This window comes from Megalops cyprinoides, chromosome 21 (genome assembly GCF_013368585.1).
Source record: "Megalops cyprinoides isolate fMegCyp1 chromosome 21, fMegCyp1.pri, whole genome shotgun sequence".
NCBI lineage: Eukaryota > Metazoa > Chordata > Actinopteri > Elopiformes > Megalopidae > Megalops > Megalops cyprinoides.
Window position 1 is genome coordinate 24,467,898 of NC_050603.1, and position 144,179 is coordinate 24,612,076.

The 144,179-nt window shown below is 42.6% G+C and overlaps 5 protein-coding genes across 7 annotated transcripts; 4 read left to right on the forward strand and 1 right to left on the reverse strand.

The window, feature by feature from the left end:
* Nucleotides 1-10,367: 10,367 nt before the first annotated feature.
* clptm1l (CLPTM1 like) lies at nt 10,368-18,413 on the reverse strand. Its single transcript, XM_036555475.1, is given in 17 exon segments — nt 10,368-11,213; nt 11,692-11,807; nt 12,050-12,094; nt 12,220-12,275; nt 12,440-12,474; nt 12,573-12,655; nt 12,888-12,938; nt 13,118-13,183; nt 13,345-13,448; nt 14,594-14,678; nt 14,817-14,911; nt 15,320-15,437; nt 15,957-16,035; nt 16,212-16,357; nt 16,821-17,010; nt 17,347-17,441; nt 17,869-18,413. Coding segments are annotated over 17 exon segments (1,662 nt in total). The 5' UTR covers nt 18,082-18,413; the 3' UTR covers nt 10,368-11,128.
* A 124-nt stretch (nt 18,414-18,537) lies between these two features.
* Nucleotides 18,538-29,198, forward strand: mrs2 (magnesium transporter MRS2). The gene is made up of 11 exons (XM_036555474.1): nt 18,538-19,107; nt 19,449-19,522; nt 19,695-19,731; nt 19,960-20,072; nt 20,417-20,590; nt 20,856-20,986; nt 26,665-26,781; nt 27,609-27,761; nt 28,206-28,323; nt 28,778-28,891; nt 29,012-29,198. Exons 1-11 carry the CDS (start codon nt 18,900-18,902, stop codon nt 29,081-29,083), a joined length of 1,311 nt encoding a protein of 436 aa, XP_036411367.1. The 5' UTR covers nt 18,538-18,899; the 3' UTR covers nt 29,084-29,198.
* Nucleotides 29,199-33,260: 4,062 nt separating this feature from the next.
* On the forward strand, nt 33,261-38,284 carry LOC118796550 (probable thiopurine S-methyltransferase). Of its 3 annotated transcripts, none has more exons than XM_036555494.1 (9): nt 33,378-34,174; nt 34,824-34,945; nt 35,357-35,449; nt 36,195-36,327; nt 36,562-36,614; nt 37,191-37,265; nt 37,358-37,443; nt 37,616-37,660; nt 37,936-38,284. In XM_036555494.1, the coding sequence occupies exons 2-9, from the start codon at nt 34,851-34,853 to the stop codon at nt 38,052-38,054; spliced, it is 699 nt and encodes a 232-aa protein (XP_036411387.1). In that variant the 5' UTR covers nt 33,378-34,174; nt 34,824-34,850; the 3' UTR covers nt 38,055-38,284. The 3 variants fall into 3 exon arrangements, with proteins under 3 accessions (XP_036411388.1, XP_036411387.1, XP_036411386.1); XM_036555493.1 differs by having other exon boundaries at nt 33,414-33,433; nt 34,108-34,945; XM_036555495.1 differs by having other exon boundaries at nt 33,261-34,945; nt 37,972-38,284.
* A 1,341-nt stretch (nt 38,285-39,625) lies between these two features.
* LOC118796411 (protein phosphatase 1 regulatory subunit 36) lies at nt 39,626-48,023 on the forward strand. The gene is made up of 9 exons (XM_036555274.1): nt 39,626-39,689; nt 42,759-42,910; nt 43,430-43,496; nt 43,574-43,672; nt 44,155-44,286; nt 45,373-45,415; nt 46,532-46,740; nt 47,270-47,464; nt 47,801-48,023. Exons 2-9 carry the CDS (start codon nt 42,856-42,858, stop codon nt 48,021-48,023), a joined length of 1,023 nt encoding a protein of 340 aa, XP_036411167.1. The 5' UTR covers nt 39,626-39,689; nt 42,759-42,855.
* Nucleotides 48,024-56,196: 8,173 nt separating this feature from the next.
* On the forward strand, nt 56,197-103,303 carry sdc2 (syndecan 2). Its single transcript, XM_036515764.1, has 5 exons — nt 56,197-56,683; nt 96,659-96,770; nt 98,940-99,091; nt 99,536-99,668; nt 101,076-103,303. The coding sequence occupies exons 1-5, from the start codon at nt 56,624-56,626 to the stop codon at nt 101,237-101,239; spliced, it is 621 nt and encodes a 206-aa protein (XP_036371657.1). The 5' UTR covers nt 56,197-56,623; the 3' UTR covers nt 101,240-103,303.
* The last annotated feature ends 40,876 nt before the right edge of the window (nt 103,304-144,179 follow it).

Consider the following 144,179-nt stretch of genomic DNA (forward strand, 5'->3'; position numbering starts at 1 on the left):
CTGACTGTGTTCCCTCCGACCACCAGGTTGATGTTGCTAGCAGATGCAGTGGCGCAGGCGGTGCTCAGGGTGCAAGTCTTGGAGATGGACTGGATCCCCACTGGAAGGAATGTGGGTGAAAACACCCCTCACTGAGACAAGGCAAGCGCATCCAAGGATTTGCACACAGAGCGACCTACATGTCCTCTTTTGCAGTACAGCAGAACAGAATTACTCACCTGAAATATCATGGCTTGGTCATGGACAATGTGGGTACAATACCATAACATACTGACAGATTCACATCTTTATTTTAGAAAAAGGTGTGTGGTATGGTAGTATCCCTGCTGTAGGTGTGTGGTATCCCTATATCTCATTCACTCAATTATCCTCTCATAGGCACTCCAGTCTCAGCAAACAGCACAGTTACATGAATAATTATACAGTTATGAACTATTATATTATTTTTAGTATATTTATTATAACAATCACATGGTCATTAGTGCAAAATAAAAAAATTGACACAGTCATGGATAAAAGAGAAGGAAATGAAACCTGGATGTACAAACAACATTAAGAAGCTTTTGAGTGAGTGAGTGCAACACTATTAACCTAATGTGATTGATTTAGTGCAACTTGCACTATGTCATTAAACCACACACACATCATAACAAGACTCTGCCATTGTAAATAACAAAAACAGTCTGAAGTTAAAGCGGGTGAGGGAGAATCCTCTGTCAAAACTGGAGGCGAAAAGAGGGATGTCATTCATGATTTGGCAGATGTGTTAGTCTGGACACATTTTCCCATTCAATAAATGAATGAGCCCTTATCTGCATTTCAAAACAAGCCTATAATAACCTGCAGGGCAATTCCATCATTCCAACTTTGCGAGGGGTATCTGCTGCAAACTGCTGCCTTGAATAACACCAAAACATAAGGATTGATCAAAACATCTGACAGTGTGTCTGTGGTCATTGAAAGTGAACACATGCATGTTTTCGTTTGCAAGGACAATCACAGCTAATTTGAGGGCGACTGATGCAGTGTATGTAAACTAAGCGCAGTACTCCTTAGTGACAGACGGCATTGTGGAATGTTTAAATGCACACGGGGACTATTTTAAAAATGTGACTGTGTTTGTATCGGTCAATGTGAACTAAACTTCAAGGTTTACAGTGACATCATCCAAGGCTTGAACAATTTGAACAATGTAAATGTAACCACAAAACCAGGAACACTGGACTTTCTTTCAGTAAATTGTATATGTGACATGTAACATGCTATTTTTATTTATTTATTACATGTGCCTCTGCTGCGAACAACTTGTCAGTCATTTTCATATGCTAGTGCAGGCTAACATGCTACTGGGCTCGTTTTCACATTGTCTGCAGTGCTAAAGAACAACACTGAATCCAACACGTACTAGTGTCCAGAAATATAAATACTGCTGGACTATTTGAAATAAATACTCTCCATGCTTATTTGTGGTAATTAATTAAGATGATTGAGGCACCACAATGGTGGGCTGAAAATGGGGCTATATTGACCTCTCAGTGCTGGAGGATCGAAATATTGTAGGGCTACCCCCTAACAGTCGACTAAACGTTAGTCGATGAGAAGAGTCTTAGTCGAACAAGTTTTCATTAGTCGGTTAGTCGCAGAAAAATACCTCAAACTCCATTCGGGAGCTGCGCCTTGTCTTTAAAATTTATCAGACTATGTCTGGCAGGAAATCATCCAAAGTGTGGGATCATTTCCAGCGTGTAAAAGACGACCCCAAGAAGATGACATGCAAACTCTGCATGCAAAGATTCGCCTATCATTCGTCTACCTCAAACAAGACTTAACATCTGAAACATGTAGGGGAGAGCCGGTACGAAAGTAACACGTGGCGAAAGTAACACGGCGATTTTCTCCGAGCCCATAAAAATCTAATAGGCCTGACTGTATCAGCATGTACAGCATGCAACACTTACCAGAACCCCGAAAATCGCGTGTATACATCATAGTTTCGAGGAGTTATACCCGAGAAGCTGTTTTCGATCACGGAAAGTAAATTCACTCAAGCAGTAATTTTTTTAACGGCAAGTTGTGTCTGTTGTTTCATGGGTCATAGTCATGATCATTTGACAGATTAATTAGTAGGCTACTTTAACACATCCTGACCTTTGCCATGTCAGAGTTTTTCAGTTTAGAAGCAAGTCAGGTTTAACTGTCAGGAGTGATTGTCGAGACGATTATAACAGTTGTTTCTTTCGTCCCTCTACACAGCAACAACGATACTTATTAGGCTATATTATTATAGCGAAGTCGTTCCACATTTGTACAAAATAGCACCTGGTATTGATAGAACACACGTTGAGTTGTTGATCACAACGAAAACTAGTTTCTGTTTGTAACGTTACCTTTTTTTAATTAGGGTTATTAAGCTTCTCATAGTTTTCAGTTAGCATTTGCTATATTTTTATAAAATAAAATTAGCTAGATTTTTTCCAATCTAGTGTTCTAATCGCACCGGTTTTGGCATACACGCTAAACGGCTAATTACACCGGTGTGACCGTACACGCTAAAGGGTTACTCCATTATGCTAATAATTAATGGGCTAACTAACATTAACGAATTGGAAAGTTAAGGCTATATGCAGATAAGTAAATATATTGACATATGCGCTTGGGCTTGTCCAAGTTTTCGTGGGAGCTAGGGAAGCTAAATTACCTCGCTTACTGCGTGTTTAACTTCATGTTCTGTTTTTTAATTTATCATTTGTTATTGTGTTTGTGTTACAAGTTCATAAGCTGTGTTATGTTATAGGCTACTGTGTTGAAATAAAGGAACAAAATGTTCAATGTCCTTGCTGGTTGTTCCGACACATTCAGAATTATTACCGATTTTCCCGTTTTTCCCGCATTGTCGTTAAGAGGCGGCTTCGTGCATGCGCTTGTAAAATTTATATTTTAAAGGCTCATTATTACGGTTTTGTATTTCTCTGTAACGACGCACACTGTTAACAATGTTACTTATAACATTCTTTCTCAGCCCTGGAACTCAAACGATTTTCTGATGCAATACATAGGCTATTTAAATAGTTAAATTAATATCATAAACGTGCGACGACTAGTCGACTAATAGCGTGAGCTAACAACTACTAGTCGACTAGGAAAATCTTTAGTTGGGGGCAGCCCTAAAATATTGTACATGCAAAAAGTGAGTGGCCCAAACTCCAGGCCCCAGTGGTGAGTTATTCTTTTTGACTCCATTGCAAGATGTCCTCACATTTTCAGGCTACTTCTGTAGTGTGGTTATGACATATCATTATAATGACATCTTATTACAATAGTGAACACTGTGTGTACTTTCTGCCTCAGACAACAGACATCAGTTTGCCCACCCCTAATCCTAACCCCAACCATTTAGTGTAATATTATGATTCTGATCTAGTATCAGTTTCTAAGGGCAGAAAGTATCTACCCCACAGTGGAATAAAATGGGTACTTAACTTACAAACAGTGGTGACAGTGGTCATGCAGGTGTCCTCCAAGCTGGAGCAGTTCTGTGTATTCTGGTTACACTGGGTATTGCTGTTAGTGCCTGTACACGAATAGCACTGGAGAGCTTCCACTGAAACACAAGTCATGAAATGGAGGCATTAGAAATGGTGCAGGCAAATCCTGGAAACCCTTCTGCCTTTTCAAAAGTCCAACCTATAATGGCTACCCCATCTCCTTGTTATGTTCACCAATATATTCACAAGCAAACGGTATCAAAGTGTGATGAATGTTTGTCACACTTATATGTCTGTCTAATGTTAAGTACCTGAAAGTCCTCCAAAGGCAATGACAAGGAGAAGGATGTGTGTGGTCTCCATATCTGGCACCTTCCCGAATCTGGCTGGATGAAATTTACCTCCCTGTGAGCTTCCCTCCACTGAAGGAAAAGGGTACTCGGCAAGGCTTAAATAGTCATTGGTGTTTCAGGTTGCTCAGATATTGTCCCTAGGTGAGGTTCAACAAACCTTTTAAGAACTCGTGACTAAGCTGCCCTAAAAATGCTAATCACAGCATAGGTTGTGTCCATTGTATTGTTCAATGCATTTCCTTTAAGCTTCTCCCTAGGAACGACACATTTCCTATATTCAACAGCAGAGCACGATAGTTTAGAGCCACCCCCTTCGAAATATCCTTGTCCTTTTTTCACCCCATCCACTATGACATCATACAGCTTCAGACCACACAAATCTGCTGATTGGCGCAACATTTTCGCATTTCCTGGTCATGTGACAACAATCTGTCAGGAAAAATGACAGGAGCCAATTAACCTCAATTGAGGTGAATGTGATACTATTTACTAGTTCCAACCACAAAAATTATGTATCCACCACACTGAAAGTGAACCAACACTTTTCCCAGGGATTCTGGTCACTGTTTCACTGTTTTCCCCTCAGGCAAATGCAAACTCTTATCGCAAGTGGCCTTGATGACTGGATGGTCATAAGTGAAGACTGATCAATGCAGCAGTAGGTCCTATTCGCTTCTCCTGCCCCAGGTCTTGCTCACACCTCTAACGTGTAGACTTCCAGGAATATCATGTCTACTCATATTTCTGCTGTTGTTAGCTGCGGTGCCATGGTGAGGAAATTTCATAGGTGTTAAAGGGATTTAATTGCAGGGGAAGCAGGTGAAAATTACTGCATTGCTTTCAATAGGATCTGACAGACCTGAACTTTCTTTTGTGCAATCATCTTTTGGCTGCCACACGCACTCACAGGGAGAGAAACATTTGTTTAGTGTTATTTCTTCTGAATGTAATCGTGCATAGTGACATCCACTGTGAATTGAACTCCTTGTTATGTCCAGAAATCACTCATTACAAAGTTATTGCAGCATGTTTTTATAGAGCAGTGGCGGCTGGTGAGCTGGAAACAAGGGAGGCTGAAACATTACCTTTAAATCTATCATTACTTTCAACCTGTTCCCCTTTATCTTCCTTGATTAAGGAAGGAAGGAAGATTACCTCCTTTGTAATGTCTCTGACACACCTCTCTCTCTCTCATTTTTCAATTTAAATTTTCAGTTCCAAAGAGCTTTATTGGCATGACAAATATACACATACACACATGTGAACACCTATGTTTGGGTCGCTTTGGGCTGTGTCTCTGTGGCTTGTGAAACAGATTTCAATTCCCCATTGTAATCAGAAAGCTTTCATCTCGTTTTGCATCTTTAGTTGGGGGCAGCCCTAAAATATTGTACATGCAAAAAGTGAGTGGCCCAAACTCCAGGCCCCAATGGTGAGTTATTCTTTTTGACTCCATTGCAAGATGTCCTCACATTTTCAGGCTACTTCTGTAGTGTGGTTATGACATATCATTATAATGACATCTTATTACAATAGTGAACACTGTGTGTACTTTCTGCCTCAGACAACAGACATCAGTTTGCCCACCCCTAATCCTAACCCCAACCATTTAGTGTAATATTATGATTCTGATCTAGTATCAGTTTCTAAGGGCAGTAACTTTTGCTGCAATAACTTTTCACTAAAGTGAAAAGAAGCACCACTTCTTTTCACACCGCAGTTCCCAAGTTAAGCTTACACTGACGTGAGCTGGAACAAGACATTATTCAGCTTTATTCAGGCAGACTGTGGGTGCCCAATTGACCAACAAGTGTCAGTGGTGTAAGATAAGATGTTCAGACCCTACCCAATTTACCCAACAGAAAGCAGAATATCCTATAATTCATCTTAGTAAAACTAACATGTATTTTGTGCAGTCAGAGAGGAGCAGTGAGGATTGTGTAAACACCATCACTGTAAATCTAAATGGCCAACCACACTTTCACAGCACTTTCGGGGAGTGGAGAGACTTTCATCTGGCAGGAATGTCTTCCAGATATTGTGAGGCATACATTGCAGTGTGAGTACAGCACACCCATGGGGATGAGACAGTGTACTGTACCAAAGACTTACCTGTACAGACTTAAGGTCAAAGTTACCTCATATCCATGGAGGTCCTGCAGCAATGTTGTGGTGTGATGTCATAAACCTCCTACACGGTGACACTGTTATGTTGACACCCAAGCAAATTACGGTGGTTACTCAGTGCCAGACAAAGAAGGCAGGCCAGAGGTGGGATGAGTTTTCATATGCTAGGAAAGGGAATGACAATCCTCCCATAAACAAGAGGCTACCTGAGCCTAATCTTAGAGAGTCTGAGACTTCACCAGAGAATATCATGGAATTAACAAGGAAGGGTAAGGCTCTGAAGCCTTTGTTTGTCCAGGTAGAGGATGAAAATGTCAAAGTCTCAGAGCTGCATCTGTGTGACTCATGCAACATGCAAGTTCTCTACTGTAATCAAAACCTTTGTTTGATTTTATCCTTGGCTGCAAGCTTCCGTGTATGTGAATGGAAAAGTGCTGGAATATTTGCATTGTGGCTGTGCCTGCAATAATTTATTATTCATCTCTGAAAATGATAAGAATTTATATCTCTGGTTGGCATCTGTACATTCTGTCTGACATTACCTGTTTATGAGGATAATAAACTGCATGAGATGGCTTTTATAAAGAGTGTTGCATTAGCAGGAAAACTGTAAACAAGACTCCAGTCAGCGTGCATTTGACCTGTCTGTGTACACCAGCTCTATTTTCAGGTGTGTGCAGTGGGGTTCTAACATGAAATCTTTCTTGACATTCATTATTGCCTGACACATTTGGGCATTTGGCTTGCATGTGAATGTCAAAAAGATAATGTGGTGCAGTGGTCATAGGGAGGAACAGGTATTTGGAGGAATATTACAAATAGTTAAGTGAAGTGATTTATTAATTAGAAGTGAGTAAGTAATGTACATACATACATGCCCCAAAACAAAGACTGAGATGCACAAAAGAACAAAAATGGCAAAGTACACAAACTCAGCTCAGCGCTATATGCTAGCTCTACTGGCTGACACCAATGCTATGACAAGGTGTACAGTGTGGACTGAACTAACAAGTTGGCTTACACAGAATTCCCATGATAGAAATTTAAATTAAACTTTAAAACTCCACTTTAAATTACCTGCGTGAAGTTGGCACCCCAAGTATTTAAAAAGTTCGAAATGGTATTACTGTTCGTTTGTGCTACGTTTGTGCCGTAAAAACTTTCGTTTTTGCTGCTATGGTTTTTTAGATACAACAAATTATATTGTATGTGCTGTGACGTCACCCAGCACCCCAACCTCCTCCGAATTGCTCCAAAATTGTCTCGTTCGTTTGTGCTACGTTTGTGCCGTAAAATTTTTCGCTTGTGCTGATATGGATTTGTAGATATAAACATTATGTTTTTAGGCGATGACGTCACCCAGCACCCCAACCTTCTCCGAATTTCTCTAAAATGGTCCCATTCGTCTGTGCTACGTTTGTACCGTAAAGAATTTCGTTTGTGCTTCTATGGGTTTCTAGCAGTAGCGGTTCCTGGGTTGAAAAATAGGTAGGGCAGATTGTCTGATGTTCGCATTTAACCGGATTAAAATTTTTATATTTTGCACCGTCCCAGTTAGCTAGAGCCCAGGTAGTCCACTATGAGCGGACCGTCGAGGTTTTGTTCAAGTTACGGGCGGAATCTAGCGAATTAGCCCCATCGTATGTTTGTGCAATCAGTCGGCCTTTATCTGTTTCGCTCTCGGGTGAACAAACTATAACGAGCTGCTCCAAAGGCACTTTAGAGGTCGACTGTGATTTTTTCTGTCCATCAATTGATTTTAAACAGAAAAACCTCTCCTGCACAGTGTTGGCGGTGTCAATGTAGCGAAACACTACAACTAACAGTTGGCAGTGCGTGGACACATCGGTAGTTTCATCTGCTTGCACAGAGAGGAACTCGGAATTTTTAGATCATTTATGATGTGGTCCTGCATAACCTCAAACATACAGTCCAGCAGTTCTTTTTGAATGGTTTTGGAGGTACCTCTGAACACGGTGGCATTTTCGAGGTGTTCCTGCGTAACACTAAGGATGCAACCAGATCCACAAGACTTCTGAAAACACCCGGATTGCTTGATGATTCAGTCTCATCGTGCCCCCCAAGTGCTAGCTCAAAAGCCCCACAAAATCGTATGCAGTCTATCAACTTGGACAGAATGTGCCTATTCCTGTCCACTTTTTTGTTGGGATTTCTTAAACTCACACTGTAGCCCTCATCGAGTTGTGCTGCAATATTAGCATTCCACAGCATGGCTAACTTCACAGCACAATTCAAATGAGACTTGCTAGGTTTTTTAGCCTACTTTGAAAAATGTTTCATGTCACACACACCTACACTGCTCCAAACATCTCCTTGTCCCCCCGTAACAGAGGAACGGAAAGCAGGCATGGAAAACAGAACATTTTTATTATTATTATTTTATCCGTTTAGGACAACGAGAGCCATGGTTTCTTGTCATACCACGAACTTGTCCTTTGTTTGTTGGACGATGTTAATGTCAGGTCAGGTTTATCAGGTCCCAGTTCATTTATAGCCAATTTAACTCCAATATCAAGTTTTTCGAACGAGTTCTTTAAAAGAAACTCAACGTTGTTGCACGCATGTTACTCACTCGCCATCTTTCAAACTGACCACGCGAAGTTCGTGCGGAGTAATACAGGTAATGTGTTACACTGAGCCCTGATGTTAACAGTAGGCCGGGCAGTGTCACGATCGGCTCCGACCCTTTACGAGCTACGCTCTTGCTGCAGTTCCACAATTTCGCCACAGATTTACATAGAACAGCGGGGCGCTTGGCAATTTCGGCAGGGCAGTGAGGTCAGCCGCCCTACCTGAAATATTTAACGTTTCTGTACAGCAGCTACGGTGGAGGTGATCAGCGAGATCTCTGCGAGAGAGAAAAAGAAACTGTTTTTCAAAACGTTATGACATATTGAGGTACTTTTCTCACTGATTACATCCATTTTTTTAATGGATAAATCTTTGGCAGGGCTCTGCCCCACCTGCACAAGTGAACCAGCCGCGCCTGGTTTCTAGATGTAAACATTGTATTTTTGGGTGATGACGTCACACAGCACCCCAACCTTCTCCGAATTGCTCCAAAATGGTCTCATTCGTTTGTGCTGGAGTGAGACCATTTTAGAGCAATTCTGAAAAGGTTGGGGTGCTGGGTGACGTCATCGCCTAAAATATAATATTTATATCTACAAATCCATATCAGCACAAACGAAAAATTTTACGGCACAAACGTAGCACAAACGAACGAGACAATTTTGGAGCAATTCGGAGGAGGCTGGGGTGCTGGGTGACGTCACAGCACATACAATATAATTTGTTGTATCTAAAAAACCATAGCAGCACAAACGAAAGTTTTTACGGCACAAACGAACAGTAATACCATTTCGAACTTTTTAAATACTTGGGATGCCAACTTCACGCAGGTCTTTAAATTAAACTACATAAGTTTACATAAATATTCCACAAATACTCTTCCATAGTAGTATTTATATCCAGATTTACATCATTAAATGTGATTTACAGTGGAATTCCATACCTAACCCTGCATCAGGACAACAGTAAATTCATTAAACTGAAACACAGACAAGCCACTCTCAATGTGAGAATGAGGGGCTGCTCCTTGGATAAACCCCACACAGCTGAGCAAGTTTAAATATTTCCCTATTTAACATTTACATACAGACAGAAGACACAGAGGCCCTAACATTATCCACCCCCCAAACACATACATACACACATACACACGCGCAGTAATGTAGCTTGCAAGAATAATGATACATACACAAGCACTGTGACAATGTATACAAAAAAAAAACACTATGCACACAGGCAGAGATGATTCAAACCGTGTGCTGCAATTTGATACCGTTTTCCTAAGCAGGTCAGTTCTAAATTTAAATGTTTACTGTTGCTTAGGTTTTGGTGCATTGTATAATCACAATCAAATGATTCAGGTTTGGCTGCATTTAAGAGCACTGTTGGTGAATACTGTGGGTTAATTCACATTACTTGTTTCAGGACATGTCAACAATGACTGCATGTTGACATCTCCTGAAACATGACATGTCATGTTTTCACAAAGCCTGAATGCACACAATAAAGTACACTTAATACTATAGTTGCATGACTTTTAAACTGTCCTACATATACTCAGGGGGTCATTTTAACAAAAGCAAACTTTAAAAAAGTTGAGGAAAATCTGGCATCTGACATATCTGCCGATGAATACAACATGATGAATACCTTTGTGTCAATGTTAACTGTTAATAAATCCCGATATGAATGTCAATTTATCTCCTGCTGGAAAAACAGTCCTTGTTTCACACAGAGATTATATTCAAGAAAGTATTTTATTTTCAAGGGAAAGCAATAACGTAAAAAGCTAAATAATGCACATGATTTACAGACACACATACTGGAATTATCAGTAGACAGGTCCTCTATATTCCCCCTGAAGGTCACAATATAATGTTCAAGCCATTCCAAAAACATCACAACATCTGCACAGATTACTGGCAGCTTGCAGTACACATGATCAGTGGTGGTGAGTGCTATAGAAATAAGCATAATCATCATTCATTCAAAAACTGAAATATTAAAGTTCCCTTTAACAAAGGAAAAAAAATAAAAGTTTCATTTTTCCTTGCATTTGGCACTGTAGTAATTTTAATTTTCAAACACTGTGCTGTGTAAAGAAACACAATAGGTCTCTGCATGATTAGGCGACAGTATGTGGTTTTTTTGTTTGTGTTTTTATCAATGAAACTAAACATTGACGCACATCCTTGTATGAACTGAGCAGCTGGTGAGGGCAGTTAGTGCCTTCTGCTGGAGGAGATGAGCAAATGCAGGCGGCATGCTTCTACAGGTCAGCTCTGAACGAAGCCATACGGAGCAAAGGCCGGGGTGGGCGGGGCAGATCTGCTTCAGAATTAGATGGGCAGCGAGGGGAGGGGCGGGGCTGTGGCGCAGAAGCGCTAGATTTGGACTCATCGTTAACCTTGCAAACATCATCAATACCTGGCCAAAGTGTCCCCACAATGTGTGTTCAGAAACAAATACTTTCACTGACAATGACATCCGACAACAGGTATTTTCAGCTTCCTGAAGGAAAAAGGACTGAGTTTCCTTGTGTCCTTTTGCTTGTCTTTCTGGCCATTGGGTTTAGTCCTTGTGAGATTTGTCTTTGGGCTTCTCGTCGTATGACACTCCATACTCATTCACTCTGCTCTTGTCTACAGGGTAAAGCCTTCAAAGACAAAGATGCAGTTCATTAATGGTGCTGTTAATGGACCAAACACAGCATGAATCAGACACCACAAATCAATTACAGACATCACTGGCTATCCTACAATAATGTTTCATTTGCTAATTTACAAAAACAGTAACAGTACAGAACATTACTGACTCATGCATTCCTGTACAGTGCACGTGTTGCTGAAAGATCATGACAAGAACTGCTGGTGTATTTGTGAAAAACTTTTTGATATCTTGTGAGGGGCGTAAAATGTGTTTTTATCACAGACCACTACCATGGGACACTGTTCACTGCTTTCCCTGGAAGGAGTGCTGTTTGAGGAAAACTACATTTCCACCACAATTCAGTTTACACGGTTAAGTTCTAACAATGGCACCAGACAGCTGAAAACAAATTAACTGGGATAAAACATTTATCCACAGAGTCATAAGCTTTCTGGGACAGCAGGTGAGAGCCCTGTGTGACTGACCATCTCTGGTATAGGTAGATGAGGAACACCACGTCATCACGGAAACAGGCTAGCCTATGGGAGGTGGGCATGGTGATAATGAAGGCAAAGACATCATCGATGAAGGTGTTGAAGGCCTGGAGGACATAAAGAACACTTAGCCCCTACTATTACTATCATCATCATCATCATCATCACCAGCTCAGATACATTATTAGTCTTAATGCATGAGAGTCCTTGATTTTACGTTATATGAATATCAAATTTATGTTAAATAAATACTACAACCATATGTATCAAGAAATGTGAGTATAAAACAAACAAAACACAAATAAAAAACACAGATGACCCCCAATTGTATGTAATGTCACAGACTTACTTTGTACATGAATGCCTTCCATGGTAAATGCGCCACTGATTTTAACTGTGAAAATGAGAGAATAGTTAATATTAAACACCATCGCTTTATTCTACATTCAAGTCCAGATATTTCAACACTTCAGATTTGCATAGATTTGTGATCTGTTCTGGTATTTTGGTAACATTCACCTTGTAATTTACAAAAAGTTGAGGTAGCATGAAGAGGAACCCAAATGCGTACACTCCTGTAAACATAAAAAAGAACACAATAATGACTTATTTTTGTTTTTGAAATGAGCTGTCACAGTTATTACTCTAAAATTAATTAAGCCTGGACTTATTTGATTTCCAAGAAAATATGGAGTGAAAAAATTGGCATTTGGCATAACATTTACAATTTGAAGCTCACCATTCACCAAACTGTTAATCAGCCAGGAGTACCAACTGTTAACAAAACAAAGGAGGAAATCTTGAAATAAATTCATAAGCAAAACATTATAAAGTGAATCGTAGTAAAACAATAAAATAGCATACTAGCTTACCTTTTGTATTTTACATAAATCAAAGAGTATACGGCTCCACCGAAACACATAGGGTAGAGCAAATATGACAGGTATTTCATTGCCTGTAAAAAATAGAAATAAAGTTATAATATTAAAAATCACAATTAGCAAATTTACACGGTAAAGCTGATTTTAGGAAGTTGGAGCAATGAAAGGAGGCCTTTACAGCAATAAAAAACTATTCAATAAAAAAGGAACAGAAAAAAAGGCTTGTGAAACTGAATTGGGTGGACTTTATTTAAAACTAGAATTGCACGACAAGTTAAACCAGGGACAGTTTGGACTGTTTCTTACCAGAGTGTCATACTCTTCTGTCCTCTTCTCAGACTCATCTGATTTTCCGAACTGTGGAGAGAACACTTCCTTAATTATAAATTACCGTTACATTACCAGGGAAGTCAATTGTAAACTCGGTTCTCATAAAGAAAACAGATCTTCACCTTATTTGAAAATTAAAAAACGGCTTAAAAAAAACCACAATAAGATACACCTGTCTGATCCCTCAGGGCTGAATGACCACTCACCAGGAATGTTGGTTTCATGCTTTTCCACAGCACCTGTATTTTGAAGGCCTTCTTAACCTTCCACACCTGCAGAGAGAGGCAGAGGATCGGCAGATCAAGAGCGGAATATACTCCAAATATAGTAGAACTATGCAGTGATATGGCTTTGGCATCTGTGATTCTGGGATGAGACACCTGGCTGTGTCCAGGGTTAAATGTGCTGTCATCATGTTCTCAGAGTGCTGTACCTCGATAACAGAGCCTATTCCAGCAGGAATGAGCACCAGCAGGCTTGTTTGCTCGTCTAGCAAGTACAGGAAAATCACAATGGTGCTGAAACATCTCCAGAGCACTGTGAAATGACAGAAACGGATCAGCGCTGAAAATAGCACCACCCCTGTGGGTCTAAGCAAACACAACACCTGATGCATCACTGACCCCTGCTCTCATCATCAAATCAGACCATTTATTTGAATAAAAACAGCACTTTAAGGGCGCTTTCACACTAGAGCTTTTGGATCGGACCCGAGTCCGCTTGAGCCGTTAGTTCCGTTCATATTGTTGATGCGAGAGCTGTTTTCAGACTCGGGTGCACACCAAGGGACTGCCCCCAAGTCCTCCAGAAAACGGGGGCCTGGGGTACGGTTCACCTGAACTCCAGTGTGGTTCGCATTTGGTGTGAAAGCTATCCGATCCAAAACCAGGAAGTAAATGCTACGTGGCAGCTGACGCTTGTCGCATCTAAAAACTGTTCAGGAAATAATTGCAGGTAGCCACACTGTTCGCTCATCTTGAGGGTATGCGTGTATGCTCTGCAAGCAAAGCTGCAAATTCATTTCGCATTGCCGCCCGTCTCTGCAAAAACCTCCTTATCCGAGCAGCTCGCATCACTCTCAGACAGAGGGACGCATTTACAGCATAGTGAAAATGCTGAACATGGGTATTTTGGAGCTGACACCATATTAACAAAAAGATGAATAAGAAAACAAATATAGTGTGGCTTTCCATTTTGCCTTCCATTTGTGTCATTGCCTAGCGACATTGGTAAATAAAAGGTACATGTTCCTTAATTGTTGATGATGTAAACGGACCAGGGTTTGCAACCAAAAAATGTAATGTGAAAGGAGACCAGCGGGGGCAGGGGGAGGGAATAACTGCACTCGAGTTCAGACCAGTGTGAAAACAGCCTAAGCCTTAATGCTGTACATTGTTATTGTTGCTAAGCTAGCTGTTACTGCAATAGCATTGACAGCTTGTTAGCAAGCAACTAGATTAATCAGATTTACCAGAATTATCTAAACAATAAGAGTGATCAAAAACATAGTGGTTGATTTCTTTGACTGTATCGTTGTAAAAACCGAACCCCTTGAAACCAACCAATTGAAAAAATGTATAAAAGTCAAAACTCAAACCAACAACACAGAGCTTTAGGAGCATTCCAGACGTTCTGCGCTGAAGGACAAACTTGATTTAATGCAGTCCTGGATTCTGTCTTACCTGCCTTGCTGGACATCCCGACCATACTTTTTTTCTTCTTCCAGAAGCTTATATCATTTTTAAAAGCAAGAAAATCAAACAGGAGCTGTAACAAAACACAAATATATGAAACATTTACATTTAGTCATATACATTTATCCGGACCAACTTACAAATGTCATTTTAACCAGAAGTGAATGATCAAAGTCCAAAGCAAAACAGGAAGCACACCAGTGACACTTACATGGAATGCAGCCACAAAGAATGTCAGTGCTAAGAAGTACAGATTGGTGTCCACAAAAATGCCCTTGATTTCATCTGCATCTTTTTCTGTGAAGCCTGAAAGGAAAAAAACAAAACAAAACAAAAGAACTGTCAATATGACAAACACTCACATTTTTCTCACACTTGTTCACTTCTTCTGTAGCACTCACAAGCTTATGAATTACAACACATTCTTCCTGCTACCCAGCAGGTATGCAGGAATATTTTTATATTTAGTTGACACCACACTGATACAACTATCACATTTGTATTATAGTCACAACTGGAGAGTGTGACTCTTCGATGAATTCCAACTGGAAACCCAAAACATAAAATCTGAGCTATTATAAGTGATAATGAAACAAAAGCAGTGATGGTTACTTACTACAGGTTTTCTAATAATTAAGGTTAATAACACATCAAAACTTCATACAAGTATATGTCTCTAACTGGTTTTTGTTTAAGCCTGTGTGTTGAACTTACCAAACTGCTGTAGCGAATAGACAGCATCTTGCATGTGGATCCAGAAGCGCAGTTTTCCCAGGGAAATGGTGTCGTAAGATACAGTGAGGGGAAGTTCAGTTGTACTGCTGTTAATCTCCTGCAAACAGATCCATTTTACACCCAGAACACGTGTCACATATTGTAATGCCTTGCACTACATTCAACAATCTAAGACACGTGTAAAGGTTGATTTATGCTTCAAATTTGTACGAGAATGCAAATGCGAATGGCGCTACCCTCTGCCAGGTGAAGACCCTTCATGCTTTTTCACAGGGCAGTGTGTGGTTGTGTATAACCACCAAATCGGCTAGTTCTGACCCACAGTACCCATTGGTCAATTTGCTTTCCAGATGTGACAATATTGATCATCAATCAATCATTGAATGCGGTGATCTTGTGGTCTGCTGTGTAGTCCTTCACATTGTTACAAAATCTAGGAGGTCCTTGACTGCAAGTGAGCCCCCCTATGTTACGGTCGTATTGGTCATTGGTCATTCAAGCAACAGTTATGGACTGCAAAAAGCATAAATCAGCCCAAAATGCATCGTTCTGTAACTTTCCAGGCATGCACAGAATTATGACACCATAGGCAAAACTACTCAAAAATGCAATGTACCATCAAGTCCTTCACTCTGTTGCTCAGTTCATCCACAAATAGCAGCGGGAGATACACCATCTTCTTTCCAATCTGAAATCTGGGACAGACAGCACACAGTGAAATAGCTGCACTACCATTTTGTCTGGGAGTCAGTCCCTCTAATGTTGTGCCTTGTGTTGTCGTGTCTTATGTCCTTGATCTGTGGCAAGCCCCTCCCCTTTTCTAATGACATCACACTCATTCCTCCACCCTCCCTGTCTGTGCGGGACCTACACTCTCAGGTAGCGGTGCACGTCGCTGGGCAAGGCCTCACGGTCGAAGGTGAAGTCCTCCGCCACAATGTTCAGGGTGAGGCGGGACCTCCAGTGTGAAACAGGTTTGTCTATCGTGGTGTCGCTCGTGCCCTTCTGTTCCACTGGCTGCTGTGGAAATGGGACACCACACAAGAAGGGGGGCAATGCCAGGAGGGACATATGTACACACAGAAAATCATGAGAGTGCACAAAGACAGGATCCAACAGTAACCTGCACACTCCATGCACTCAACATAAGATGCAGAGTAACAGAGTCCTGAAGACTGCGTCTGCATCCTTATCAACCAAACAAAGACCTGTGCTTGATAAAATAGTAATGTGCAAGCTTTTCTTTGCTATTCTAATACAGACAGACTGGTATGAGGATGCAGAGGAGCAGAGACACACAAGCCAGCAATAAGATAATGACCACAGCACTTTCAAGAAACCCTTGCCTCTCACAAAAGCACTTCCTGTTTCCAGTTTCACATGCCAACCATTGCTCTCTCTCTGTCTCTCTCCATGCAGTGTGATGCTGCGCGTTTCTGAATAAATGTGTGTTTTACATATTCCTTATGACAGCTCTCACCTGTGGGGCATCCTGGCCAGAGATGAGGCTGACCTCCGGAGGTTTGGGCAGCATGTATGTAGTAAGCTGAGCCACCTGGTGCACCTGCCGGCTGTCCTGCCATGGCGAAATACCCGATTGGTGCACAAACACCAGGGTGTACAGAGTCCCGTTGTTCCGTGTTTTCTTCGGCAGGGACACATTCACTGTCCTTTAATGGGGAACACGACAATCATACACCACAGGGAAAAAACAGTGTCAGAAAGCACACAATTCAGTGTGCATGAATGCATGTGAACCTATGAGGATCTAGAACACACAAAAGTAAACAGTTTCACTCCTTTAATGCCTAGACATCATTATTGGTGCATGGTTTTTTGTTTCACAACTTAGATGCGCTAGCTATTTTAGAATTACTTTCAGTTGTGTCATCCTATATTTGCTGGCACCAGCTTTATGTGCACTTTGAGTTAGTGTAGCGTCTTGCTGCCTAATACAGAGCCTTACCTTTGTAAGGGAACGGTCAAAAGGGAAACGTAAGGCTTACCTCTCAAACTTGGAATGTATATCGAAGTCCTCCACTTTGAGGACCAGGTTCTGGCCACCTTCACCGTTCGGTTTCAAAGACGTGTAAATGCTGAGCTGTTCAAACATATCGCAAAACATCAGCATCGAAAAAGTCACTTGATTCATTTGATGCATCCTCGCGTGCAGTGTTATTTGCGGCAAGTATCAATACGACCAATGCGTAACTTCATAAACGGAGTTTACGATACTTGTGGTCTGCCGTACGTGACCCCTGATTCAAGTGGTTCACGATTGCCCAGGTGTTGAATGCAATTACCTGACGGGCTAGCTAACACATGAAGTCCCAGTCAAGCAACGTTAAACATGCATATCAAACAACACTATCATCTCAAGACATGCATAATTACGCCAATTGTTATGACAGCATTTATTAACCAATCAATAAGCATAACGCCTTGGTATACTGTCTAATCTTTGGCAGACTGACAAAATAAACACTGACAATTCAATGTAACATTACAGCTACAAGCAATCTACTAACCTGCAATCGAGGTTTTTCTGCCAGGTAGGGAATGATGCAATTTTCTCTTTTGGGGTTATCACAAGGTTTAGTATAAACGATGCCATACATTACCCAGCAGGTGTGTAACACGTACACGACGAACACCCCGACTATAAGAGTCGTGAAAGACGTTTTCTGAAACATGCCGTCCAGTGAGTTTGTGAGCTACTTTGCGTAGCAAGGGCAGTACATAAAACAAAAATAACAGTTACTTGTCAAAACGTCAAAACTGAAACGTGGTGCCAAATTATTTACAACAGATCAGCGTTACAGGGGTCGAGGCAGGTTGCGGGTAAAATCTACGGGGATTTTTCACGGCTAACGCAGTGTCCATGGTTGTCTCGCTAGCTGGTCTGACTCGACTCTACAACTCAGAAAAGAGGTCTAATTTCATTGCACGAGAGGTACTCTGAACTGCGTTCTGTGTAGCGACGCTAACTCCATACATCCAGCCCAGTCAGCTTCTTTCTGTCCTCGTACAAGATAGCTAAAGCATGGGGCTGGCCTAAAGCGGTCTACACTTCCGGGATATTTAGGCGGATGTAGTTGACTTCCGCGTTGTACCCAGCATACATTGTGGTCCACTGAACTGTCCAATCATAAGCTGAGCTGTACCGTCGCAATTGCTAATTAGCTAGCTGGCATGTTTTGAAGCAGAAGGGACTTCTTGCATGTAAAATCTTCAGTTAGTTGCATGCAGTTATTTTGTGGTGGAATAGTCATGTGAACATTTATCGTTTCCATTATTTATTGAAGTCAAACTGAGTTATATGTAACGTTGCCAATCTGCAAAGATAAACGTGGTGTTGCCGATCATCGCTTTTATCTCACTCGTGCTACCTAGGCAGATGGCTGGCTAGTTAGGTCAAGCAATGCTGTGATTATATCAAACTGTAGCTAACTAACTAGCTAGAAAGACACCGTTGTGCTCTTGCATTGAGCGCATACTGTATAGTTTTATGAGTGTTTTTGCATCTAAACAAAGTTTTGAGACTGTTTAATCTAAAGACATGGAGGTATGCTTCCGACTGCTTTCTCAAGGTGGTCTGTGGAGAACACTAGAACGAAGAGTCGGCTTTTTTCCTGTCCTCTTTTCCCACTGTTTGACATGCAGAAATGTGCATGGATCAAGTCGTTTTACCCACCGACCTCCTTCGCACCATTTGTCGCGGAGAACAGACACGAATCACCGGCTGTTGCAAAGGTCAAGTAGGAACTGTACGTGAAACGTCTTTGTTATCCGGTGGCTTTCTTTTATTAGCATGTGAACGAAGTAGACTTATCACGGGGTGGAGAATGTGGGTGACAAAAAACTTGTAGTGTTCACTTTTTCCATATTTTCAAGACGGTGATTTCTGTTCATTTAGTATGAGCAAGCTGTCCGTAACGTACATCTTGGCTAAATACGGAATTCATTGCGTTTAACTGATTTTACGGTTTTGTTTATTCATATTTTGCACGTCTTGTTAAAGAGGAGTATGGCGAGCTGTTGGAAATGGGGCTTAATAGTGTACGTTAGGTAACCACGTATTCTCTGATTTTTTTTTTTTTTCTGCCAGCATTTTTCTGTCGCCACAGAGTGACGGATACCTCACAAGCAACCCTTTCTAGTGTAGTGCCAGTGTTTGTAGTGGTAAGGTCATTTTCCCTCCTGAATCGCAAAGGTGTTTATTTCATCACTTATGTATAATTATATGTATTAATTAGCTCAACACTCATTGTTCAGTTATTAGGCATTACACATGCACGATTGGGTTTCCTTGAATGTCAGAAGGATGTAGCAATGATTTTGATTTATTTCACAGATGAAATTTGACAAAGAAGGGAATGTAACCTCTTTTGGTAAGTTTGTGTGTTGGGGTGGGGTGGGTATATACTTACTTTCAGTAAGACTTACTGTGACAGTTGTACACATTTATCTACATATATACGTTTATGTATGTATACATTTATTTGCCTTCAAAATAATTGTGTTCCAGTATCATTCTGATCCTGTATGGTGAATATGTTTATGCCTGGTCTTGTGCATTTTGGGTCAGGTAGGCAGCTAACCACCTGCTCCTCCCCCAGAGAGAAAGAAGACCGAGCTGTACCAGGAGCTGAGCCTGCAGGCCCGGGACCTGAGGTTCCAGCACGTCACCAGCATCACAGCACGCAACAACTGCATCATCATCCGCATGGAGGCATGTTGGGGCTCCCTCTCCTCGCATTCGCATCGCAGGGCTGGGGGATGGGTGGGAGGCTGCTGATGGCCACACAGCTGCTGTAGTATCTCCCAGCATTGCTGCAGGGATCCCAGACTGTTTACAAAACCCCACACTGCCAGCTATTGCCTCTGACAATTAATAAGTTCCAAAGAACCGTTTATGTTTAGGAAGGAGTCCATCTTAGTACTGTTACTCAACACGCAGGTTTTGTTAAGATGATGATTTTTGAAGCGAAAAAGGGAAAATACTAGCCAAACTTGGCAGCCCTGAGCCTCAATGGCAAACCCTGTCATGTTGAGGTTTGTCTCTTTACTCCACAGTCCCTGAAGGCTGTGGTGACGCCCCAGTGCCTGCTGGTCTTAGATTTCCGCGGCATGGGTCTGGAGCGCTGGCTGGTCAGGGAGCTGGGGCCTCAGCTAGCCGGGGACGGAACCCTGGCCACCTCCTCTCTCCCTTTCGAGTTCAGAGCCATTGAAGCCATTCTGCAGCACAGGGTGAGTGCGCCTCTGTGTCACTCTGTCCCTCATCCAATGACACAAAAAGCCCAGCAGGTTTAATGCAACACAAAGTGTGACTGGATTTTAGTTCACAGTGCTTCGTCCAATGGAAAGTTGCAAATTACAAAGTACAGCAAGAATCAGGTGACCAACTTCAGGGGCCAGCAAAAGTCATGACAAGGTCACTCTTAAGAGTGCCAAGGAGGTGGTGATGATGGCAGGGGTGGCCCAGGTGACGCCCTGCATGCATTCATCTCTGCAGGTGAACACGCTGCAAGCCAGGCTAAGCGAAGTGCAACCCCTGATCCTTGATACACTGGAGTCCCTGGTGGACCCAAAACTGCTCTCTGCAGACCGCAGCAAGCTGCATGTGCTCCTGCAGAACAGCAAGAGGTAGGTGGTTCCCTGGCACATGTTCATTGCATTTTGACAAAGGAGTCCAATTCCACATGGGAGAAATTTAACAGTCATCATCTTTGACTCTGTAATGTGTAATGTGGCATGTTATACACATGGATTAATTGTTAAAAATATTCAAAAACCATCATGGTTCTGTCTCAGCCTTCTCTGGCCACAGTTGTTTCATTTTCTCATCTTGTGACTTGTGGCCAACTCTAAGATCTTTAAAGTGGTAGTCAGTAGAGGTGTCAAAGTAAAATGGTGAGCTTTAATATGTTTGCACCTTATAGCACAGGATAAAGGGGTAGTACTATGGAAAAACTGTAGTAATATTTAATGTTAAGTAGGGGTGCAACGAATAATCAACGTCGACTAAAATCCATGACCAAATTAGTTTCCAACCAAATTTAATTGTCGATTAGTTGGTGACGTCATTGCGTGTGTTTTTCATGCTGACTCGGAATGCTCAGACGTGTAGCCTAAGCTACGTTGCTTTACTGGAGTGAACAATAGAGATGGCAACACCTTCACGACAAAAGACCTCAAAAGTGTGGCAGATTTTCACTCTTAACCCTTTCGCATGTGACTTATTTTTTATGCTGTGTAGCATGCGTGTTACATTACATGGTTCGTCATGTTTTCATTAGCGTTATTAAGCTTCTCATAGTTTTAAGTTAGCATTTGCTATATTTTAATGTTAAATCATCGTTTCCTCAAAACTGAGATTAGCTAGAATTTTTCCAATCTAGTTCTCTAATCGCACCGGTTTTAGCATACGCGTAAACGGCTAATCACAACAGTGTGACCGTACGCGCGAAAGGGTTAACTCTGCCAAAAAAGTTGTAAACTGCAACATTTGCAAACCTGACCTTGCCTGGCATGGGAGCACATCAGTTATGTTCGGGCATCTGAAAAGGTGGCACTTTGGCTCTCTGGATGATGATGACTCGTCTAGCCATGTTACTTCATGTTATGGGCTGCAACGTTTTCTATTTTGAAATACATTTTCTCTTGATCAATAAATTATAGACTCATAGAGTACCGAGGTGGGTACGTCATCACTAGTACAATGGGCTTTGCACACTATCCATCTTTACTCAAGTCAGGATTCATTTCAGGAGCTGGGAATTTCCAGAATTAACCTGTTCGGTGTGAGGATATATTTGGACCCGTCAAATGTTTAGATATTTTCCGAAAATGTTAAGATTTAAGACTTGTAGTTCGTTTTGTAGTCCACTTTTCGAACGACATATCCGATTGAGCAATGCGGGGGGAACGGTCTGACAAATCAGATGCCACCATCTCATCCGGGCATTCTGGAATCTTCGGTTTAGTAAACCGTTGGCTCTGAACCTGGCTAGGATTGCTAGTGGAAGGCACAGCAGCAAAGACGACTACAGTTGGTAGTGTTACGTACTCGCTACCTCCCCTGGCTCGTTTTGTCGATATGGCGTTGTGAGAAGTACAAATGTAACCTGGCGTGTGCAAATATAGAGGAAAAGGAAACAAACAAAATAAAATTGCACTAGACGGACCTCGAAAAGGACGGGTCCTATCTGCTGCCTGGGTCTCCTTGGTGCTTGTTGGGCCAGCCCATCCTCGCCTGCCTCGGCGGCCAGCTCTGCGGTCTCGGGGAGCGTCCCGTATTTTGTCCGTTCAGGTTTTTTTTTTCTTTTTGTATTTTTCTTAAAATATCCCGTGCGTGACACCCGTGTGAGTCCCTCTTCCCGTGGACTTGTGGATGGCATCGGCGACCAACCCTTCTTTTTCTGGTTAGCGTTAGATAAATGGTTCTGCTGCATTTATTCTAAACCTATATGCGCATACATTTACATTTATTCATTTGGCAGACGCTTTTATCCAAAGCGACTTACATAGGTTACAGTTCTTTACAACAGCTATACAGCTGGATATTTACTGAGGCAATTGTGGGTTAAGTACCTTGCCCAAGGGTACAGCATCAGTGTCCCAGCGGGGATTGAACCGGCAACCTTTCGGTTACGAGTCCTGCTCCTTAACCACTATGCTACACTGCTACATTTTAGCAGACGTTCTTATCCAGAGCAACTTCCAGCACAACAGAACATAAGTGTATCCATTCAATTTAAATGAGCAACAATGTCAGACCAGGCTAACAACACTCCCAGACCAGTGAGTGTGAGCATAACACTATTCAAGCCCTAACACAAATTAACTTGTGCATTCTGACAAAAGCCAAGCATACTACGTTACAGCAGTACCGAGAACACAGAATCAAAAATACATCACAACACTACACATAAAACAAATATCAAATACTAGAGGTATCAGGTGTTAGAGAGGTGTAAGGAGTCCTGCTCCTTAACCACCATGCTACACTGCCACATACTTTTCACCATTAGCTTTTCCCTTCGCTTGCTGCAGCCAGAACCAATGAGGTGATCAGTCTCGCATCATCCTTTCTCTGTGGAGGCAACCCAAACGCTCAACTCCTGGTGGCTGTTGCTGTTGCCATTACCCACCAGTTTTCCACCACCTCCATTTGATCACCTGGAGCTCCATATAGCAATCAAATGACAGGCAGCCCCACCTTCCGAGGAACCGTCAGCTGCGTGATGATGTCAGCTGCAGGTGCCAAAAGAAAATAAATAAACCCAAAACACTGTGTGTTTGTGTGTCAATGGCGGTCTACCCACTCGTAACAGTAGTTAGCTAGCTAACAAACAACCGTAATCATTATAAAATGGTTCAGTGCTTTGTCCCAGACTGCAGTCACCGTACATATGTGAACGACTGCAGATATTTCAGATTTCCAAAATGCCCCACAGCATTGTTTTACATCATGGAAACCGTGAAGGTTATCTCTGATGTCTAGGGTTGCCACCTTTGATTTGTGAAAAACCAGGGCACTTGGACCATTTTTTAGGACTCCCTATTGCCTCTCTTACTTATGTTTGTCCTGACGCAGCTGCACTCACTCTGTACTCCTTTGTCTGCTGCTGTCCCTTTCTACATTAAATAGATTTTTTACTCATATACTGTATAATTATAATCTACTATAAAATCTAATCATATGTCCAAAGGTACATTCCTTTTAGAAATGAAAACACGATTCGGTGTATTATAACAGATTATAAACAACTATTTAATTTAATGAATTTGGGCAACCTAACACTGACATTTCTCACCTCTTTTTCGCACTTTATTGCCACAATCCGTAAATAAGTATCTGTGGCCGTGAAGCACTCCGTGGTATACACTGCTAAGCTCCGCTATTGCTATCTTGTCTTCCTCTGGTGAACCTTTTTTGTCATGAATGTTAAAATGACTAGATTTTTTGCGTGCAAAACTCTGGTGCTTCTTTGTTATTGCATGATTTCCAGCGCTGTTTTTCCTTCATGTTTAACTGAAATTTTGGCTGGACAAAAAACACAGGTGGCGGAGAACGGGTCTCCTTGGGTGGGCCTTACCCATTCAGAAAAGTTTTCTCTTTTCGACCAGTCTGAGTTTTAGCCTACGTTGTAAATTGTTTTTTCTTCGACGTTGGTGGCTCGTCTGATTTTGTTTTGTCGTCCTCCTCGTCCGTCTCTCCCCCATTTCACAAAACCGACAAAATAAACAAAGTTAAATAAATAAATAAATAAATAACGTTATCTCTAGTAAGCAACTGAACTCACGGTGGGGTCGTGGATGTAGATGCGCGCGGCAGACCGACAGCCTAGGCAGTTGCTAGGCAATAAGGTAAGCGTTCGTATTTACGTTACCAATCAAATAAAAGTATAGACATGGCCAATCGTCGCTGTGTTTTATCCGTTTTACCCGTTTACAGGCACAAGATTAGATGTATAAACATAACCAGGAAGAAAACAGAATAGCAGTAGAAGGAAACCAAATGAGGTTTTATTTGAAACGATGAAATTCAAAATTAGAAGTACATTTTCAAAAAAAAAAAAAAAAAAACGGGACAAGTCGTGTCCCGGGAAAGATTATTAATTTTCCCGGGACAGTCGCTCAAAAAAAGGACAATCCCGGCAAAACCGGGACAGGTGGTAACCCTACTGACGTCTATCAAATGTAGCTAACAGGTGTGATGTTCACTTGTTGAGTGCCTTATTCTACATGTGTAATCAGAATTACCTTTTTGCTTAAGCATCAAGGTGTTTCTGACTCTGTAGATATGTCTCGAAGGCTTCGGGCATTTTTCATCATTCAAAATCGTGGGCTAACCATCAGTCCACTAGCTAGCTGGTTAGCTACAGTGGCCTACACTCACTGACACCCTGTAGGTCTTATCCCTCATGCTCGCCCTGACCAAACCGGTAATATGGCCCTCAAAAGAACTGAATTCCTTCACATGCCCTGATTTATAATGGTTTTTGCCCCGCTGAAAACTTCTGGTTTCATCCTTAAAGAAGAAGAGAATACAGCTAAGCGACACCATTGCTGCTAACGATGACCTTGCTATTGTCGATAGCGATGAGTGCTAAAGACGAGCTTGCAAGTTAGCTGCTATAGCGATAGCTGATAGCGATGATTAGCCACACTCGAGCTAGCGAGGCCAGAGAGCGAGAATGAGAACGCTCCGCGGTTTCATGGGACGTGTAGTTTTTAGCCCGTGGTTAGTACAACCAAGATAAAAAATAAATTACGTAAAATGTAGCTCAAAACAATTAAAATAAACAATATAAGTCGCAAGTTGAGATAACAATATATAATCCGGAAATCGATGGTAAGCCATAAATCACTAGAAGTACTTTAAAAGTGCGTTTTAAAAATGTCTATGACTAAAATGAACGGGGAATTTCACTTCCGACACCAGTGACGTAGCCACCTCGGTACTCTATGTTCAACGTCATTAATACAATTTAGCAAATAATAACCTATTAACAACGATCCTGTTCACATTCCACATGTGCCCTAACTTTACAGTGTTAAACCAGAGCCCGTCTGCTATTTAGAAATTCTCTGCTTAAACGTTGCATCATTGTCGTGGCGACATTTATGGCTGGATATAGGGTTGCTGCCGAGTGCACAAGTTTAGAGAACACCGGAGAATTTGATACTTTCTAAATTGCGAAAGATTTCTACAACTCGTGTCTATGCATGCGTGCCCAATGTGGCTTGCATTCGAATTCATTCAAACAGGTTTGTTGGATCTCGTTATGCCACCATGGATGGCTTTCTTCAAAGGAAGCAGACTTGTACTCCCCAGCAAGCAACTGCCCTCACTGAATTAGTCCCAGTGACCATTCATTAAGACGTATTTTTGAATGAAAGTTCTCATCTTTATTGTTAGTTAGCATTTGCCTAAAACAACCTCAAGGTAAATTTAAAAGCCGATAGATAAATAGCAGCCATTGAGTAATTGTGCGATTCATAATCAGAATATTCGATAGATTATTCGACTATCAAAATAGTCGTTAGTTGCAGCCCTATTGTTAAGTTAGATTTAGATGAACCTTTCCATAAGTGTGTGGATGAATACCCAGAAACAGAAAGTTACCCTGAAATGAAGTGGTATCAGAGTGGTAAAATAAAAACACCCCCACCATTTCTGTATGAAGGTAATTATTGCAGTGCATTCTTTTTATAAGAATACCCTATGCACAATATGATTTGTTAGTAGTGATTATTTCAGTGGCGATTCGGTGCTTCAGTTGTGCAGTATTCTAACTCTTGTGCATTTGGTCCAGCCTGTCAGAGCTCGAGACTGACATTAAAGTCTTCAGAGAGTCTCTGCTAAAGATCCTAGATGAGGAGGAGCTGGTTGATGAGCTGTGCCTCACCAAGTGGACGGACCCGCAGGTGTTGTAGGTGAAATTTTTATTTTTGGCTTTTGATAAATGTGTCGGTCTGGATATACGTATAACCTTTTAATGCATATTTATATATGTATATAATAATGTATTTTCCTGAGGAGTTGCATAACAGGGTAGCTAGAAATGCAGTCGTGTTTTTTTCACTCTGTTGCTGTTTATGGCAGGTACCTAAACATAACCAAATGAGCAGCAGTGTGGTGCAGTAGTAAGGAACAGGGCTTGTAGTCCAAAGGTTTCTGGTTCTGTTCCCATGTGGGGCACTGCTGTTGTACCCTTTGGCAGCTTAGCCTTAATTGCCTCCAAATTTATAAATGGATAACTAGGAAAAATAGTCAGAGTGGCTCACAAAGACAATCAGCTTTTGTATCTTCCTGCCTGTCAAACTCTTTAGAAAAGGAAGTGACATACTTTTAGAATGTGATGTCATTCTTTTCATTCTGACATCATTGGTGTCATCAACAGTTTGCGCAAAACCACACCCACCTGTACCAGAAGGTGAATTGCTGTGTTGGACATGCCCACATGCCAAACACTAGAATGATATGACCCTGCCAACATTTTTAGAGTTGCGGAACACCAGAGTATATCCTAAATGCAATTATTATGCCTGTCCTAAGCTTAGGATGATAGAACGCAGTTAGTTAGCGATTCACAAGAAAACTATTACATTTGTGAAGAAAAGATATCACTGAGCAGGAGCTTTTCATCAGCTGTCTGTCTGACTGTGGCTTCCTGTGTGAACACATGTGCATGTGCATATGTGTGTGCATGTGTGTATACTTGTGTGTCTGTGCGTGCGCGTGTGTGTATGGAGGCAGTGAGGAGAGCAGCCTGGGAATTGATCATGCAGAGGAGATGGAGCTGCTCCTAGAAAACTACTACAGGCAGGCGGAGGACCTGGGCAACAAGACGCGGGAACTCAAAGGACTCATCGACGACTCGGAGAGCGTCATCTTCATCAACCTGGACAGGTAGCCTCCTCCCCAGTCTGTACCTGGACAGGTACTTTCTTCACCATTCATTACCTGGACAGGTAGCCTTATTTACCTGGACAGGTAGTCTTCTCACCTATCAACTTAGATAGGTAATCTCCTTTCAGTGGGCAAAAATGAACTGTATTCTCTGTTAGCTTGTCTTGCAGCAGTTGCTACAGCATTCATTGGTAGAAGAAATACCATTTTAAACAGCTGTTACCCAATCACTGGTCACCAGTAGTCTGTGAGGGTAGCTATGTAAAATTGCATATTGAAAGCTCACAAACTGCTTGATGCCCCCAGTGAAACATTTAAGAACACTGTTTTTCACTGTAAATTGGCTGTGTGGTGAGGGTTTGAGTCCTCTCTCTTTGTGCAAGAGCATTCTCCATCACTCTAGTTTTACTCTCTTAACTCTTTCCTGCTCCCCGCCACATTAAGCCACCGGAATGTGATGATGCGGCTGAACCTGCAGCTCACCATGGGAACCTTTTCCCTGTCACTGTTTGGCCTGATGGGTGTGGCTTTCGGGATGAACCTGGAATCCTCTTTTGAAGAGGTAAGGGTTAGGGCATAGTGGGGCCTCGTGCAGGGGGTAGGGATGCAGGAGAGCAAATGTTGGATGGTATCTGAGTACAGAAGAAGGCCATGGTGATAACACTGATAGAAGGAACCTGTACGACTGGCTCTGAGAGGTTTAATCAGACCAGACATGTCCACCATCTATCAGTATATCTTTTCAAGTCTATTCCTGCATTCAGAAACCCAGAGTGCACCGGGTCTTTTGTCCCACAAAGATACCATGAAAGCTGATGTACATCAGGCAAATTATGAATTGATTAAACAATATTCTGTTTCAGGTTAAAGGGAGTCTGTATCTCTGTGTTAAGACACGTCCACACAATAACCAATGACAATATCAGTAGTTTACTGTATGTTGAGGTATTTTCTTTTTGGTGGATTCATTTGCTAAATTGTTGCTCTGCCTGTGTCCACGGACCGTATGCCTACAGGACCCACGTGTGTTCTGGCTGGTGACAGGGTTCATGTTCCTGGGAAGTGGGCTGATTTGGAGACGTCTGCTCTCCTTCCTGGGTCGGCACCTGGAGCCCTCCACACCGCCTCCGGTAACAAATTCTACCTCCTGTTAGCTCTGGCACTCCATTTCCTGTTCTCTGTTTGCCCTGGCCCTGCCTGCATCGGCCCATGCTTCTAATTGGCTGTTTGACTCTTTGGCTTCGCCCCAGATCCCACCCGTCTGGAAGAGGAACCCAGGGAGCACCTTGAAAGGACCAGAGATGAAGGGAGGCTTGAGATGAGGGTGTAAGAGATGGACTGAATTTCACTTCATAAGTAACATCAATGTCCAGTAACATTCATCACACCTACCTGTGTTTGCACAAACCACTAGGCGGGAAATACTGCAGAGTTTGTGTTTGAGTGAAACAAACAAATTATTTTTACACCATGGATTAATAAACATTGTTCGTCCCCAATTACTGGTACATGTTACAACTTCTGGCAAATGTAGCACAACAATATTTGTTACCATTAATGTAATAATTATAATATTACATAAGGTAAAAATATACCAAAATATACCAAAACCTATTAAATAATTTGATCTTGGAATATTGTATTTGGCCATTACTACATGTAGGCTAACTCTGTATTACTGTGAATTGACTGGGGATCAACTGATGCCTTCCCCATTGTATCCTAAGTTTCAATGTGTGGTATCTCTCCTCACTAATTGAGTTAACTTTCTATTGATCCACCAGGCACGAACAAACTGCCATGCCTCCTCTTTGCTAGGAAAGCTAAATTTTCCATAATTCCAGGGAGTGTCTATGCTATATTGTCATGTAAAGTTCCTCTCATTTGTGGAAAGAAACCCTTTATGTGTCTGATAATCCTGAATTTAAGTGTGTGGACTGTAACTATTGTGAAGACATTTATAATAAAAAAAAATCTTTCCAGGGCTTCATGAAGCCTACTTGTGCTAGCATGCCTGTACAGTGTTTCCTCTCAGAGAGAAGTGAATGACTACAAAAGAGTTATGTTCGAAGGGATTATGGCTAAATAAACTAATGAAATGCACAAACATACAGATAAAACATTTTTCTGGAAACCTTCGTTCAAGACCATGCAAACATTGCTAGCTGCCTGTTCTATAATAGACTCCTAGTGTCTGTAGCACAAAACAAAGTTGGTGTTCCCAAATTTGACAGTAAGCAAAAATGGCTCTGTCAAAATTATATTACATGCATTTAGCAGACAGTCTTATTCAGAGTGATTTCCATCTGAATAACAATAGAACATAAATGGCCCAACAGCTGTGTGATCTTGACCTCTCTATCACTCACAGAAGTGGTAAGCGTAATAGAGGGAACACTCTCCCTCAAGATTACCACACGAGGCACTAGTGCAGGTGAACAAGGATGTGTCAGTATTGCGCTGGTTACATTTGGCAGGAAAATGTATGGATTATCTACCTCTATGGACTACATCTGTGAAGGAGAGCCTTCACCACCTCCCCCTAAAGACTACATTATAATTGTCAAGTGCTAATCGTGTTCACCTGTCTTAATTTGTATGCGGCCCAGCCTATTGGCTAACAATCCACACTTTACTAATTGAAGGCAGATTAAATACAGGTGTGGCTGAAGAGTAGGAGAAAGGCTCATTTTGTCCCTGTTGGTGGTTGGTGTAGGCTGGTTTCTTTGGTTTTGTTTGAGCTTTAAAATAAATTTTTGGTTCTCTCAACGTTTGCTCTTTTTGGTTCATTTATGGGAGAAGTGTTGGCCAGCTTCTCTACAACACCACACAACCCAGATGTTTGCTCCTGAAGTGTCCAGTTAGTTGCCTACCTTTGCCAATGGATTAAAAAAATGCTCTTGTTTTTATTGAATTTCTTAATATTGAGTTGTGTAGCATTCCAGATGGTTTTGCAGTGCTGTCAGTTTTACATCTTTAGCTAAAACCAGCTGGGCTGGCGCTGGGTCTGGTTAGGCTCTATGGGGAGAGGAGTTACCTGGGAGGAAACTTTTTTTTTTTTTTTTTTCTCTCAGGACCAAGCATATCCATCTCCTCACAGTTGTCCAGACTCCACTCTTTATGTTTAGATAAGAAAATGGATGCCTCAAAAATTAGAAGGAATGCATGACATTTATACCTTTAAGGATTCCTTGTTCATTCCTTTGTCTTTCTTGGAGGACATTAACAGTACACAGTGCCTAATATGGCCATGTCACAGAGGAAGTCTGTCACAAAGGTCCTAACTAGCTGTGGTCAGAAAATATGCTGTGGCACTTTAATTAAATTGCCAGTCCCAATCCAAACAGTTTTCGCTTCTTAAACTATCCACCCTTGGTTCCCAAAATTGTGGAAGAGTGAGGAAATGTTACCGTTCTGCGCATTAACTCACTTCATAACAAGCGTTGCTAAAAGAGAATGTAAAAAGTCAGAGCTCTGAAGTATACATTTCTCTGAGGTGACAAGAAGGCAGGGAAATGTTTTGAGGAGATGCTTTCATCACCCCAGTGTAGCATTTGCAAAAATGAGATTTAATTGGTAGAGCATCATACTTTACAAGTCATTAATCCCAGGCACTTGTATAGCCTGTAGTATCTCAGGTAATCACCTCAAATGTGCAACACTCAATTAGAAGACAAATTTTGTCTTTGGCTACTAATTTCATAGTTGCATAAATTCAGTAAAGATAGACGATGAAAGTAAATGTTGGAAAAGTGAAAGCAAATTCTAAAATGTATATAATGTAATTTTTGTAATTGTAAAAAGCAAAATGCACAGCAATGGAAACAATGAAGAACAAAAGTACTAAAAACATTGTCAAATATTAGAGATTAGATCCCTTCCCACTTGGAATTATGATAAAGATGCAGATGTCAAATACAGTAGGATTAGCCCCCCACAATATACAAAATAACAAAGTAGTACATTTAAGTGATTGTAATTATTTCATCCCATGAGATGCCTCAAAATGGAGCAATATTCTAATTGTAGTCTGCTTAAACTCAATTTTCAAAGAGTTTTGTGTTAGTGGCTGGAAAATAACATTAGTCCTCGAAAACATTACGTGGAATTTGATGTAAAAGGCTTAAAGCTTGCATTTATTGAATAAAGAAGTCGGATTTCATTGTCTCCTGCAAAAAATGGCTACCCTGACAGAGGAATCGACCATCTGTTGGAGGTAAAGTTCTTTAAGGTGGTTTTGTAGTGATCTGCAAATTTAATTGAAGTACTTTGCTCAGGAGCAGTGTTCCCATCTGGAAAGTCACCCCTCTCTCTCATTATGCAACAGCTATTGACTGAGTTCTGTTGGAGACACCAATTAAATGCAGAGAGAGTTTACTGATTTATAAGTTAACAGATCTATAGTGAATGCTATTCTTCAGCTTTGTGTGATGTCTTCTTTTGATATATATATATATATATATATATATATATATATATATATATATATATATATATATATAATATATATCTTTAAAATAGGTGACTGCTTGAATTGATTCACTTTTGATGGTTTTATCCAATGTGTTTCCTGTCATAACACAATGCATCTCTGCTTTACAGTAGGAATCTTATGTAGTAATACTGGTTGCTAGTCTGCATATTGTACTAATGCTGTTTAGATTCAGACACATTCCCACTCTACCTTCCAACATTGCTGGTGTGGCTCTGCTCTCTTGCCTGCACTCAGTGCTTGCTACTATCTTTGTCATTATGATGTTGTTGATGATGATGATTATCATATATTAAATGAGTAGTCATCTGATAACATTCATATGTGAGTGTGTGTAATTCAATTCAGTTGACTGTTCTTGTCCATAGCGGAATTCTACAAAATATATTGTGACAAAAAATATATGACTAATTTCTGTGACAATACAGATTTCCTGTAATGGTGGGGGAAGTTAGAAGCTAATATCTAATGTAAGATTTGTCAACAAAGTGTTCAAAATGTAGACGTTAACGTCGCAGTGCGAACTACTTAAACACGACATTAATCATCTGGAAAACACGCCCTGCTCTCTTTGGGGTAAAGTTGGGTCACATGGTAAGAGGTGACATTCATCTTATACTGTTATTGGGTGTAGCCTACTGTATTCCAAACCTTGGCCTTTGGACGGGGTTTTGATATGAAACCACAACCATCGTAACAAATACTGTATGACGAAGTTCTTGTTCAAATTTTTAAATTACGTTCACGTTCAGGTGTAAACCTATTTTGTGATCATAAATCATTCATCGAAGTGTATACTATGTTTTGTGTATAATACGTTTTGAATTTGAAAGCAAAATAATGTTTCCAATTGTTAGAAATCGATTTTTGCTGCTACCGACACCGTGCCTCCACGGCCAATCAAATAGTTACTCAAGACGATCAGGTGGGGTTTGTCTGGAGTTTGGAGTTTAACTGTAAAAACTGAAAACGGAGAAATACGGATGACGAGTTGCTCGTATGTACTAACCTAGTATCGGACTTTCTGACCACAACAGTAACCTTAACAAGCTAACCATTAAGCCACAAGATAAACTGAAAACTCATCCTAGATCAGCATGGGTAACCGATTGAACATTAGGCTATAGGCTCCTCCTCCTCCTGCTCACATGGTTGAATAACCGGAATACATCAACAGAGTGTAAGTGAAATTCATTCTACTGTTTACACCAGCAGCTTCTGCAGGTAGGCTGTGCTACAATTTATGTAATTTGTATATTTGTCTCATAATGTAGATGTACCTACGCACTTAATTAAAACGAGTTTTGACTTTAATACGTAGTCAGAAAGATTCTTTCATGGGCGTTGCACCCAGCCAGCGAGCTAAAACGAGAGTTGTGTTTTGTCCAAGGTCCTATTTCACAAAATCAAATGTTACATAATTTCGAGAAAACCCTTAAGTGTAGATAACCAGTTGGCTGCAGTAGCAATGGTAAATATTATCACCCGCAACGTTCACTGTACACACTTCCCTTTTTCCTCGATAAATTTATCAACATTTTGCCAAATCGCAGTTTAACTAGATCAGGTCTCATCGCGGTAGGGTGGTATAAAGCTATTATTTATGTCGTATAATTATTCCGTAAACAAACGCCTACAAGTTACAACAATATGATTGATGTAAGATTTGGTTCCCATGAGCTCACCAGCATGTGAGTTGTGTCGTTGTTTACTGTTTACTCTTTCCTACGCGACCTTACAATGTGGTAGCAAATCCTTTCCAGCTATCTGACCAATGCATTCTACTACGGATTATCCCATCAGCAAGATCATGCAAGACGAAGTGAATAATAGAACAAATGTATCTTCTCAAAGATCTGTCTTCCAGTTAATTTCCTCCCAGAGCAGTCTAGACCCTTGCCTTGGATAACAGCTTCAACCGGTAAGTGTAGCGTTGGGCGGAGCTAAAGCGTATGGTTGGAGCTTCCACGGTAGCGCAGGCCTCGGGCGGTGCGTGTGTCGTAGGTAGCTACTGTCATCATTGTGTAATCAAGATTCCTAACAAGCTAAACTGTTCAGTCCCCCCGCAAAGCCTGCCACTTGCGTAGCCTTGCCACAAAACGCCAGCTTCCACATCCGAACACACTAATTCCATACTGAAATGCACATTTCACGGTGATGTGTGATTGGCTGGCTATCAGCCAATAGTGGTTTTCCTAGGGACCTGAAAGGCTAGACGATCATGTTTACAGAACAAGTTAACAAACATGCCACTAATGTCTTACAGTGGTTTGTGTAACACCAGACATGCATGACTTTGCATATATGACTTTGTATGACTATATATATGTATTTTTTTTTATTCTGCCAGTAACTGGTAGGATAGCAAATGAATAAGAGTGATGGGGAGTATGGGGAAACCCAATGGTAATATCAGGTATGGTCATTTTAAAAAGTCTAATATGTAATAATTGCCCCAGAATTTTTCTTAATAGATGAACATTTTTTACCGTGGTGAAATATTCCTTATCCATTAGGATATGTTCAGATGCATGTTCCAGTTGAGCTCACCTGCTGTATTCTTCATCTAGAGTCCCGTGGCTACCTCCCGCCTCAACATGAGTGCCCAGGCAGACAGAGTGATGGCCCTCAGCGAATGGGAGGAGAGGTGGCAGGAGGGGAGAATTGGCTTCCATCAGCCGTGTGTACACAAGTAAGATCTTCATGGGCTCCAGTCCAACTGAACTTTGACCTCATACCTTTTTCCTCAGATCAAGTTATAAGGATAACATGGGTAATAGAGGTGAAACACACAAAAAGCAGGTGCACCTGTCCTAGTTAATCAGACGTAGGCCTACTGATTGATCAGACTTAAGTATACAGTTTTGGTGTTTGATAATGCGTTATGTATATGTCGGCACAGAAATCACAAGGTCCATTTTGTCAAATAAATTGCTTGAAATTCAACACCACAGGAAAAAAAGCTTAACAGGTTACACCTGTTTCCAGCTTCTGTATTTAAATGTGGAATTTACAGCTCAATGACAGCCATGTCCCTGTAATTAATTCACTGCTTTCCTTCATTTTCTCATGCTGTGTCATGTTGGTTCTCCCTGTCTGACAGGATGCTGGAAAGGAACATTGACAAAGTCCTGTGTGGACGAGAGAGAGTTCGATTTTTCTTCCCTCTCTGTGGGAAAGCTGTGGACATGAAATGGTAATAAACTGTTCATATTATACTATTTTGTCTTGTATATCAGCTCCTCCTTTGTGACCATACCAGAGCAGAATCACAATCTGTTTTTTATTTGCTGTTTTGATGGAGTGATTTGTGTCAAAATGATGTATTGTCTCTGAAATGCACATCTCCCCATGCGTTTCGGCCAATAGTCAGTAATAGCAGATTGCATGACATTTGACGATTACCAGTATGATTTTCATAATCGTGATATCAAAAAAAATAGGGGGAAGGGGGTGAAAAATGTTACTTGGGGTGTTGCGTGCAGAATGGGTTGAGAACAATCTTGTACCAAAAAAGTACACCACTGAGGCCATTTTAAATCAGCGCTGTTACCTGTTAACTCTGTAGAAAGTTTCATCATAAGATGGATGTACAAGACATCCTCATTTTTACTCATTTTACTTGTCAATTTACCATACTTCTCAGTCCACATGAATAGGGTCAGGTTTGGCAGTGACAGCAGCCTCCTCAGTGTCGTAAATGAGGGGTCTGAATTGATGCGTTACAGCTATTTGTGTTATTTAAAAATACAACTCTAAATTTTTTTGAGTCACTGTTTGGTCTATATTGTCAGGATAGTCTAGCCTCGGTGTAAGCAATGTAGCAAATCAATGATAATTCAAAATAAGCGTTGTCACCCGAACTGGAAAGTTTGCAATTACCGATACAGTGATAGGAATATTTGGGTATCACCCAAGCCTATGCCCCTTGTTGCCTCCAGGTTGGCAGACATGGGCCACTCTGTGGTTGGAGTGGAGATATCCGAGAAGGGGATCAAAGAGTTCTTTGAGGAGCAGAACCTGAGTTATACTGAGGAAGCCGTGCCAGACATACCTGAAGCCCGGCTATTCAAGGTACCGGCAGAGCAGTGTCTTTCCTGAGTGCTGGGATCGGGAGGTGATGATCAGTGAGCTTGCCATCCTCCCCTTTACATGATCAAGCAATTTACATGTAGTGTCCCTCAGGGTATCATGCTGTCTGCATCCACAAGCCTTGTTGTATTATTATCCATCCTGCTGCAATATAAGATGCTGTTTTGTGTTATACCCCTGTATTTATCTTACTTGAGTGTGTATTTTGTTCAACAGAGCTCTGATGGAAAGATATCATTGTATCAGTGTGACCTATTTAAATTCTCCAGGTGTGTATAAGTTTTTCAGACTAGAAGACTTTGTGTTTTTACGTGTAAATTTTTCTTTGTGGTAGCAATGTGGTCAGTAGATGCCTTCAAGAGTAGGTGTCTTTCTTCAGTATGCAGTGTCATTATCAAAATAACTGCTGGACATTATCATAAATTCTTTCACACTGTATGCTAAAGCACTTTTTGGATATTTAAGTAGGGATGTCAGTCAGTGATTGGAAATGTATTTTGCAAACCTATTCAAGTTTTGAGGACTGTGGTTAACCTTTAGCAGTGAACTGACTGCTTCAGACATAATTCACTTTACATGATTCATGCCATCTTGTTGTTTTAAACAAAGAAAAAGCTGTAGTGTGCACTCACCAGAGGAAGACAAAAAAGGGAGGAAAGATGACCAGCTTTATCGTTCCAAAAGGTGTTTATTAAAAAAACATATTTAATGAAGTCATTTGAAAGAGTAGTATTTGTTCTATGTTACTCTTTCCCTAACGCAGGACTCTGTCAGATAGAGACCAAAAAGAGGACAGATGTGTTTAGGTGTACTAACTCAATAACTCATTCACTGTTACCCCTCAGCACGGTTGCTGGCCAGTTTGGGGGGATCTGGGACCGGGGATCCTTGGTGGCTATCAACCCCTGTGACAGACAGAGGTAAGGTCACACAAGCCCACCCAACAACATAGGCTATGGAAAGTAGTACAAACATGTTGGGAATGAAACTTTTTCCTTTCTTTCTGCAAAAGGTATGCCAGCCTAATCATTTCTTTAATGGACAAGGATTGTCGATATCTCTTGGACACTTTTCTGTACAATCCAGAGTTGTATAAAGGTAAGGTCTTGGGGAAGTATGATTGACTGAAAAATGGCTTTGCTAACAGAACAGATGTTTAATTAGCTTTAGTTGAAGCAGAATTCAGTAGCTGAGTTGAATTTAATTTGACCTTTTTCTTAGCAGGATAATTGCAATATGGCCCTTTAGCTGACAGCAGTCTCTTTAACAGGTCCACCATTTTTTGTGCCTGACGAGGATGTAAAAAACCTTTTTGGTAGGTTTGCAAGAAATTATGAATATGATTAAAATGCCAATATTTCTTTTTAAGTGGATTAAATATTTTTAATTGGACTGCGTACAATTTTCATTACATACAAGGAGGAAATGAAAGGATGGATGTTTAGGAGAGGAGTGGTTTGTATAGAGTTATTCCTCTGAAAAAACTTTACTGTAGATGAAGTAGATCACCCAGGTGATGCTGGTGTTAGTTTTGAGTAAATACTCATATTTTGTTTTGAGTAATTTCAATTTGAGTAATTGTAATTTCAGGGATGACCTGTGACATCCAATTACTGACTTCTGCAGATGCTTTTGAGGAAAGACACAAACAGTGGGGCGTGGATTATCTGACAGAGAAAGTTCACCTTCTTACTCCCAAGGCCAATTGAGTGACACCACTTTGCAAATTGCACTGGAGAAACACAAAGACCCAGATTAATTCAGTCCTTGTACCCATTGAAGAGATGTCAATTTATAAGACATTTGTTGGATACCATTAGGGGAACCAAAAGCACTTTGGGTAAAAGGGGGTTGCTTTTTATACATGCTTGATCACATTCATGGATTTGTGTGAACTTGAAACCACTGAAAAGTAGAATAAAACATTTTTGTATAAATATTTTTGTGTTTGTTTGCTTTCTGTCCTTAGTGTGCAGATGTGCTGTCCAAAATTAGCTAAACAATATCATGCATGCTCACAGAGGATGGAAGCTGAGTATCTGACTCTGCGAGAAGGACTCGCCTAGGGATGGACCCAGAATTTACTAATGTCAGAGTCATATGGTCACAATGAAAACGTATATCCGATGTATGTATGCCCAAAATGGAGGACTGTTTTATCAACTAGCACTATATTCTGGTCTTTACAGTGGGAGGTTTTTCCACCTAGAATTGTACATTTGGAAATACTCCAGTTTTCAAGTCATGACCGGAACTCCTTCGGCAAACGAGGAAGTAAAGTATCATGCATTGTCTCTATAGTGGATAACTGTCTATGCTGGTAATGGCTTCATCGTTGCTAAGAAACATGCTTGACAAAGTGCCGTTCGTAATCAACTGTAAACAAATTTAACTAATAAATTCTGACTACATAAATGGAACGGTAAACAAATAAAAGTCTATGGCCGACAGTAGACACCACTCACTGCCGCGGAAATGTCGAAAACGCAAATGGAGATGGTAACTGCATAGTGTAATACATAGTTCAATGGTTAACGTGTGATTGAATTATGAATTGGCTAACATTACTAGCTGTGTACGTTAACTAGTCAACGTCAATTCATGGATCGCGTCATCAACTCAAGGATTAATTAACGTTGACGATTTGATTTGTGAATGACAGAGCTTTTTATCCATATAAACGCGCTTAATTCTACTTCTAGCAAAAGGACTAGAGGTCTAGAGTCCGCTGTTCAGTTGAGCAGCTAATTCATCAAATATTTGTAACGTTAACGTTAACCCATTTAGCAGCTAATTTAGCTATTTTATTACTTATGGATTTTACAGAGCAATAAACCTGCGCCTTCGTCGGGCCGGTGGGTCTGGAATGATGAACTTCAGAATCTTGAATTCATTAGGTAAATATTGCTGGCAAGTTTCTAAACTGATGCGTTAATCAGACAAATGTCAAAGTCATAGTTTAGGCACTCTAGCTAAATCAAGCCATTCCAAATAGGTAACGTTAACATAGACCAATTGCAGTAAACTTTATGCTATGTTCTTTTAGATGACGTGCCTTCACGATATTTGTCTCCACATAGGCTATAGGGAATTTCACTCTGGAAACGATTGCCTGAAGTAGTTTGGAAATTGTTGTAAATGCTGTGTGAATGTCGTTCTTCTACATCAAAAGCATAAAATTAAAGAGCGAACAGCAGCTATTGGCAACGTAGGTGGCACAGTGTGGTTTCCTTTGTATTTTTGTATTTGTTTTGAAGCCACGATGCAACCGCAGAAACTAAGGAAAAGAAAAAGAAGACCAAAGCGGCCAGTTCCCAAGAACATTCAAGTAAGCGGCCGGAAAGGTAAGTTACGTTTTGACAACTTTTGCGGTGTTGAAAATGCGTATGTGGCTGCCAGAAGGCACCCGTTGTGGAAGGCCTGTATGATGTAAAGCTAAATTCGAAAAGCCGCAGTGAGAAAGTTGACAGTTTACGTGTTATGTTTTCTTTTTGCCGCCTCGACATTTTCTTGACCCACTCAACAGGTCACAGTTAGATGGATAGTTTAGTAGTAACCTTTGGTTTTGAAATGAACATGCAGTGACGAAGTTTCCGTTTGAATAACTCAATGACGTATCACCATTTCTGCAATCCAGTCAATAAGTATTCAATTATTATTACGCTAATTAAACACACGCATTAGTTATGCTATAACAACTGATCTTAAACACAAATCTAGCTCACTGCCACAACACTTAATTGAATTATTTACTCATTTACTACCACAACAGGACAGGAATTCCAAATATGTCGCATTTAAATACGGACAATTACTAGAATAATGGCATATAAATCAATTAGTGCAACACTCAAGCAATCGCAAAAAGGCATATGAGTGAACTAGGGCTGCCCCCGACTAAAGATTTTCCTAGTCGACCAGTAGTCGTTAGTTCAAGCCATTAGTCGACTAGTCGTCGCACGTTTATTATATTAATTTAATTATTTAAATATACATTGATTATGTTTTAGGTCATCAGAAAATGGTTTGAGTTCCAGGGCTGGGGAAGAATGTTATAAGTAGCATTGTTAACGCTACATTACAGAGAAATACAAAACCGTTATAATGAGCCTTTAAAATATAAATTTTACAAGCACAGACACGAAGCCGCCTGTTACCGCTTTTGCCGTTAGCATTGTCGTTAATGATTCTGAATGTGTCGGAACAACCGGCAAGGAGACTGAACATTTTGTTAACGTATGAACTTGTAACACCAACACAAAAATTATAAAGCAAATGATAAATAAAAAACAGAACATGAAGTTAAACATGCAGTAGGCGAGGTAATTTATAGCTTCCCCAGTCCCCACGAACGCTTGGATAAGCCTAATAGCGCATATGACAATAAATTTATTTAGCTGCATATAGCCTTAACTTTGCAATTCGTTGATGTTAATTAGGCCATTGATTATTTAGCATAGTGGAATAACCCTTTCCCGCGTAGGCCTACGGTCACGCCGGTGTGATTAGTTTCTAGCGCGTATGCTAAAACCGGTGTGATTAGAACACTAGATTGGAAAAAAGCTAGCTAATTTTAGCTTTGAGGAAACAGCGATTTAACATTAAAAAAAATATCGCAAATGCTAAATGAAAACTATGATCAGCTTAATAACGCTAACGAAAAATAGACAAACTAATTTTCGTTGTGATCAACAACTCACATGTGTGTTCTATCAATACCAGGTGCTATTTTGTCCAAATGTGGAACGACTTCGGTATAGTAACGTTGAACTGTAGAGGGACGAAAGAAACAACTGTTATAATGACTCCTGACAGTTAAACCGGAGTTGCTTCTAAACTGAAAAACTTTGACATGGCAAACGTCAGGATGTGTTAAAGTATTAATTAATCTGTCAGATGATCATGACTATGACCCATGAAACAATAGACAGAACTTGTCCTTCAAAAACTTACCGCTTGAGTGAATGTACTTTCCGTGATCGAAAACAGCTTCTCGGGTATAACTCCGCGAAAGTATGATGAAGTATCCACGCGATTTTTCGGGGTTCTGGTAAATGTTGCATGCTGTACATGCTGACGCAGTCAGGCATATTAGTCTTGTATGGGCTCGGAGAAAATCGCCGTGTTACTTTTGTCACGTGTTACTTTCGTACCGGCTCTCCCCTACGTTTCAGATGATAAGTCATGTTTGAGGTAGACCAGTGTTTCTCAACCCTCTCCTGGAGGGCCCCCTGCCCTGCATGTTTTAGATCTCTCCCTGCTCCAACACAGCTGATTCAAATGATCAGTTTGTTATTAAGCAGTTGTTCATTGAATCAGCTGTGTTGGAGCAGGGAGAGATCTAAAACATGCAGGGCAGGGGGCCCTCCAGGAGAGGGTTGAGAAACGCTGAGGTAGACGAATGATAGGCGAATCTTTGAGAGTTTGTATGTCACCTTCTTGGGTCGTCCTTTACACACTGGAAATGATCCGACACTGGATGATTTCCTGCCTGACATTGATAACTTTTTAATGACAAGGCGCAGCTCCCGAATGGAGTTTGAGGGGTTTTTTTTCTGCGACTAACCGACTAATGAAAACTTGGTCGACTAAGACTCTTCCCATCAACTAACGTTTATTCAACTATTAGGGGGCAGCCCTAGAGTGAACTAAAGCAATATATATCTCAGGCGACAACATTTACGGCATAAATGTCAGCACACAACACTTGGCTCTACCACTCAAATGACTGTTGTTAATATGATGCTAAATTACAGTTCAGACCAGATTACCTCACACATGCTTACAATTCCACAGCAGCGCTCCTTTGTTGTTTCCAGTGATTTGGTACCCAAGTGTTCTCCAGCTGAGGGAGTGACTGGCAATAGCCATATTTCTAAAATAACAATAAAAGTGGTTCTCTGCTATGAGGTGGTTAATTCAGCCATCACGCCACCTCTCATGGTGATGTCACCACACCTGTCTAAAACTTCTGAAAACTTAAGGAACATAAAGTAACTGTGTGGTGGTTCTTTGCGACAGGTGCATTAATTGAATGTGTGACTCAGCCTTGCTGCAAAACCAATTATTGTAGATGCATGAATGACTAAAGCCAAGTGGTGGCAAGCTGTTTCAGCTGACTGATTCCTAAAAGGGTTACGGACATGAATCTGTCAACGTCCTTGGGTCTCCACAGCAAAACCCTTTGATTGCCTTGTATTAGTCATTAATGAGGCAGCTAACCTTGGATAAAAGTTCTAGTCTATGCTGTTGGCCCCCAGCCCCCCCCCGTTCTAGTGCCAGTTAGGGTCAGGTGTGATTAGACCCATTTCTCCACCTCTTGTATTAATTATTTTTTTTCCCACATTGGATTTCTTTTTTATATTTTACTGCAAAATAAATTCTTGTATTTCTTTGCCAATTATTTTCCTTAGGTTTGCACAGTCCTCGTCAGCCTCCAGCAAAGGACAGACTAATGCACGAGCCCCAGCAGAGAAGAACACTGTTGGAGAAGCCCAGCTGAATGCCTACATGATGTGTCCCAAGAAGGGCAACAAGAACTGTGTCACCATAGAGGATATTAAGCGTAGGTTTCAGTGCAATCAAGTCACCGGCTACATGGTTTCATCTGGTTTCATCTATTTTTTGATCTGAGTTTATGCTGTTGTAGTCCAGCACTCTTTCAGAAACCTTTTTATGAGGTGTGTTAGTCATTGCTACCTGCATGTACTCAAAACATGTTGGTTTTTAGGAATTATGGTGTACTTAGTCACTGCCTTTTCACTCATGGCCATAAACCACTATGGACTGATAAAAATCAAAACAAGAAGGATATATTTAATTCATTCCATAGTGTTTCTTTTTTGTGTTACAGGGTGATTTTTTTATCATGCCCTGGCGTCGTAATTCTTCAGACAAGTTGATTTTGGCACGTACATATGGCAGCTTGTTTTCACAGAATGTGCAATACGCACAGTATGTCATGTGAAACCACACAGGGTCTCCATACAGCTCCTCCTCGCTGCTGGGCGTTTAATGGTCCTCGTTGTTTATTTGACTTTTACTGCCTTCTGATTACTGACTGTTGCCTGGTCTTGTGTTGCAGAGGCCACGGTCCTGCTGCTACAGGAGGAGTCTGTCCCCATCCCTCTGTCCTTCCTGCACGTAATGAAGTATGCATGCTTCTGCGTGGGCATGGCCCCTTACTTCTCGCCATGTGGTGTTGATTGCAGGCCTTTTGTTCCTGCAGGCGCCCTGAGCTGGACACGTTTCTAGCCTCCCTCCTGCTATACATGTCCTGCTATTTTGAGAGAGAGACTCTGGAGAAGAAGACCACGCCCCATATGATGTAAGGCCAACATGACTGCTGAAGGAAGCGCCCTGGCTTTGAGATAAACAGGGTCTAGTGGCAAAATCATCACACAGAGTCATATTATATATGTCTTTTAAGTATTATTTTTACTTTATTATTATTATATTGTCACCATAACATTTAGTAAGAGTTATATTTTTTCTGAACATCCTGTAATTTCCATTCTTGTGCCACTGGGTCCCAGTGAAAAAGGATAAAATTTCTTCAGGAAGGTGAAGTACATGACCTCTATCTGTGCTCTAAATGCAGGATGTCAAAAATTTCCCATTAGGTGGCAGTGCTGATCAATTTTTCCCAGAAAATAGAAGGTTGCCCACTGTCCAATGTAAAATGCTGGGGCGATCATTTCAGCAACAATTGCCAACGATATTTCCTTAAAAGAATTGCCAGTGTGTCATGGCCTTAAGGAGTGAAAGGGCATGCATTTGGCTTCTGACCTGAGTCTCTGGCTGCCCCAGGGAACAGAGTCTGACGGAGCTGAAAATGCTGGCGGAAGCGCGTGCCAAAGTGGACCTGTCCCTGAAGCAGCTGGCCATCCACTACTCCACGCTGCTCCTAGAGGTGTCCCTGCCCTTGCTGTCTTCCCGCAGGTCAGTGCAGCTTCTGGTGGACAGGAGGACATGTGTTTGGAGCTGGGGAGGGACTGGTCTTGCTCTCATCATGGGTAAATAAATATGTGCTAGTTTTCACCATTAGGTCTGTGGCAGCTCTCTGTTTGTAACAGTTTTAGTCTTATGTTGTACTTATTTTGTGAAGCACTTATACACTGAAACAAACACAAACTTCTCATCTCAGCACTGTGTTTGGCACTGATAAATATTTGAATATGATGTCCTGTTTGCAGAAGTTTTCATGCCATATTATAGGATACACTTTTGTACTCACTCTTTGTAACTTGCTCTTAATAAGATCCTCTGCGAAATGAGGAAAATGTAATGTATGTAATACAGTGTGGAGCTGAATGGTAATTGTGGCCAGTGGATCAGCAGGGGGAAGTGGGGGCAAAGGGGAAAATATTAGAGGCAGTAGACCACTGAGGGTGTTGAAGGGGCACATGTGAGGGGCAGAAAGCGTGGAGAGGGGAGTGGTTGCTGGGGCTGAGACGGGGTCTAAAAAGTATGGGACAGAGAGGAGTCAAGTCACAGAAATGATTTTGAGTGATTATGATTGCATGAGGATGATATAATGAGCCAAAGTTGATATACTATTGTATCTGACCAGAAGTAATTTCTCTTAATTTACCACTGCATACCATTCTCATCCTACATTATCTCACCATTAGTGATGGATCCAAAGCACTTGGGCCAGCTCATGGCATTGCCCTGTTGTTAAAGCCAAATTGTAGCTACTGAGCCTGTCAGTGCCACATCTGAAATGCAGCTCCCCCATGCACTGGGAGCGTTCTCTCTGGGTGGAGATAGACAGTAGATGGATTTCAGAGGAGCAGAGATGTCACAGAGTGTGAAACCTCGTCTGCTCCCCGTGTCTCTTTCAGCTAGGTCCTCGGTGTTGTCATGTCCTTTGGGAGTGATATTGTCGCATATTTTCACCGCTCCCATCAGCTCTGATAATGAGCAAATGTGATCTCAAGGTGCCACAGAAGATATGTTAATTTCCAGATCTGCTCTCAGAAACTGCACATTTCCATGTACACACCTGTTGTTTTGTACTGACAGGGGAAAAGCGTCATCCACTAACAAGGACAGAGAGTTATTTGAGGTAAGTGAAGTTAAATTGAATTCAAAATTAATTTGAACTACTTTCCTCTTTGTTTAAGACACATCGCCCTTGAACTCCACTCATGGGGGTTGAAAGTTCTGTTTTTTTTCTAAAATAATATTTCTGTGTTTCTGTAAATCTGTAAATCTGTAAAAGTGTTTGGATCTATGAGTGGTAGGTAGGGGTTAACAAAGTGAGGCCACAGCATGACATACTGGTATAAACATAATGTAAGCCATACACTGTAAACCAATGTAAAACCAGTTTCCTGTTGGTTTCTTAAATGAATCAAAGACAGAGGTTAATGGATTAACCATAGTGAACGCTAATTTATAAACAACATAAAACCCTGCTACCCTTTAACTCCCTAAATCACAAAGTCAATATACATAAAAATATATCATAACAAAGGCACAAAACATAAACAACAAACAAAACTGAATGCAGTACAAGAAGGACATTCCACACAGTAATACAATACTTGAGGTAAATGACCAAAGCCCAGTTCCAGTTTCTGATCTATATTCATTTGCATAACCAAAACCAGGGCTGGTACTCAACAGAGTGTCAGATCCACATTCATGGTCAGGTTCACTGGCACATCTGACGAGCAACTCTGGTGCTTCTGCCCCATGGGAACTGTGGTCGTTTTACTTCTGAATGAGTAGTTCCTATGGCAAAATGGGTGCCATCTCTTGAAGAGAAACTTTGCAGACCCTCATAATGGCACTGTGTATATGCTAATATGAACCTGGGGTTCATTTTCTGACTTTTCCCAGCACACTTAAATTGTCACTTAAAGATCCAATCAGATAACCATAAGATAAATTATGGCTTATGTTCTCAGAGAACAAGGCAGGATATTATTACATAATTTCATCATTACATTGAAATTTCAGACAGGATTTATGGTGGAAATAGAGGTCCTTAGTGCTCAAGAGCAGGCTTGACACAATGATGGATTCACTCTGGACTGTAGGCGAAGTGAGAAGCCTATAGGGTCTGGTCTCATCATTAAACATCTTATATTGTCATGTTCAATAGTGTTAGGTGCTACTGTTGAGTTATTGACACTCTGAGGTGTTTCTTTTTATAGCAAGGGTGTTTCTGTCCCAGTGCCTCTATAGCTTCTTGTGCTACGCTGCATGGGTGACATTCAGCCGGAAGGATCTTCGGGGCATCCAGGAGGAGGTGGGCAGGCTTCTGTACTCGGACATCTTCAACCCTGCACGGAAGATCCGGGACAAGGAGAGGAAGGCCGTCCAGGCCCAGAAAGAGGGGGAGAAGGAGGGCAAAGAACCTCCCCCCACCGCCCCTGACGAAAGGTTCGGTCTGGAGCCAGCATGCTGACACCTTCAGCTTTTGATGAGGGCTCCTTTTAAGGAGCCTTTGCTCTGTTTCCGTCCACCTTGATCCTCCTTGGTCAGCTTCTCCCCACGTCCTCTTTCATCACTTCTGCTTTGCCTCCTGTGGGTTTGGGCTCTGAATGAAGGACACAATGTATTTAATGAGATCACACGGCATTGTGATGTTAAGGAGTCTGGTGTATGTTGAAAACTTTGTGCCTTGACAATGAGATCGACGTAGGTGTTGCTAATTATCTTTACACATTAGTGAGCTAGCTACCTAGTTTTTGTTTTCTTGTTTCCATGTTATCAAGCTAGCTAGTTAGCTAAGCAGACTTTGCTTTTACATATTAGCAAGCTAGCTACCTAGGTAATGTTTTCACAAGCTTAGGCTTTGTTTTTGCATGTTAGCTATAGCGAGCTATTTGAAACAGAGTCTCTCGCATGATTTTTGTCCAGTAACCGCAGAGGACCGATAAACCCTCTGCTCTCTTTGCCCCTGCCCCAGCGAGCCAGCACGGAGGCTGGACCTGAGCAAGGTGCTGACACAGCGCACCCCGCTGATGGAGGCCCTGCTACCACCTGTGGGGCAAGCTGCCTCGCAGCTGTCCAGCACTGCCCGGTCGCAGAATGACCCCATGATGCAGATCAGCCCCAAGGAGATCCTGCTGGACGAGCTCAATGCTCAGCTCGCCTCTCTCAGGTGACACCCCCGCACCTTCTCTGTCTGAGTAACAGAGCCACACACACCACATATACAATGTATCCACACCTTCCATTTTTAAAAATTTAGGCTGGCACCCGGTTTTATTGGGGGGGGGGGGGGTTAATAAACGAGTTTGTACCCCACATGTTTAAAGGTTTAATTTATTCCAGGTTTAGAGAGATGGATTGGAGAAATAAGCTGACTAAATGTAGCTGAGTGATAAACCATTTGACTACCCTCCAAAGCACTAGAACTCTGGTGAGATAGGTGAAGATCCGTTCTCCCCTCATGACTACCTCTCGGCCTCTCCTGCTCCCTTTCCATACCCTTCAGTTTTGGGATCTTGGGGAAGCCCCTGAGCCAGTTCAGCGGGCCCACCCTCCTGCCACAGGGGGTGGAGAGCAAGGACGAGGAAAAGGAGGATGAGGAGGAGAAAGACTCCGGTAACCGAACACAAAGCAGGAAGACCTCCGACGTGGACAAGCTCGGCGGGCCCAGCCGGGAGAACGCTGTCTCCAGAGCCACCACCGAGGGAGTGAGCTCGGACCCAGAGTGACCCAGGCCCCCTGACCCCCTGTATCCACGGGGGTTAGCCCACCATATGGGCCTAGCATGTCTAAGGGAGGATTATGAGGGGACTACGAGAGGACTGTCCCTATAATCGCTTCTTTAACTGGACATAGTTGTCATTTTCATTCTGGTCAGCCTTTTATGATTTACTTTATTTTTTTACTGTATACTTCTTATTCTTAGAATTTCAGCTTGATAAAACCTGTGAAGTTGTAAAAATGATTTACCACTTGGAGGTGCTGTTGTTCTAGGCAAAACATATCACAGTGAAGTTGTATGATGTGTCTATCATTCTGCCCTCAGCAAACTGGGTGGACTTAAACACCAAACAAAATAGAAAAGGCCAGTTTAGTGAACACTACTGCTGTGCCCAGAACTGTTATTGAAATGTTAATTATTTCTGGATGCAATATGTTTTCCTCAACAATGGTTGAACTTAAGATTGGAATGAAACTTTAATGTGTTTGTGGACTTTTCCACAAGCCTTTCCTGCAAATTTAATGTTCTGAAACTCGTATCACATACAAAAAACAGCAGGCCATTTTACATGATGATGTTCTGAGGCAGTGTGTGCTGGCTGGCAGTGCTGGAAAGTAAGGCTGAAGTCCTCCGCTGCTTGCTTGGCCTTCTGAGGTGCCGGCTGTAATTCTGTGCCTTTCCGATAAAGAGACCTGCAGTTGCATTTTTAAGCAATCTAGAAGAAGCAGCAGCATATCATCCAAAATAATCCAAGGTAACTGGATTAAATGTTTAGGGTTCCCACTCAAATCTGATTAATATGGTCCATAACTTTTCAATGACCTTGTAATGACAAATGCAAGATTTGCTATGATATTTTTTTCTATTTATTCACAAATACGGCCACTTTGAAGATGGAATTGCTGAGGGAAAAAACTTTATTTTTATAAATATTTTGTGTCCATGCAGACAACTCACTCATGCATGTTCTGAGCAGTGAATACCAGTCAGCAATGACTGTAAGTAGTAGGCACATTTCACTAGCGATAAAAGAAACAAAGATTTAAGTTTATTTTCTAACATTTGGGCAATTTTCCAGGACTCATCTAAATGAAAATATTTTCATGGGTCGGTGATCCGCTCATGATTTAGTCAATGCTGTTTTCACAGATAGCCATCTTGAGATGGTTTATATTTTCACCAGCCTATATAAGATTGGCCACTCTATGTTGTGTGGCCACAGTTCAGCTCCAGACTGATCCTTAAACATATCTCTTAACCCTTTTCTCAACAATTACATTCACGCTACACACCAAAATACTCAGGGACTATTGAGTAAGTCCAGTCTGCAAAATGTAATGCATGTTGTACCAATTCCACAAATGTGCTCTTACAGCTGCACGCTATGGTTTACGGACATAGGGTTGTTGGGTAGGTTTTAATGGGATCTGGGCAGGAATTAATGAGTGTTTCGATTTTAATCAAGTGGTTAATTGAGCAGTATGAGTCCATTCTCCCCAATGATGTTAGATCTTTAATCATTCCTTGCCATCTGGAAAATGGCAAAAATGGAAGATAATATGTTTTTAAGAGAAATGCAATGAAATTACACAGACTGAAGGGAGTGGCCCCTAAATATAACCATTTAAATACACCTAATAAAAAAGAAAGGGATTTTCACCTTTATATATCATAATTATTCACAATATCATATTCCAAATATATTCATACCTTTAATAAACTGTAACAAAAAGTCACATGAAAAAAATGCACCAAATTGAATCATTATGGTCAAATTTATTCATACCCCTCCTATCAGTATGCAGTCAGTGCATCCTCCTGTGATTTTGATGGCGCTGGGTAGATGCTTCCTTTATGAGAACTTTTATGAGTTAGGTACTCACTTCACTCTCATTGGTTCTTTCTAATGGACTGCTTTCCTGAGTTCAAACTACAGGGGTGTGACTGGATTGAGATCTGTCTGCATTTACATCTGCAGATTACATACAAGCGTGCTGGGATTAGAAGATTTAATTCAGCCCCACAGGAAAATAGAGCTGTTTTGCTTTGGGACTGAATTACATCTTCAGTTTATTTCACTGAGGGGATGAGTTTCTTCTCAACATTATCTTCACCTTTTTAGAATCAAACAGACTACTCATGCACATGTCAGTAAAGCTCAAGGAGGAAACCGGAAGGTTCGGCTTCTTACTATTTTAAGTTACCTATTTATAACCAACTTAATAGCCCTGACACCATGCATCTTGTAGCCCAATATGATGCACTACACTAATGTTGCTTTTTACTGCACTCAACAGAGGAGAGAAATGGAGAAAAGCAGAACCAGCATAATTCTTTTAGCTCGTACAACATCAACAAACACAAAGCTCATATTATCTTTCGATTCATCACAAAAAAGTGAGCCCACAATCCTTTGTACTTATCTTAACATGGCTGTAAACAAACTGTAAACAACCTTTTGGTAGTTGTGGCTAACATATGCCACAATTTAAATACGGTGGGAGTCCAGTTGAAGCTCCCTTCTAAGCAGACAGAGCATTTTAAAGAAGCCTTAACAGAATTTTTTTTTATACAGTCTTATTTGGACTTACTTACTTACTTACTTATTTGGATGGTGCGAATAAATTTATTCTGGACGTTATTTGTAAAATGTTCCTTTGCTCTGTTTATTTTCAGAAGCATGCAGATTTTTACATGCTTTCATTTACTTCAACAAACAAAAAGCAAAAAGATTGTCCTTTTCCGGTGTGTTTGCTGTTAACACAAATTTCTGTCTCCATTTGTCAAAGGTATGAATTAATGATGGAGGCCACTGTGAGAGTGAGAGGCTGCGAGACACACAAAAACGCACAGGCACACACACACATTTACACATTTCTGAGTTATCCAGTGGAGAAACGGGAATAGTGGACTGTGGCTCCTATTGATTGAGAAGGTGTGCAGTGCACTGGGGACAGATGTCACTCCTGGGAGCCCACCCCGCAGGCGCGGTTTCAGCACTGCTGTCCGTCTCACAGGGGATTTATTGACTGCAGTTTCTGGCTGCGGCATAAGCTTGTAATAAACTGAAGATCTGCCTCCCCCACCCCTAACCCCCCCCCCCCCCCCATTAAAGCTTAATGTGAAGAAAACACCTGCAATAAACAACACCAGCAGCTGCCAGCGAATCTCCCTTAATGATGGAACACAGCACTAAAGCTCCAAGCATGTAAACTATCGCTATGAAGACCAGATCATTCTTTAGCTGTGATCTGCTTTGGAGGGCTCTGTTAGCTTTGAAATGGCAGCCCTGTGCATCAGGTTGAAATTTTTTTCTTCAGCCACAGCTGAAAGTGGGTACCAACTGACTGTGGAGTATGTGACATAGTGAGAGCAGCCTGCCCTTTGTGGGCCTTGTGTGTAAGCAGATGGGATTGAAATGAGGGAATTTTGGGATTTGGGAATGAAATGAGGACCCTAGGCTTGTATGTAAGCCATGGGGTCTGGATCTTCCTGGTAACACCCTTCAAATACACATCTTTGCACCTATACAGTTCTCAATGCCCCATGACACACCTCATCATAATAATCACAGGGGATCACTCAGAAACAGCACTGCTGGTGGGTAATCGAATGAAAGACAGAGGCAGTTTAACTGCTGGCCTACTCTAGGGTTATGTAAATCCATGTCTGGCCTCTGTTAACATGAGAAACCTCAAGATACTGGATTTTAAAACTTAAAGAACACTTGGGTCTGAGTTGCATTAGATAAGAGGATTGGTCCTTTAGTACACTGGGATTCTGCAACATTTTTTGCCCTCTTTGTGATTCTGTTGCAAGTATGAAGAAGAGGTTGTGAAGTTGAGCAAGCTATGTTTTTAAGCATCGATTCACTACAGTGTTGCCCAATTGTTTTTGTCTTTTAAACAACAAACTCAGAACAAGATAATACAACTTTTAGAGCAGCTATTAGGTGTTTAAATGGTTTTGTGATGTCAAGTCAGCAACAGGTATCCCAATTCAAATCCTGGAAGTTCAAATCTTCATTTTCTTCAACTGGGAAATGGCATATGTATGTGTTTCTCCCTAAAATCCTCTGATCTCGTCTTGCCATCATTCATTCAGTATTGCCAGGGGCATCTGAATCTCTGGCGCCGCTGTTATTTAGTTACTTGAGCCTGTCACCAGAAACAAGACACTTCCTTGGAAAGATAAGGACCCAATGATGAAGCATGCAATGATGACGTGACGTGACACTAGCGGCGCTTGGGTGGCAGCCACCTCCAACTGGTCTGCAGAGGTGCCTTTCCCACCACTGCACATCGCGCTGCCACCTGCATCTGCTTTAACACCGCATGGTGTTCTGGGTCAAAGGTATACTATATGACTAAAAGTATGTGGACACCTGACCATCACACCTATATGAGCTTATTGGACATCCCGCTCCAAAACCATGGGCATTAATATGGAGTTGGCCCCCCCGCAGCTATAGCAGCCTCCACTCTTCTGGGAAGGCTTTCCACAAGATTTTACAGTGTGTCTGTGGGAATTTGTGCCCATTCAGCCAAAAGAGCATTTGTGAGGTCAGGCACTGATGTTGGATGAGAAGGCCTGGCTTGCAATCGGTGTCCTAATTCATCCCAAAGGTGTTCAATGGGGTTGAGGTCAGGGCTCTGTGCAGGCCACTGGAGTTCTTCCACACCAAACTCGTCAAACCATGTCTTTAAGGACGTTGCTTTGTGCACAGGGGCACAGTCATGCTGGAACAGGAAAGGGCCTTCCCCAAACTGTTGCCACAAAGTTGGAAGCATACAATTGTCTATAATGTCTTTGTATGCTGTAACATTAATGTTACCCTTCACTGGAACTAAGGGGCCTAGCCCAAACCCTGAAAAACAGCCCCAGACCATTATCCCTCCTCCACCAAACCTTACAGTACGCACTGTGCATTCCAGTAGGTAGCGCTCTCCTGGCATCCGCCAAACCCAGGTTTGTCTATCAGACTGCCAGATAGTGAACTGTGATTCATCACTCCAGAGAATGCGTTTCCACTGCTCCAGAGTCCAGTGGTGGCGTGCTTTGCACCGCTCCAGCCATTGCTTGGCATTATGCATAGTGATGTTGGGTTGTGTGCAGCTGCTTGGCCATGGAAACCCATTTCATGAAGCTCCCGATCCACAGTTCTTATGCTGATGTTGCAGCCAGAGACAGTTTGGAACTCTGTAGTGAGTGATTCAACAGAGGATAGGCTTTTTTTTACGTGCTACGCACTTCTGTTTGCGTGGTCTACCGCTTTGTGGCTGAGCTGTTGTTGCTCCGAGATGCTTCCACTTGACAATAATAGCACTTACAGTTGACCGGGGCAGATGTAGCAGGGCATAAATTTCGCGAACTGACTTGTGTCAAAGATGACATCCTATGACAGTGTCACGTTTAAAGTCACTGAGCTCTCCAATATGACCCATTCTACTTCCAAGGTTTGTCAAGGTTTGTCTATTGCATGGCTATGTGCTTGATTTTATGCACTTGTTAGCAATTGGTGTGGCTGAAGCACCTGAACTCAATAATTAGGAGGGGTGTGCACATACTTTTGGCCATATAGTGTACTCCGTCTAACCGCGCATTGGGCTTTAGGTGTGAAGTCTAGAAATAATACAGACAGGGGCCACCTGAGCTGGAGGCCAAACTGTCACAAGGGTCAGGGGCACGACTCGGTCACTGCAATGCCCCTGCACACCGAGCTGATCTCAAGTGGGGAATGGTCATGCAATGGCTTGCAGGGAAAGAGAGGGAATGAGGGTGTTATCAAGGAGGAGGAGTGGCAGAAGCAGCTTATCCCTCATCCTAATTGGCTGGGTAATCTGGCCGGCTGAGCATAGAGCTAAACCCACTCAACTGTTCGGGGAGGGGGGGGGGGGGGGGGGCAGCAGGAGGCGGGGTCAGGAGGGTCAGATTCTTTGCAGGACAACCCAGCATGGGATCAGTCCGGGGAGCCAGGAATCAAGGCCCAGCAGAGATTTAAGCAGCTGTCGTGAGCTCTAGAGGAAAAGATGCCCCTTCTCTGGAACAAGAGCAAGAAGGTAGTGAGGTTACCAGGTGAAAGGGGGTGCACTGGAAAATTAGGGCAAAGAGTGGATGTGTAAGAATGTGTTGACCATGAACTTCCAAAATGTGATAGGGGATACTAACAGTGAAAAGTGCAAACTTTTTTTTTTGTCAAAGTCACGTGCCCTTAAAATACTGAGGGTGATTATACAATCGGGTATCTACATGAGCACTCAAGGTAACTCAAACACTCATTAAGTTGCTTAATCAACCCAAGATGAAACGTTTAGTCCTCCAGAGAGCCCTATTACCCCCCTTTATGCTCTCTTTGTCCCTATCTGCAATATAGCCATAATATAATACCCATTAAGCAAGGCATGATTTACTGCCAATTACTATACACCCACACAACAAACTAACTCTGTGTTGCTGGTGACACCACCCCCCCGGCCACTAACCACCATTGTAGTTTGGCATATGTTCACAACTGCAGACTCCATTGTCCCCAGTTGGAATTTGTTGAAGTAGTTCTTGCAACATGTGCTGTCTTGATAATTGCACACACTGTAAGTACCGAGGCCTGTAATTACAATACGTATTTAGCATCAACGGGAGATGCTTGTGCCAGAACATTGACAAATACGCGTGTCTCAACAATGTTTAAAGACCATGATCTCTCAGTTTCACAAAACTGGGTGCAGTATTTCAAAGTGATCAATGCACATGATCATCAAACATCAACAGTACTACTGTTTGTACTACTCTAAGGCCCTACCTAGATGCTAGCCCCCCTGAGAACAACTCCTCAAAACAGTCAAAAACTCTAACTCCTGTTTTATTTAAGTCTCAGATATAGAACATCACAGAAGTCTTCAGATTCTGAGGCTAATGCTGAGGTTTGGTTTTTGTGCTGTGCTTAATGTGACATGAAACTAATACATTTCAACATACATATTTCCCAACATTTAAGACAGACATGACTTCTTACAATGCGTTTTTTAAATATCATGGACTTAAAATATTTTAAGTAAATATTAAACATACTGTCTCAGCATTTTACGTTTCAGACAAATAATAAATATTTAAATAATAAATATTTAAGAATGTTTTATTATTTAGCTATTATGTATTATTTAGCCCCTTTAGTTCATGGCCATTAACAGATCCTGAACGGTTTTCAGTTTTTGTATAACTATGCTTTCATCTTGCACAAAGCTCGCCAGTGTGCGATCTTGATTACGCACCTTGAACATTTGATGTTTCACTGTTGTGATGGGCTAAACCCAGAATAAGAGTAGCAAGACAGAAAAACAGTGGAACACAGCCACAGACCGGAAGGACCACTGTGGGGGCACTCTCAGTAGTAACAGATTAGACAGCAGCTGCAGATACTCTAATTTGCTTTCCTTTGTGGTGAAATTCGGCATATCATATTTGTAACTCTATAATTTCCACATTTAAAATAAAATGTGTCACCGCCTTCATTGAGTACAGGATTCGAGAGGACTTTTAAATCTCCATGTATATACCATTTCATGCATGACACAGTAAGTTAACAGATTTATGACGAGTAGTCATCGGTTGGGGGAGACACAATCCGCCGGTGGGAAGACGAGATAACCAGAAACTCAGTGTTGCTGCACACAGGATGCGTCCTACATGGTGACGCACAACTGTTGAAAAAAGTACATTGATCTTATGGATTTAGAGTCGCGAAAAGATCAAACAAATCAGAGGTAACCAGAATGATGCAGAGTACCTGGAAAATGAGGAAACTACAAAGGAAAGTGAAATGTTATCAAGAAAATAAAATCTTTACATGACAGCTTTCAAGACCACTATATTGTGGCTGACAAATGAGTCACTACCGCATATCAACATAAACAAAAATTAAAATGAGTGAGTTTAACAAAAACGTAAAAACATTAATGAGTTCATATATAACATTCAACGTATGGCCAAAACAGATCGAGAATACAATTAGGCCTAATGTACAATTCCAATAATATCGACCTTCGCTTTAATGACTAAAACGTATAGCATTCCCACGTAACTGTGCAACAAACTACCCCCACCCTGGGTTGGACGATGCTCCCATATGGCCAGACTATCTGTCAATCATTGTACAAGCTCCGACTCGTTTGTCCTGTTATTTCTCCACTCCTGTGCTTCACGTTGCACTCGAAGCTCTGCGCTGGGCGATGCGTGATATGGCTTCAAATTTCTAGTCTGTTATAACGGACCTGGTCCTCAGCAACAATAATACAGCACACAAGTGCAAGACGAAGCACGAAACAACAGAGCGGGACTGTCCGGCTCGATTGCTTATAGAAAGAGTCGAGGCCAGTGGGAAAACGGACACAAAAGTGTGCCCCTTTCTGCAAAAAAGTGCGCGGAGGAATAGTAAAAAGAGCAACACGTATCCGGTGGGATTCCGGAGAGAGAGATCGGAGTGGGAGCGCAGGGGGCGAGAGTAACCAACACAGACAAGTGGGAAACGAGACACGGAGAAAGGCTTTAGTGTGCGTTGAGGGAGTCGGTTTGGCATTTTGTTCGTACGATCACGCATTTGTCAAAGGAATAATGAGGAACATTTGGATAATCTTGACTCTCGGGATGGCGGCCTTTCTTTCAGGGGAAAGGGTAAGTTTCTGGAGAACGAATAATGCCGTTTTTACACGGAGTTAAGTCAGGCAAGCGAACTTCCTCGACAGATTAGTTGGCTACCGTAGCCGGTTTGATGTCAGCTAGCTACTATATCAGTTGTGCAGCACCGCTGTTGTAATAGTCGCAACTGAATGATATAAATTCAGTAATAGAAGCCTAATTTGGTTTCGGAATGTATGTAATGTTGAAGGGTAGCAGCCTTTATCTTGCAGTTGTTTAAACTAAAGAGTACCATTTTTCTGGAAATGCAGGCTACATCACGAATAGCCTATATTTTGATAGCTCCAGATTACAGTCTGCTTGCGAACAATAGGCTTGCAGTTTTAAGTTTAAATAGCACTACGTTGTAATTCCGATCTTGTGAATGCTGGGGTTTCATTACGTTGTAGTTTTGTAGTTTGAGGTTTGTGACAAAGTTTTAAACCTGTTTATGACTGATTTGTTTATCTTTGTCCCTTGTTCTGAAGGGTTTGTTTTGCTTCGATATTTGCGAACATTGCTATTGTATTACCGTTTGCTCAAGTTTTATGCATAAGAACACAATCATTTTCATGACTCATTTCATTTTCACATAGTGAAATGAAGAAAATCAAAATAATTGAAGAGAATCTGTTCAGATTGACCAGATATTCCGTTCTTATGAATAGGCTATTCTGTGCTCAGTGTCGACAGATCGAATGAAATCTGTCAAAGCTCGAGAGAAGTGGGTAAATAGTTGTTGAAGATCAAAACACTTAAGCAATTGTGGACGTTGAAGTTCTGATTTTCAATCCGAGACTGAAGTTGAAATGGAGCAAGTCTGCTGCACCAGACGCGGGTATGAAGGCACAGAGACCTATTGTTAACTAACAGGTCTTTGCAAAATAAAAGAGGACTCCCGATGCTGGCAAATCTTTCCTTTATTGTTGGCTACGGATCTACCATTAAGACTGCTTCAGTTTTTTTGCCCTAGCCTAACCTGTTTTCTCACTTTGATAGACTATTGATTCTAGCACCAGCAGCCAGCTTTCCGCTAGGTAACAATGGACACGTTTTAAATCATTTAAAACGACAAACAAACTCTAAAGTTTAACCACTTCAGCTGTTTTGAGAGTGTAAGCCGTCGTCTAATTATAACTGTGATGACTTTGAAGGCTTATTTTGTATGCCCACCCACAGACGAAACATACAAAAATAAAACAATAAATTATACTTTTGACCGATCATTTAACTGGAATACCATTAAAAGTATTAGTCTTTCAATGAGTCTTTATGTTTCTGTCGACATATTACAGTAATGTAGCTAAATAACATTAGATTAATTCAAATAAAAAATGTATGTCAGTTATTTATGTTTACGATTTTATATCGATTTTGTGTATTTGGGAATAATTCTTTTCGTGGTTAAGGCTTCATTTGTGGAGTCATGTTTACTGTAGGCAAACTTGCTTCACTTTACCGTAAGCAACAATGTGGAGAGTGGTTTTGTACTCGGTTCCATCCATCTGGGCAGCCGGGCGAACGTTTTTGATGCAGTATCAAAGCGAAGTTCATTTGTTTGTCTTAAATATTTACCGCGGGCCTAACATTAAAGTAAGTTGCAAGATGAAACGGCAACGTCCTCTACAGATGAAAATAGGATTTTACCTGAGGCACAGAAGGTCCGACTCTTTTAAAGACCATGCTAACAAGCTACAGTATGGCTGATGCGGTATGGCTGCCTTTAATGTTATCTACTCATTGTCACTTTTAAGATTGACTCACCTCTTAGGTCATGTTCTCATGCACGTTTACTTGGGACTAAGCACTGGCCTTCTTTGAATTCTGTGGAAGAAACGGGAAAAAGAGGATGGTTTAAAAGTTGGGATTGATCTTATCTTTTGCAGTATTTTTCTTACTTTTCCCATTAAATTTTATTAGTTTAAGATCTAAATATCTAAATATAATTTTGTGTTTCTCAGATCCACACAGCCCAGTAATTAAAGTAGCTAGATGGTAAAACATACATTAAGATGGGTGATATTGCAACACACAACAGTTATTCTGTATAGCTACCCAGATGGGAAAATAGTGACTGTCTTGACCGTCCATCCTCACATAGCTAGTTAGCTAATAACATTAAATGTGTTTTTTAGAGGAGGAGTAGACTAATTATTATGCCTTTGGGATGGGATTATAAAAATTGTGGGATTATAAACGTTTTTATGGAAATGTCAAATTGACATCTGATCCAGATATGAATGTATTCTGATTGGTTGAGTGACTTTCACTATGGGTATTTGTGGAAGAGGTTGCATTATGCTGTAGTGTATAGTAGTGTTTAGAGCTACATTAATGTGACATTTAAAAAAAAGGATTTTATTTATACTCAAAATTTGACGATTAGTTTCAGATGGCCATTGCAGGAATAAGTCACTATATCCTGCCTGTAGAAATCATGAGTAAACATGTTTTTCAAAAGTAAGGACAGATATTTGGCTGAAGGATCATTTGAAGTCCTGGAGCTGGACAGTTAAAGTAATACTCTTAAAGACAGTAAGCATCATAAAGAATTTCCTCAGAATTCAGGGAGCCCTAATATGACATAAAGGGTATGTAAAGATGGCAAATGTGGAACACCGGCCAGGATTCAATTCAAAGACACTGTCAGATTCAGCTTGGAATCAAGCATGTGAAAAGCAGTGTGCTCTCTGACAGAGAGTCATCCCTTGGCTTTCCCCACCACTGAAACACCATCCAATTAGCTGAGTCAAACAGCAGCCTTCTAATGAGTCATTGTTTTTGCATGAGGTCACCCTCGGAGTTGATCTTTTTATAGAACTGGGTTTGATGCCTTGACATTCCGTTGAATCCATCTGCTCAGCTCTCTTACAAGATGAAACCGTTATTCAAGTGCAGCAGAGCTCAGCATTTGGATGGAGATTTTAGCAATATTCCCCAGCTATGAGAGGGTACACAATAAATGTAAAGTGTGATTTTTTGAAAGTTGTTAAACAGGGTTTCCTAACAAGCTGTAGTTTCCGTTTGAGTGATTCCCCCTCCAATCTGCTTTGGTTATGTCTCAGTCTTCAGGAGCCCCGCCTCTTCATGTTTTAAGTGGGCTTTTACCCCTTGGCAAGAGCACTGGCTTTGACAGTTTTCAAACAGCCTAATAAATGCTGTCGTCTGCTGTGCTCACAATGGCAAAAAGACAAAAGAAACAGTGCTTTCATCTGTACAGTTTTAAGTAACCAGCTGGATGAAGAGGCCTCTGGTGTCTTTGCCTGGGAAGTGACTTTGCCCTTCTTCCCAGCCGCACCACAGCCCCCCCATAGTAGCACTGCGTCTCTGTCACACCTAAAGCCAATATGTGACATTGATTCTCAATACTGCCACCACTTTCAGCAGTATTGAAGCTCTTTTGCGGATCACCGCTGGGCAAATCTGCAGGTTAGTTATGCAGGGCGTCAAGTCAACATGGCCCATGTCTGTGCCCTGTGTTCCGGGGTAAAACAAAAGTGAGTGGCAAAAATGAGTCTTCCCTGACTGGTTTTTCAAGCAGTCTTATACCAGCTGCCACTTGTGAACGTTGCGGGCCGGCTGTTCGGGCTCTGGGTTGTTCTGCCGCGTTTCTCTGGCCTGTTTCTGATGGGAAGGGTGGATCTGCTCTGCTTTGTGTCTGACGTACTCAGCCTGTAATTTGCGTTGCGTTTTCATGTTAGGCGTGGGTGGTGAAACGAAGGCCATCTCTCCGAACAGGAGACACATTTAAGGTCTGAGCAGTCTCACTCTGAAGCCTCAAAGGAGCAGTGCTAAGCCACGTGTGGGAAGCCCACAGAGTGGGTTGAGGGTTTGAGCAGACAAAGTGGAGACGTTCCGCAAACACACCTTATCACACTGGATCAAAATACTGTTTGCTCTGCACTGAAGTCAGCCATTCTGAAGCGTGGTGCAGTTTCTGCTTGGACAGGAATGTGAAATGGCAGTTGATATAAAGATTTCTTTTCAATCTGTCCTTCTGATCTGAGTTTTCAGTAGTGAATACACACACACACACACACATTTTGTTAATGTCTGGTGTCTGCCGCCTTTCCTTCAAAAGGATTGCGCTGTTTTTCTTGAGTTTGTCCTGCAGTCTTTTAAGAGAAGGATCCTCCAGGAATGAAGGATCATGGGATAGGGACACACTGATCTCAGGTCTCTCGTACTTCCCTTTTCTCAAGTTCTTTATGTGAAAAAGCAACACTGCAGTGCAATGTGAACTGCAGTAGTAAACGTAGTCCTGGTCCCAGGACAGCTAAGGTTTGTCTGTGGTCTTTGTTTCACTCAAGCTGCATAGCCACATGCCTCAACTGATGTCCGTCCTTTATATAGGAATGAGTATTTAATAGACCTTGGACTGATCCCTTGACATGAATGGGCTATGGATAGAAAAATATGTTAATGTTAATGTAGATCTCATTTAGCAACTTGCTGAGAGTTGGCTTTTGGACCCACTGATAGATCTGTGACTTTTCAGTTGTGGTAATTGAGGACCTGTCTGAGCGTTCAAAGCTTTGTTTCTTTGGCAATCTTGCAGATACGGTTTGTTACATTAATATATTATGTTTCTTTTTAAAAATGTCCCTCTTACCTCAGTGTAACGTGGCTATTAAGCCTCCTCACGAGGTTGTGTGGTCCCAACCTGTTTGTGTTGCTGTCCCCTGTTTCTGTGAGGAAGCGAGCACACAACACAGGCTGGAGTGGGAGTCCATTTCTATGTACATCGGCCATAGATTATCCATTTAATGACAGGGGCAAACACAGGCCTACTGCACCAGAGGAGAGAAATTAGTTCAGAAACCTGCATTTTACAGTGCAACTTCATTATGTAAACTACTTCATTTAGTTTCTATAAGCTAATCAGTGTTGCTAATTATACTTTCTTACCACATGCTGTGTGCGTTACTTTTGTGAAAAAGATCCTGTGGCCAGGCGTAGAGTAGCAGGGAGGGCAGCAGCATGGTTGCAAAAGAGAACGTTTTACAAGCCGCGTATTGCTGATCTCATGTACGCAGTGTTCTTCAGAGTGGTGCCTGATTTGAATCACCGTTTCTCTTACTGTTTCTTTTGCCACGTACAATAATATAATTATTTAAAATTAATAATGTTATTGTAATGTAATCTAATATATTTGTTTTAGGCTTCTCTTGACTCTGTGGGTCAGCCTGTTGCAGTTTCTGCTAATGTGAGACACACATGCATGCTTGTGCACATTAGATACCACTGCATAATAATGCCTTGATAAAGGTTCATACCTGGCACTAAGCATCTCAGGTGTATAAGATTTTGCACCAGCTTGCACAGCACCTTTGCAACATTTTCCAGTATCGCTAATGCTATCATAACATTTTTGGTTAAATTTTATTTTGGATTTTTGTGCATCTCATAGACATATCTGGTGTGAAAATGATGTTGAGGCATTTAAATGCCATCCTCTAAGCCTTCTTTGGCCTGTGAATTAGCCTGTACAGCCAGCGTTCCCACTCTCTCTGGGTTTTTTCCGATGGTTACAGCCTTTGGGTTGTCTGGCACAGAGACGCTTTTGTTGCTGTTTGCTGTTATCAAAGGGCAGTAGGACCTGTGGCTGAATTGGCCTCTGAGAGAGGATAATGAGCCGAAGCTGTGTGATTGGGATTTGCTGCATTATTATCTGTTTTACAATGCATTGTGAGTGCTATTAAACAACATCCTCTTCAGAGCACAGTTCTTTTGCGTTTATTCCCTTTTCTCAGTTTTGTGTTCTAACAGCAGAAGAAATCAGTGCTTGTTTTCCCAGGCATCACTTTTTAGTCTTTGTGTCTTAATTTTAGGCTGCACACACAGCCAACACCTTTGGGCTTTGGTTCATGACTAGCTATGGGAAATCTGACTGCTATTGTCACCCAGTGCCTACCTGAATAAACTGTCGTCATTTTGATTGTGTGAATTCCCTGTGGAATATTTGTTTCAGATGTACCCTGAGGTGCTATAGTTATGCAGATGCAGCCTATTGTGCTTTTTCTGCATTCTCTCTGACGATCTTAGCCAATTCCAGTTCATGAGATTCTGATACAGCACAAATGTCCTGATTCCAGTTAGGCTGTCTAACAGCCTTCCGTAATTGTGTGCAGTGGATGGAGGCCAGTTTGAGAAGCATCATTTAATTTAATGTACCCCTGAATGCATAGAATGTGTTGGGTACTCTGAGAAACTGGATTGTCTGCGAGGGATAGTGCCGTGAATGGAATGTGTCCTGGCTGCTGGTAACCTGAGCAGTTTCTCTGCAATGAGTGTAAACCCCTCACACATGGGAGTAATTCGCTCCGAAGCACAGAATTCCCCAGCCCACCTTAGACTCTACTATTACTATTAATTTGCTCCAGCTCTGCCAAGCATTATGTAATCCTTAAAAGCCGGCACAGACATAGGCTCTGAGGACCCGCACTGAAGTAATGGCTTTCAGCTCTTGTTTTGTCATCAGCCGTGGAGTAGATTTGCCTGGGGTTTTTACCCTCAGTGGAGCGGCGGTTCGGAGTTACTGTCCGGTTTTTGGTTATGGAGCTGTTGCTCCCTCTGGACAGATAGAGGGAGTGAAAGAAAACTGGAAGGAGAAGACGAAACGTGAACACGCTGCACGCAGTCACTGCGTATGGAGGACTTTTATGTCTGCTGGACGCGTGTATGCAGATGCTTTTTGTGGGTCACTCTGGAGGAGCGTCTACTAAGTGATGATGATGACGACAATGAGTGTGTACATGAGGCAGGGGACCCTGCTGGATGAGTCCCTGAAGTGACATCACAGAACCATGGCTGGGACAGAGAGCCACGGCAACTGTCACATTGAGAAAAAAAAAATGTGTTCAATACCAGCCCTACACACATGTAGGTTGAACAAAATCCCCCCACTCAAAGAGGACTGAGTGGGAACCCCACGGCTCACAAATGGGCATCCTCTGGAAAAACTGGTCAGCACACAGCAGCACACAAGCCCATTCGTGATGTTTCAGTTTTTCCTTCTTTTAATTAGCTTAGCAAATGTAGAGTGTGCTGGGAGTGGCCACAGACCTGAGAGGACAGCACTGTGTTACAGTCTGCTTTCCACATTTACCCGTGCTGTAACCAGGCCTCACTTCCACTGCCGGGGGGGTGGAGAGCAGACGTTTGGCCCTGTCCACCGTTTTCATCTGTTGTTTATTGCGGGGAAAAAGTCCACGTGGGCCAGCCTGGCGAGAGGCATGATGGGAAATCCGTGTGCTGGTACGCATCTGCTGTGAGGGAGAGCCGGGAGCCAGAGATCGGAGCAGAGTCTTTGAAATGTGCTGCTTTTCTATTGCGTCTGTGTGTTTGTATCTTTGTGGCAGTGTTTGTATGTGTGTGTGCATGTGTGTGTGTTTCCCCTGCGACATATAAGTGAAACTCCAGAGCACTGATTGGCCAGCCCTTTGCTCTCTGTGTGAAAGCACACAGGGTGTACTTGGAGAAATCAGAGCCCCCAGTGATCCAGGCTGCTCGTGCTGTGCCTGGCGTTCTTATTGAGGATTGAGGCTGGAATGAGAAATAAACAGTGGAGGCAGTCATATACTGTATGTGAGTCTGTCAGGGACCAAGCCTATTTCCTCTGCACAGTAGCATTAGTCTTGATATCAACATGAATTTTTTGCATGATACGAAAATTTTGACATCCACTCTGGCAGAACATCTGGACGTGAAGAGCTACAGCACTCACCGTAAGGGATCCTCTCATAGGCAGAGCTCCCACCATTGCTGTTTTTCTGTTTTATCTCTCGTCTGGCCCCATAAAAGCAGCCCTTGTATTGTTACTACAGAACCTGGCTGTTTTTACTCAGTTATTTGTTTGGCAGATGCTTTCATTCAGAGTGAGGTACAAGGCTGTTGAGACACTTGGGATGCGTCTGAAGTCAGAAGGACTGGAAGAACAACAGAATAGGCAGAGGATGATAAACACTCTGAAAGGAAGGTATCTCATAGAATCTCAAGGTTTGGTCCCTACCTGGCAAGTTCAAGAAAGTCAAAACAGAATTCAGAGTGTTTGCTTATCAAGGACTTTGCATTTTATTTTGCTGCATCTTTAGAAATGTCACCCATAGACCCCGACCACCTGGTGATGGTGGTGATGAGTGAAAGGGATGTTATCACAGTGGATAGGTTGCCCTTCTTCTTTAATGACTAATCACTAAAGTGTGCTAATTTATTTAAGGCACCAAATATTTTGGTAGTAACTTGTTTCAGTTGTTTAATGGTAGAATGTCCTGGTTGAATTTAGGAGCAGGGAAATTATAGTCTCCAACCTGAGTAATGATGCATTCACTCTTTATTAGAGATCCAATAATCAGAAAGGACATTTATCAAAACATTTACGCATCAGTAACATCTGCCTAGCCTCTGTGGTCAGCTGTAACAAACAGGAATTACAGTCAGAACTTTGGAACAAATTCGTTTCTCTCCACTGCTGTTTTTCCAGATTTTTTAATGGATTTTGATGATAGAAATCAAAACTGCACATTCAGAATTGATTTAATCATTGGCACACAGTAGGCACAGCATATCGTTTCACTCTTCTATGCTGTATATTCTACTCTGAAACTCAATGTAGCTCAGATGCGCTTGAGGAATGCTGTATTTTTTCATACTGAACATGCTGAAAAAATGAAGATTGATAATAAAAATGCCCTGGAACTGAACGACTTTAATTTTGCAGCGGAAAAATAAAAATTGATATCATTTGGAAGCGTAACTGTTTTGAACAGCATTATGTTGATTTGATTTCTTTTATCCAAGTGAGTGCCTGTCAGTTGTAGGACTGACTTTAGCATGTAGATATGACTGAGCCAAAGTCTTTTAACCCTTTAGCAGGCCGGTTAACTGGCAGTGCCCTGGGCATCACTGAAACCACAGCCGATTCTGACTGTCCCAAAAAAGAAAAAAAGGGAAAAAAATTCTGTCTTAATTCTTACAGCCTTAATGCTGTAGCTGCTCTGTGGTACATGACTTAAGGATATATTCACACATACAATATGAAGTTGCATTCGGCGTTGGCTTCCAATCTGGAGGTGGCTCTGAGGAGTCTGACAAATGTTCTTGAATGTTATCTCCAAAATGTGCACAGCCTCTGTGAAGCCCACCCAAAATCCGGGTGTGAAAAAGGGAAGATGGTCGCTCAGTAAGTGATAGAGGATAAAATGTATGGTTGAAAGACAACCTAACAATCTACTTATCATTCATTCATATCATTCACTTATTGTTCAAATCACACCACTTCCTCTTTGAAGAGGCCACCCATTGTTATTCACATATGGAGTCCCAATGGGAGAGGTCAAAGGTCAAAACAAATGTGCGCAGGTGAACCAAGTCTCTCCCTGTCTGGATCTCCTCTGCGAAGCTCCTGGTCTAGAAGCAGGGCGGACACTTGGTGCTGCGCTGTCCTGGGCCTCTCCTGATGTGTCGTGTCGCAGAAGAGCCAAAAGCAATGAAAAACAGGCCCGACCCGCTCCTTACAAAGGGCCAGCCCTCGTTTTAGAGTCAGTTGAGGAAAGGGCCATCACTGAGCAGCTCATATCTACTGTTGTCTGCTAGGAGTCTATGCATTTCGGCCACCCCACCTTACAGTCTCACAGAGAGACAGAAGCCGTTTTCACATATGAACGCTGGAAATGTCTGGAGAATCAGGTCCGGAGTTGCCCTTTCACACATGTAGCACACAACAGGAGATTGTCCGTGTTTCCCCCTACTGGAAATACTCTGGTTTGGTTTAGGCAAGGAGTGTCGCCTGGGTAGAGCGTGCAGGAGGCAGGACATTACACAAAAAGTACGCTGTAGAAATAGCAGTGTCTCTATTTGCAACCGCCTACTACATACTGTGTAGTGCGTACTACACAAGTACAGTCATCCGCCGCTTAACATCCATTTGGACAACGTCTGTTCGCATATATGTCCGGAGTCCCATAAGGTTATTATCTGCGAGTTAATAAAGATCGCAGAATGGGACGTAGCGGATGTAAACGGACGTAGTGAAAGCAACGCTTCCCGAACATAACACGTGTATCTCATGTCTCAAGGAAATAAAGCGATTGTGCTGCCAGGTGTATAATGGTACAGTACATAGTATACCATATACTGTATATAGTATGGTGTTCACCTGTAGCGGAGTGAGCGGGGGGACAGAGGGTGCGGCTGCCCTGGGCCCACGGTTCTTCTAGATACAAAGGGGCCCACCTTGGGCCCAATCTGCCAGACTGAACATGCATTTTTGTTGTTTAGTTGAACATTTTCAATAAAGTTTGTTTGTGTGTCTTGATTGCGGCAAAAAAATAAAAAGTCAGACTGAGGGGGGGTTTCGACCAACCTCTAGCTAAGTTTCTTGCCATGATATTGAATGAGCAGAGACACAATAGAGTTACAGAAAACTTTATTCGCTGTCCAGTATCCTTGTGCAAGTGTGCAAACAGAAAAATTACGCCCTCTGTTCGAGTCCCAAAGTAGGAACTAGGCGATCGCCGCCTGTCTTGTTTTATTTCCCATCGCTGTCTCTGCTGACGGAGCTGTGGTATTTAAAAATGGTGTCACACAATGAGGTGTGCTGAAATGGCACACCTCATTGTAACCCGCATTTCTCTCCGTTCTGCCCTTCGTCTCCGTAAGTTTCCCCTTGGATCTGTCTTGCATCTCCATACAGCCTATAATAGGCTGTATAAGGGCCCACTACAGGTCCTCGCCCTCTCTGCAATGAGCCATTGGCTCCGTCCCTGGTGTTCGCACAACGTTCAAATCACATAACTTCCTATTTCACAGACCGTATCGTGGACGTTAATTGACGCATGGCTGTATATACTGTATACTGCATGCTATTTTTCAATGTAGTACCCAATATGCGACCATTTGTAGTATGTTACATTGTCGTGTGAAATCATTGCGAGTTTAGAAACGTCCAGATTTCCTCGTGGTATTTTCCAATTAGACGCCACTTGCATTCTCACGATTGAAAAGTATTGATGAGTTCAAGAAAAGTATTCACGAGTTGAAGTATTTTCAGGCTTTTTCTTTTCAATGTCTTACCTTTCGGTGGTACGTGCACATAATGTGGCACGGAGGAGGAGAAGGCGAACATAGCTATTTTACTTTTGGGTAGACTATAAAAAAATATCACACATAGCTATCCAAATGGTGCTACCAATACACATAATTTATTATTAATTATACATTTATTATAACAATAAGGTAAGTTTTTGTTGTTCGCTATGTAATGTTAGGTGACCAGTTCACCTCACTACACCTATCACTATTACTTAGCTACAGCTTAGCTAGCTACTAACCAGATAATAAGCTACTAACCAACGTTATTAATCATCGTAAGAGACAAGTTTTGGCAGTATAGCTATAGCTAACTATCTCTTTAATGATCAAAATAACATGTATTTGGACGTATCCGCAATATCAATGAAAGAGTGGAAAGCAATCTACTGGCAAGCAGAAAAGAGTACGAAGCAGATGTTTGTATTCTTCCGGTTTTGCACCAGTCGCATGATAGAAACGTCATCAACACGCCCACTTGCTAGCTGTGAATTCTCTGGTCAATGACCTGCTCTATTCACACATGGACTCAGTCCGACATTAGGCGGAGTTTGCACTGGGGAGCTGGCAGAATGAAGTGCGTCTCATGTCCAGTCCAACTGATTCGGACATTTGCGTTCTCACATACAGCTCCTCCAGGTAATGGCTAGATAAGTTCTGGCTTTCAGTGCATGTCTGAAAGGGGCGAGAGAGATCAAAAGGACTGCAGAGTTGTCCCTTTGCCTCTGTCCCCCTGTTCTCCAAGGCGTTCGATGATCGGAGAGCATGCTACCCAGAACGAATGCATGCAAGAACTGCAGCCTCCCCGTGTGAAACATCAGCCAAGACAATGACTGCATTAGCGAGCCCTTGCATTCATGAGTGGGTCAGCAGAAGCATCCAACTGAACAGCGCAGCACATAATCTTGACAGATCTTAAGTACTTGAAGGGTCCCCTGCCAATTAAGGGTTACAAGTACAGTCAACACACTTTTCTCTGAGTGTCTTCTGAGCTTTGTCTCTTGGGGAGTTTTTCCATTCTAGTGAGTGATATTGTTCTGAATTATTGATCTATGTTTGGACTTGTCTGAGTTGAACAAGCCACCAATCTCACTTGCTGTGGAATGACCAATTTAGATGTTGTCCATAATGCCACAGTCCCAGCCTAGACTATGCTGGGATGTGGTTTCAGAAGATTTTTCTATGCTGGTTAATTAGTGGATATTTAAGCAAGTGATATGATAATGATTCACTTATGTGCCATGGTGTAACACATAGGCAGAGAAAAGCAAATAGAATTATTTTGCACCTTCCCTGTCACCTTTATTCAGGGTAGCTTCCATAGATTTGATCTGCGAATGGTGAGGTAAACAGTTGGGTATGTGCTGAAGGAATTCACTTCAAGTAAATTGCTAAAGGTTAGGATGGCTGAATCCCAATATGCAATTGATCCTGTAACCTTTGGTGAACAAACCCAGCTCCTCAACCTCCACACCACACTATGAGGATGATTCAAAGATTCAAAGATAAGATAAGTAGCCAACCTTCTTTTTAGCATGTCAGCTGAATAATTATAGTCTGAAATGGGGGTTAACTGACTATGTCTCTAACCGTCGTTTGCACCCCCTCCTCTACTCAGAGGACAGTGACCAGGGGCACTTGTTGATGGTTTACCTTTTGCCATTGCATGTGGGTGAAGAAAACAGACAGCCAAAAGGTCGCCACGCCACTCATATCTTCCTCCCTCAGCAATCAGTCGAAGTTTAGGCCCAGCCTCACCAAAATCGGTCAAATGTAATTTAACAAAATAGCCAGGCCGGCTCATCTCCATCCAGATACTCGCCATGTGTAGAGGTCACGGCGGCAGAGCCTTCGCAGGAGCCAAAAAAAAAGGATGGCGAGAGAAAGCTTTTAACGACAGGGTTGGGGTGTGATCTGGAGGTGCTACCAATGTGATAAGAGTGTGAGAAGAGCGAAGGGAGGGGGTTATGGATTTCGCTTGTTAAATAGCTCGTGTTAAGCACCACGGAGGCCCTCCCGCCCGTGTGCGCTCGGCCATGCTAATGCTAATCTTTCTTAATGGAGTCTTTGTTAACACCCGTCAGCTTGCAGGTTCTACTAATGCCTAAATGGGACTGAAAGCTGCGCCTGTGTCTTTACAGCGCCCCATTTTGCGGAAACCCTGTTTATTCTGCGTTGGGGTGGGGAGGGGAGGCGAAGACATGGTTTAAAACCAAGTGTCAGAAGAAATTAGATTTTATTTTCAAAGTAACACTCGATGAATCAAACCAACTGACAGCTAATTTCCGTAGTCCCTTTGAGGACACTGCACAGTAGTAATTGGTGGAAAATTACCAAGGAAGCCTCTCCACACAAACATGATGACAGCACTGGCTGTACCCATGCGCTGATAGCTGGTATCAGGTCCCACCCCCCCACCCCCCCCAGGATTAACTCTTCAGAGTTCATGCTGTAGCCTGCATGGTATGCTTGTTTCCCTGTCTCTGGCTCAGAGTGTGAGACCAGATGTGATACTGGATACGCTGGCCTGCTCCCCTTCTGCTGGCTGGGTTTCGCTGTTCCTGGCTGTCTTGCACAGCTGTTGTTTGGATTGTGTCAGAAGGTACAGTAGGTCCTTTTTTGCGTAGGGCCGCCCTTGAGACATCACGTGCCCCTCGTTGCGGGACCCTGTTGTTGGTAATGGGCTTCCATCAGCGTTTTAATCTGATGCATTTCCCATAGACCAGGGCAGCTGCCTGGAGGCGGGGATAGGCCCTCTTCCATGACACCGCAGAGGCTCTGGCAGAATAGACAGGAATCTCCGTTAATCTCTGTTAACCTGTTTGGGATCAGATTTCCGCAGATCCTCAGAAGATCGGGGCCACATTCCCTCCATCTCCTACATGGATCTGTAAGGAGGGGAGCGTTCGGACAGCCAGGAAAGAGGCTGTGTCGTTTCCAGGAAACGGGGGGAAAAATGGCTGCAGCCTCAAACCGCACATTTTTGAAGAATTACAGCAGGAAGGCGTCGAGCGGTATAGAAAGTGAGGTTTGGCTGAGGTGCAGTGGCCGGGTTTAGTGTAGTTAGTTTGTCGCGATCTCTCTTTGGTTTCTGCTGGCACTCCCTCCCTGCAGAGGCTGCGCTCACTGTGCTGATAAACCCCAGGACTGCTCCCACTCGGGCCCTCCACAGAATTATTAAAGATTTAAAACCAGGCCGAAAAGACGAGCTATTTCTGTTGCTGGGGTTTAATTATTCAGAAAGAATGGAATATGAATTAGGGTTTTTGTTCTGCATTTTTTTTAACCAACTTTTTTTCACCCCATCCTCATTCCTCCCTTTGAGATAAAATGGCTGTCCCTCAATTTGGTAATATACATTTATTTAAAAAAAGGCCCTTTTCCTTTTAAATTTTCCCAGGGTTCTCCACTCGGAGGTCTCTCGATTTCAGAGGATTCTGACATTAATGGGACGTGCATGGAGGGGCTGAGGGACATCCTCTCGCAGCCGGTCCCACACTGTGATGTGCGTGCACACAGAGGGGACGACGTTGCGTAACGCTCAGTAACCCGGCCCCGCTGTGGGTGCCTGGTGTCGGCTGGATCAGAGCTGAGACGCATTCCAACAGATGGAGAGCATGTGTAGAACTCTGGCGTGCCTTTTCCTTTTCTTTCCCCTCTTCTCCTTTCTTCTACCCTTCCAGCTCCCCTTTTTTCCTCCTTTGGGTAAGAGCAGCGGCTGTTTTTTTGAATAATGCAAGCTCAAAGCAGACGTATTAAGTAGTGGTGAATTTATGCCGTCTGCCTTCCTCCAGGCTGGTTGAATGTCAGAGAGTCTTGGGCCGGCTACCAGAGCGAACGCTACCGTTGAACTGGCACTTGACTGTGTCCAGACTGAAATGGGACTCCATGCGGAGTTATGCAAACTGCCATGAGACAGACTCAACCCACACGTCACAATCACACCACAGATGTGCATACAGCAACATTTGAAGTTTTTTTTTTTTCTGAATTTTGCGTTCTTCGCAAAATGGGCAAAGCATTCCCTTTTATTTTTACAGGTCTGGCATTCTCACTGATACAAACTGCAGTGCATTGCCCGTGTTTGCTGTATGTCAGCTCTGCTCAGACACATGCCAGTCCATACACAGGGTGTGATATTAATGCTTTGCCTTTGGCTAAATGTATAGTACAGAGCATGTCAAACCTTCCTGTATGTGTTTCACACTTTCCTTTTTCATGTGGGTGACTTTATCACAGCTGAGTTGTGCTTTGGCAGTAGGATTAGAAGATGGGAGGGGATAGAAGTATTAGAGCTCTCTTTATGTGTGACTGTGGTATTTTGGACATTGGTTCTTTTTTTAAATCTGCGGCTTTTGCTTTTTGGGTCATGACCTGTGTGTTTTCGGAGATGTCTTGGCGTGTGGAGGCTTGCTGTCAGGCGTCGTCCTGGTGGGTGGCGACTGGAACTTGGACGGGCTCCGCGTTCTGCTTCCCTGCTCCGGTTGACCCGCTCCCTTCTCCTGCCACGCAATTCGCTGTCCAGACAGGAACAGATCTCCAGATAGAGTGCAGCCAAAGAACGCTTTCAAATAATTTGGAGTGTGTTTTGACTTTGGTGTGCAGATCTTATCAGCTCAGGTGGTGTCTCTTTGGGGCCAAAGTCATGTCTCTGTCAGTAATTTTCAGTCTCACTCATTCTTACCTTCTTTTCACAAAATCAGAGCTCAGCTACATTTTGAGAGGAGGAGCTTGCATCTGGTGTTTGTTGATATGGCCATTTTAAAGTGATACATGTGAATCTTAGTGAATGAACACTGGGCATTTGTGCCCTGTACTGGTGATTGAATGTGAAAATGACTCCTCAGGGCCAGCTCTGTGCCTGTCACTGTTGGGCGCTCCAGTGGAGACTGGCCAGAATTTGGCCTGAACCCTGCGAATCCTCCTTAATCATTAGCATGTGCTGCTGTACCCTGGGTGACTGCATAAACTGTAATCTGCAGGGAAGTAAGTCTGTGTGTAGATGAGTGTGAGTGTTTAAGCTCTTATGGCTACGTGTGTGCGTGCATGCGAGTGTGTGTGTGTGTGTGTGTGTGTGTGTGTGTATGTATTTGCGTGTATGTGTGTGCATGTTTTTGCACAGCTCCACTGCCCACGCACCGCCCTCAGACAAGCTATCATCACCAAAGGAGAATCAGCCCATTTCAGACAGAAAGCTTCTGTTATTACTAAGTCTGCCTGCAGGCAATAATTACTTAGAAACTTACATTTTAAAATGATATAGCAGACCACAGAGATTGAGTTTCTCCTCTGGAAATGGCTACAGGTTCAGTGGGAGCAGTGATTGGGTGGAGCGTGCCTGGATGAGGTACCATTTAGCACTCAGTAATGGACCCTATTCATAGTGGTATTACCTAACCAGCTTCCCAGCACAAATGGGCCATGCTTTGTAATGTGAGGACCAGGGAGAAAGAATATTACAGTCTACTGGAAGTGGATAGCAGTGGGCTGGCGTGTTATACTCATTTACATTGTTATTGAAACATCCACAGCCTAACTCAGTCTTAGCCATATCAGAGCTGGTAATATGAATGCTCACAGTACACAATCTGCTGGTTGACAGGACTGAGCATTGACTCTCCAGCCCCCAGCTCTGGCCATGCATGTGTGAGATCATTAATCCGCTGTGAGATTAATCTCTGGGTGAGGTCCGCTGCTCTTAGTCAAGTTTGCCGCCCCCTTTGCTAATCACGTTTGTCAGTCTCCTCACTCAACCCCCGCTGGTGCCCCATTTGGGGCAGTTCTGGGAGTTCAGGGATGATTTGTCCTCCTCTTTGATAGCCCCTCAGAGTGAAGTCTGGGAGGCTCTTTACAGGAATGGGGTCAGGTCTTGAATGTGATGACTGCAAGTCAGAGTGGCTTTTACAAAGTACAGTGTCAGAGGGTTGCACCATTGGGCGGGGGCATGGTACCCTACCGTGAGTGCCCGTTAGTGGTTGCGCCCACATGTGCTGGATTATTCCTGCCTAATGGGATCAGACCCCCCATCCCCCATCTGCTGCTGCACCCCCAGGCCTGCCTATCATACACAGCCCCTTCCAGCACTCACACCCTGTCGCCTGCACCATTTCCTCTCCATACTCTGAGTCTCAGTTCTGGATCGTGACTCTTTCTCTCTCACTTTACCAATTGCTCACTCTCTTCCTACCTGTATCACTCTCTCCGTCTCATTTCAGAATCAGATGCTTTCTTAGCATGACTCACTTGAATATACTGAAGTAACACTGCCGCTGGTGAGTTAATGCCAGTGAATGGACTATTTCCTCCGCCATCACTCAGACTGTGGCAGCCTGTAATATAGTGCATCTCCTTCGATCTCTGAGAAGGACTTGGAATTTCTCTAAATTGGGCAGATTTGTGGAAGCTGGACGAACCCATGTACATTAACAGAAGATGACTTCCTGTTCTTTTTTTCCTTTTTTCATAAATCAGAAGGAAATGGAGTGCTGTCTTCATCTCCTTAAGCTGACAGCGTGAGCACAGCCTGTCCTCTCTGAGCTGCCAGGCCTGTCTGTGACGGCTGCTCTCCGCTCTCTGTGGGTTGCCAGGTCTGTCTGACGGCTGCTCTCCCTGGCCAGGCTGTGCTCTCTGAGCCAGTCCTTTGTCAGTGTGTTTAGTAGCTTGCCACAGTACATTCTCTTTTTAGCACAGGACAGCTTACTCTCCTTTGTACCGTTGTGTGTATGTCCCCATAAGTGATGTAATTTGTAATCTGTGTTATTATAATTTGATTGATTTTAAATCTTTTTGTTGTTGTACTGTCCTGAGGTGGCACGGTGTTAGTAGGTGTTAGTGCAGTCAGCCTGAGCACCAGCTAAGCGAGGGATTCATCTCTGGGCTCATCTCTCACTGTTGCATGGCTTTATCATATTTTTTTTTTTTAGATCAACCCAGAATATTCCCCTTGCTTGTGTGTTGATTAAAAGTGGGCATTGGCCTAATTTTGCCCTGTTTGTGTTGTTCAGTGCTTTCCACTGAGCATGCTTTAGCAGAACTCTGCACGTTGCTATTTCTTTCCGTCTCTCCTCTCTTATACTTGCCCCAAGTCTTCTCTCCTGTCTCCAGTCTCTTTCTCTTTCTCACTTGTCTTGTTGTCTCTCTTTCTTTCTCTCTCACCCTCTCCCTTTCCCTGCTCTCTCTCTCTCTCTCTCTCTCTCTCTCTGTCACCGTGGCCCCACGTTTCCCTTGAGCACAAATCCTCTTAGGAGAAAGGATGGGAATTCAATTGCTGCGCAGCGAGGATTGAAATGGATCAGCCACTGAACCGGCGAAATCATTCTCTGCCCCCTGGCTTTTATCTGCAGAGATAAGGGCCCATTTGCAGGCACGAGGACAGATAGCAGGGAGGAGGAGAAATCTGGCAGGTCATCATTTCTGCTGTGCGCACATGCACAAACGCGCTGAGAAACAGCTGCACCAGCCCCTTCTCTCACCCCATTCGTCCAGGAAGCAGAGCTCTTCAAAAAAAATTACACATTGTTTCAACTTTGAAACCCTGTGAAGTTTTGTCCCTTTCACGTTCTGTCACTTCGTCAGGTGTGATGGTCATGCTTTGGCTCTCCAGGTAAGCTAGCTGTCCGCTTTTGCTTCCGCCAATGGCTGAAGAGAACTGTGTGGTGTGGTGATCTTTACCCCTTTACTGCTTGATTGTCTCCTCCCTCTCCTCTCATTTACTTCCTCTCCCTGACAGCACTAGTTAGGAAAGAGTTAATGACCTGGCAGGGGGGAAAAACATGAGCAACTTCCTATTAGGAATAAAGGGGAAAAAACAACAAAGACGTTGTGTTTTAATGTAAAGGTTTAAAGGACTGAACAAATCTGAAATCCTTGGCCCAGATTAAATGAAAGTGAATTTGCAGTTAATTGTATGCAGCAAGCTCGCAGCTGGTGGCGGCCTGCTTTTGAGACAGGAGTGCGAAGCCCAGTGCAAATGAGCTTTAGGCCTCGGCTTCATCTCGATATGCTTAAAGAGGGCAGAGCCGGTTAGGGCTTAATGCTGCCAGATTTACCACGAGCGCGGATCAGCGCGCTGCGCTGCGGTGCAGGTGGTCTCACATGACCGGGGTTTTCAGGGTTTGGAAAGCCCCGCTTGCACAATGGCAGCCCTGACTGTGGCCAACACTGCACCATAGGCCCCTCTGGAAGTGGTGTCAGCCTGGCACTGCCGACCTCTAAGGCTTTGGTCCACCTCTTGGAAATCACAAAGCAGGTAGCTGAAATGGCGCTAACCTCTGGGTTAGATAACCTGAAATGCCTCAGTAAATGTCTAACTAATTTGCCCAAAAGTACAACAGTGGCTCACCTGAGAATAGAACTAGCACCCTTCTGGGTTACAGGGCCTGCTCTTTACACCCTGTTGGTGCCCCATTTTCCTTCAGCCTCCTGTCCTACTAGCAAATGCGGTGGTATTATATAGTTTTGCCCCTCTCTAATTCATGGTTGACCTGCAAATTGAACGCTGTCTAAGTCGCTCTGGATAGAGCATCTGCTAAGCACAAATGTATTGTAAAATATGGCTAGGTTACTGGTGAACCCTTTCTCAGTTGGTAGATGGTGGCTCTGAGAAGGTGAGAGGGTGGTGAGGGTGGGGGCTGGACTGTGGTCTGCAGTGAGACTGTCTAGTACTCTCATGCCAGCTGATTACTAGATCACTCTTTCACTGTGCCCTAAGCAACGCATAGTTTTCAGGGTTCCTACTACCCTCCCCAGATTCAACACTGCTATTCAGTCAGCAGGTGCTGTTGCGTGTTTCCAAGCTCTTGTTCTGACATGAATGCGCACAGAACAAGGAAGGTAAGCTGATTGGTTCAGCTGTGACCTTGATGAGTTGGTCAAATGGTCAAGTTCCTGACCAGAATGACATCATGAGGAGACCACAGCTCACCAGGCCCAAGGCAGAGATGCGCCTGCAGGAAGCAGTTAGTAGTAAACCTTGATCACCTTTTGGTTTGATGCAGGGTCAAGGGTGGTAAATCAGTAGATTGAGACCTCCAGAAAGTTTGCTCCAAAGAAAATCTAGTAAGGCTAGCTCAAAATATTTCTACCTGTTACCAAGGGTCCCTTCTCTGAAACCCATGCAAACTCTGTCAGTCAGTGGTGAATGTGTGAGTGTGTGCGCATGTGTGCATGAGACTGTGCGTGTGTATAGAGGAGGGGGTTCCAGGTACCTCTGGAGGTTCAGAGGGACATTGAGTTGCAGGGCTAAGAGAACAAAGTGCTAATTTACAATTTGTATAGGTGTCATAGAGGTTGATGTTTGAAGTGGCTGATTCCTGCCTCCCTCCCCTGCCCCAAACAGCACCTGTGTGTGTGAGCACTGGTGGAAATACCAGACGTGCCTCTGCCCTGAACAGCTTGCATTCATCTCCACTGTGCATGGCTGGGATAGGTGTGTGTGTGTGTGTGTGTGTGTGTGTGTGTGTGTGTGTGTGAGTGTGTGTGTGAGTGTGTGTGTGAGTGTGTGTGTGAGTGTGTGTGTTCGTGTGTGTGTGAGTGTGTGTGTTCGTGTGTGTAAGCATGTGCATATGTGAGCATCCTCATTTGAGTTTGTGCTTGTTTATGTGTGTCTGAGTGCATTCAGTTATTATAAGCCTTGTAAATTTAATCTAATTAAATGCCATGTACCATATTTAGTATTGCCATTAATGCAAATTTTTATTTTCATAGGACAATATAAAGCTTGTTTCTGGAGGGTCTTACTGACTAGTGATGTGTGTGAGTGTTGTTTGGTTGAATGAATTGACAAGTAGGATGTAATGATACTACACCTGTGATCACTGAGCTATGTACTGGTCATAGTGCAACCACTTGTGTTTCATACTTACAGTATTGAAACAACTTTAAAGATGATTAAAATGGTTTTAAGTTGTTCATAATCAGTACTGTACCCAACATCTGTGAGCTGCCATTTTAAAATTTCAAACTAGAAAGAGATTTTAGGTGTGTGTCTGTGTGTGTGTTTTAAATAAATGTAAATGATTTTGCATCATAAATTGTTTCCCCAAAACACATGAACAGGCTAGTCTGCAATTGCAGGAAAAATGCAGATCTGGCATTTAAACTTTTGCGGCCTCATGAGACCAAATTAACTAGATAAAGTCAGTGCATCGAACTCCCATTTCTCTGGAGAATAAATTGGAATAAATCGGTTGTGAAAGCTGCCTGTCCTGTCGTTCGCCAAAAGCTGAGAAGCCGGTCGTGTTTTTCTCGTCTAAAAAAGGATTTGGCAGGTCCGTCCGAGCTCCGTGAGCACATCATCGGGAAGGAATGTCTTTCAAACCCTGACAGCTCGCTGTGGACCGCCAGCTTCATTCAGACTGTGCTGGAGCACTGGCTCGCCCAAATTCGTGGAGGACAATAGGAAATTGGTTGAGATTTTCTCTGTTAAAAAGCTTAAAGAGGGCTGATGAGCGACGCTCGGTAAACGGTCAAGGTTTTGATTTTGGATCAGGGTCATTTCAGCTCGTGCGCACTGCTTCAGGAGCGTTGAACAAAGACCCCCGTACACATGTGGAGAAGACGATATAAATAAAGAGCATACTACCACCGCAATCAGGCCAAATAGGTGCGTTCAAGCCAAGCGGTACTGAAAAACACAGCCAACCCTTAGGGGCTCCACTGAGACTATGAGAGGAAATGAAAATCTGATCTGTTTTATGTTAAGATCAATGAGTCACTGGAGGGTCATTCTGACTGGGCCAGTAAGCTGCTGAAAGTGCTAATTTCCACAGTATAATCATATTACGGCAACTACAAGACCTCTTATTCTCCCAGTGATTGAATATACTGAGAGCCCCGTGGTGTTTAATGCCCGTTTGGCTAAACTGCCTTCAGAAGGGGTTCGCGTGACCAGCACCTTCGGTGGCTATTCATTAGAACTTAAATTGATGATGGGGAGAATGTAGTCTTGCAAGGCCCATTGCTGTAATTATTCCTACCTGGTGTCTCGGAGCAAATGTCCCTAATTCTCTGTGTGAGGAGAAGAGACTGTAATAAATTAAGCTGACAGCTAACCAGCAGGAAGGAGAGAGTTTGCTTGGTGTTATATCACACACGTGTGAGTGACACTATGCTAAAAGGTCCACTTATTTCTTAGCGTTTACTTTGCAGATGAAGTGGGCTGAAGGTCATCTGTCCAATTTGCGTTGATCCTTGTAAAAAGAAATGGGAGAAAGAAGAAATTTGAAAGAAACACAGTTTGACCTTGGAGCCATATTACAGTTCCTGCTCACCTGACTGGATGAATACTACTCATAGGAATGGTAATGTGGTTGTATGGTAGTTTTTTTTCTACAGTGTTCTACACTTTTGCCGTACACTTAGTGATATGTCTTGTGGGCACTGTTTTACTCTCAGCAAGCAAACCAGCATCCCTTCCATACCTAACAGAGACTTTTGGCAGGTTAAAAATGGATTCTGTTGTAAACAGTGGTGTCTTCCACCCTGCACGTCCACCCGGCTGTGCCTACTGCAGTTTTCCCTCTGATGCTCAATGAGTTAGTGTGGCCTCTGCTTGGCAGCTTGTATCTCTCCTTGGGAATCCAACCAGCAACCCCACCCCAAAATGGCTCTGGTGTGGAGGCAGATGGTAACGATCAAGGCCATCCTAAAAGATGCTTTGTGTGAAGCGTACTCAGGCGGAGAGGGGATTGATTCCTACTTGCTGGACAAAGAGGGGCCTGGGGTTCGATGGCGTAGTAGATAATATCTTGGAAAGCTGAAAGTTGCACTCTACCCAAAATTCATGACAAATTCATTCATTCATGTGGTCAAAGCTCCAGTTGGATTAATTACATCCAGTTCACTCAGTGGATCTGTTATGTACTGTGCGGCCTGAATCATTATGTACCATGGAGTCATTATCCTGATGTCAGTATTAAAAGCCATTAGCTTAAGCTCAGTGCTGGCAATCAATCAAATGTATGACTTGCAAAGTAAGAAATTGTTATTCATTGTCATTCATCTCTCCCCCCCCCCCCCCCCCAAACAGTAAATAAATAAACAAGTAACATAAAAACTAAACAAAATTTAGCTGAAGGGAAACCTTCCCTAAAGTTTGGTGTTCCTCATTACTCTCTACCCTTTGCAACATTGCTGGTTGATTGGTTTGTGAACACACAGCTCACAGGGTGAAGGCTATAGGCCATGGGGTAAGTACTTGTTGGAGGGTCACCCCAGCCAGGGGTTTGACCTTTAGCATCCCCTCTGTGCTCTGGCCACAGACCTCCAATGGCCAACCATATGTGCCATGTTCACCCAGGGGCTGGGAACCTTTGCCTCCAGCCTCTCAGCTATTTGATCTGTCACAGGGTATTGTGAGATGATGCCATGATGAACGCAGAGGATGGGGTATGCAGTCTGTGCATTCCTCTCAGCTCTCCGCTCAGGAGAAATGTTAGCAAACAGGAAATGGTTTCTGTTACTTTGGAACAGCAAAACACCACTTAATCACTGGGAATTTTGTTGCTCCATGCACAATAAAAATGCACAAGATGTCTGAATGTCTGAAATGAGATATAGGTGCTCAAGTGTTAGCTGCATCCAGATGCAAAAAATGACACCTCAAGATGAGAGTCATATTTAAGTTTCATAATGTTTTATAACATTGGCATAATGTTTCACAGTACCTACCACCACAGTTCTCTGCGGGCTTTGTGCACAATCTTGTGCTTGCACCTAATTTATTTTTTGTTTGTTTCCTCTTTAACCGAAGGGAATGAAAGTACTGCACTGCGGTAGACCCTCAAAGTTTCTTTAAAAAACGCGAGAAGGAGAAGCTGCTTCTGGAGTAAAAGCCATTTCCCAGGGTGTAGTGTTTCGACGCTGACAAAGAGAGTAGGATTTCCCGTCTGCGTATCAAAAGCCATGGAAGCAGGCTGAGGAATTTCCCAGCTCCCCGAGCAGAGCGGGTCGGGTCTACAATGGTGGATGTGTTCAGAGTGCCGGCACTGTTTGTTTGCCTTTGGGCGGCCATATTGCGCGCGGCCTGTGGCGTATGTTTACGTCCCGCAGGCATGCCTAATTCGGAATCCATTTTGTACGACCTGGTTTTTCACAGAGGCAGCTTGGGTGAAGTACCGCTCTTCAGGGCAGGCAGAGTGATGGGGCTCCCTTTAAAGTGGTAATATTAAATTTCTGTATGCCCTTGAACTGTTGCTCTATGTAGTGAAATGCACTAACACATAAGAAAATCTAGGTATCGGTTAGTTTTGTGTGAACCACAAATTTACAAGGGCTCATTTGGTTAGGCTTTTATCACTGATGTTGCTGATATTTCAGGGCACATGTGGATTAACCCCTGCATTCACAGGTTTGACCTCTGTTAAAAACCATGCAAACCCCCAGATATTTTCGCAGTACACAAGAACATATCGCTGTTGGCCAGAAATGACTATGAAATGTATATATGTTATGTTGAGATGCTTTTAGTGAGGTCACTGTGACAGATTCACAGGGATGTGCACCTAATGGGAAAATGAACCGTAAACTAGATACCTGTCACAGGCTGCTTTAAAAGAAATACATGAAGGCAATTACTTACTGTTCACTATTAATAAATACAGTAAAGTGTTGAATTCAGTTGCCATTGTAATTCTCACTGTTGTTAATTAGCTGACTAGCTACCCAAAAGCAAACCGGTTTGACCTCTTAATTAGTATTGAGGTAATTTACAAAGATAAGGTGGCTAAGTTTCTGACAGTGTTTGGTTACAGTTCTGGCTAGTTAAAGTGCTGCAGTGTGATGTGGCTGGCTGCTCCAGTTACGTGTTTTTAAATTAGAGGAGCTTTCGATTCACCTCATATCCGAATGTATGCGGTTGCTTCATTATTTTCCACATTGAGACAGCACAGAACCGGATGCCTCACTGTAATTCCCAAAGATTAGAGGTGAATTTGTGCACCTGACACAGTGTAACACTTCTTTTTCGACTAGCATTTTTTTTTTTTTAGCAGAGGCACAACCAATAAACAAAAAAAAAACTGTCGTTTTGCACTTTTATACACCACTGCCACCCAAAACCTCAAAATGCCTGAGTTGAAATCATAAAAAATATAAACATTTATATATTTAAGAATGCCAAAGATAACAGGAGAAAAAGAGAAGTTATGTCTTGCATGTTTTTTCACCATGTATGTTAATCACTTGGTTTAATGTGACTGTAGTTTCCATAGGACAGGAATCTATTGAAAACTCAGTTTTGGGTTTGTGTTTGCTTTAAGTGGCACCATTGCAGTACTTAATTGGAGGTTTGCATGATGTCTGGAGCCCAGGATTTAACTTATTATGGAAGATTAGCATAAGGCTTGAATTGTACCCAGGGTTTTGCTCAAGAATCAACAAATCTGCATTGTCCAGAGTTTGCCTGGAACGAATATTTCTAACTGCGAGCCAACTGCTGAGACATGTTCCTTCTGAATAATGAACATATTGTTACTTTTTCCTTTCCCCATATTTAAAAAATATACCTGTGATCCACAGCTGAAAAAACACTTCTTTTCACTCAGTTAGCAGTTTTAACACTAAGAAAGTGCATGTATGGCCTGTGGGCATCTGGCTATGTATTTGTATTATGTTTTGAATAGTAGCTACCATTTGTGTATTTTTTTTTTCTCTTTTGCAAAGGTGAGACCTCAGCAGTTATTAATGTAAAAAGTTGTGCTGTGCTTTAATGTGACGTGAAGCCACAGACTAGGCCAGACGTCCTTTACGTTGATGTCACTGTACTCTATGGAGAAAATGTGCCATTGAGCCAAATCTAAGGCAAGTCGGCCTCCAAGCCACACCTGCAGTGATAGTGAAGTGATTGTGGGGGAGGGGGAGGGTGTCCGGCGCTATTGTCTTTTCTGGCTTAATCTGGATAAGCATATATCCAGTTCCTCCCTCTGTTAAACTTTAACCAAAAAAGACCAAAGGTCAGTCAGATCCTTTTGTTCACGATTAACAAATAAATGGGCCGTGTGTGTTGGTTGTCTCTTACATGTGTGCACGAGCGCAGACAGACACACTCATAAATTTTTGGCCTTTGGCTTGACTACTGCTGAAAGCATTTGAAAATGAACATTGGTGTTTTGGTTTGAAATAAATGTAAAAACAATACCATTTAGCACAGAAGTTGCAGTGTCTTTTAAAATAGACCCTTTCCTGTTGTGGTGAGGTCTAGTGTATTGTACTGTGAGTGTGTGTGTCTCTCTGTGTGTCTGAGTGTGTGAGAGATCATTTTTTACTATTATTTACCACGTTCAGCATCTTTGCACTCATATAAAATATTTAAAGCTCTTTAAGGAAACAAACCTGGTGTTGCGTCTTTAACAAAGGTGAGAGCTCAGGCCAGAATGCTGCAGATTGATGTCTGCTTAATAATGAATGAGTATTACAGGACTGAGTGTGTGCAGCTGCCAACTTCACAGCTTTCCTGTTGTCAGTTAATTAGGATTCTAGAAAAGGACCTGGTTTCGTTTTCTGCCATTAGGCCAGGGGTTTAAAAGGGTTGCATTTTTAATCCCTAAAGACATGAGTCACCAGGATAACACTCTAAACTTCGCAACACTTTGTGTAAAGATGGGAAAAGAGAGACTGTTGATACACTTGTGGTGATCTGACTTGGTGCATATGTGTGTTTGCGTGTACGTGTGTGTGCACGTATCTGTGTGCGTATCTGTGTGTATGTACCTGCACATTCTTGTTTCACTGGAGAAAACAGGATCGCAGTTCCTCTTTCAGCTTGCTCTGTGGAAGCAATACAGGAAAGAGGAAGCCATAGATGAAGGGGATGCATCTCAGAGGAAGTCATCTAGAAGTGTGTAGGCTTCCTGGCACTGAGTCTGTGGGTTAGTCAATGTTTCACTTATTGCCAAATGCTTTATTAAAAATATTTTTTACATTTTTATTTTTACAGGTCTGTTTGTGTGTGTGTGTGTGTGTGTGTGTGTGTGTGTGTGTGTGTGTGTGGGGGGGGGGGGGGGGGGGGTATTGTAGTCTGTGTGTGTTTAGCAGACCATATGTTTTTGTGTTGAGGAACCTTCATAAAATGTCCAACATGAGGAGCTGCAGTACTGTATTTTGATGGAGAATACTGACCTCAGTGCTGCCACAGTATATGTGTTTCACTCAGAAATGACTGTTGTGTTGTGCGTGTGGCTTTGGCCGCTGCTCAGTAACTCCCTTCATAAACCACACTCCTCCGTACCCCTCACTCGAAATATTTTCACTAGCCTTTAATAAGACCTCAGATCTGGAGGGCTGGCTGTGGATTGGCAGTAACTCACTCCTCCAGTCATGGAGAAGTCAGCTGTATTTTTGCTCCTTTTTGTATAATTTCTATTTTGTTCAAGTTGAGGTTTTGTAGGACTTTGTTGACAAAACTGACTTGCACACTGATTAGAGAGTAGGATCTGGAGGCTTTGTAATGGTCTTTAGCTGTCAAATACTGCTTTCTTCTTCTGCTTGGGTAGAAATCTTGTTCTAAAGTAGCTAAAATGAAATACTAATGAACTTCTGTACAAGTTTAGAGAGTGCTGAAAATCATTCATTATTAAGAGGAATTAAAAGGTCAGTGATCTCACTGCCATTGCTCAGTGCTGTGAACAGAGCCACAGATGGTACGGTATAAACAGCAGCTTATATGTGAACCAGTAGCCCTGCGCTCATGATGTGATACGAAACAGGAAGGCCCTGAAGTGGCACTTCCTGTCCGGCTCTACCCCTGCACCCCATGCCCCCCTACCCCATGTGAGAGCGAAGGCCCTACACCCTGCCTACAGTGGCTCTCTTGTGTGGTTGGCGGAGCTCAGGAATGTGCTGGCTGCCTTCATGTGTCAGCCAGCCGTTTGCTTTGGAACAGGAGGCGTTTTTTATCCATGTGAGGCAAGCACACATGCTCCCTGCTTGGCCTGCTCTCACTGCACCCCCATCTCCTAAAAGAAGGGAGGCAGAATGCAGCAATACCATGGAGGTACATGACTGGTCGATGAGAGAAATCAAGTTCGCCCTTAATCTTGACCGCTGTAAGATGCTTATATCCAGAGACAAAGTCCTGGCTGCCTCGTTCTGTTATGTGCATCACTGAAAGGTCCTCAAAGAGCATGAGGGCCATTTAAAATAAGGGGCGTATCCCCAAGGGTTCTTTGATCCATTAATATCTGCGGGGGGTGTCCAAGCACAACTCAATGGTAAGGATTTCTCCAGTTGTTTTTGGCCCTTTTATTTTAATTGGCATGGCTTTGATTCCTGCTTCCAGTACCCAGCTGTGATTTTGCTCTATTCTCCTTTGGTAGGATCCACTTAGCTGGTTGTGCAGGATGTTGATTCACAGTAACATTTACTCCCCCTCCTCTGTGGCTTAGCTCAGTCACTTAGTAACACATGTAAGGAAGAGGAACTTTTTACAGTAATTTGCATATAATGTAAAGTCGAAATAAACAAAGAAAGATGAACTCTTTCCATAATTGATGCTTCAAAGTTGAAGCCAAGCAGCAGAGCATGAATAGTAACGCAGTTATTCATATTTATGTATCAGTCTTACTTGAGTCACCAGTATTATTGTCCTTTTGTGACATTGCCCTTGTATGTCATGCTGAAATGAATGAAAAATATACGCCTAGAACAGTCTGCGGAGTTCCACCTGTAGACGTGCACAATGGAGGGAAAAGGAGAAGCTCTGTAGTTCTGCTTGCCCTGATTTTGGTCAGTTTTGCAGACATTGCAGGTTCTCGCTGGGCTCTTTGTAACCACACACGAGGACAGTATGATGTCATCATCACACCAAGTTCCTGGGTGTGGCTATGGTAATGAGGACGTGGGGTCAAATGCTATTCTGGTGATTGATATGCTTCAGTTATTTCTTCCAGAGTTAAACCATAGAATCCAGCACTGAAGCTGACATTCCTTTGTTTAAAGGAACAGGAAGAGAAATTTGTGCTTTTACTTTTACTATAGCTGCCACCTGGGGAGTTAGAATGTGCCAGTTACAGCAGTAAGCCGTCAAGAAAGCCAATTAGCAATTAGCCTTGTCTGTGTAAAGCCAACTAGCTGCCTATTGCAGAGGAAAGAAACACACTTACAAACCAACTATAGAAAAGATACTTCATTTAATAATATTGCTGGAGAAAGGACTCCCTCCCATTTGGTACGAATACTGCACAAGAAAGCTAATAGTAATCCTGATGCTAGGGATTCATTTTGTGGGTAACCATGAACTTGGTTTTATAATTAGGAGAGGTAGCATTGGTAGCTGGAGAGCTGAATTCTTAGACTATGGATGTTTGTCTTGTCAGCTAGCAGGTTAAGTTCAGTTCATTGCTGTTGCATATTATATAAAACATGCAACTAATACTAGTGGTAACCTCTGTAACTATGAACATAATTCATGACAGGTGGACTACATTTGTCAGAATTCTCCTTTCCAAAGTGCTGTGTGGTACCATTGTAATTGAGTGTCCGATGCTACTTTTGCTTTCTCATTTCCCCCCTTGTTGGTAGGAACTCCCTCATTGCTAAGCTTGTTACGTGGTAGTTTAAGTGTGTGTGTGCCTTGGGGGGGTTGAACGAGAGCACTTTCCTAGTGTATGGTGAGAGATCAGGATGGGAGGCTTATCCCCGTCGGCTGTGCTGTCACTTGCGATCTTGTCCCGCTGTCACACGTTGCTGGCTCAAAGTCCCGGCTTGCAGGGCTGAGCTCGCGGTGGCGCGAAAGATTAGGTGCCGTTGACTAGGGTTGGATACTGAGGCACCACTTCCTATACGACCGGTATCTACCGGACCAAATCGCAATGCAGATTTCGGTCACTCATTTCGGTGCCACTTAAATGCCTGCCCTGAGCTGTCGATTGAAATATTTGCCCTCTGCTGCTTCGAAACAGACATTACAGTACTGTAATACTGTTATTTAGTGCTAAATTATTGTAGTTGGGTTAGGTTTTATTTATTATGTGAATTTGTTATGTAAATTTGTTGTGTTTTGTATTTATTTATATTTATATATTTAAGGATACTTTAAACTGTTAACAGTTAACCCTTTCGCACGTATGGTCACACCGGTTTTTTCCAACCGGTGTTGGAAAAAAACCCAAACGATACCCAACCCTACCATTGACACCAGCACACATTTGGGCAGATGCTGTGTACTAATGAAAAACTCTAGTCTTAAATCATCTCATTGTTTTTTTCAATCCTTTAGTGTTGTGGTTTGTATGACCATAACTGAGGAATTGAAACTAATTTTATGCCCGGTTTTTATTTTTTTTAATTATTTTTCATTAATGAGTACAACTGCACAATCTCAGTATGCCTTCTTTTGGCCATTCAAAAACTGAGCTGGTGAGATTGCTGCTGCCGTTACTGAAGAGGCCCATTTCCCGCCATTCTCCGAGCGGTTAAACTTCCACAACCCTCTGTGGGCCAGCCCTGAGCGGAAATCCGACAGAGAGGGGACGGCGGCGTAAATCCTCCCACGAGGAAGAGACACTCAGAATCAGCGCACTCAGGCCGTAACTCTCTTCCACCGCTCTGCTGCGGGTTTGTTTTGTTTCGCTTTGATTTGTGTCGGCCCCTTTGCAGGAACAACCCTCCACCCCGGCTGGCCCTGGAAGGCTATTAATTAGGGCCTGATTATGATCCCCCAGGAGGCTGGTAAAACGACAGCCCCTCTGAGAGCAAAGGCCCACTCATGAAAGGGCCCCCCGTTCCAGCACGACAGGTCTCTGAAAAAAGTGCTCAAGCTTTTCCAGTGCTTGGGCTCAGGGGGAACGTCGCACTATATTTATAAACCCACAGGCGCTCAATAGGGCTGAGGGGCTGAGCCGAGTCAGAGAGGCCATTACTCTTCCACTCTCTCACCCAGTCCAACATCAGTTTGCTCAAAAAGGTGCCTGAGCTGCTTCAGTGGAAGCTAGCAGGTGCGTGCATGCTGGAGCTGGACTAAGTGCTCCCGGCTGCACGCTTTGCCTCAGTATTGATTACAGTGTTGATCACTCCCCCGAAAGGCACCCTTGGTCAGGGCCTCACTGCTGTGTTTTGATAATGATGACAATGTTAATAATGAAGACACAGAGAGGGTTTCCCCTCCACCCTGTTCCACGCTTGCTCCTTTTCGTTCATCCAAATGGCACTAGTGGTGGGGGGCAGCTGTTTTATTAGTGTTGCCTAAATCTATTTGGGCAATTGGTAATCTAGCAGTGAGAAAATAACAGCAGCATAGCTCACCAGTGGAAAAAAAATGATGTACAAAATAATCTGTCACTTTCAACTGAGAGACAAAAATATGCAAAAACTACATTATGATCCTGAAGGCTCCACAACGTAAGCTTTTCCTGTAGCAATTAGGGGGGGGAAAGGTTTTGTTTTGAATACATAGAAGTTCAGTGTTTTGTGTCATCACAGTGCTGGATATTAGACAACACTGCTCCTAGCTGGGAGCTGAAAATAATGCTCTACCAATTATTTCTGAAGCCATTGTATAATGTATGAATTTAATCCCACTGGCATTTATAGGTTCTTAGTCTCATAGTGTGGGATGCCTAAATGCTGAAAGTACAGCAACTATGCCATGTCAGTGCTGGTCTATTTTACTGTTTGTAAACAAAGTAAAAGACTAGTTTACATCGATAAAAAATGGTGAACAAGGTTGTTTGCAGTACAGGATTTTAAATATGAGAACTATCATGATAAAAGTCATTTTGAGATTCAAATGCAGCACATGAATTGTGAGAGTGCTGTGAATGAAATGAAAGGGACTGGAAGGGTTATGCTACTTAATGTAAGGGCAGCCAGTTGACATCAGACATACCCGAACAGTATGGTCATTGAAAGGAAAGCTCATGAAGAGTAATCTGAAATACATTGCAAAAATATATGCTTCTCATGCTGGCTTTATATGAAAGCACTATTCAGTGTTGTTTGTGCTGATGGCTCTGTACAATGAATGATATGACTATGGGGTAGATTCATGGAATATCTTTGATATAGATCTACAGTGTACGCTGAAGGCTAATGCTATCAGTTTTGGTTTTGAGCAGTTCCCCAAGTTCCAAAATCTTGTCTCACTGTTTTCTGAGGCTGGTTCCATCATTGAAATTATTCAGTTATTTAAGGATGTGCAGTAGGGCTGCAAGTAACGACTATTTTGATAGTCGAATAATCTATCGATTATTGAAACGAATAATCGACTATTCGGATTATGAATCGCACAATTACTCAATGGCTCTTATTTATCTATTGGCTTTTAATTTAGCTTGAGGTTGTTTTAGGCATATGCTAACTGACAATAAAGATGAGAACTTCATTCAAAAATACATCTTTTAATGAATGGTTACTAGGACTAATTCAGTGAGGGCAGTTGCTTGCTGGGGAATTCAAGTCTGCTTCCTTTGAAGAAAGCCATGGTAGCATTACAAGATCCAACAAACCCATAACTCGTTCGAATGCAACCCACATTGGGCACGCATGCATAGACATGAGTTGTAGAAATCTTTCACAATTTAGAAAGTATCAAATTCTCTGGTGTTCTCTAAACTTGTGCACTCGGCAGCAACACTATCTCCAGCCGTAAATGTCACCATGACAACGATGCAACGTTTAAGCAGAGAATTTCTAAATAGCAGACGGGCTCTGGTTTAACATTGTAAAGTTAGGGCACATTTGGAATATGAAATGGATCGTTGTGAATAATAGGTTATTATTTGCTACATTGAATGTTCAACGTCATTAATAATTTATTGATGAAGAAAAAATGTATTTCCGAATAGAAAACGTTGCAGCTCATAACGTGAAATAGCATGGCTGTTAACATTAACATTAGCTATGCTAGCTAGCTAACTAACTTAACGAGACGAGTCTTCATCATCCAGAGAGCCAACATGACACCTCTTCGGATGTGCTCCCATGTCAGGCAAGGTTGGGTTAGCAAATGTTGCAGTTCACAACCTCCTTGGCAGAGTTAAGAGTGAAATGCTGCCACATTTTTGAGGTCTTTGGTCGTGAAGGTGTTGCCATCTCTATTGTTCACTCCAGTAAAGCAAGATAGCTTAGGCTACATGTCTGAGCATTCCGAGTCAGCATGAAAAACACACGTGATGATGTCACCAACTAATTGACAATTAAATTCGTTGGCAACTAATTTGGTCATTGATTATTGGACCCCTATTGAAGCATAAAAACCAAGCATAAAATGGAGCTGAACCAATCACAGACACATAAACATGTACACATGCAGACCACTGTGCTAAGGGGCTGCTGACAGCAGTCATGGAAAATATTTGGGAAAGTCTTTAAAATAATGTTTTGAATGCATGCAGTATATACAGTATTTCAGAATGAAATTAGCCCCGGGCACTCTGCCTGTGTCTCTCTGAATGGGGCTTGAAGTGTTCACGGTGAAAACCCCACAAGCAGGCATATTGCTGAGATGTTTCAGCGTGGCCTGTCGTCTCGTTTTCTGACTCCAGCAGCTCCTGTGTTTTCTGGTAATTGCTGTTTACTCTTTCTGCAGCAGCACCTCCGATGTGCATATGGTCTGTTCCAGATCAGGTTACCGTGACGACCAGATCTCCGTCAGTCATCGTGCTTGATCTGACCGGGTTTGAGTAGCTGGCTGCTGATTGGTCTGCTCCACACCCCCCCCCCCCCCACCCGAACACTTGGTCAGGTTTGGGTCCTTGTGCTTGAACTTGCACGCTCCATTGTTGGGTTAAGCTCAGGTTACCGGCTAGCGCCGTGACCGCAGCTCAGAGACCACGGCTCCCGCTCTGAAAGCCCTTTTTAATTGAGGCATCAGGGTGTTGTGGATGAGCTTTGGATCAGGGCAAAGCGGTCGGTCTTAGGATGGGAGAATGTTGAGTTGAAGCAGAGAAGGGAACGAAATAAACCTTTTATGTGGATCCAGATTCCTGTCAGTTATCAAGCTGTGATCTGTGGTGTTCTCAGGGGAGTCATACCAGGGGTGGGGGGAAAAGAGACAAGAAAATCCCTTTAAATAGTGTAACTGCCTGGGTTCACTTTTATTATTGTCTCCCTCCATTTTCGTGAGTTTATGCGCGTGTGTGCATGATTTTGGGATGTGCGTGTGCGTGCGTGTGCGTGCGTGTGCGTGCGTGTGCGTGCGTGCGTGCGTGCGTGTGTGTGTGTGTGTGTGTGTGTGTGTGTGTCTTTCTGAGAAGAGACTGGGCCGACACCTCCCCTTCCTGTGCCTGAAGCTGAGTTAATATTGACGATGTAAAGAGTGAATGCAGTCTGAGCAGGGAGTGGGCTGTAGGGGAGTGGCTAAATTATACATAGAGGCATTGACATGCTTCAGCTGAACTCACAACCCCACCCCCACATTTCCCTCCCCCTCTGACCCCCTCAAAATAATGTATCCTACAGCTAACTGAAAACTGCATTGAATGATCCCTCTCTTTTTTCTTCTTCTTTCTTTTGTGAGACCGCCAGGAATGGAGTGGTGGTTTGACAAGCTTTTAATAAAGTAACCTGGAGGCATCAGACTGCCTGTTCCAGCAGTAATCTCTCTCCTTCTGTCTCTCTCTCTCTCCCTCTCCATCTCCTCTATGTGTCTCAGTCCACTTCTTTCATGTTTAAAACTCTGTATAGACACGGTCTCCTGGCGACTGCTCTCTCATGAGAGGGAGACAGATAGGGAGATGTGGGAGCTGCGTATTTCTCCTAATAATGCACACGGATTAGCCAGAGTTGCTGTCACGCGAGGAAGGCCATCTTTTGATTTCAGATCTGCAGCTTGTGGAGCACCCAGGCTGTTCTTAGGGGAATTCATCCTTAGCCAGTGCTGCTACATTTTTTGCTTTGCAGAAATGATTATTTAGATTATGAATGCCTGCCTTGGGAGAGAGATGCACAAAGTCTTTGACAATACAACAGTATGCGTGTACGTGTGTGTGCGCACATATATGCATGGTTGTGTGTGTGTGTGTCTGTGGATGTTTGTATGGGTGTGTCTGTATGTGTGCGTGTGAGAGCATGCATGTGTGCGTGTGTGAGTACATGCACCTATATATATATATATATATATATATACATACATACATACATACATACATATATATATATATATATATATATATATATATATATATATATATATATATATATATATATATATAGAATGTGTGTGTGTGTGTGTGTGTGTGCGCGCACGCATGAGTATGCAGTCTTTGGATGACTGTATGAAGTCAGAGCTGAGATGTGGAAAACCCTTTTAGTGTGTAGGCATTGTTTTTCCTCAGGCATTCAAAGCCAGCGCTGGATAGCACAAAAAGCCAGGCTTTGGAAGGCTTTGTTTCTAAAATACTGCACAGTTATAGAGTCCTCCCCTTCTAGCTGAAGCTCCTAACCAACATTTAAGGCTAAAGGAGGCCTAATTGTGTTACACAACAGTAATGACGTTGATTCAAAAGATATAGTATAGTTTCTACCTACTTAGTGTTGAGTATCTGGGAAATGTCGAAAATTGTTATTTTCACAATGTGATTATTGCAGTAAGTACATGATAAAGTTAGGTTGACCCATGTGGCTGCATTTCCACAGACCTGCCTTAGCCATATGCATGCCATGGTAATGTGCTGCTGATACCAGAACACCTTTAGCTTTTAATTCTTTTTGGCGCTACCTTGTATTTTGTAAACAAGCAAGAGTGGACTCTCACCAAATGTGTTTGTTTCACTTGCCTACGGTGGGAGAGGACATCTTGATGTTCTTGTTTTGAGTGTTACCGCAGCACAAAGATCACAGCAAATGATACGGATGATTTGTGGATGTGGAATACAGCACAGGAGGCAAAATCTCATCTCGCATTGATGATGCAAGCAGCTATAAGTAAGCCTATATATAGCTCTATGGGATGGGATGGTATTTTTTTCAGAAGAAGCACCTGCTTTGGCTTGGTTGGCCTGAACTCAGGGCAAACCTGCTATTTTATCAGGGGCGACTGTAAAGATGAGCTGCTGTTGAGGAGCAGAGGATTTTGGATTTAGGGCGTATTAGCAAATATAGGCATGTTCACTTGGGTCGTGGGAGTCAGCTTTCATAGCTTCCTTGGGGCTGAATCGGTAGCTTCCATAAAGCCCATCTCGAGTCACACAGAAACACCTGGTGTCTTCTGTATGATCATAATTCATCCAGACCACATGAACCTGAAGTGTATGCTTCTCAGTGTAGATGGCTAATCTTTAGTTGAAAATTCCCCACCCTGGGAGTAATGTGATGGATTCTCCCATAGGCGATATCTTTCTGCCTTCCTCAAGTCAAACCAGGCTGAAGGTAGCTTTTTTTCCTTGAATGCCACAATGCAGCATACGTTCTGCGACTAAGTGGTGAAACACTTTCGATACCAGGAGCAGAAGGTCACATGCTTCCAGTTATCCAACTGTAGGCGCCCCAGGCATTCCAGAACCAGAGTTCCCAGCTGCAGAGACGTCTTTCAGCCATCTGCCCTATTGTCATTGAATCATCTGCATGGACATCCCCATCATCGCCACCGCCATCATGGTCACCAGCACATTTGAAATCCCTGTGGCATAATCTGTGCAAAGGCATACTCATTAGCATAGTGGCTTTTATGTCCTGTCACTGCTTGCAAAGTCCCTGTTCCATGACAAATAGTATTTAATGGTAATAGGTCAGACAAAGTGATGTGGCAACTTCAGAGTATGCCAACTGCATTTGATGTCAGATCTCCTCTTTTAAATGGAAGAGTGTAATTGCTGAAATGTGTTCTGATAATGATTAAACCCAAAAGTTTTTCTCTTGAAACTGAAGTTGGGAATACATTCTGTCCTTGACTTAAGACTCTCTGAACGACTCGGCCAGTGTTTCAGCAGTTCAAAACTAAGATGTATGCCAGGTGAGATAAAATGAAAATGTAGAAAACCAATTTTGATTGCTATTTTATTTCAACATATTTCAAAACTTTTTAAAATCACAGATCATTTCCCAGTGCCGGCCAGAAGCAGATGGGCCCCCCCTATGAGCTCGGTTCTGCTCAAGGCTTCTTCCTGATAGGGAGTTTTTCCTTGCCACTGTTGCCTTAGGCTTGCTCTCAGGGGGTCTCAGGCCTGGGAACAATGTAAAGCTGCTTTGTGACAACTTGTGTTGTAAAAAGCGCTATACAAATAAAAACGAATTGAATTGAATTGAATCATTCAGTGTAGAAAAATATGTACACAGTAGAAACATTTGGGCAAATGTACCATGTATTGCATGGTTCTTTTTCATACATGTGAATACAATAGAAAGCCTGTATAATCCCAATGGTATGGTATATGTTATTATTTTGCCCTGACATTACAGTGGTGTGGATTTCAGTCGTGTAAATTCCATCCCTGAGGGTTTCCAGATTTTTGTTTCATCTTGCTGATTAATACACAGACGTATTTCTGCAGGGCAGAATATGCCTTCACACAGAACGTGGAATTCCCCGCTTCTCAGTCGCACAATAAAAAAGCTTGCTCATTTATTACCAGCCAGCAAACTTAATTGTGTGGGGAAGAAAAAAAATCTTAAGGCTTCACGACAACAAAGGTTAAAATAAAGTTGCTTTGAACAAATTCCTCCTTTGATCACAGAAGTCGAACTGGAAGGCCTTTATTTAGGAAGTCATCGCTCCTTTTGAGGCGCGGCGGGTTTTGTTCTGTTTTTATCAGCTCTGGCTTTCAGCGCTTTCAGGACCACAGACCTGACCCATTGTCACTGTGTGGGATTTGCCCCTTTTGAAGAGAGAAAGTGGCTTTCATTCTCCTCGCTGAGATTCCCTCTTGTCTACCTCCCTTTCTTCTGTTAGAGTGAAGCCTGAAAAAAAAATATTGAATGTAGGTTCATTTAGTGTCAGGGTTTATCAGTCCAGCTTGCTAACTGGAGAAAAATAAAATTTACTGGGAAGGTTAGAGAAACGTAGGCACGCACACACACGCTCACACACCCACACACACACGCAAACAGGAAAGATTTATTGTTGGCCCTTTTGTCCTGATTTTCAAAAGGGCAATCTGTATGGAAACGACATCCCGCGCTAGGGTGAGCTTGAGCGGAGGTGAATGCCGGTTTCCATGGGTCCTGACGGGCTATTTGACCACTTGGAGAGGTGGCACCAGGCTGCCGAGGAGCTGGGGGGGATGGAGATTAAAGGTGGGGGGAGGGGTCTGAGGAAGGGGTCCGGCTCGCGGGCTCACAGGCCTGCCCCCTGTCCGTGGCCCAGCCTGCGGTAGTCCGATGGCAGCATGGTGTCCTTTGAGTTCAGGCCTGGGGGGTGATGGGGGTGGCGGAGGGCTAGCGGAGGGATAGTCAGACAGTGTTCAGTAGCTGTACTTTTCTTTTCTCTCTGTGGACACCACTCAGAGGTGAAAGACAAACGTTCCTACTCGTAAAGATCGTTTCTAGGGGAACTGGGGGGGGGGTTTAGGGAAGGGAGGGGATCATTGCCTTGTGGGTTGTTTTTCTTTTATCTCTCTCCTGGCAGGGAATGTGCCCCTGTTTGGGTCAGAAAAACACTGTTGTGTCTTTGTGATCAGACTGTTGCTCTCTGTGGTTTGAGAGTCAGATTGTGTCGTGGGACATGTGGTGTGAGAGTGTGTGGCTGCCTGGCTTCACTCTCCCTCTGTCCGACCCACCCCGCAATCACTGTCTTTCCCACACGCGCACTGTCCCAACTGCTGTCCTAACGCAGCTTGACAGGCCTCAGAAGGCCAGAAAACAAGACCGAGAACGGGACAAAGAAAACAAAAGAAAGCGCGAACGGAAGAGAACCTTGGCAAATGGACAGCTCGGCTTCTGAATGCAGGAAAGATGAGACACAATGTTAACTGATAACCTACACATGATTAAAAAAATAAATTAAAATCTCATTCAGTATGAGACCAGTATTGATGTCCTTACGGAGCACAAACAAGCTATTGCTGTGTTCTAATCCAATTTTGTCTGTGACAGTACAAACACAGACACGCTGTGTGGTGAGGCTTATCAAAGGCAATCTTTTCATTATTAAATAATTTGTAAATTAAGGGCTTGCAAACACAGGAAAAATGTTCATTGTTTCTTAGAAGTATATGTGTAGTTTGATACTGGAGAGGAGGTCTGTGTTTGAAACGCAAACAGACTAAGCTAGACCCGTGCTTCCTGCCCCAATATTAGGCAGGCCATTTCTTTCCAGGTATTTGTAGCTTCATAATAACATATGTCCTGCATCAACAACAACAACAAACAGTGTTTTATGTCCCTTCCACTGTAAATGCATCATTTCACCTGAGGTCACTAACACTCAGATGCAATACTGCAAAAACAGCTGATGTGCCTCCTGGTTCAGAACCAGCCTCTCAGTTTCTAAACAATTAGGAAAATTGTGAGAGCAATATAGCTATACGTAGTGTGTAATAGACTTCAAAATGCATATACTGTGGGGGTTTTGATTGACATGTTAAGCTTTAGTTGTAAACCTGTAAATTCTCCTGGTTGTTTTTGAGAATATGAATGTGAATTTCCTTTCAGGAGAGAGATTCGTTTATCTGTTTCCTTTTATATCCCGAGTTTCTTTTGGTTTTGAACAATGACACCTCTCTTGGTTACCCATTACTAGGCCTGTCACAGTCATATCCATTCCCAGAGCCAGTGTTGCTGCTGTCATTCCTGGCTTAGTAGATGGCAGTCAGTGAAGCTCTCGATGAAAGAAGCACTTTACAATAACAAGGTGTTAGTCACAGCCTGAAGGTGTATTCATCACCAGTGGAGTCCTCCATTCTGTGTGAAAGCGAGATCGTGGGTTGTGTAAGGGGCTTTGGAGCAGCGTGTTAGCAGAGCAGCTCTGGGTTGGCAGGGCTGGAGGTAAAGCTTGTCCTCTTCCTCCTGTTGCAGATACTCGTTGCTGCCCAGTCCCCGGCTCCAGCCGACGACCTGTATCTGGACGACCAGCAGTCGGGAGACTACCCCGTAGATGACGATGACTTCAATTCTGGCTCCGGCTCAGGTGAGATGCCCCTTCCCTCTCGCAGTGTGCTCCTGTGGCGTGTGTGTTGGCTTGTTTGGTGGGACCAGCACTATGCTGATGTCATGGAATGCATTGAAACCAATTGAGCACTGGAAACACGGCATCCCCTGCCCCCATCAGCGATTTGAGCAGAGCTGACACCTTGGCTAATTGTTCTCAGGCTTCATCTCCTCGTTTTCCCACCGCTGAATACCTCATTGTGCATTTGACCATGCCCTGCCCACACTGAAATCAGCCTCTGGGTGGCTCTTGGGTGGCCCCAGAGCTTGCCTGTCTGTCAGACACCTGTGCACATGGCTCTCATCTGTGCACGGAGCAACCGCTCTGCGGCATTGGCTCAGTGGTTGCAGGTTTGGTTCCTGCGGTGGGGGCCCTGTTGTTTGTGCTCTCTACAAGGTACTTAATTTGCAGCGGTGCATTAAATGCCCAGCTGTGTAAATGGGCTGTATGCTAATTGGCAGGCAGCACTGGAAAAGTTATGCCCCATTTGACGGGAAGAAATGGGCCCGACCAGGAAACTGAACCCAGACTGCGTTCTGGAGTCTGTCTGCAGGCAGGGCTGTGGATGTCAGCAGCCCAATCCCAGAATGCAGTACCGCTGTAGCATGCTCCTGTAAGCCCTCAGAAATCTGCTTTGATCATGGCCAAGGAGCAATAAACCATCAGTTACCAAGCTAACAAGGTGGTCTGAGCAACACTCTCCTCTTTGTTTTCTTTAAGACGGCTTTTCCCTGTCAATGGAAAGATAATGAAACGATAATAATGAAAATATTACAGCAGGATAGTAACTGGCTGATTGCGAGCAAAGTGGTGATGTAAGTTTTCCAGCCAAACCTGGCAACCCCTGTGGATTGTTAGCAGGGGAGAACCTGGCCCTCTGCATTTCCATGTGGCAAGCACATGCTCCTGCGTACCCGCTTTGTTTGGCTCCTTCAGACTGACCGCGGGGGGTTTGAGAGCCCAACCCCTTCGCAGTGCCCGCTCGGATGCGACCACTGTGGTCTGCCAGCAGATGCTATGCAGAGATGCGGTCCATTATGAATAATCAGCAGTTGACCTCCGACGCTTATTCAAGTGCACAGAAAGCAGCCAGAGAGCAGCACGCTAACAGTAGACCTGGGCCCTGACAGACTACGTCTCCGATACACCGACTGGCAGAACAGGAGGCACAGCTGCAGTTGGGTGGGGCCCTGTTGCCGGTTCAAATGCCAAGCCACATGCTCTCCTGCTCTGCTGCTTCACAGGTTTCTGCAGCTGAGAGCTGACAATCCAAACAGGACACCAAACTATAAATGCCTGGATCCTTTCACATTATTATGGATTAATTCACAGGCCAACTAAAACAATTGTAATGATTATGATAATAATTGGTCAGATTCCTGCGGGAGGCCAGGGTTTTTCGGATTACCCCTGAGCCCCCAAAGATGAGCCAGATCCTCGCTGAGGATTGAAGGCTCATTTTGCTTGGTGCTCTCCGCCTTCATGTTCAGTTGAGCTCAGTGTCGTGGAAGGGAATGAGCACTGCGTTTAAGCTTTGAATGTTTAAAGAGAGTAGTATGCTCTTCTCACCTTCTCACACACGCTCATGTACACACACAGACTGAAAGGCACGCACACAGATAGACACGCCCAGAGACATACACACACATGCATGCACAAGCACAAAGACACAGACGGGCAGACACACGCATGCACACGTGTGCGCAGACATCCAGGCAGACACACAGAAAGACACATACACAGTCACACATGCAGACACACAGAAACAGACACACACACAGCATGAGCAGCTGGAGGTGGCAGTGTGAATTGGGTGGCCTGTCCCTGCCCACGTCACATCACCTTTCACAAGTTTCCGTGTGACATCGCCAGGACGCCCTTGGGGCCCACTCTCAGAACCGAGTCCTGGAGAGCGGGACAGTGAGACCCATCTCTCCTGCCAGCTGCCGCTGACACGAGGCGATCTCAGCATTCAGAGTGCTGTGGACCTGTGAAAGAGTCCTGCCTTGGGTTTGCCCCTCAGTCTGCAGCACTCTGCATGCCTCACCTGGTGGCCAACACACCACAGTCGTTCATGGTGACATTACTGCTGAAGATGTTGTTGATGGTTTTGAGCTGGACTCTGAAGGTGATCGCTGTGCATTTCAGGCATTGGTGAAACCCAGGAGGAAGTGGTCACCGTGAACACACTGTACATCGCCCCCAAAGCAGAGCCAACCCAGGACTCCACGAAAGACTTCACACCCAGAGTGGAGGCAGCCACACCCAGAGACACACCCAGAAAACCTGCCAGGACAGAGGTACCTCCTTCTGAGCCCCTAACTCAGCTCAAAAATTTCCAACTCCAGCCTCTCCAGCACCATCGCCCATTATTATATATTGCATTACTTTGTTACCTTCTGAAAGCTAAGATCAGCACCAGTGTGGTGTAGTGGTAAGGAGCTAGGCTTGCAGCTGAAAGATTGTTGGTTCAATTCCCACTTAGGCCAGTGCTGTTGTACTCTTGGGAAAGGTGCTTAACCCCAGTAAAAATTGCATAAATGAATGAATTGAAATGCCTAATTTTTAGATGCTACTTTTGCCATATGAAAAGTGTTTCTGGATTTAGGACTTACTGCTAATTTCAGATGTGCTCTGTCTTGCCTTATATTCTGGTGTGTATTTTTGCTTGATGATGCTCATGTTGTGGGAGCAGAGCACAGCACTGAATGATTCTAACAGACCCCCCACACAATTCCCCTCAGCCCCCAATACCACTGACAGAGGAGCCCCGAAACAGGAACGAGGCAACCAGCACAACCAGCCCTCCTCGTTCCCCTGTGGAGCCCTTTGAAGTGCGATCTGAAAACCTCTTCCAGAGAACAGAGGTTCTGGCAGGTAATTCTGGTGGATCTGTGGTTGGTGAGGGTATGGTTCAGAATTACTCACTCAGAAGGCATGTTAGTAAAAACACCAAAGCCATAAATGAAATGTGTAATTTAACTGACACTGGGACTGAAATGCTAAACTGCTTATGCTAAACCTCACACGGTGTACACAGTTCAGTTTCTTTTTTAGCTTTAACAGCTTTTGTGATGATTATATTCATGATGTCAGCGCAAAACTCACCTTTGCAAGGGGCCAAGAGGTTACATTTCAACAGGGTATGCTCTAAAATGGCTTCCTCTTGTTTAGAAGGCTGGCTGTCTTCCGGGTGTAGTGCCCATTTTTCATAGCATCTCATGTGCAGTGGTGTCATGTTGCAAAAACTGTAGTCTCCATGTGGATGTGTTTACATGTTAACTGAGGCACCACAAGTGCTCCACGAAGTGCTTTGTGAATGCTTGAAACTTCATTATAGGCCCCAGTGGGAGCCGTCAGGGTTAGTTGATCTATTTTCTGTTCCTGCTTTGTTTCTCGTGATCACAAGTGTAAAACTTGGTGCCCCACAAGAAAAAGATGGAATTTTGGGGAGCCCCCTCACAGGGGGTTTGCCCCAGCTGCCTTCCAGAAACAAACTCCCTTCGACAGACCCTCAGCTCTCACACCGCGGATCTGTAGTTCCATATTTGCGTCTCGTCTGTTTGTTTTTTGGCAGTGAGTGAAAGGGGAGAGTAAGGGCAAGGTGGACATGGAGGGAGGTAGTGAGAGGCGAGAGGGGGTGAAGCAGCCAATCTGAGACTGCTGCAGCAATCAATAGTGCAGTGCTGCAGGTCTGCAGCGCCTCACCTGTGCAGGGGCCAGTGACCAGCATGCAGGCGGGCAGCCACGACGCCTCCTCTCCACGCGCTCATCTTTAATTGCACCGAGCTTCAGCCAAGCGTATTAAGTGTTGAAAGTGCTGCTTCAGGTGTAATAGCAATATGCACAAAGTGCAGCCATGGCCCAGCAGCAAACCCCAGGAGCCGAGAGCAGAGCGCAGATTCATTCTAAATGGTGTCACTGGAGTGTTGGCCCTCTTAAAATCGGATTGACTCAGGAAAACGGCTACCTTCTCCTTTCCCAAAGGATGTTTACAGATTGAAAAGATTATTTTTTTCCTTGAGTAATATGCAATATGTAACATGTAACATCAGTATGTCCTTGTATACTGCTGTGAGAGACAACAGTTACATTCCCACCACAAAAATCCCCCACAGCATAGGCTAAAAAAAGACATGTTACCTAGTAGGAGGTAAACAAGAGTAGGCCAGGCACCTAATTAATTCCTTAAAGGATATACTGGAAGACCCTGATGAGCACTAATCTTGTGTGACCTCACAGCTTGCTAATCTCTCTGACTCTCTTCTTCCTTTTCTGTTGCAGCGGTTATTGCTGGCGGTGTGATTGGCTTCCTCTTTGCCATCTTCCTCATCCTTCTCCTGGTTTACCGCATGAGGAAGAAGGATGAAGGCAGCTATGACCTGGGGGAACGCAAGCCCTCTGGTGCAGCCTATCAGAAGGCCCCCACGAAGGAGTTTTATGCGTAAACCACACCCCCTTCAAAGAATGCCAATAGCAAGATGAAAAATTATCGCTAAACAAGAGATAGACACTCATTGACAATGATGAACTTGTTCAAATAAGTTAAAATGATAAAAAATATATTGAGGAATATCACATCAAGAAAAGCTTTTGCATAGGGTAATGTAATGAAGACCTCTTCTCTCATTTGTCTCCTTTTTTTGATTGTATTTTTTTAATTAATCGCCCAGCAGGGCTGCTTTATAATAGGTCCCATTGTATTTAAACACGTGTATTATTTGAAGAGGCGGAAAGAAAAAAAAAAAGTTTATAAAAGTAAGGAAATCAATGGCATATTTCAAAGAAGCTGTTTTTAGTCACTGACTACTTTTAATTGTAGCAGTATGTATTTGTAAAGAAAAAAAATTTAAAGTGGAAATAATTGAATATAATTGTTCTGTATCTATCCTTTTTTTTCTTTTTCATTTTGTCATAGCATGTCTGAAGTTGATCTTAAAGGTGTATTTCATTAATTTATCTGTTTTCAGATGTTAAAAAATTGCCTTTCTGTAGTTTTCATGAAGCTGTACTGTCTTCATATTAACTCAGATAACAGTTAATGTAAATGTTATTTCTCTCTTCGGGTTATGTTTTTTGTCTCTTGCTTTCATATAAAATTAGAAAAAGGTGAGCATTTCACTATTGATTTTTTTGTTCTGTTTTATCTTAAAGTAGTTGTAGATAACTTTGAAACGCAGCATACACGTTCAAAGGAAACCGGTATTAAAGGCGAGAAGGTGGAAATATTCAGAGGCAGAGGGCCGTTCTCTGCTCTTGGGTACGACTCGTGGATTCATTTTTGACTCGACAAGATTTTGCTTTTGCGCGGTACGTTTTGTTGCTTCTCTGGGTCACGTTCTCATTCACTTGTGGGGTTTTGGAATGTTTCGGGCGCAGAGCAGCCGTCCTCAAGGTTCTCGCGCTTGGCGGAGACTTACCTGCTCCTCCTCTGCCTGTTGAAGCTCATTGGACCGTGGCCAGCCAATCAGCTGTACCATACCTCTTTTTCTTCCTCCTCAAAGAGCTGCCAGTGCAAACAAGGCTTTTATGCCCTCCTTGTCGGTAGTTTGCGGTTTCTGCAAACAAGCAGATGGGAATCTGTTCTCTCAGTGGTAGAAGCTGGACAGATGTTCCTCTGAGCGCTGGCTGCCTGTTGGTGAGGTATTTGTGTCTCAGAAACCTCAGAGAGGGCGCAGTTGCTTTAGTTCAGCAGCTCTTAGTGTCATGTCTTGGTGCGTAACATCCACCAGCAAAGGCAAATGCTGAGCCATTTTTGCTTGGGATACCTCTTGGTTTTAGCCACAAAGGCAAGATTTTGGCAACGTAATCTTCATTGGAGGAACCAGTTACTATCTGGAGTGTCTGAGGGAACCCCTCCCCCCAAATCCCAAATCCCAAGAGATGTTGTATCACAAGTACGAAAACCTGTGGATACAACATCCCTCTTTCACTGGACAAAATGGGGAAGGCAGGACAAGGAGTTACCTCAAAATGCTATTTAAACCAGTGTAATGCGAAACCAGTAGGTGTCACATGACCGTCTCTGGCCGTTGGGCCCCTGTGTGACTCCCCTCCCCGACCCCAATGTCTTCTCAGATGGTACCGAAGGAAGGAAGGTATGGAAAAGCATTAGCAAACCCAAAGACTTACAGTATTCTCACAGTTGCTGCATATTCCTATGGCCACGTTTCAAATTTGTTTTTATTTTGTTCTTTTATGTCCATTTTAAGTCTTTTGTTTTTAATAGAGACCTGACCATTGAGTCCAACTGCTTAATAGTGTATGAAAAAAAATATATATAAATATATATTCACAAATGTTTTAAGCCTTTGAAGTGCCTACCATTGGGAAGTGTGCTTGTTCCTGTCTGGGTCGGAAGAGCTACATACAACAGCACGACGAAGTAGCTGGTATTCTATAAGCACAGGCGACTGTAATGGAAATGTTTTTTTAGTCTTACAAAAGCAGACAGTATTGTATCTATAATTTGAAACACACTACTGAATAAACATTGTGGCCTAATATTTACATGGATTTCGTGGCGTTCTTGCTGTGTGCGTTTTCATTTTCATTTCTTCAGTGTCATTTTAATTCTTTTCCTCTCATACCCTCTCTGGAAGCAGGGAGGAGCACCACACTTAATGTATTAATGCACATAATCATACTGTGGGTGGTGGCACGTCTAATTGTATCAAGGGAAATTAATGCATGTTGAAAAGGGTGGATGTACTCCTAAGGGTTAAAGTCGTCTAACTGAACACTTGAGATGACTATCCAGTGGTATTTCAAACACAGATGGTGCTTACTGGAAGTCAGCCCATCATTTCTCTCTCTCAGCTGAACTTGCGATCGTATTTTGACTTGATGCTTCTCATATTTACATAGTGCAAGTCAGCCAGACACACGCTATTTTGTGTGTCAGAGCTCTGGGTGATCTTTTGTTCCTTGGCAGTAAGGCTTTTTGGGGGTTTAAGGTAGCTCACACTTTTGCTTCTGTCCAGCTCACTGCTCGCAGACATGGTAAAGAACACTTTGGAATTTAATTGAAGTTTAAATTTAGTGCCACTTGTTGTATTTCTTGCTGCTGTTTGCTCATTGTTTTCTTCATACATTCATCAGATGGTCAATGTACTTGCATTTACAGTACATTTACATTTATTCATTTGGCAGATGCTTTAGCCAAAGCAACTTACAAGTGAAGCAGAGTACAACACAAGGAAAAGCCATACATGGAGTCACAATAATAGATGTGCTGCATAACCAAGTTTCAGACAAGTTAGCCAGACAAGTGTACTTACACAAATGCATCAGAAATACCTAGTTAACTAACCAAAGATACATGTACTGTGTATGTAAATAATACAGATCAATTTGGGAATAAATAGACAAATGGTAAAATTTATCAGGTAAAATTAAGCAACATCACACTATGCACCTGAAGTTTGTGTAGCAGGCCTTGGATTGCAGAATCTGCGTATATTTTAGTAACACATGGCTTGTATTTGTAAGTAATATCTAAAAGCCAATTGCAAGCTATGAGCTCTGTGTTGTGCTTGTTTTTCCATATAGTATAGCATCACCTACCCTGGCTCTTCCAGATGGCTCTTCAGAAGAGAAAATGAATATATTAATATTTTTATGGTGGTGATGAATTGGAATATCACAGGAAGCATGTTTGGCACCGCAATGAGGGGTGTGTCTTAACGAAGCCCTGAATACTCTCTGGTTTCGATTTGAAATCAGTGCTGCAGTGCCTAATGTAAACACCATTTTAAATGTGTACGTTACAGTGTGGAAGTGTTTATCGTGGTAATGAACCCCGGAGGAATGTGTGGGTTCAGCGGTAGATGCATCCCGTCTCCTTCTGGGGCAATGCTTTTGTTGTTTGAAAGAAAACAATCGAAATACATTCTCTGGCATCCTGCTAGCCAAAATAAAGTCTGTGCTCTTTATCTGTATTAGGGCAATGGCACCGTTAGTTTGAGCTGTTTAGTGAAAGATTTCAGCCATGCATGGGTGATGCGAATCGCATGCGTCAGATGGCACTGCTCTTTGTCATGGGTCCGGGAAGCTGCGGCTACAGTCGAACCACAATCAATACTGGAAAATTTTTTACGTGCAAGTAGGCATTTTGATCAGAATATAAAAGGTACATGTACAATGTACTCTACCAAGATAACAGCGCCTGTGTAAAAGTTTGTATTTCTGTCTGCATGATCTGCTCTTTCAGGTAGAGGCCCTGGGCCTTGGTCAGCAGGATGAAATTAAATTATTGGTGGAATAACTTGGTGACCGGCGTGTGAAAAACAAGCCTGATGGCTTTGAAAGGCTCCGTCATGCTGAGATTCATTCAGCAGCCAGTGTAGCCAAATTACACTGAGTGTCACAGACAATGATGCAAAGGCAGGGTCATTTCAAACTTTGTACCAACTTTTATGGAAGATCCAGGGGAAACATAGGTTTGGATTAAACTGTCTGATACCTTCCTACTGTTCTTGGTAGAGTCATGCAAGAAATGGTGAACTTTAGATACCTTATTGGTTACTGTGAGCACATCAGAAAGATTACCCCTTTACTATGCAGTCTGAGTAAAGTAAATTTAACCAGCATGGGCAGCACAGTGGCTTAGTGGTTAGCACTGTTGCCTCACAGCAAGAAGGTCCTGGGTTTGAATCCTGGCTGCCCCAGGCCCTTTCTGTATGGAGTTTGCATGTTCTCCCTGTGTTTGTGTGGGTTTCTGCTGGGTGCTCCAGCTTCCTCCCACCATCAAAAAGACATGCATGTTAGGGTTAATACTGCTGTCAGTGCCCTTGACCAAGGCATTGATAAAAGAACTGGAGTTGGTCCCTGGGCGCTGCACTGCAGTTGCCCACTGCTTTGGACGGGTCAAATGCAAAAGATGAATTTCCCCACAGGGATCAATAAAGTGTACCATTTTACTATGTCAAATCTGTAAACCTGATTGTACTAATTAAAATCTGTTCATGGTGATACCGTTATATCGTTTAGCTTTGAAACCAGAAATCAAATGTTATCCCAGTTCATCTAGTTCATAAATCGATTAATAAAATCTATTCATTGATTTAAATATTTCAGATAAAATATACTCATGCACTGATACTACTACAAATTTCACTTAATGATTTTGAAGCCAAAATAAGTCACTGTATCATTTTTAGGAACTAATCATTTTTGTAGATCATGTACATAGTAAATGATTTTATATATAATTTTGCTATTTGAATTTCTGGCAAATGTTGATTTGTTTGATTACTTATTATTACTACTTATTACTAATTATGAATTAGTATGTAGAATGAATATTGGAGAAAAGTCTGCTAAGGTTGTTGCAGCAGGGGTAGAAGGCATAACCTCAAAGTGAGGGATCACCTAGAGGAAGACTGACTCCTTTGGTAATGATAAAGCTTTGATCAGTGACATGTAATGAATGTGGTAACACAGTGAAACTATAGGGTGCACACCAAATACATCTTACTTTCGTGAGTTGGACATTTTTCCCCTTTGTTCATAAGAGCATGATCAAAATACATAAAACATCAAATGGAACAGCAAAAAATTTGATCACCCCCCCCCCACCCCCCAACAAAAAAAGTTTGACTAATTCTCTTTGAAAAAAAAAATCAATCTCTGACTCGAGTCTCATTTATTTCCTCTCTGTTATCTTCAAAGACTAAAAAGACAAAAGTGAGAGACCCACTCAGGATCAATATGATATTTTCACCAGTTTGAACATGAACCACGTGATTGGCTCTGCAGAGGGAGGCGACGGGTGTTTCTGGGACAGTAGTGGGCAGGGTGTTTATCTGTCTGCAGCACAGAGCGCCTGCATGCAGAGCCACGTTTCGCAGCCATTGAAGGCTTCTTTCTTAGGTGAAATGGGCCTGTGCAGATAGCTGAGAGACTGGGCTGCCCACAGCAGGCGCTATGGTTGTGATGGATGAATGCATCCTACATTCCCAACCAGCAGCTTAGCATAGTGGAAAGTACGTGGAAAAGTTGCGGGTTTGATTCCCTGGGTAGGCACTGCTGTTATACCATTGGCAAACGTACTTAACCCACAGTGCCTCAATAAATACCCAGCTGCGTAAATGGATAACATGTAAAAATGCTGAGCTGTGTAAGCTGCTCTGGATCTGCTTAGTAAAACATAATTTGATGTAAATGTAATAACCCTCTCAATGGTGGTAAGTGCTTTGGGGGGGGGGCTGAATGGGGCTTCTTCCTCTCAGACAGAACTAATTGAATGGAGTGGCCAACCATTGCTGCTAGTTAGTGCCAAATCATGCAGAAATATCTCAGGAATGGCTTCCAGAGTACACACTGTCAGGCCTCATCATGCTGAAAAGAGGCTGACCCACACTGAGGTCTGCATATATGGTAATGCATTTGCAATCAGGTCTGCACACTAACTTACTGTGTTTAATGCAATAGCAAGTCTGCATGTGTGCTAACTTACTGCATCTGATGTGATAGAAATCAGGTCTGCACAAGTGCTAACTTGCCAGTCTTAATGCAATATAATCAGGTCTGTAATGAAGAGTACTGTCACCTTCATTCAACTTTTGCAAACATGCCTGGTTACTGTGGTTAGCTGTCAAAATTGTGCAAAATATTTACGTTTTTTTTTTCTTTTCATTTATATTTAATGAGATCCATTAAAAGGTGCTATATAAATGTGACCTATTCTTTACTATTATTACTGTCTTTGTTTATTATCTGTGAAGAGGCAACTGTATGATGTTTTAAAATGCATATGTATTTGACAATAGTGTTCCATTTTCTAAAAATAATTGTAGCATCTACAAAAAGGCTGTGTGGTATATCAGCAAGGTGTATATTTGCTAAAATTCCAGCAGACTGCTTTATCTGCGTGTACACAATACATGTGCGTGTTGACTTTCAATCCATTGTCAAAATCAGTCCATCATAATGAATGTGCTGTGTGGTGTTTGATTTCTGATGTTATCATGCATGTCACTGCAAGCAACCTAAACCAAGATTTTTCTTTTAGAGGACATTGTAATAGAGGACAATATGTGATTTGACTCCCTTAGCAAAATAAAAACTAATTGATTCCAGTTTCAGAAGTAAGAACAGTAGAACTTAGATACAGTATACAACTCTAGTAGGCAAAGTTTTATGCAAGCTATACTGTACTGTAATATGCAAAAAAAAAAAAAAAAAAAAAATCCTGACATGACAGCAAAATTTCTGTACTTGGTATTAGTTTTGTGGCTTTGATTTTCATAGTTCAGAGCAGCATTTCACTAGAACTGAGACTGAACTGTTTTTAGCACTGTATGTCTCTTCATGGGCATGGTGGAATGTCCACTTTGTTTGCCTTCACCTAAGTGTGTGCCTTTTGATTGCTGCTTGTTTTCCCCATGACACAAATGTTCTGTTACAAAATGAGTATGCTTTCATGTTACACAGAATTTCTTCAAATTCTAAAAAGCATGAGTGAAAAAAAACAAGCTGAGTGGCTCAGACAGTTAAGGTCCTTACTCAGAGCAGGCTGAGTCCTACAGCTCAGATGTGGGAATGATTCTTGCCTAAGATTATCAGACGATGAATGGGAACCTATAGTGGTGAAATGTAACTGCCTTGGTTCTTCTGAGGTACCCTCTAGTGGCTTGTGAGATGCCTGCAGGTCACTCGGATGATTTGAACAGAGACAGGACTATCCTATAACTGTCGTTTGTACTGATATAGTGCATTATGGGGCTTGTAGTTTCACACTGGCTGCATGTATTAGGGATACATTCCTCACACTCCAATGTTCCTGAGCAAGTATGACATCGCAAAGAGGTTAGTGCAGTAAAAATCCTGAACAAGATCTTTTTCTGAATGTTTGAATGTGGAGTAACCCACAGTTTTCAGTAATTTGACTTCCAAAATGATCTTATTACCATTAAAAATTTTTCAAGACTGGTGTTATTTCAGATCAGATTATGTGCGATTTTGAGAAATGAATTAATGAAATTGAGTTGCATACATGTTATAGCATTGGTTCAATTTTTTTCTTTAAGTAAAACAATAAAATAAATAGATATACCCACTGTCCCAGTGCATAATTCATCATGCAGCCAAAACTCCATATTATTGCATATTGTTTTTATTAAATGATAAGCATCATCTGTATTTCCTTTTGACAAACGCTTTGGAGAGACTGTATCAACAGCCCCGGGTCCAAAGATACCGCTGCGTAAACACATTGGGCGGTTCTTGGACACCCGTGATGTTCACGCCCCTCCAAGGCATTTGGCTCAGTCCTTCCCATGACCCTTCTCCACTGGCTGGCCTGAGGCCGCTTCTTTCCTGGGCTTCTTTATCTCATTGGCTGAAGTCCTCCCCTACACAGTGCAGCACGGTAACATCATCTTTATGCCAGAAATAGAGCGGCTAACCCAAAATGAGAGGTCTGCAACACACCCATTGGAGATTACAAAAGCATGGTCGTCCATCTGTCATTATCGTATGTTTATTTTGGTTAGGCTGAGCAGTGGAACGCTATGGTCCTAATGCAAGAAATGACAGTCTGTGACTAGGAATCGGCCTCTCTGTCGAAACAGAAAAAATTATGAAAGGCAAACGCAGCAATCTTGGTGGCCAAACAAAGGCAAACTTGGTGGCGGAGCATCCAAATGCATAGAGTAAATGACAAGCATCATTAAGCAGACTGCTGTTGGTTGAGGTAGAGGCCAGCGTTACTGTAGGACCCTCCTTCTCTGACTGAAGGGAGTAGAGCTGTGGAAGTTCTCAGGCCAGTGTAAGGGAGGGTGTTGACAGGTTGTTATGGCAGCATAGGAGGTGTTGAATGCTAGAATAGTATCCTGATGATTAGGGTGCTGATGTCCTGTTTTTGTTTTCTGGGAAAGAAATGACTGAAATCCTCAGGATTTAAAGTCCCCGCTCCTGTCTTCCCTGGTCCCACCTCCTATGGCTGATTGGCAGAGGACCATGTGACTTCCCCCATTCCCTCTCTCTCTGGAGGGCCCAACCCTGTTCCTGGAAGGCCACAATACAGCAGAATTTGTGCCTATTTTTTATTTTTATTTTTATTGCATCACTTTGCAGATTCACTGCACTAATCTCTAAATCATCTGTACGGCCCATTGTAACTTCTGAGCCTAGTAGATTGAATGATCCACGCAGTAAAAAGATCAAATTTGTAGTACAGCGTTGTTAAAAGACAGCAGCATTAAAAAAATACCTTTATTTTCCATCTGAATAATTAGGTAGTTAGATTAATGTAGTAATCGCCTGAGTCATTTGAAGGTGGCCGGAAAACATGGGTGATGGTGATGCTCTGGGACCATGATTCCAAACCCTTACTCCACCCAAAGGAATTCTAGGTGATCTTGGTACTTTGAGATAGAAATTGATTTTACACCCTCACACAGACAAGAAGCTCAATTTATAAAAATGACAAGTAACCTGACTGACTTTTTAATAATTTCAGTTCTTCACTCTTCATGATAATAGATGGGATTTTGCCTCCTTGGATCATCTTAATAGAGTTGTAAATAATTTTTCTTGAGTGCAACCCACAGCACTGACATTGACATAACTTGCCATTTGAAAGATTACAAAACTAAACTATAGCAAGGTTCATGTTAATACAGAAAACTCAATGGTTTATTTTGAGCCTCTCTGTATATTAAGCTGTCTCTGTAATTAAGAGTCTTGGGTGAAGGTCGTTCATCATCATTATTTTCTAATTATGTCAGATACCCTGCAGAGAATGATATGCATTTGAATTGAAAACTGGAGGGATTTGCAATCATTCCGACAGTATAAATGAAAAACTCGCAGATAGGAAAGCTTTGCATATTAAACAATATGTAAGATTAAAATGCATGAGTGAAGTCTTGATTGGTGGTTTGGACTAACCTGAAATCTGTTTTCTATCAGAAACTACCAGTCCACGTGAAGGAACAAAAAAAGTGTCAACATTCTGTCCACAACAATAAACACACTGACTTCGCAGGTATCAGGTATAAAAAATTGAATGGGGTTTGGATTTGGAAAACAGAATGGCACACTGAAACATTTTGCACTGGAAGCATAAATTATTCACACATCCTATGCAGTTGGTGTTGTCGGGGGGTCATTGTTGAATAAGTCTGGTGTATTGTTTGGTTGCTTATGTTGTGTTATAGCCATATTTCTGATATTTCTGTTCAAACCTCAAAACCTATGTATCTCTGAGCACAGAAAACAATGGTAGTTCGAGCGAGCCCTTCACCTTGTGACTAGTGATGACATTCACTCAAGACTTCTCTGGATGTTGTTTTTATTTTTATAATGCAGGCAATGAGTACCAATTGCAACGGTTTCTATTAGCTTTAATGCATTTGGGACAGTAATTTGAAATAAAATGGAAAAAAAGTCATGGTTTGTTGACTTTCATTTTTTTCATTTGACAAGTCACAAAAAGACTTTATGAACTCACTTAAATGTATGCAAATGGCAAAATTAATTAAGCTTAGGAGATATACTTACTTAGGGTAATATTTTAGAATGCAGTACTATTACTAGCCAGTAGTAGTAGTAGCAATGATAATAATAATAATAATAATAATAATAATAATAATAATAATTCTTATTATTACAGCTGGGTCCTAACTCAGTGAGTGGAGGAAACTATATCTATGCCTGTCCCAAGGATTCATTCTAATAGTTTGTCCTAAAAGAACTTATTAGATGATGTGTTCTCAGAAACATTTACTGCATGGATACTCAGCATTAATTATGCATGTATGGCACAGTTTTAAGGATGAAAATTAATATGAATAATGTGGGATAAAAGGAATGGGTGCAAAGGGTAACATTGTAACATTTTTTTACCCAATAAGAGCTGAGAAAATGGATCCCTTGCCACTAATTCAGCAGGATCACAGGAATCACAGGAATCTCAAGGTGGACCTTTGAGCTACACAGCAACAGGATTGGTCATTATTCAGCTGGTCCTTCAAATTTCCCAAGGCAGGTAACTTGGATACCTCAAGGACATTGATGATTGTCTTCTTTTTATAAAGACCTTTAAATGAAATTCAAGGAGCAATTGCATTGTCTTTGTGTGACAGATCATCTTTCAATTTTCTGACATTCAGAGCTGCATTTTAGGGCACGCAGATTCTTAGAAATTACAGCCTTTGATGGGGTTCTTTTATGAAGTCTGATAAGAAAAAAAGCCTCATGCTCAACCCATGGTCAAGGTCCCTGTTTCCCTTTCAATTTTATCTCATTTGGGCATTTTCTAAAGCTGTTCTGTTTCAGAGGTAGACTTACACCAAACTGCATAGAGTGTTCCTAAACACAGATCTGCACAAACTCCCTTTGCATTTCTTAGAGCGATTAGCTACTTTTTTTGTTCTTAATCAGTGGCAAACCTCAAGTGTCCACTCAGGTCTTAGCTGTGAAGACAAAGATGAGAAGCCATCTGTAGCTGAGGCCTGATCTACACCCTAAACTCTTTGCTACTGACCAGAATCCCAATGATAATCAGTTATATTCAGGAGTGGCTTGAATTGGAATAGAGTAACTTGCTCATCCTTTCACTCTGGCTTCAATATAGGAGCAATCCAAAAGTAGCTTGTCATCATCCAACCAGAACTCTGACATTAATTAAAAGGCCTTTTGTTTAAAATGCCAATCCCAATACACACCATTGCACCTCTAATAGTAATAATACAATTAAAATAATAATACATTTCATGAGGATCTGACATTGACTGAACAAATTGGCTCCATTTCCTCAGGGATTTGAGAGGATATTTCATCGCTCTGCACCCAGGCACTCATGAGTTACTAGGATAGTGTCAGGAGGATGCACCTGTCCTCTGACAGCATTTGACTCCTGTCACTGGGACCATGGGACTTAGGGACTGGGGCTCCGCAAAACAGTAGCAGTAGGCATGTATGTAAAAATACCATGTCTCTCAACCAAAATGTATTACACAAGAAGAAGTGCTACATGTTCAAAATAACTGATGGCCATTGCTGGTAGCTGTAAACCTGCTCTCAATACAACTATTGTATAGTGGGATGACTCTGGGTTTCTAGTACTTCTTAGACTGCTCTGAACCTTTGAAGCCCTGCACTGTTTCCACATCTTCATCCTTTATGCTCAAAGATGTCAGCCTCTTGTTTCTTCTTTTTAAACACAGGAAATCGGGTGTCAAATCAAAACCAGGAATCAAAGCTCAACTGTTTTCTTCTATCCTTCCTTTCCTTGCTGTCTCTGCAGTAAAAGCAGATGGGCACATTACGGAAGGAGGACACATAACCCACAGAAAACCTTGTTCACCAGGTAAGAGCATTGTTGCTGGGCAGTGTTTTCCTTCCTGTCTCTTCTCTGTCTCCCACTGGTGCTTTTTTCTACCTGCTGTTGCTTGGTCGCGTGCAGTAAGAAGATGAAGTCAGGGGGAGGGGGGAGCTCCAGGCCAGGTTTTTACCAATGCTCCTTGAAGTGTGCTGTAATTGTGCAGTGCACATGTTTTCTCTAAAGCACTGTGTCACGTTGAAACGCCAATATGGGCCATGTCTTAACTCACTAACTGTGTTGGTCCTGTCACGTCAGCGGGGGGGATTTTGAAACACAGGCGGCAGCTTGCAGTCAGGAAACAACCCCTTGGGGTTTGAGGGGAAGTGCTCTTCCGCTGTGGTCGTGTTGCCTTGGGAGACAGGTCTATTGTAGCAGCACTCTGTTATCTCACCTAAGTGGGACCTAGGGCCATCTGAATGGTTATCATCAACCCCTATCCCCATATGGATGTGTATAATGTAAGACAACACATGAAATAGCTTTATTTTTCAATAAAAATAAAGTGTATATATACATATATACAAAAAAAGTGTATATACATACTTTACAATGACTTTCTTCTTCCTTTCTCTGTGCCTGCTCGTCAGATCGCCATGTGATGTACAATTGAAAGTTGGCTGGGTCAGGTTGCTTAAATTTAACACTTGGCTGCACTCTGTGGAAGGGAGACAGCTCACGGCCTGTGCCAGGAGTTTGGTGTGATTCTAACATTCCAGCATCCAGCTCTGTTTGTAAAGGGCCCATTGAGAGATTAATGGTCTGAATTAAACATTTGACTGGTGTTTTCCTATTCAGCTCCACCTTCCTCTCATTCTCTGCACCAATGTTCGGAGATGATGCTATCCTGGCTGTGATTCAGAACTTAAAAGCCTTAACCTCCTCATCACCTTCATATTATTATGCAATGTTACCTATTAATGTAACTTTATATACTACATAATGCATGTCTGGCATATGTTACTTTAGGTAAAAACTGGCTTTGATTCCACCTAAGCATGTTGTTTATTTTGTCACAGCGAGTAACACAGTTGAGCATTTTTTTTTATTTTGTATTTTTATTAATAATTAATAAGTAACACTTACTGAACAGCATTTTTTCAAAGTTATGGACAAACCTCAAAGCTTGAGGATTTAAAATCCTCCACAGTCAGTTGACTGCATTCTGACAACAGTGTCTTCCACTCAAGGAAAAACAAGCCTGATCGATACTTCACTTTTGAAGGGAGTTGCGTGCTAACTGGCGCTCTGCGTTGTGGCCTTTTGCTTGAATTTCCCTTTGTCCCTACAAACCCTACCCCACCAAGAGACACCACTGTGCATGAGAATATGACCCTGAACACAAATGACTTTGCTGTCAGCTCAACCCACCAAAGTATCTGAGTTTATAAACACCCGTCATTCTCTAGCTCAGAGTCACTGAGATCAGAGTCACTGTGTCTGAAGGTAAGGAGAGTTAGGAAAGGGTTACATTTATTGCATTCTCATGTGGGTAAAGAACTGGGCATATAACCAGAAGGCCACACGGTTATATCCCATAAGGAATAGGTGTACCCTTTGAACAAAGTGCTCATATTTGCTTCAGTAAATATCCACCTGTGTAAATTGATGTTATGTAAAATGTCAGCCATGCAGTTCAACCATAACAAAGGTATCTGCATCAGACAAACGAAACTTAAATGAGGCCTATATTTGGTCCACAAATAAAACAGAAGTCTGCAAACATAATCCCCAAATCTTTCCTTGGGAAAAGATTTACCTCATTTGATTCACACCACCATTTAGGGATGGTTTACGGTTTATCACAGCACCCATAGGACACATAGAACCCCATGATTTTCCAGCAAAACTCCATCCTTGATATACTGAGCAAATGAAAATTATTTTAGATTTTTGTAAACACGAATATAGTAACAGACTTCTACCACTTTGACTTTCCTTTATATAACCTGGATGACCTGGATTTCCATTCCACGTCATGCTTTGAGAGTCAGAATAGCATAGCTTTAGGAAAACGCATCAGTGGAGGGTAATTTGAGGGGTATAGGGTCAGTAATGACTGGAGATAAGTGTGGCATCTCTGAGAGGAGGGCAAAGTGTGTGAAAAAGTGGCTACAAAGCTTTCTCTGACTGGAGGAAGCTAAGCTGCTCGTAATGACTTTCCTTCCTTCAGCTGCTGTTATCCTTGAGCGACTTGCCAAAGCGATTTCTGAATTTAGCATCCCATAGAGCTGCCTTATGCTTAGTGAAAATTCTGATAGTTTTCTAGTGAATGATTTATCGAGCGATATTTTTAGGTCCAATTATTTCCCATGGGGCATTCGTGAAGGTTTCCAAACCAACTGCTCGAGTTTCATTCATTTTTAAGTTAGCCTAAGTAAAGGAAGAGCTGAAAGATATAAACTCATGGTACTTTAAATTAATGTCTACTAAAGGGACCAATTTATTGACTTTTGAAGGCAGCACCTTTTAAAATGCCTTCACTATCCTACTGTTAAATGTACAGATCTTGTGAGTCATCCAGTCCAAAGAAATGGCTAGGTCTTCTGTTTGTTTTCCTGGATTAGAAATTTGTTTGCCTGAATTCTCATTTAGTTCTCAGTAGGTTTAAATCAAGTTGATAGAACATGCCATCAAACCTGAGTGGCTGGCAATTTCAATGCTGAAACAAATCCATTGGATTAAGAAGGCTTTGTGAGCTTGATTTGACACACAGCAAATTTCAGTAAATATGAATTTCCATACCATCAAAGTGTGAAGGTTGCGTGTGATGTGATTATAGCGGTACTTTATTTGGCTTTGCTGAAGGAATCACATCTGGATGTGGGCTGAAATTGTTTACCCCCCATATGGACAATCCAGGAGGGGGGGGATGGGGTGGAGGAGGGATGCTGTAAACAGCTGATGTGGAAACGAAGTGGTAAGTGGGATTTTTATAGTCATGGATGACACCAGTTTGTCTAAATTTGTCTAATTTGGTTGTCTGCAAATTCTCTTCCTGAATCTTCATTTGAAACTTTAACGGATCAGTTCCCCTGGTCTCCCCCTGGGGAGAGCTGGTGTAGTGTATGGGTGTCATAATCAAAACCCTCTGCTGAGAGATAATATAAGTGTCATCGTAAAAACACTTAGGTCACTTGGGTCCAAAGACTCACCCTGTGGGTCTCTGGCAGCCTGCCAGCCAGGTCTGCCACTATAGTAATAGTCAGTCTGTTTACCCATGGAACTACCCAAAAGAATGGCAGTGGGAAGGCCTGGGAACAGCAGTTGGTGATCACACAGAAATAAAGGAGCAGCTTCTGAAAGGACAATAACTCACTGCACATCCAAAAAACACCAAGTACTTATAACTCAATAAGTATGAACAGATGAATGATGGGCTAATGATAGCTTTAACATATGATGATAGCATACATACATAACATGCACAGTGTGCTTAGATCAGTGCTGTCAGAAGGCATCCATCTAGGTGAAAATGTGATGTGTGTTTGCTGTGTGTGTTGTGCATATGTTTCTCTGTTCATATTGTGTTATTGAGTTATAGGTTCTCTGTGTCTTTCAGAAGAACAATAAATCATTGTACAAAATGATGAATTCCATAGGCAGCCTGTCCTTTTCTTCTCTGAATAGCCAGCTAGAGGTAGTCTGCTGTGAATCAGTTGTGACAGTCAGCTTAATAACTCCCTGGATTTAATGCCATCCACTTTCTGGAAACGCTGTGTTTGCATTACAAAACGTTGATCCTGCAAGGGCATTGTACTAAAAGGTCAAACGACCGCCGTGACATAACTGTCCTCATTGGATGTTTCGCAAAGGTCTGTCGCAAGGCAAGTGTCCCCATTCACCCAATTTAGTCAGCCCAGACCGCGGCACTGCACAAACTGGGTGTGAACCTTCACGTAAAGCTCAATTAAATGTTCAGCTGATTTGAATAGCCAGCTAATGAGGTGGTCTGAAAGGTCCGAGGAGTCGAAATGTCTGTGTGAACGGCTTTAATTGGCCAGAATCTCTAGCCTTACTGGCCCTCAAACTCAGAGGTTACATGACATTACATTGCATTTATTCATTTGGCAGATGATTTTATCCAAAGCGACTTACAAGTGAGGCAGAGTACAGCACAAGCAAAAGCCATACAAAGAGTCACAGTAATAGAAGTACTGAATGAGTTTCAATAGTTGGCCAGACAAGGTACAAGCTAGCTGGTAGAGATGCAAGTGCATTAAACCATTAAAATTCTTTTTTTTTTAAAGGAAAACAGAAGTTAGGACGAAGTTAGGAGAAGATTATGGATGGAGGTGAACATTGGAGCAAAAAGCCATTTGAGTTGTGGCAGAGTGTGGAGACATGACCAGACCTGTCCTCAAACTCTGCATTTTTAGAAAAGTCTAAACAAAGAAAATGTTTAGATGCATAACCAGAAGCTCAGCAACCTACCCAACCGATTGATCTGCTGATATACAAGCAGGAAATAAACAGTGATACAGCACATCAAAAGACTTCCAGATTGTGAGGGCATCTGAGGCATATCCCATCACCGACTGCTGGTTATAATCATTCCTTTATATACCTGTAGAGGTAAAGTGTATTTTTTTTTACCAAACCACTGAAGATCTTCTGTTTAAAAATAAATCCCCCTAATGTAAGCTCTCTAGGCTCTAATGGCAGTCATCTGGGCTGCTCTAATGTGTTTTTCATGGAGCTCTTAGTGTTTGTGATCCTATGGAGGGCCTCGTAAAGGTAGAATGAGTCATATGCTGCCCTTGCTGATGAGGAAGCTGAGGTCTAATATGATCATAGTCCTGAAAATGAAATAACTGGAAAACACTGAGAATTGGAAAAGAAAAATACCAAAGAGGTCCACTGTAATGGACCTCCAGCCCAGTTGTTCTCACCTTTAGATGGGCATTTTTTCGCTGTCACTCAATGCAAATTTGCAAAGATCATGAAATGAGTGAATCTGGATCTTCTGGTTGATTGCTAACAAAATGTATTCTTTCGATGTGCAATAACAGGGGATGAGTTTCACCCGAGTTTATTTTCAACATGACCTTGCAATGCAATGGCAGAGACATTTTGACCAGGGCATTGCTATTTCCTGGATTTCTTTCACAACTGATCAAATACCATTATGTTTTTTTTTTTTTCTATTTTTAAAGGTTCAGTTGTCCTTGTGACACATCACTTACTTCCACCTGTGAACCATTTTGCCACTGAAGAATTTACTGTAATGTGCTTAAGCATACGTGCATAAGTGTATTCAAGCATAAGTGTGTTCAAATCTACTCAAGCAAAAAGAGACACAAACAACAGTCAAAAAAATCCTTCTTTGTTTGCTAAACAGCTTCCCTAAAAATGTAAACTATCACATTACATGATTTATTTATCCCTCTTGAGTGTATCTTTTTTGGAGTAAAGTATAATTAGGGGCCGTTGAGGCGTAATGAAAATGTGGAAAAACAAAAATGGGACACTGATGTTTATAAATTTTGTGCCTTTAATTGAAAAATATGCTAAACAACGCTAAAAACATGCTAACAGTATGGCAAGAGCCACTCTCTGGAGGCAGCCTCGTGTCTCTGCTTGACTGTCTCATCTTCTGGTATAGCATTGATGCTGTGGATGACTCATGATGAAGCTGTTTTAATTCATTGCAGTAACTTCACTGAGGTGCCTCCTAGTGCAAGAAATAAAGACAAGGGATAGAGTTATCCAGCAAGACTTTTCTTTGTATCTCAGTGTATGATAATTTGAATTAAGTGTCATTTCTTACATGCATAGAAGAGGTTTATTTAATTTTGTTATATTATTTGTTGCATGTTTTTACTGTGCTGTTTTTACAGACTCAATACGAATTGTGCCAGTATTTATGTGAGAGATATTTTTAATGACAGCACGGTTCAGAGTGTTACAGTCTTGTGGTTGTTTTGTGTGAAAGGCCATAAACTTTGCTCCATATTAACAGACATTTTTTTGGACCGTTGCTTGGAAAATGAGCTCTCTGCTGAAACAAAAGAAAACCACTAACGATCAAACATTTTGGCGTGGGGGGTGGGGCTTGTGTATGGTACCCTGTAAAGGACACATATCTATTAGTGCCAAATTACACATTCACGGGGTGTCAGAACATAGAAGTACCCTGTCCCATTCGGTAATGACATGCCATTTACAAACCTGCAGTCTGAAGCATCTGGAATTCGTCAGAGGAAAATCATTCAAGAGAGTGCATTTGGTGACAATGCCTGCATTTGCTGCACCTTCGCGTAAAGTCAACAGGACGGACACAGTTGCCACAAATTTTACCCCATTCATGAATACATTTCATAATGTCTATGCTGGGAAATTGCGAAAAAAAAGTGTATAAATAATCATGTCAAAAGAGCAAGCTATCAGAGTTAAACATTCATCGTGGTTAAACACATTTCACAATGTCTCGCATAGAGCCCTGAAGACACAGGTATCAAAACATGATGTTCCCTGATTTGTGTAAACGAGATTTAGAAGCTTTTGGAAAAAGGGTCACTGTGCGAGTGGCTCTGAGAGGTTGGCACTTTCTTTTCAAACATTTGTACAACTTGTACAGAATAAAGGTCACAGTCTAAAATGCTGTACGTGTACAGTGCTTTTTAAGTTTCCCTTTCTCAGATTTTTAAAATTGGTACTTGTACTCATTATTGTTAATTTGGGTTTAAACAATCATATTAGTTATTATTTTTTATTTGATGTGAACATTACAATCACCATTGGTACAAGTAAAATAGCAAGTATCAGATGCATGAGTGTTTATAGTGAGATGCTAATCCTCAACATCTATCCCCAGGAGTCCTTTAAAAATAAAGGAGGTAAGATGTAGAATAAAATAAAGTAGGGGGAGGAGAAAGGGATTAATGGGTTAAAGAGAGATAGAATCAATAAAATATTAATAAATCACTCTAGGGATCAGATCAGTGAAAAGGCAATTACAATTGAATAGCAGAGAAGCAAAAGGGGAAAAAAATTGCATTTTACATATCTCCTGTATTAAAAAAAAAACAGGGTTCAGTGGTGTGAGCAGTATTGATTCTGCTCCTTTACAGTATTGTAATACTTGATGAAAATGGCACATATTGCATACATTGTGCAGTCCAGTAGTTGACATGCTATGCATTATTGTATGCAGAGAGAGGACCTGCCTGTCAGCCTTTCACATGGCTCCTGTAGATCCCCTTGCTCTTTCCTCTGAAAGACTCCTTTCTCTTGGGTCACATGCCCCACATGTTTGCAGCTCTCTGGGCGGAACACATCTGTCAGCGAACACATGTGGGTCTTTTCAGAAATGTCAAAAACACGAGGGGCACTGGAGAAGGAATGTGTTTAAAGGCAGTGTTCCGCTTGGGCATGAATGAAAAGAGCACCTGTAGGTTCTTTCCCCCGAAATGGCCAGCTGGTTCCCCTGCTGTGTGTGTGTGTGTGTGTGTGTTGCGGGGGGGGGACGGGGGTGCCCCGTCCCCGTCCCCCGTCCCCCGTCTGTGACTTACCTGTGGCCTAGTGGTTCTCCCTCGCTTTACATTCAGGTAATTGTCGCTCCGCCCTCTGTGTCTCAAAGCAAACTATAGGAAGAGACCTGCAGGGTGAAAGAAGCCATACCCTTGGCTGTCAGAGGGAACCTCACATGTAACACTTCTCTTGTCCCTGAACAGTCTCTCCTGTGATATGGGGCCAACAGGCATGCCACCTTACAATATGTCCAGCGGAAAACTACATTAGCTTTTGCCAGGCCTGAACTTGGGCTGTGCTACCCTGCGGTCAGAAATGCTACCTAAACCAGCCATTCACCGATCAAATGGCACTCGTAGCACAGCAGCAGGAGCCATAACTCTGTCTTAATTGCCAAACTCTCAGTCTGGCTCCCCCCAAACTTCTCTGGCATGTAATCACTCCCCGGTTGAAGGAGCTAAAAATAAACCCTCATCCCACCTCTTAAACACAGCTGATGTTTGTAGAGTGTTTCGTTGTGTAGTTGCTGCAGAATGCTGCTCAGGTCTGCACTGTACATCCAAGGCAGTTGTACGTGATATCATTAGCTGCCTAAATATGATATGTGGGTTTATAGATAGATAGATAGATAGACACTTCATTCATCCCCTTGGGGAAATTCACGTGTCCAGAAGCTCACACGATATAGATTAGAGACAATACACAACAAAATAGGTAATGCAGTATGCACAGGGTTAAAAACACAATTGCTTAATAGCAAAGTAGTCCTTGAAGCATTATTGCCAGAGTCCAGTGGTTCTGTTATTGCATGAATGTCTTGCGCTAGTGTGTGTGAACACTTCATAGGGTGTGTGCTTCTTTGTTCTGAGTCGTGTATGTGTGCGTGTGCATGTATGTGCGCATGCTCGCTGAACACACGTGTTCAAAGAGAACAAAGGAACATGTGTGTGGCGGCGAGTTTGAGTTGCCTATGTGCGTGTGTTAGCGAACATAACGTCTGTCTGGTACAGGATATGTTCGGATGATTGATAACCGCGGGGTTATTCTGTGTGGTTTAAAAGGTACCAGGGGTTAGCAAGAGGATATGCATGCAAAGACCCTATGTCTCTGTGTGGTATCTTAACTAATGCTGTGCAGTGAATAGTGTGTGACAAATCAGCTAGGATCAACGAAACATAGCTAGCTACATTCCTCGTAATGATCTGAATCACACACAGGTACAAACATTCATAAATGTAGCTAACAGTCGGTTGTTTAGCTATGCAATGTCCTATGCCCAGAGTTAATAGCCTACTATAGCTCATGAAATGAGGTCCAAATCTTCAGTTCTATGGGTGGTTTCGCTGGTGGTTCCGTCGTCGGGGAGCCAGGGCTGCTCTGGTTTGGTCAGTTCAGTCTGGATCGGTTCAGGCGCTGATGAGGGTTTCTTCTGCCTGGAAAACACGCTGAGGTGGATCCAGTCGCACCTTTGTCTCCAGCTGGTAATGAGTTTGCGCCGCTCTGATTGCTGGCACTGAAACTTAGCTCTTGTTTTATTGATCTCTGCTAGCAATTTGTCGGTAGCTTGGAGAGTCAAAGCCAGGACAGGGCCTTTGGCTCGGTTGTCCGTGTCCCGTCCATGTGGTGCGGCCTTTGGGAGAGAGTCAGATACGTCTGTAGAAGACGGACATATGGAGCAAGAACAAGAGAAGCAAGAGAGCAAGACAGATAGCAAAGGAATGCACCCGGATTTTACCAGCTTCACTGCGGGGGGGGGTGGCATTTCCTGTGTACTATAGCTGTCATTGGTTGGGTGAGAGGTTGTGAAACTGCAACATCACTTCCTGTGAGATCGCGTTTCACATTAAAAGCGATTTATGTATTACTGTCTGTAAAAGTTGAACAAATAAAATGAACAAATCTATCTGTGGATGGCACTGTACCTACAAAACATTATTGCACAGAATCCAGGGGGTGAGGGTGGTGGGTATGGAGAGAGAGAGAGAGAGAGAGAGAGAGAGAGAGAGAGCCATTGACTATTGGGTCTTGGCTATTGGCCATTAGCCATTGGCTAAGGTGTTCTACAGCTTGATGGCAGTGGGGACAAAGGATCTCCTGAACCGCTCAGTCCTGCAGCACAACGAGGTGAGCCGTCTGCTTCTCTGGCCTACCAAGATGTTGTGGAGGGGATGATTGTTATTGTCCAGGATGGTCTGCTCCTTACTCCGTATGCATCTCTCCACAACAGTCCCCAGTGAGTCCAACCACCTGCCAAGCGCTGAGCCAGCCTTTTTCACCAGCTTGTCCAGCCACCTAGTGTCCTTGTTTTTCATGCTGCTTCCCCAGCAGATTGCAGCATAAAAGAGGACACTTGCCACCACCAACTGGTAAAACATGTGCAGCATTGTACTGCAGACTAACCCTTCTTAGGAGAAAGAGCCAGCTCTGCCCCTTTTGGTAGAGGGCATCTGTGTTCAAGGACCAGTCCAGCTTGTTGTCCAGATGAACACCTAGGTATTTGTAGGTCTGCACTACCCCACGAATGTTGACTGACTGAAGAGGGGGCTTAGACCTGCAAAAATCCACCACCATCTCCTTGGTCTTGGAGGTGTTCAGTAGGAGGCAGTTCTTGACGCTCCAGTCACTGAAGAGCTTCGTCAGGCCCCTGTACTCCGCTTTCTGCCCATTCCTGATACACGCCACAACAGTAGTATCATCAGAGTATTTCTGGATGTGGCAGGACTCAGAGCAGGGTTTCTGTTAGCTGGTAATGACCGGTTTTTGCCTGGAAAAATATATGAAAATCCGATAAATTAAAAACTTGCCGGTCAAAATGTTCGGTAATAATGCTCATACAAAATGTAGCTATATGGAAGGCTATCCCTAAACAGGACATTTGTGTTTTGACAGCAAAACAACCTATTGACAGCCTGCAGTACTTTTTTTTTCCCCAAAAAGATGCGCTCTTTTATTGCGCGATAGTTGCTACTAGAGAGGGGCTTCTCTTTGCAGAATCAAATTAAGACAGCGTTGCGAAGTTGAAGTCTCCCGGAGGAGGAGAGAGTGATTTGGCTTATGCGCATTGCAAACTACAAAGACACATTGGACACATTTGATTTCAAGTCGGCAGCAGAGGACTTTGCCGCAATGAAAAAAGGGAGAAAATAAAATGTTACCTGGCAGCCTATAGGCTACATTTGATGCCATGTAGGCCTAGCGTTTTTTAAAACAGGCTACAGATGTTACAGGTTACAGATGTTTCGTCATAGCCTACATTTTAGCGGCTAATGTTGAGGTTTTGCTCAATCGTTACTGTTCATTTTGCTTAATCGTTACTGTTCATTAAATAGTCAAACTGATTTGAGGTTGTTGTCATTCTTTTGTCAACCTAGGTGTACATTATATCTGCGTTTGTAACATAGACATGTTATTGAAATGTGACCGGTAAGTTTCAAATTTGTCCGGTAGAATAAATTCTTTCCGGGCACCGGACCAGAAAGAAAAAATCCTAGCGCAAACCCTGACTCAGAGTTGTACTTAAAGTCCACTGTGTACAGGAAGGGAGCCAAAACAGTCGTCTGTGGAGCCCCAGTGCTGCTCACCGCCGTCCCAGAGACAGAATTCCCCAGCCTGATGAACTGTGGTCTTCCTGTCAGGTAATCTGTGATCCAGGAAACAAAGGAGGGATCCACCCCCATGCCTTTGAGCTGGTCTCTAAGTGTTGGGGGGTTGGATGGTGTTAAATGAACTCAACAAATCAAAGAACATAATTCTCACATAACCACCTGGCTCATCCAAGTGAGTGTAGGCCTGGTGGAGCATGTAGAGGACCGCATCATCCACTCCAATGTGTTCCTTGTACGCGAACTGCAGGGGGTCCAGTGCGTGATTGACATGGGGTCTCAGAAGGCGGAGAAGCATCCACTCCAGCGTCTTCATGATGTGTGACGTGAGGACCCTGGAGCGGCTGCTTCTCTGTGTATAAATGTAGAAAATCCTGCCAGATATGGGATTTTATTATTGATGCTAAGGTGTAATGGTCCTTGGACAGAGCTTCACATGAGTGGAGCACATCAACATCTCAGTGCTGGAACTCCAGATCCTAAATACTCAATACCACTTTGGGACAAAGATGGGAGAGAGCAATATGGTATAGCTAATGATTTGGTATGCAAAACCAAGCATTTTAAATACCATAGGAATATGTAATGCATAACATTTTCACTGTGATCCCGCATTCTGAGCAACAGTTTCCATTTCACAGTAATGGAATTCTTGTAAAACATAAACATTGGTCATAATTTTATCTGTTTACACAGATGTATATTTACTGAGTCAATTATGGGTTAAGTACCTTGCCCCAGGGTACAACAGCAAGGCCCCAGCAGGGAAGTGAACTAGCAACCTTTTGGTTATGAGCCCTGCTCCTTACCACAATGCCAAACTGCTGCTAATATCAGTATTAACATCAACATATTAACACATTGTGCTTGTACTTTATACAGCTGGATATTTACTGTGGCAATTCAGGTTAAGTACCCAACAGCAGTACAACAGCAGCAGCCCAGCTGAGAATCTAACCAACAAACCAACCAACCATCAAACCAGGTTATGAGCCTTGTGCCTTACCACTACACCACACTGTACCCTGGTGTGGTGTCTGGCTATATCTAGCTGTATAAACAGGTAATGTATAAAAAGTAAGTTGTCCTGGATACGGTTGTCAGCTAAACAAATAAATATTGTGATGTTGCATGTGAGGAAGGCATTCTGAATGCCATCACCTCTTCATCAGAGGGAATGTGCAGTTATGGACATTGACAGCTACGTCAGGACTTCAGACGACAAGTTGTTAGTTTAAACACATGCAGTGCATGACTCTAAGACCTGAGTAAAGACTAGGTTAAAATCCTTTATAAATAGAGGACTCCGTTATTGCTTAAGGTCATCCAGGTTCAGTGACTAAAATTGCTAGTGCTCACTGGAGATGTCTGGTTTTCTTATGTATTGGAAGCAATTGTCTGGATGGACACTTGAATCACGTGTTCCTGCATGGTTCAAAGTGTCAATCAAATGCTGATCGAAACACATCTGTAAAACCCTCAGGGGCATGGATTTGTGGGGTCTAAGTATGGCCTGAGCTGCTATGCTAGTTGGCGATTAGCATGTCACTGTCAGTGCTGGGTATGGATCTACATTCCTCTGTATTCACATCCACCCACATGGAGTGCAGGGGTGAGGCCTTCATACCAGCTGTGAGAATCCACAGAGCAAAACTTGCCTCCTTCCTGGCATACCATACCCCACAGCCAACAGAGAGAGGCTCAAGGCCAGAATCTCATTCTGCCCTCTGACACTTTGGCACACTTTTGTATCTAGTAATGGCTATTGTGCTACACCCTGCCTCTCTTTTGTTAGGGAAGTGGTTCTGATTGGCTGCTGAAGTTTTGTGGTGTTATACGGCCTTGGTCACAGAACTCATCTCAGACTCGGGCCCACACTGCCCATACCATTCACCACCTGCTTGGTCTGCGCACCTGCTCTCATCTTCCCTCGGGCTTTGTGCTTCGGAACACAATGAGCTCCTTGAGAGCCTCCGCTGAGTCCCTTCATGTCAGACTGCGCTTGAAAACAGAGGTGGGAAATATGTTCTGATTTTGCTTTCAATCAAAAAGTGGAGGCCTTACGCTTTGTCCCCTGTCCTGACTAATGGATATCACTGTTTTGTTACTTAAAGGACATGGAGTTTGGTGGTCACAGAGATCAAAAGGAATGTTGCCTGAGCAAGAAAAGGGAATGTTTGATTGGATTTATAATTCAAAGCTCAGGTCAAACAGCTGCATGGTTTCATTGAATCCTTGCCAACAACCAGGCTTTACAGAAATTGGTTTATTGGTCCTCATAATATGTCATTTAACCTTAGATACAAATGCCTTAGGATTTGATTGATTTTCTTTTGCATTTTCCATCAGTATGAAAAAAATGCCACCATCGTTACTTCTCAGAGCACTAATGGGTATGAGATATTAAACTCAGAATTTAATGTGATAGATATGTAGACATCTGAGAGCTCATAAAAAGGAATATGGCTTGAGTGTTGACGCGTTGGTCTTATTTTATGGTTTGAGAATGGAAGGCTATGAATAGGCCCTTTGTCTCAGCCATTCACTGGTGAGGCAGGAGACTCAACTGCATTATAACTTTAGACTATCCTTGTCTGAGTTTCTCAGTGCACAGTGTGCCGCAGTCCAGCAATCCGAGGCAATTTTACACAGACTTTCAATCGATGTACCATGTGCACCGGCCATAGACAGACGCATGGGAATGAGCGTGAATGTAACATTTCATACTTTCAGAACACTTGATAGTCATAAGGAACTGGTAATAGTGACTCTTGTGGAAAGACTCCAGTTACCAGCCATGTGTGGATCGTGACAGATATCACTGCCCTTCAGTGTCTTACATGTTAGCAGGCCCAATTATTCACCAAAAGTAGGTGGTCACTGTGAACAGACATGGGGACTTGCACTGTAGAATACACTGTGAAGGATTGGGAAACAGAAGTCCAAAAACAGCAGTGCATATTCTGCCCTTGTAAATGGATGGAGAGTGGCAGCTGAGACTGAACTTTAGCCAGGTTTCCAGCAGAGAGCCGCTGGGCACATATGAGCTCTGTTCAGTCCTGTCTGAGGCAGCATCTGCAAAAACAATGAGGAGGTGATATGTGTGTGTGTGTGTGTGTGTATGTGTATGTGTGAATGTGTGTATGTGTGTATGTACGTGTGAGTGTATATGTGTACATGTACATATGTGAGTGTGTGCGTGTGTGTATAGGTGTATATGTGCAGATGTGCGTATGTGTGTGTGTTGGGTGTTGGGTGTACAGGTGGCTGTGTGTGTAGGTGTGCATGTGTATGAGTATATGTGAGTATGTGTGTGTTCCTGCGGTAGCTCTGCCAGCCCCTGGGCACCTGGCTGCGTTTGTGTCTGTCTGGCAGGCGGCGATGGCACGAGTGCCCAGAGCATTCAGTCATCTGAGCCTTATGCTCTCCCTGCCCGCCAGACTGTAATGTGGGGACGGAGACGAGCGCTTCCTGGTGAAACCGTTCCAAGCCATTCCCCAGGTCTGGGAACGCAGAAACCACACCTCACACACAGAGACTCCAAAAGACTCTGCGCATTCCTGGGTAACTGTGCTTAAATCAGCTCTAATGCACAGTAAATCAGCTGGATTTCAATGCGTGCCTGCAGAAAGGGAACAGGTGGAGGTCCTCACAGGTACCGTCTGTGCTTTCACTCTGACCTATCCCACTGTCTCAGCCGACAGCTTCACTCATAAACAATGTCAGGAATCATCTTGGCTTTGGTTGGATGGTGAAGTATCATTAACCAGTGGATGCAATTAAAAAAGAGAAACTTTACTGCCCTTAATCCCCACTACATTAATGAGGAAAGATGGGTCATGGTTCAATGTTTTTGGTTGAAAGCTTCAGAGAATTGGGTACTGTTGGTCACGGGGGAGTCAGAGCAACTGTCAAACTCTCACTGTCTGTCGGTTTCCCTCCACTGATGTCGTATGAGGGGCTTCATTTTATATTTCCTCCTATCCCTTTCCCTTCCTATCTTTATCTTTATGCTGAGCTTATCTGAAATGCATGAATACAAAAGCACCAGAATATTAATAACACGCTCACGGTTTCATTGCAATTACTCCACACATGTAGACACTGTATTATTCAGTATAAATTGATTTGGTTATCATACATTTGTAATAGTTTATGTGCATGAATCATGCATGGTATTACATTTAAATATTGAGCCAGATCATTATAGAAAAAGCTTACTTGCATTAAAGTCTTTTTCTCTTTGGTTTCACGCCACTCTGAATGTAGTGCTGATTTTGGATAGACTAGAAATCAAATAAAACTAGACTACAAAGTTACTCTGATGTGGTCAGTAGTATTTTCTATCCTTTTCATAAACAAACACCCTCCCCCTCCCTCCCTGTGGTGAATAAGCATGCAGAGTGTGAAATTAGCACAAAAATTGGTTAAAATTAGGGCCTGTTGAACATCATTTAGCTGTGTTCCTTTATCATTTAACATCAGGAAGGATATAAGGGTGAATCTTTATGAACGGATTCAGTATCACTATCTGGATAAAATGATAGAGAACTTCCATTGTCTAACATTCCATGTACTGGAAGGACATGGATGCAGTTCAGCCTCCTCTTCCATTATCGCGTCAGAGAGGCTCTGCATAGAAGCACCCCATGAATGTGTAATGCCACAAACAGTGGTGGAGCTTTTGAGAAGTGGGTGAAGCCTTGACAGGTTTGTGGGAGGTTTGTGTAGCTCCTCACAGAGACATGGAAACCGTGGAAACCCAGGAAAAAAACACAGGGGACCTGTCACCAAGCTACAGGTTTTTTAAAGAACCCATAGTGGAAAGATGGTAGAGGTATTGTACTGGGTGCAGTTAGATTTGTCAGTTAGACAAGTCATTGTCTATAGATGGGCCTCTACAAGTGAAGTCTGGAGCTTCTTTGGCATCAAAGCACTAATGGATTGCTGTGTGGATGTGTTCAAATATTGCATGTATTGTGGGAGATATTTGTGACATATCAGCATGGCTTTCACCCTTCTCACATAAAACATCATATTCTGTAACTGCATTCTTGCTACTTTTAATTGATGTTTTCTGTCTGGTCAGCCATTTAATGGAAAGCCCTGCTGCTAAAGAGCACCACAAGTCATTTAGCCCTATTGTGGAAATAAGCAAAGCCATTCTTTTTTTGACAGATTTAAGGAAACTGATAGTAGTGCAGAGGTTCCTTCAGATTTAAGGAAGCTGATAGTAGTGCAGAGGGTCCCTCAGGTGTATGACTGTGCTGATGAATGAGTGCTCTCTAAGCACACACTGGAGAAGCAACCCTCAGAGAGATAGCATGCTCATTCAATGGATCAAATCAGCCATTTTGCTGATTGCCTCTCTGACTGGATGCCTGTGTCATCCTTCAGGATCAGACTTTGGAGTTTCCTCTCCAAACAAAAAAGAATGAAACTACAGTCCCCCTTCAAACAATCTGTCATTATGGTAATATTGCCAGTTGTAATGATAATGATTACTGTAATCCCTCATCTGAGCAATTCATGGGAGTCCATATCGATGCTTCAGTGGAGTATCTGCTGTTCCTAGTGCTGTACAGCCAAATGCAGTGGCATAAGGGGGTATGACATGTTTGTTTCAGGGCCGTGTATGTATACTCTGACACAGCAACAGACACAGGGTAGAGGCAGTTTGTTGGGCTGGGACAAAATAGAATTTCTCTCATTCAGCACTCCTCAATAGACTCATGCACTGGCGTGTTCACATGCTCTGATCCACTACACGTGATTGTTTTAGCAAACAAAGTCTGTTGCTGCAAATAAAATTTATTGTGCAACCTAAATGTGCTTAAAAAGTGACTGACGATGTTATAATGCCTCACACTGACTGGACGCAGACCAGTTAAAGGTCTAGGTTACATCACCTGTTCAATGAACGGCTTTCACATGAGTTGTTGATGTTGTGAGAAGAAGGAGAGATGTTTTAATTATCGGCAAGCTGTTTACATTTGCCACTGTGAACGTCTGTGCAGAGCATGTGCTCTTTTTGTGTAGTGTTAATCTTGTGCTATAGTTTCTATTGTAAAGTATGCATACAACATGAAAATATACATGTATATATTTTTAAACCTACCGTGTAAGGGGAGGGGTCAGTTATGTGGGTGCCACCATTCTAAGGAAACACAGCCCTGATGCAGGTGTGTTGTGACTTGGCACTGTGCATTCCATGATTGATAATGGAGGAGGCTAACCATTGTCCATGTGGTACAGGTAATTTGTAGAATTGGGAGAATGTGATTCCATGAGTGACAGGTCAATGTCTGTTATAGAAAAAAGTGTGTATTTCTTCAGTTTTATTTTAACATTTTGTTTTTTTGTTGTTTGTTCTATGTATTCGCACCTGTAATGCAACCGAGGACTATGCTTAATTTCGTTGGGTGAATACACCATTGGTTGAGACTTGGTGGAGAGTAAAGAGTAAGCTCTATATAAGCAGCCATTTAGTCATTTGGGGGAGTTCATTGAGCAGAGCCAGCTGTGGCCAGAGTTCATGCTGGAGGTGAATGTGAAGCTGGTCACATTGCAGTGGCACACTGTTTTGCCCAGTAGGGACAAAACATGCATTTTTGGTTGTGATTTTTTTTCAAATTATAATCAATACATGAATCAGATGACCATGATGAGAATCGCAGCCAAATTCAGTGAAAACGGATGGAATGTCAGTCATCCTTATTTGTCAGTTGTTGCTTTCTTAATACACAACTGCATTAAACTATATATATATAAACCCACTCTGTTGTGGAACAAATTGCCTTGTGCTCTAGTCATCATCTATGATGTGGTATCAAAAGTTGTCCGTGAAAGCATGGTAAATGTTATGTGCACTTAACCAGGCCGCTCATATTTTTCACACAGCATAACACAACCTCAGTCTCTAAAGACGAGCCCGTTAAACGCGCAGGGACACACAGCTCGCCAGCTTTACGCCCTGGACTGCGAGCGCATGCGCGTGCGTAATTAAAATCCTCTCCTTTCATCTCTGCAGCTGTGTGAGTGAAAAGAACGGCATTCCTGTAGACCCACAGTAAAAGGCGCACTGCGGGAAAGCATTATGTAAGGAGCTCTAAGCCGATTACGTGACTGACTGATATTTATTTATCTGTTTTTAAGAGGATGGCGACAGCTTAACATGCTCTTACAGAGACAGACATCCACGTACAGATGCATCCATTTCATCACACATGTGGCTTTTAGCCACTGAAGTAGCAGTGAGATACCTAAAGCCATATTACCTTCCCTTTGAAATAACATCCCTTGCAGCTATGGCAGTGAATTGTGCTGTCTTTACGTGACACTCATAATTGTCCAGGCAGCTATGCATTTATTATGATATTGTACCATCGTTGACATGCTCACATGGCATAGTGTGTTTGATACTGGTTAATATTCTTTTCATCTTCTCCACAAATCACTCTTACAGATGGTATGTGGCAAATTAATATGAAGTTTTATTTACTCAAATAACTGTTTAATGTAACTTTGAAAAAAACTTAAGTATGAAGATATAACTGGCACTCAACTTGAATTTATGAAAAACACGGTTTAAGTGTACATTTACCCCTGGTTTGCTGTGTATGATAATGAGGAAAATACATATCTTGGCTACACAAGCAACAAATATAATTTATGTAATTCTTTCTCTTTGTTGTCAGTTTTCTCTTCTCATTACATTACATTATTGGCATTTAGCGGACACATTTATCCAGAGCGACTTACAATGTTATCCATTTATGCAGCTGGATATTTACTGAGGCAACTGTGGGTTAAGTACAGCAGCAGTGCGGGACTTTCCCCAGTGGGGAAGTGAACCTGCAATCTTTCGGTTACCAGTCCCGCTCCTTAACACTTTGCTACACTTCTGCTCTCAGTGTGAATTTAGCTTTACTTTAACATTTATATTTAGTGTATCTGACCTAGTGTTGAAATTTTAAAGAGAGGTGACACTTGTTGTTTTCAAAATATTGTCTCATTTTATAAATACTTTTGTTTATAAATACGTTTGTTTTGATTTATATCATTGCATGGGTAAACAGGACTACAAACGGGGTGGTGGTGGTGGTGGTGGTGGTGGTGGTGGTGGGGGGGGGGGGGGGGGGAGGAGGATTGTCTGTGTCTGCATTGTACTGCTGTCATGTAAAGTCCCCAATGCTTCCCCCTGTCCAATGTTGTAAGGGACACCACCATATCCTGCCAATAGCCATCCCACCAGCTACCTCACTCTGGGTTTATGTAGTGGACGTGATGGATATATTTGATGGATGCAGTCACACGCCTTCATAAGTTTAGGGTGCACTGCTTATGTTCTCAGCCACTGTTTTCCAGGAATTTCTTGACCACCCTTTCCTAGGGACAGGGGAACATTTTCCAGTTTACCCCAGTCAGTCCAGGCTTTTCTGGTTTCTCAATTTCCTTTGGGTAAGGTACTCTCTGTTGCCCTTTGCAACAACGTTCCTGCAAAAATGCTCCAAAACCAATCCATTTTGACTGACTGTGGTCTGACTTGGACCAGGCCCACAGATTCAGCACCCAGCCTGTTTCATCCTCGCAGCAGCTGAGATTAAGAGGGAGCAAGTCCACCTAATTGGGCTTTGAAGTGAATGCCCACAAACAGGTACACATCGTGTGCGATATTGTGTGGTCCTGCCAGAGTCCTGGAAAATGCGTGCTGTGTGAGTGGAATGATGAAAACGTTACAATATCATTGAGCCTGATTGTGATGTCAGAACCTAAAGCAAGCCAAACTATATGCTCAGTGGCACAGAATCCGGAACATGTATGCACTATGTGTGTAGTGGTGAAGAGCTGACAGTAATCTTGTTCTGGATGTGATGTTGATATATCTGGGGCCAGTGATGTTTTATCCTCTTTCAGTTGAATAATAACAGCCAAGCTGCCCACATCAGGATTCCTGTGTGCATCCTTCCTGTGTAAAAGGATTCCTGTGTTCCTGTTGAGAACATATTTTGAGACATGCTTTTTGATGTGCCATACCCCACTCTCACACCTCCTTTTCACACAGTGCTGTGACAGCTATGGATATAGGTGATTATTACACCTTATTTCACCTTCCACCATTATTTCAAGTCTGAAACACCTGGACAGATTCTCGTTCAGATGGACATTTCCCAGTGAGGCATGGTGTTCGCTTTCTGTCACCAATCGTGATAAAATCCTAATAAAAATCACCAGTCCCTCTTTCACCTCATTCACCCACAAGACACTGGTCTGCTCACATATTAAGGGTTGTTGACATTTCTAGACAGATGAAGGACCTCTCTGCTCTGTTTATGTTCCAGACAGAGTGTCTGGTCTAGTAAAAAACTTTATATAAGTATTGGTATGGTTTTGGTTCAAAGGGTACTTTGTATTATACTGCACAACATAGATTACTTGGCCCTTTATGTATCTAGTAATGTATGTATCTATTACTGTACACAGTAACAGTTAACAGCAACAGTAATAATATACAATAATTAATAAATGCCTTGTAATAGTTGGACATTTCAATAAATGAAAAGACTCACTTTTTTATCTTAAACATAGTCATGCATCATTGTGTGGCTAACACACGGAATACATCAGTTCAGTATTTTTGCTAATACACCACTCATTCAAGGATTCCTGTAATTATCAAGCAATGAGATTAGAGTGTGCCTTAAATGGTAACCATGGGAGATGAAAATGCTCTCTGTTGATACAAAACTAATTGGCGCTGCTGGGTTAGCTTGATTACCAAGGTAGCACATGGATAGAAATTGACTGCAGGTCATCCACACAACCAATTAGTTTGGACCAATTAATGTAGCAGCTTTGGGCTTAACTGTGTGCTTTTGAAAATACAGACTATACAACATAATTGTATATATAACCCATGGCTGTCAAGGTAAATCAGTCAAGCAAGCATATGAGCTTAATGTGCTTTGGATAGTAGCATTCACAGGCATTTCTACACCTTCCTGGATTCCCTTCTCATCCACTAACACCACAGATACCATAACAAGACCTGAATTTCATCTTACGGCCAGGTGCACTGAAATACACTGAAATATGAATTGCAATATGCTGTTATCATTACATTTCTTTATTCCTCTTTATGCAACCCTATTTTTGGTATCACACATTGTATATTAGGCTCATCTCACAGGGACAACCATTGCATTTGCTCGGAAGGGCTGAGCTGAGATAGATGTAGGCCTCCGATACACTGCATGCAGCCAAATGGCTATATTTCACACTACAGGTCACACAGCATGTCACAATAGCATGAGCGCTCATTGGAGGACAGGCACTGTTCCACTGATGTCATCTAAGTAAGTCACAGGCATCTGGTGAATCACAGGGTGCCTTGAAGGCGGTGAGATGGGGGCACCCTGGCAGACTGTGGATGCCCTTTTGTCCAGTGGGGGTCACTGGTGTGCATTGGGTAGGTAGACATTCATGGCCTACCTACCTACCCAAAGTTGTTCCTCCATTGTGGGCTCCCAGTCTTTGCTGGCAAATGACATGGCTGCGATCAAACCTGGGCCACAGAGCTTAGCCTATACCCAAAGCGACACCCTAACCACTGGGCAACCCTGGAGAATCATTGCCTTGCTATGATCAGATAAATCAGCATATGTTTGCCACTTGATACAGTTGTCATGGGTTAACAAGCTAGCACCTATCTCTCTCACACCAGCGAAGCCTTGAGAAACTGTGTAGCCTTGGATAAATTAGGCTGACAAACAGATTTTTACCAGACAGTTAAAATGGTACTTACTTCTATATGTAAAATCCTGTGATAGATTATTTCAGTATCTTCAACTACATACATACATACAAAGATTTTCTGTGCCGGAAGGTATGAGACTGCAGCGTGTATCACTTACTTTGTCATAAAATTAGTCTGGTACTTCAGTAATGTTAAAGCTGTCCTCACAGCTGCCACAATGCTGTACTTTAAAAATAGCTGCAGGTTGTACTCGGAAAAAAAAAAAAAAACAATGTTCCAACCTGGGTGGGATGCCTGAAGTACAATACTATGGAGAGAGAGAAACCATTGTATTTGAACTTAATGGATGCTTTCTAAAATGATTTAAAAGTACTCTGTTGAACTAAATTGTGTCAGTATTGCATATGTGTGAATAAGAATGCATTTAGAACAGCTTATTTTAACTCTTGAAATGGGCTGTTGAATGTTTTGTCATTTTCCGAGCCTGAGTTTGAGTACTTGCAAGCCCTGTGGAGTGGCATGTGTTTTTATGCCTCACCTGGCCCCAGGCTGCCAATTACTGAGCAAGGGGGCGTTCTGGGTTGGCTGTGTGGCACACCGCTTCCCTGGCCGAGAGTGAAGGGAAAGCAGTGACACACGTGTCAGGGGCACAGCGAGATGTTGCAACAGGGCCTCGCGTCCTGTGCCCGCTGTGTCTGGCCGAACGCAGGGAAGGACATAATTAGTCACCAATTACAGGAGACTCTGCCTCAGGGATGTTTGACCTTCCCGTCAACACAACAGCATGTCATGCTTCTGTCTGCTGAATCTAGGGTGGGAGGGGCCAGGGGCAGGGCTGGCCAATTAGCAGTCTTTGCTGCAACGGTTTGGTGACTGTTTCTGAAGAGTGCCCATTTCAAGCGACATAAAATGCCGGCTGTAATTATGAGATGTTCCTTTGCTGGGCTCGAAAGCAGTTATAGAGATAAATGGCACATTTAAATGCCGTCTTTATGAAGCAAGTACAGTCGCTGCTGCCGGTGAAGGTTTCAAGCTGCTGTTTCTTGTCTCCGTTCCGTCTGCGCTCCCTGCCAACAGGCATCGTAACCATGGAAGCACATGGAAACCGAAACCCTCCCTGTCCTGTCACATGCCCTTTTCAGGATGCAGCCATTTCTCTCCCTCTCTATCTGTCACTGTCTCTCACTGCCCCCCGCCCCCCCCCCCCCCCCCCCCCCCCACCTCCCTCCTCGTCTGCTTTTATGCACATACACAGTTACCTGTAAATGACTTAACAGGATGGTCAAGTGTAATATTTGTGATTTACAGCAAGTGATTCATTCTGTGATACGAATGACAAATGAACAAAATAAGGGCAAACAGTTAGTATTAAGCTATGGAATTGCATTGCCTGAGTGTTATGGTCTGATAAATGCAAAGTAGGGAGAGGAACTGTGCTGTGCCAGGCAGTCCTCTCAGGGGCATTATATAGACTCAGCATGGCTGGATTAGTTCATCCTGTATTACAATTAACATGACTTTAGCAGCATGTCTCAGTCACTCCACATGCCATGGCCATGTACCCTCTGATCTCAATATCGTTATCCAATGACAATGACCTTATACATTACTATCCAATAGGGTTATCAATATTACTGTTAACAGAAAGATTCTACATATTCTTGTCCAATAGGGAAACAGCACAAACTTGACTTTACTTCCTGGTTTCTTGCAGGCTAGAGGTGCCACTCTTTTTATATTGTACTATGAAATGTCTAAAATCTTACAAATCTTAATCACCAACTTAATTTAATAGATGCCAAGGAGGAATAAAGCAAATCCAGTTTGATGTTCATTTAAATAGTTTTGAAATGTTGCCTGTTATGGTGGATTTTTTTCTGCATTAGCTTTGCAGCTCCCCACATCAGTGGGAGGATTATATGCATTTAAAAAAAAGTTAGTTCTATCTTTATGCAGTCTTCCACATAAAATACCAGGTTGAAAGTAGCACAGAATGTAGCATTAGATTGCTAGATTCAATTAAGTAACAAAATGCATACCCCCTGGCACATGAATGCAATTGAAGCTCTTATCATTGTTACTGTATTACCTTGAAAGGGCTGGTTCAACTGCTGCTAAAAAAGGAGGTGAATGGCTATCGAGTCACTATTAGATTAGCAGCATCTACAAGACCAGTGGCATACAGTGTGCTTTGGAAAATCAAGCTAAAGGGCCACAAGTGTGGGAATCTAAGGACAAGTTTTACTCTGCTTGCATCGTAACTCCCTCCTAAGTGGAAGATCAGAGTGTGCAGTATGTGTGTATATTGACACACACTGGCCCCAGATCAATTTCCCAGCATTGCAGCGATCAGGCGCGCTGATTCCCCAGCGTGCCCTCTGGGCTTGGCATTTCCTGTTTCTCTAGCCCCTTAATGAGCATGTATACTTAGCTGCTGTTCCCCAATCATCCCCGATGATTACACAGCTGCAAACTGGTATTTTTTGAAAGTGATGATTATTATTTTTGATGCTCACAATCATTATTCATGGCGTGACATTCCTGTTCTGAGAGCGAGTGTTTCTGTTGCTTGGTCTGAGAGTGACGCCTGCGTGGAGGCGACAGGGCCAAGGCTTATGTGCGTAACCGTGGCAGCGTGTCTCATGCCGTTCCCCAATCTAAACCCCTGCGAGTAACACTGGCCTGAGGGCGTAAGTGGAAGCAGCATTGCGACTGTGTCCTGACACGACCCCACCTAACCCTCAGTCACGGGACAGGGGTGCGCTGTGCTGTCCTGCTCTGTGAAGACCCCTCCCCTTTAAAAAACTAGAGAACACATACACTTAATAACATTAATGCTCTAAGAGCCCTAAAACACTTGATCCACACTGGGTCTTCATAGTGTTTCGTGTAAGCTATGTTGCCACTAGGTCTGTGCCACAATGCCTTGCTTTCAGTGTAAGATATGTTAGTTTCCATGCTGTAAAGGAACTATGGTGCTAGCTCCTAGCTGCATGATAGGGCAGCATAGCATTTAATGTAAGGAAGGTTATTTTCATGGAGTCTGAGCCATGGCACACACATTGCTGTGCTTCCTTTAGATGAGTGGTGCGCTCAGACATCTGAACACCATGCTGGGGATCTCCTTGCAGTCAATGGTAGGCACAGCAGTGTTTTATTAAACACAGCCAGCACCAGAGAGCTTGGAGCACATGCACATTTAACAAGTGGCAGCAAGGGGAGGGGTGATTGGCACACTGGAACAAAACTGGGAGGGTCCAGCTGTCGGGCTGGAGAAGACAGGAGTCTGACAATGCTGAGAGTGAAGCCCAGCTCTCTCGGGAGGCCACCCCATATCCTGGACCGAAGAGACCTGTCTCCCTCTCCCCACACTTTCCTACCCTCTCACTATCCAAAGACCCTTTAAGACGGGTGGGGGGCACTGACATGCCTGCAGTTTTCAAGCTCAGGAGAAAAAGGGTGTTTTTAGGAGCTGTGGGTGCAATTACAGTGATGCCAGCTGAAACAGGGTGGCATCTGACTGTGGTTTTACTTGGGAGTTTCACCCGGTTTTCACTCCACAAGACAAGCTGCACCAAACCGCAGTCTGACTGTCCCTCTTGGTCTCCATTTCAGACTTCTATTTAAAAACTGCCCAGGACATATGCCGAATCTGCCAATTTGTTCTGAACCAGAGAGTTGCGTGTCCTTCAAAGCAATCGATGAGGGGCATAGTGGGGATTTTCTGGTTCATGGTGGCTGCTCTCACGCTCTGATTGGTACGGTTGTGTAGAGATGCATGGCTTGGCCTTCTGCTTGGGCACACCTGGCTCCCAGCCTGCGCACCTGCACACCGTGCTGCAACTTCACCACTACTTTACTGCAGCTGCCACGCCCGCTGAGCACTCCCTCACTCCACAGCACCAGAGACACTTTCCTGAAAAAATTCCCATCATGCTTGCTGTTGGGTGACTGAGAATGAAAGAATCTGACTCAGTGCTGTCTTTTATGTCAATAAAAAACATTGTGTACTATTTTTTTACTACTAGTTTCTCCTGTTTTGTTTTTTATTCTTACTCTTTTTCCAAAGTTGAGTGTGCTGGCACGATCAAAGTTCAAGGACTAGCATAACTAACAAACTCTTTTCTCTGCAATATTTTCCATGGGTTGCAAGGGGAGATCTGCACTTCATCCAAATTTTTAAACTAGTTTGAAGATATACTAGATAAAATATTCCATTTTTTATTTTAGATGGAAAAAAGGGAAGAAAAATTGCAGTTTGACGTTAATAGACAGCCAGGACGTTAATAGACAAGTAGGATAATTAACCAGCTGTGTGGAGTGGATGGAAATATTAGGAAAGTAATATAAATTATAAATTATAGCAGAGAGTCCAAAGGTGCATTTGTTTTCCAAGGCAGTGGTCCTTTAGATAACACTCTATTACATATTTTTTGATACTATGATTTTAGAAGCAATATTTTATCATTTATTTTTCAGACCTCAAGAATGTATATTCAAGAAGGATTTTGGGCTGTCTCCATTATGAACCTGTTATCTTTTGGAAGTGAATCAGATGTCAGGCGGTAAGCTCAATGTTTACTGGGAGAGCCCAAGGATAGATAAAAATCTATACACCTAAAACACACACACACACACACCTACACAGATACAGACTAACTGAGTAACTACTGGAACTCATCTTGAATTAACTGCTCAATTATTCCTGTCTTTAATCTTTTTTTTCAACAATAGATGGATTTCCTCAATAATTCTCTGTACTTTGAATCAGTTCTTTGGTAGAATTTGTGTTTTTCCTGTTTCGTGGTCTCACCATAGCAAGTTGTTTGTATAAAGAGAATCACTTTCAGAGCCACTATGTGAATAACAAGGCTGTGATAGTCTTTTCACTTTGGTTTGAAATAGGTGGCCATCCTGAACTGAAGTGGCCTGACAACCATACTCTAAAAAAACAGCAAACCCTTCATTTCTCACAGTGTAACAGTGTAGAAAAAAAGTCCAAAAACCTTGGAGTGTACCTTTTCATTTTGGCTAATTTCATGTAAAGAATGTAAAAATAAAAAAAATGTGTTATTTTATATGTGTTACTCTGTTCCCTGTGAAAAAGATGTTTTTTCATCTTTGTCCTGCCAAAGACTGTATGTTATTCGTTTCCTCTTTGCGCAGTATTTTTGGGTCTCGCCACGTGTAGTGAGGTCATGTGCTTTGGCTGTGTGTGTGTGTGTGCACGCGCGCAGGAGGAAACAGGCATATGGTTATAAGATTACTAACAGCTGAGAATGGCATCACTCTGGGTGATTGTGAAGAGAGTGAAATTGGAACTGATGCTAACCACACCCAGGGCACTGTCTGCAAGGCCTGGGAGAGTACTGCCTTTAATGACAGCAAGAATACACATCTGTCTCCCTCCATCTCTGTCTGCATACGGGAACCTGCGTCAACCACTGCAGAGAGACTGAGCAGATGCACACATGCACGCACACACACACAGACACACACACACACACACACACACACACACTTAACCCTTTCATATGTAACTTATTTTATGCTATGTAGCGCGTGTGTTATGTTACATGGTTCATTATGTTTTCATTAGCGTTATTAAGCTTATCATAGTTTTCACCGCCGCATTTGCTATATTTTTTAATGTTAAATTGCTTTCCTCAAAGCTAAAATTAGCTAGAATTTTTCCAATCTAGTGTTCTAATAGCACTGGTTTTAGCATATGCGCTAAATGACTAATCACACCAGTGTGACCGTACGTGCGAAAGGGTTAAAGACTACCAAGCAAACACATGCAGCACACAAAAGCAGTGAATTTACAATCACCCAATTCCTGGATGAGACACCATCATGGTAAACTACCTTTTTTGCACTTCGTCCAGCTCAGAGCCTTGTGTGGGCCCAAACTATCTCTAGCTCAAGAGCCTCATGTGGTGGATCTGAGATAATAACCGTTCAAGTGGACTTAGTTACCTCCCTACAGAGCATCAGTTTAATGTTGTTCAGGCCTAGCAATGGAGGAAAATCGAATCATTTAAAAATCCCCCATTTTTTCCAAACCCACATAAATTTACTGCAGCGGAAAGAGAAAGCTGACAAGCTGCAGTGTGTGCCGAGTATGGCACGACTGCCATTAGTGGCTTTGGCTTCCAGATCTCCCTTTAAATGCCATGTTGGGCTCAAGCTTAAAAATGCAGCGCTCATGTACCGCACGCCGTGGGAGCCTTCCCCCTTTCCTCTCTGTGAGTCGCGCCCTCCCAGAATGCCCACAGTCCCAGTCCGACGTGTCTGCTGTCAGGGGTGCCCCACAGCACACAGCGTAGCTCTCAGCAGCGATAAAGCCAACCATTTCTGCGGTTCCCTTGGAGCCCACGTTAGCCATTTGCTCAGAGGAGGGCAAAGGCTTTTACTGCTCACCACTATAAACATGGGACGTGTGTTTTTGGAGATGGGGAAAGGGGGGGGTGGGTGTTGTGTACACACACTTGTTGCTTGTGCCCCCCCCCCCACCCCTACAACCCCAACTCCAACCCCAACATGGCATCTAGCCACCTCCCCAAGGCCTGATTGGCTAACTGCTCTACCCACCCCCCTCTCTCTCTCTCTCTCTCTCTCTTTCTCTCTCTTGCTCTCTCTGTGAAAGTGAATTTCAGCAACTGCACACCATCTCAGGGGTGGGCACACAGCCAAGCAGCAGTGCAAGACAGAAAGGCAAAGAAAATAGACTCTCTTGCTCTTTTTTTGGGTAAAGAATCCCAGTCAAGGTCTGTCTCTCGGAGCAGTGCCAGGGCCCACACTCACAAAGGAGAATGCATTGTGTAATGTCCTCGTCTGCAGAACTCCCTTACAATATCCCTCTCCTGCTGAAACACAGCAGAGCCGGCCCTCCGTGCCAAGCCAGGGATGTCCTCACAATTGCTCCTACAAGCCCTCTCTTCCCTTAATCGTCTTCTCCGTGTCTCAGGTTTTTTCTCTAAACCTTTCCAACGAATCCATCCTCCTTGTCCTGGTCTCTGATGTCATACCCACTACCTTGTCAGTGGCTTTGGGCATCAGTCGTCTGTGATGTGTTCATGTCCTGCTGCAGTGATTGCTTCCTTGCCCCACCTCCTCCTAACACCTTCTTTGTGTTGCTCTCATGTTGCTGTGTGAGGTCGGGCCGCGCTGTGCTGATCAGCTGATCAGCTGATCAGCTGCTCGTTCCTTGGCACCATGCTGAGCGTTGCCTCAGAGCCTCCATGAGCCGCAGAGAGAGTAGTGAGCTCTTTGTGATCTGTGCAGGCAGCTCTCAAAGGGAAGACACAGCTTGGCACAGCAGATACTGCTGAAGTAGTGCACTGTACATGATTTGTGTATATACTGTACATAATTCTTACACACACACACACACACAGACACACACAGACCACCCTCCATATTTATTCATAGCCGATTAAATATGCAAAAAATACATGACATAATGGAAAAAATGACATCGGATTATTTTTGTTTCTTAAAATTAAATAAAAATAAAACTGTGTGTTTGCTGTGTGCAATGATGTTAAGATTAAAGCATAACATAGCAGAGACAGCAGGCAGACAGGACTAGACAGTGATAATATTGCTACTTTATGTAGTTAAGTGTCCTGCATGGATAAAAATAAACTGATGCAAGAGGCACATGGGGACATCTTTGACTGAATTACAGTTATATGAGTTAAATATGAGAATCAAAATAGAGAATATGAGTAAAAATGGGAAATTCTATGCACCCAGCTGTAGTTTTCACCCTAAATGCTAATGAGCAGGAACATTCACGTATGCTGTACCTTTTTTCCTCTCATGCACTCAACTATAAAGTATGTCATCATTTTCTCCATTTTTGTGATCACATTACCAAAATCTTTTGTTCTCAGGTCTGTCTGGTCACGACGTGTCTGGTGTCCTCCCTTGTCCCTTTGGGGTTGGGTATTGTGCATTTATCTATTTGTGGTCACTGTGGAATCTCTGTGTAAGGGTGTGATTGGTCATGTTAGACGCTATTCAACCTCAACGTATTGGTGCTCAGCAATAACTTGAACCCCCACCCTTCACTTCTATGGAAAAATGTCCACATGCTGCAAGCAGTACAGACCATCCTCTTTGAGAGGATGACCTCTGCACAACCTTCTCTGGACTACTAAACAATACCATGTGAAAATGTCAAAGGCACCCATTGGTTCATGTTCTCTCTACCTCACCCCTTTTGTGCTTCTAGGTCCTCGCTATCTCTATTGAATAGCAGGCAGTGAAAGTGTTACAGTAATTACATACTGGTGAGTCAAGGTCAAGAAGCTAGAGTTTTTCATCTGTGGAAAACATCCTGGCACCTGGTTGAACTGTACAACTTTTCTCAAGATATTTTATGTACTAGGACCACCTCCACAACTGGAAACATAGAATTAGACTATAATGAGTCTCTCTGGATTTTCACTTATCTGTCATTGGACTGAGTATTGTGTTACATGTGAGTTCAGCCAAGTGGATTGTAAATGTTATTTAAGCTGTGTTGATATCAGAACGATTCTGTGCCAGTATTTTTGATTCTTACATCAGTATGTTTAAGAATCAAGAATCAACAATCAAGAACTTTATTTGTCATGCACAGTTATAAGCAGTATACAACTTGCAGTGAAATGTACAACTGCTTCAACTCCTTAGACTGTGCAAAGTAGCAGAGATAAAAATAATTAATTAGATAAAAATAGATAAGAAGAGAAAAGTATGTACAGTAAGAATAAAAAAATAAAAGTAAAAAATGTACAGTAAGAATAAGACTAATAAAACTGGAAAGCATCGCATCTTCAATCAGGAGTATGTGTATAAGATACGTGTGGCAGGCATGTCCGTGTTGAGGACTCTGATGGCCTGGGGGAAGAAGCTTCTCCTGAGCCTCTCAGTTTTGGCCATCAGTTTGCGGAAGCACTTGCTAGATTTCAGCAAGCTGAACAGGCAGTTACTGGGATGGGTGGAGTCCATAATAATTTTGACAGCTCTGGTACTGCATCGCCTGGTGTAGATATCCTGCAGGGAGGGGAGGACTGTCCCGGAAATGCGCTCAGCTAAGCACACCACTCTCTGCAGGATTTTGCGGTCCTGTGCAGAACAGTTTGCGTACCACACTGAGATGCACTGGGTCAGTATGCTTTCTATAGCCCTGGTATAGAAAGTTTTTAGAATTGCTGGGGGGACTCTGAATTTCC

Excerpts from the sequence above, each read along its gene's own strand:
- mrs2 (XM_036555474.1), top strand. The coding sequence starts at position 18,900 with ATGGAGGTATGCTTCCGACTGCTTTCTCAAGGTGGTCTGTGGAGAACA. Across the intron at positions 19,108-19,448 it reads GCAAAGGTCAAGTAGGAACT|CATTTTTCTGTCGCCACAGA; the intron begins GTACGTGAAACG and ends TTTTTCTGCCAG. Across the intron at positions 26,782-27,608 it reads TGGACGGACCCGCAGGTGTT|TGAGGAGAGCAGCCTGGGAA; the intron begins GTAGGTGAAATT and ends GTATGGAGGCAG.
- LOC118796550 (XM_036555494.1), top strand. The coding sequence starts at position 34,851 with ATGAGTGCCCAGGCAGACAGAGTGATGGCCCTCAGCGAATGGGAGGAG. Across the intron at positions 37,266-37,357 it reads AACCCCTGTGACAGACAGAG|GTATGCCAGCCTAATCATTT; the intron begins GTAAGGTCACAC and ends TTTCTGCAAAAG. Across the intron at positions 37,444-37,615 it reads CAATCCAGAGTTGTATAAAG|GTCCACCATTTTTTGTGCCT; the intron begins GTAAGGTCTTGG and ends TCTCTTTAACAG.
- sdc2 (XM_036515764.1), top strand. The coding sequence starts at position 56,624 with ATGAGGAACATTTGGATAATCTTGACTCTCGGGATGGCGGCCTTTCTT. Across the intron at positions 56,684-96,658 it reads CCTTTCTTTCAGGGGAAAGG|ATACTCGTTGCTGCCCAGTC; the intron begins GTAAGTTTCTGG and ends CTCCTGTTGCAG. Across the intron at positions 99,669-101,075 it reads GAGAACAGAGGTTCTGGCAG|CGGTTATTGCTGGCGGTGTG; the intron begins GTAATTCTGGTG and ends TTTCTGTTGCAG.
- LOC118796411 (XM_036555274.1), top strand. The coding sequence starts at position 42,856 with ATGATGTGTCCCAAGAAGGGCAACAAGAACTGTGTCACCATAGAGGAT. Across the intron at positions 46,741-47,269 it reads CCCACCGCCCCTGACGAAAG|CGAGCCAGCACGGAGGCTGG; the intron begins GTTCGGTCTGGA and ends CCCCTGCCCCAG. Across the intron at positions 47,465-47,800 it reads GCTCAGCTCGCCTCTCTCAG|TTTTGGGATCTTGGGGAAGC; the intron begins GTGACACCCCCG and ends CATACCCTTCAG.